The sequence below is a fragment of the Panthera onca genome, chromosome B4 (assembly GCF_046562875.1).
Source record: "Panthera onca isolate mPanOnc1 chromosome B4, mPanOnc1 haplotype 2, whole genome shotgun sequence".
NCBI classification, from domain to species: domain Eukaryota; kingdom Metazoa; phylum Chordata; class Mammalia; order Carnivora; family Felidae; genus Panthera; species Panthera onca.
The window spans coordinates 49,597,482-49,736,384 of record NC_138345.1 but is presented as its reverse complement, the minus strand read 5'-3'; the positions used below and the strand labels follow the sequence as shown (position 1 = coordinate 49,736,384).

Genomic DNA, 138,903 nt, shown 5'->3' with positions numbered 1-138,903 from the left:
TCAAAAATAAATAAACATTTAAAAAAAAATTAAAGAGGGCAGTCCAGAGGATGACCCAATGTCAGGACTCAGTGTGAGTTCTCTTCGTTTCATGTCTCAGGATAGAGATCTTTCCATTGAATGACAGTGCCTTTCAAAACCTGGAATAAGTAGTACTGGATTATTTGGTACTAATAAAGATACATGTTGGGGCGTCTGGGTTGCTCAGTTGGTCAAGTGTCCAACTCTTGACTTCAGTTCAGGTCATGATCTCAGGGTCGTGGGATCAAGCCCACATCTGGGTCTGCACTGAGCATGGAGACTGCTTAGGAGTCTCTCTCTTCCTCTCTCTCTGCCTCTCCCCTGCACCCACGTGCTCTCTCTCTCTCTCTCTCTCTCTCTCAAAAAAGATATATTTTACTATGGAAAATTTTTGCAATTCAAAATATTTTTTAAAGGATTCCAACATTATAATAACAACAACAACAACAACAACAATAACAACAACCTCAGTGCCACAGTAGACTGGTAACTGAGGGATGTAGAGGTAAAGGTTTCCTTTGCTACCTTCCTCATGAATCAAACTATATGGGTCAACTCTGTTGTTGGTACCAGAATTCTCTATTGGAGGAGTTTAGAAGCAGTGATCTGTTTGGTATAGGAAAGCAAAGACTTGTCCTAAAGCTGGTTGCATGGAAAGTACAGTTTATTTCATGTATATTTATTTGCTGTAGCATTTTTAAAGGGATTGTGCTATTGTCCCACTCTCACCCCGTCATCACTGCTTGTTGTCGCATATGCCCTTATCCTTAGCCTAGCAGTCCTTCCATTCCTTCTCAAAATCCCATGCAAACAATAGTAAATCTCTTTCCTATTCATATGTGTTCTAAATAGCCGCCATCCTATGCAAACTCTTCACTTTCAACTTAATAAGTTTTCCCATCCCTAAATCAAAACTAATTAGCTTTGTTTTTCAAATTGCTGACACTGGGGGTCTTCGCTATAACAAACCTGTGTGTGATTAGTGATATAACGGCTGGTGCTGAGCTTGGGCAAATATTTATAGAGTAATCATATTGGATAGGGTTGAATAACCTCTTGGATTAAGCGTGAGCGTCTGCCAGGCAATGCTGCAAAATTGTGCTAATTTAATGGTACAGTCCATTCTTCCGTCTGCTGATACAACCTCTACAGACACTGCTACAAATATAATCAAGGATATTAGGGCACAGCATGGTTCCTTTATTGGCACCCGTGACAGTAATATGCCAGAAGAATCCAAATATCACTTTGCAAATATAAATTATGTGGTAGGTAAATGGAAGTTCATATAGGGAGAAGATTAAATATACACACACCTAACACATTGACGAAGCAAAGGTAAGTAGTCGCTGGATAAACAGTTGCCACATTATTTGTCTATTAGATACCAAAGGGACAATTTTGCTTTTATTTACTATCAGGGACAGTAAACAGATCTGAATTAGGCAAGCCAGTTTTAGTGCTAAAGGAGAATTTCTTCTATATCAAACTGTACTGATATTAATGTCAACTTCTCATGGGGACACAGCAAGTAAAGCTGAAGATATACAGTTAATTCTTAATAGTAGTCCTCAAAACCTGTAGTGTGAAACGAGATTCAGACCTTGGGGAGGAAGAAATGAAGGCAGTGGCTTTTAAAAGCCATGAAGTTAAGCAGTAGCCAAATGGAGACTAAAAATCCCATCCCAGTGTGTGAACACACTGCCCAGTGCTTTCCCAACCAGGGCATAGGGACCTATTAAAACAAAACACCATAATATTGACATACAAATGACCATAGCAAACTGGGTCATTTCCTTACAAATATTCCTCACTCATAGTGTTGTACAAATTTTAATTTAATAAAGATTCTATATTCGATACATATAGGGACAAAGACCTTGAGTTTCTTCTTTGCATTGATTAATTGTAATTATACCATTTTTTAAATACAGCTTAGCTATCTTTCTCAGATACTCCAACTGGTTAGCTATATTTAGATGTGAGGAGGAAGCAGAGTAATTCTTAAAGAGCTCTATGTTTCTTACAACTGACTTGACTGACAGTCCTTAAGTGCTATTTCTTTCAAAGCAAATATGACTCACAGCCCTTAGGTAGAGTGTGTGCACAGACTAGAAATATTGATCTGTCCACATCCTAGAAACATTAAGACACAATAAAAAGAATTTTTAACTTAATTCTGAATAATGCAATAGCAAAAACATATGAACGGTACACAATCGACAATGGTAATGTATCTGTAATGTTTTATAATGTCAAGGATTTAATTTAAACTCAAAAAACAGAAAGTGTCTTCCCAGCCCAAACTCACCCCCCTTCAGCTTCACTGTGACAGTTCTTAGAACAGTAAGTGCCTAAAAAAACTTATTCAAAGATATAAATAAATATGCATTATTTAAGTCATTGGGTACCAGGTACCCACCTTGTAGTAACTCTAGTCACCAGCTCAAAATTTAGAAATGAGAGCGCCAGGAGGCAGTCTGGTTAAGTGGAGTGAAGAAATGTTCCCAATTACTCCACATCAATACTGGCCAGAGGTAAATGGAGGAAGAGGCAGGTTGCAAAAGGCAGCCTGGGACCAGGAGATCCCAGTCGATAGATACTCCTCTCCCTGGTGCTTCTTCAACTACTTGGAAACCTCTTTTTCTACTTGCCCCTGGCCAGCCTTCTTGCTGCAATTATTTCTGGTTCCCACAGAAGGCAGCAGAGAATAATCAATACTGCTGTGGGTTACAAAACGTGAAGTTTTCTCAGTTTTGGCTCCAATGGTTCTCCCAGCCCCGCGGAGGTGCCAGCTGCTAGATTCTTCCTTCCAACAGTAATTCAATGACAGGGTTGCAGGCTATACTGCTGTCACTACCTTAAAAGTAGTATTTTCAATTAAAAAAAAACCAGGTTTACTTACTACATATAGTTCTGTTTTCATTTAATAAATGTATATAATATTTCCCCAGGGCAATGGAGATATGCTTCCACACACAATTACATTATTTGGGGAACAAATGTCCATAGATGAAAGAAAAATTGGTGAGAGGTAGACAGAGCTGGTGACTATAGGAAGAAAAAGACTGATGTGTCACCAAAAGACAGTTTCCATGCCTGCTGACTACTCCTGTTTCCCAGGCCTGTCTTTCTTCAAATCATTGCCATAGTCTCTCACGTATTCCTTCCTTGGTACCTCCCTGGAGTTTGCAATGATGTCTTTGGCTCTCACCATGTAGATCAGAGTATTGCTTGGGAACATGTACACTCAGCCTTCATCTATAGGCTAAGACTTAACCCATACAATACAATCAGCCCAGTCCTTAGGCAGAGGAGTTTAAGTGTTCGTATTTGAGAAGTTTTATCTCCATGTTAAATCAAGTTGTTTGTTTTCATGACACTGTGATTAATGCAGCCAAGTTTCTGCAAGTCTGGGTTCGTGTCCCTGAGCCATGTTTATTACCTGGTGTTTCACCTAATTTATGCCCCATCTCTGCATCTAGGCTCTTGACATCTACTCCTGAATGTCTGAATAGCTATTTCGTTGGATCTGTGCCAGATCTCTCTGGGGGCAGACAGTTCCCATAATAAGTCCCTGCTCTGTCTCTGCTTAGGGTGACACATGAGATTCATTCTAACCCCGCTTCATATGCCAGCTGTTCTTTGTTCCTGGAGTCATCTCCCAACTTCGAATTCCCTTTTATATTCACATTCTTGTCCCCTCAAGTCTAGATCAATAATACAGTTGCTATCCTGTTCTAGAAGTCCTGGCGTGTCTATGGACTCTTGGGTCTAACCTTCTTTGGTCAGGTTCAACTTCGTACTCCAAGTAGAACAGGTGCCATATAAATAATAAAAAAAGCATGACTGATAATAATAACTTCTATTTGTTGAATACCTACAAAGTACCGGACACTGTGTTTTCAAGCATTATTTTACTAGTCACAATGTACATACATTTTCATGTCAATAGGGCTGATAGCCTGCTGAAAGGCATATGAACATAACCTTCCCAATTGTGAAAGTCCTGTAATACTTTTTCATGGATTAGTAAGTAGCTACTTCTTCAGTCTTCCAAGTGCCCCCACCTGAGTCCCTGGCTATCCCGGTTCTCTTGCCACCACTTGCCCTGGTCCATGATCCATGATCCAGCAGTTAAAGAGTTAGTGCCCTGCCCAGTGCTCGGGACACTGTTGATGCTGATTGGTTGCTGCCATCCCATTCTAGCTATCAAATATTTTTAACATCAGCTCTTGACTCTTAGTATTACCCTTAATCTACAGATTAGATAACTGAGATTCATAGAAGTTCACTCATTCAAGGCCATGTAATTAGTAAATGATAAAGCAGAGGCTTAAACCTATGTCTGCTGTTCATAGATCATTCTCTTTCCTCTGGACCAGTAGCTCATAGACACAGAAGCATTTCCCAAACTTGTTTGATAGTAAGAATAAACTCTTGTCAAAATCACAGCTTCCTGAGACTTTCTTCCTAGAGATTCCGATCTAAGCCAGTCTAATTTTAGGCAGGAATCTGTATTTTCAAGAAGTTGATTCTTATGGTTATTCAAGCTTTGGAACACCGCTCTAGGGCAATTTTTCCAGAACAGAGCTGGAGACTGACTGGAATTACTGTGATGTCTCCATGTCTCCAATGAACAAGTGAAGACTTTAACACAATTTCTGAACTGTAAGAAATGTTTTTGAACAGAACAGGATCTGTGTTTCAAGTGGTGGGCTACTTTGCTGATTGTTTTTGGTGGAGTGGCGCAATTCAAAACTAGAATCATGCTTTGGTGTCTCTGGAAACATCATTAGAGGCAGCCAATAATTAGAATGAAGGAAGAGTACAGTTTAAAAATAGGTCAAACGAAAAGGACATAGAATGAGAGCCAAAACAAAAATAATTCCAGGAAACCTGGAAAGGGGGCGCTGAGTTCACGAAGATGAATGTTGTGGCTCCAAAAACTATCAATTTGCCCAAAGAGCATTCCAGAATATGTTCTGCAAAACCATAACCTGTAAATAAAGAGCTTAAAGGAAATTAAATGTACTCTGTTGTCTGCGGTGGCCATTGGTGCATTTCCTCCCTACACGTTGCCACTGTTCCGCCGTGTGTTTCCTGGTAATGTTTGACAATATGGTTTGTTACAAAAGCCTTTTCATTCCCTTCTCTCTCTTGACATTCTGTCTCCTATTTCTGCTGTTCACAAAAGCTAATCATGAAACATACAAAGGGGTCCAGAAAAAAGCAAGCATCGCATATTAATTGCACACAGCAGGTTTATGCTGCAATTCCCTTTCTCGGGAAAGCGTTTGGAAAGAAACAGGAAGAAAAAGAGTGAAGTGAACGAGCAATTGTCTCTAGCCTGGTCTTATAACGAGAATTGATTCATTAAATATTTCTGAGGATGGCAGAGTCATCTAACTCAATAGAACCTCCTTGATGCTCTTCCTGACGTGTAAATCATCGACGAGCAAGAGAAACCTACAGTGGAGCTGAAATTTACTACCACAGGACGTGGCCCAAGCTGGCTTGGTTCTCTTCCAAACGCTTAAACACCTGCTGCAGTTATCAGTACACATATTCCCGTAGACAACTGAGAAACAACTCATCGAATAAACCAATAAGTAAAATAAAGTGCCAAATATGCCCTCAGCAGAGGCTGATAAAATGAAACATTTAAATAAATTTAACTGAATACTTCCAAATGGCACACCTGACAATGAAGAGAATGCACAGCGGTGGAAGCCCTTTAGAGAAAAACGATATTGAGCAATTTTTCTATAATTCTAAAAAGCTAAACCCATATCTAATCTCACCCTCATCCTCCACAGATAATGTGGCTTCTTGCCCTGGGGTGAAGAAAAGTGAGCAAGAATAAAACAATAACAACAACAATAATAAAGTTTAGAATTACATGGTACAAGGGACTTGGGACAAAGAATGCTGTCGTCCCTTATTTATTTAGGTGAAGAATGATGCTTTTCTTCCTTTCCTTGTTATTTTTTCCCCCAGTACTTAACACCTGCACAAAAGTCCCTGACTTAAGAGGTAGGGCTTAGCTAATGAGGTGTGTCAACACAATTGGAAGCCCATTTCTAAATGAAAATTGCACTGTGCTGTGAGCACAATCCCTTCAGGTTGGAGAGAGCATTTATAAAGCAGCAGGGGTGCTAGCTGGTGCTTTCTCTGTAAGAAGGGGCCTGTAGGGTTACCACAGCTGGGGGAGAGAGAGCCTGACCTAGAGCTATGGGCGAACGTGATAATTCTTCCCCAAATTAGTCATATTTCTCCAGGTTACCTTCAGAGATAGTGAGTAAAAGCAGATATAATCCCTCTCCTAATTGTAAACCAGCACCAGCCTAATTATATTCCCATTTACCCCAGATACTCTAAAATCATAGGCTTTCTGTTTGCTAATTCCTCTTATTCATGGTTTTATGACTCCAGAGGAGGCTTTGGGGAGTACGAATTGAAAAACAGTGCAGTGAGTTAGTTCCACATAGACATTAAGTATGAAAAAGTAATGGAACAGAGGAGAAAGGGGGTGGGAAGAAAAAAGCCTCATACGTAGTATAGATGATTTCAGTCAAGACCGGAGGTGGAGGTGAGGCCTAGGTATGTAAGTATGGGGTTGAAGGTCACAGATGCAAGAGTACAAAGCAGTGTTCTAGCCATCCAGCCCATATTCCTTATCTATCAAACACCCATTCTGTAATAAACTCCACTCCCTTTGTCTTAGAGTGTGTTCATATTTAAGATCTACATAATTGTGAGTATTTTTGTATCTACTTATTAACATTAACCTTGGGGGGGACCCATGCACCAAAGCTTGTGCAGTGATGCTGAAAATCAGAAGATGTTAGGAGCTTAGAAGTAGGACAAAAGGTGAAGGTCACAGTGGTTAACAAGTTCACTTAAGTCTTTCAAGCTAATGTTATTTCCATGCCTCTTTCCAAAATCTTCACCCCACACGGTATGTGTGGTTCTTGTCTGTGTTGGGGGGATGATAAAATTGAAAGACTGTGTAATGATATTCAGTGTGTGTGTGTGTGTGTGTGTGTGTGTGTGTGAGAGAGAGAGAGAGAGACAGAGAGACAGAGAGAGAGATTATGCTACATAATTCTTCATTGAAAATGATTTTTATTTATTTTTTAAATTATTTTTAAGTTTGTTTATTTGTTTGTTTGTTTGTTTGTTTGTTTTGACAGAGGGAGAGTGCAGGGGAGGGGCAGAGACAGTGCTGTCAGCACAGAGCCCAACGCAGGGCTCGAACTCATGAGCTGTGAGATCATGACCTGAGCTGAAACCAAGAGTCAGACACGCTCAGCTGACTGAGCCACTCAGGTGCCCTGAAAGTGATTACTTTTAAAACAGGCTTAAATGCTTCATTCTTCTGTGGCTTTTTGATGCAAGTGAATAATAAAAAAAATCTTCCAAGTTATTTCACACAACCTCTATCTCTTAGGTTTTCCCAAGGCCACAACTAAAAAGGGGATCACAGCACCAATATTACAGGATGCCACTATCATGGAAGGCCAGTTATTATTTTAGTCTGCAGTTGGGGAAATGTCCATTGCTGGTCCACCAGATCAGTGCTAGTTCACAGGATAGAGAAGGAGGAGGGATCAAGGTCGAACAGAGCCAAATAAGCAAACTGTCTCAAAGGGACGTTCCTTCCTAGAAAAATGAGCATTTAAGGTGGAGATATACTACTACAAGACAATGTGGATCCAGTATATGATCCTCACAGCTACAGACCAAGGAATTTAATGGTCACCTCCTCCAGATGATAATAAGGCCCACATTTATACCAAAAACAGGCATCCTCACAACCACCGTAGGTAAGCCGAGAGCAGGATGTTCCAATCATCTCCACATGACACCACAGCTCAAAGAGGTCTTTCCAAAGTGCTCAAACAGCGTGGCTGGAATTGATAATCTGGAGAAAGTCTAATAATTTCCCATGAAAATTTTTACTTTAAAGCAGACAGGTTGCTTGCGTGTTTGGTTTTTTGTTTCTCATCCATGCTAGGAAACATTGAGAAACTGAATTTAAATTCAAAGGTTGCTTGGTAAATATGGAATCAGAGAAATGGAAATCGTGTGGCCTCAAGAGATGATATTTTCATCAAACTGCAGTCTGGTGAGTCATTCCTCTCCACTGAAGGGTTATGTTTGCCAATTTAATCATATATTTGTATTCTCTAGTAAAGTTACCCTTTTTCTTTTGAATGCCATTTTTTCCCCAGAAACACATTCATTCTCACCCTACTTTTTTTTTCGGGATTCCATGAACAGTCTATTATTTGAATTTATTATCACCATGCTTCCCAATTTTATTTAATCATACTTTTTTTGCCAATCTCTAGAACATTTTTCCAACTAACTTGTTGATCTTTAAGGTCTATCTTAGGGCCTTTACTTCTTCACCAGCCCTGCTGACATTTTCAGGGACTTTAATATCAGATTCCATTTGATACACAATCATCACAGGTAAGGCAATGGATTAAGTGCTGGGGTAGATATAAACATTTATGAGATATGCTTCTTGTTTTCTTCACGTCACATCAGTGTCACACTGATGAGTCTGTTAGACTACTTTAGAGAGTCAGAGAGTAGTGTGCGCATGAGTGTGGGTTCTGGAACGGACTGCTTGGGTTCACACCCTGCCCTGACACTTGTTAACTGCGTGATCTTGAGCCTCAATTTACTCAACTCCCTTGTGACTCTTCCTCATCTATAAAGTAAGGATGCTAATAACAGTTTCTACTCTGTGAGGTTGTAGTGAGAGCTAAATGAGTTAATATGGTTAAATTCCTTGGAATAATCCCTGGTAAACAAACAAAAACCATGTGTCTGCTATTATTATGCTCTGCTTTCTTAGCTGTTAAAACCTTCACGTTTACTTCTTTTCAACTACCCATAGGCATAAAGCCACTTTGTATTTGCTGTCATGTGGGTGGTCTTCTTTGTCACTTCATTTTCTGACACCATTATTTATGGAGACGTGGATGGGCGGTATTTGTCCCTGTGTTCATTCATTCATTCATTCATTTACTAGACAAATCTTTATTGAGGAACTTCTCCATGCCAGGCTCTTTTGACAGTAGAGATTCAAAGATAAACAAGGTAGGAATAAAGCATCTAGCCTCAGAGAGAGAGGTTTATACAAATGGAATAATAAATAAACAAGATAATTACAAAAAACTGTGATATAAGAGCTGTGAAGAAAATGAAGGATATGTTGTGGTAACAATCACAGTAGGAACATCACTTGTGAAGACACGTTTGTGACACATTATGAGGTGGGAGGTGTGGCAGGAATCTACTGATGGAAGAGCTTGGAGGCCATGTTTAAAAGTTTGGCTTTCACTCTAATCAAAATAGGAATCAACTGAATGACTCCCAACATGGTCTCTGTTTTGAGAGGAAAGCAGATGGTAGGGGCAAAAAATGAAAATTAGGGTGCCATCAGGAGGTCACTTACATTGTCAAGGCTGTGTAGATGATGAAAGGAGAAAATTTACGGTGTATTTTGGAGGTAAAGCAGATAGTACACCTTCCAAGTAAATGAGTGAACATTGTAATCCTTGAGGCTGCATTCTCAGCGAACCAAGAAGTGAGGCAGGTGGATGAGACTTCTACTGGGGTGGAGTAAGGGGTGCCTGGAATAAATTTATTTATTTAAATTACACAGTAAGTGAATTGAGAGAAAGGAAATTGGATCCTGAATCTAAAGTCACTAATAAATGAAGATACATGACCAAAAAGGCCTTTTCCACATAGAATTATAAAGTAGGTAATGTTTGTCCTTGGCTCCACAATCTATACTTCAAAAATACTATTAATAATTTTTGAGAGCTTTCTATAACCTAAGTACCTTTCATCCATATTCTCATGTAATTCACACAACAGTCCTACGGGCATTTACAGTGATTATGCTTAATTTTATAGGTGTGGAAAAATTAAATCTCAGTAAAATAACTTTTCCAAGAGGATAGAACCAAGGTCACCATAGCTAGAATTGAACCCAGGCAGCCTGAGCTCCTAACCACTAAATAGAACCACTATTTTACATCGTTCATGACACCCCTAACTCTCTCTCTCTCTCTCTCTTTCTCACTCCCCACCTCCTGCTCCCCCAATCCTAACACACACATGCACACACATACATCTCTCTTTACAATAAAAATCTTCCCCCCAGGAAAAATCTAGGAAAAATCTCAGTCTCTCCAACCCACTAATGACCTACAGAGTTTTGATGAATTACATCTTTCATTTCAGTAGTAGAGCCACTAATTGTGAATATCAAGCTTGAGCAAGGCAGTAGAGAGATGCTTCCTGAGAGAGCAGCCTTACTGGTTCCTGTGATAGCACATCATAGCCAGCCCTGTGGAAAAATGTAACCTTAGCCAGGAAAGGATAAATGATAGATGATTTGGAAGAAATAAATGACAGGAGTGTTAAAATGTTTTAGGGCATGGGACATTCAAATAAATGCTATTGGATGATTTATTTTCCAAAAGGTGTTATATTCACTGCTGAAACACACCTACGTGTCTGCCAGAAATGTGGCCATAAAAAATCTATGTGTATAAAAAATTTACACTGTAGTGAGCTGACCTCAACCTTTCATTTACCAAAGCCACTGCCTTTGCTCCAAGAACACATTTCCAACTTCCTCCTAGACTTCAACACTTGGCTGTCCCACAGCTATCTCAAGCAGAATGGATTCGAAATTCAGCTCATTACCTTCTCCCCAAACGTTTAATATTTGAAATCTCAGTTAATGTATCATTTCAGCAGTTGCCAATGCTATAAACTTCAAAGTTTTCATAATTGCCTCCCTTACCCTCACTCAGCTCTCTAAGTCCAATCCAATGCAACAGCAAATGCAGGAATTTATTCTCCCTAATTATCTCACACATCTACTCCTCTTTGCCATCTGCATTGTGACTCATGTAGTCCAAGTCTTCAACATATCTCAAAAGTGCAATATCTTAGCCCAGGTTTTCTAAAAATCAGAGTTTAAGGCAAAACACAAATGCTAACCAACATTTTATTGAGGGGAAGGATAAAGAACAAGGAGAGGTTGAGGCTGGGAAAAAGGAAAAGCAAATACAAGATGATCTGTTATGGAACTGGCCCAGCTTCTCAAAGAAATCCAAGGAATCTTTCAGTTACACAAGGCAGAATAAAAGCATTGCTAAGAAAGCTCTATGGGAAAGGAAGGGCAAGCAGATTATCTTCCATCTTTCACTGGTCAAAGTCTACCTCTTGCGACTTTAACTTCCCCACGCTTCCATCTTGGTTACTGGATCTGTCTGGACAGCCACTGGAGGAGTCAGAGCCCCCATATATTCAAGCAAGTAGGACCTAACAGTACAACTACTATGGCTCCCCCATTGCAGTGGGTGGCATGATGTTTGTGCAGAAGCCCAGTCCTCATCTCCTGGGGAAGGTGTGAGCATTCGGTGGTATTAGGAAATAAGGTGACTAAGACTGCAGCACGGCATGGTGTGAGCCATTGCTGGGATGAATCTGGATGGAAAGTAAGGCAACTTACTGAGGTTGAGTAAAGAGGCAAGCCAATGTCGGGACACAACTGACCGAGTCCGATAAAGCTCACTCAGAGCAATTCAGTTCTGTTTTCACCCTCTACTAATATATGATCTTATATGTAAAAAAGATGCCCTCACTTCCTGGCCATACAAATCCAGGTATCTAAGATTGTGTCAGTTGACATCTCCTAAAACAACTTGAAGAGGTTAGCAACCCAAGCTACATTCCCAGCTGCTTTAGCCAATCTTATAGTCATATCGACATGTATCCTATCTCTCTTCTCTCATCCATTTCAATTTTCTTCATCCTTGGCCAGAACTCTAGCTGGTCTGTATTTCTTACCTGGTGGGTGACCTACATCTTCCTTCTGGAAGAGTCTGAGCTCTGGTGTCCTTGTCCTTGTCAGGTTGTGATTGTGATTGCTACAGTCACCTGTTCACAGTTATTATAGGGCACAGAAGCATCAAGGAAAGACCCAACGAATCACCTCAGTTCCATGCACGTTCCTTCTTGCTTCCACGTGTAGTAGAATCCTTAGATCCTGAGAGTAGTCAGGGTCAATTACCCTGGCCTATAGAGTAACTCCTTTTTGCCTGGTGGTCTACTGCACAAAGCCCCATAGGGGCAAAGCAGTAGTTATAGCTTCCACTTCTAACCTCACAGAGCCTGAATTTTCTAGGATAAGAGGTAAGTGGGAGAATGAAAGTGTCATAAAAATGGACAGGGTACCTGAGTGGCTCAGTTGGTTAAGTGTCCAACTCTTGGTTTTGGCTTCCATTATGATCTCGTGGTTTCATGGGTTTGAGCCCTCCATTGGGCTCTGCACTGGAAGCATGGAGCCTGCTTGGGGTTCTCTCTATCTCTCTCTCTCTTTCTCTCTGCCCCTCCTCCACTCTTGATGTCTCTGTCTCAAAATAAACAAACTTTATTATGTGATATATATATATATATATATATATATATATATATATCACACACACACACACACACACACACACACACACACACATATGTAATAGACAAATCCTATTCCTATCCTTTCATTCTTTATTCTAAATATTTTTACTATCAGGGAGGGACATGGCTCCACCTACTTGTTGCAGGTATAATCAATATACTGGCCACCCCCCTCAAAGATTGCCCCGAAGCTGTTGCCCTGAGCCCTCAAATAGGCTCTTCCACATTTTGTCAAGCTTCCTTGTGGGTTATGAGAAACACACATTAATATCTTGGGCATGAGCCAAATGTTGTACCTTCCTTGCTAAACAACGGCTCTCTTACACCAAGGCAATGTTGTGTCAGACACCATGTGAATGGATAACCCTTTCTGTAAAGGACTGAAATGTAATGCTGGCATGGGCACTTCGCGGGGTGGAGAATAAACCCACTATATTAGCTTCCTATTGCAGCTATAATGAATCACCACAATTAGTGGCTTACAACAACACAAATTAATTATCTTACAGTTCTATAGATCAGAAAATCAACATGGATTTCACTGGTCTAAAATCAAGGTCTTGGCAAGATGAATTCTTTTCTGAGGGCTTTAGGGAGGAATCTGTTTCCTTGCTTTTTCAGTTTCTAGAAGTTACCCACATTCCTTAGCTCACGGTCTTCTTCCTTTATCTTCCAAGCCATCAATGTTGAGCTGAGTCCTTCTCACACTGCCATCTTTCTGGTTCTTTTTCCACTTCTAAGAACTCTTATAATGTTGGGCCTATTTATAAAATCCAGGATAATCTCTCTATCTTAACGGCAGCTAATGAGGAATTTTAATTCCATCTGCAACTCTGATTCCCATTTGTCATGTAAACTAACATACTCCTAGGTTTCAGGAATAAGGACATAGATGTGTTTGGGGAGAGGGTAGCATTGTTCTGCCTGCCACACCCACATCCAGAATAATGCATTTTGTTGAACCACATAAAATTGTCATTTATGTAGCACAAAAATTGTCCTATATTAACAAATTTGTATGCTTCAATCTATTATCAGTTCTGGTAAGGATGAGCTACTGTCTTCACCAAGATGGAAGGTGTTCAATGTAATTGGTCTCTGATCATATGGCTGGCTCCAAAAAATTGGTGGCTTACAAAGGGTGTTAATCATAGCTGCTGGCGAATTTTGCATTCCACAAGGCTAGTTGTGAGATTGCCTTAGTAAGTGAAAGACCCTATTGTTGAACTCATCTTAAGACTCCATTGCTGCCACCATGGTCACTCTGTTTATAAACCCATTAGGGAAGTACTGGAGTATCGAGGACAATGCTGGGTGAAAGTCACAGAACAGCACAACTAATCCCACCTTGTATTTACATCCTCTCCTATTATAGTGGGAACCAACCTTACCTGGTGACTTTGGCTTTGCCCTCAGCTTCCCAGAGGGGCCAGGTAACACAACCCAGAGGTAAATGGGAATCAACACCCACAGGTTTTGGTCAATTAAAGACAGAAGACAGGGAAGAATTGGCAAATGAACTGCTTTCTATTTTTGACAAGTTCTGAGTGGAGTTGCCATTCAGGCTTGCCAGTCAGCTGTGGGTTTTTGGTTTTTTTGTTAGACACCATAACCAGTTCACTTTACATTTGCTTTGTTTCATTTCCTACTTCACTCTCTTTTTCCTTCACTTCTTCTTTCTCAGACTATCATGACTCATTTCCCTCTCCCACCCCCAAAATAAAACACCAGCATGCCTATTTTGCCTCAGTTTCTGAGATAGGTTAGCACATCTATATAAGGGGGAATATTAGGCAGCAGACTCAGAATGGAATTTTAACATTGAATTACCCACTGGTCTGATGGTATAAGAATGGAGAAGGGTCTCAGTTCTTAAAGTTTACTCCTATGGTTAATTGGTGAAAGAATACATACGCAAAGCAAGGTATTGCCAGGAAAGGAAGTATCCGTTATACTTTGGGGTATTGACAGTTATGAAGACTGTTGTGTAAGATAGGGATTTGTGAGGGCTTAGAAGGCCTTAATAAAAGAAAATGATAGGCTTGGGCACCTCCTTACCAAGTTAAAACACACTATTAAAGTCACAGACAGCTTTATTCTTTTTTACATTTTTAAAATATTTATTTATTTTTGAGAGAGAGAGAGAGAGAGAGAGAGCAGGGGAGGGGCAGAGAGAAGGGGGTACACAGCATCCGAAGCAGTCTCCAGGCTTTGAGCTGTCAGCACAGAGGCTGGGTTTGACTCATGAACTGTGAGATATGACATGAGCCAAAGTCGGACGCTTAACCGACTGAGCCACCCAGGAGCCCCTCAAGTCACAGACAGCTTTAAAGGAGATTTGTATCTCACGCAGTTATGAAGGTTGTGCCAGAGGATGTCCTTGCTCTAGACGAGGTTGAGCCAATTGGTGGTATTAGGAGATGAAATGATTGTGGCTGTTCTAGAGGCTCATGAGACTGCTCAGGGACATAGCTGAGACTTCTAGGCCAGGGAGAAAGGCAGTTAGTAGTGGCAGGGTTTGGGGACTGGTAGAGCTAGGTGGATGTGGGCTGATGCATAACCTTGGGTCTACTGCAGTAACTGGGAGAGCAGCCTCCCCTGACCTTCTTTTAAGTCCATCCTCATGGTCAGAACTGTTTTTACTGAAACACATCAATCCCCTACAAATTTTCTTAAAATATTAAAACTCTACGTGCCTAGAAGTCTTTAGGACATTTTCCTAATTGATCTACCCTCCCTAATCTTTTTCTAATCTACTCTCCTTCCCTTTTCCTATCTTTGAATGTGAAATCTGTTGTTTCTGCTACCCGAACCTCACCCCAATCTGCCTGTATATGATAGACTGCAATGCTGTGATCAAAGCCGGCATCAAATGATAGCTTTTCAGTAAAACATTGTAGAACACCCAGACAAAAGAAGTCACTTCCTCTTCTGTGTTTCCCCGTAATTTAACCTAATCTTAAGGCCCATGTCAGAGACATCTCTTCAGAAAATGGAATTGTGATGTAGTAGAAAGGTCACAGGGCCAGAGTGGTCTGGGTTGGAGTCTGTACTCATTTGCAGGGCTCTCATAACAAAGTACCACCAACTGGGCATCTTCAACAGCAGAAACGTACTGTCTCATAGCTCCAGAAGCTTCAAGTCCAAACTCTTGGTGTTGGCATGGTTGGTTGCTTCTGAGAACTATGGGGAAGAATCTGTGCCTCCCCTCACTTTTGGAGGTTTGCTGTCAGTCTTTGGAATTCCTTGGCTAATACAAGTATCACCCCAATCTCTCTTCATCTTCACATAGTGATTTCCCTGTACGTGTGTCTGCGTCCTCCTTTATAAGGATACCAGTCATAATCCCATCCTACTCCAGTATGACCGCATCTCAATTTAACCAACTATATCTGCAACAACCTTATTTCCAAATAAAGTCACGTTCTGAAATATTAGTAGTTAGTTAGGACTGCAGCATATGGATGGAGGCAAGGGTGTAGGGGCAGGAGGTGGGAGATACAATTCAACCTATAATCCCAGAATCCCGGTGATTTTGGGGAAGACTCATAAATTTTCTGGCCTCATTCTACTTATCAGAAAAACAGGAATAATAATACAGATATAAAGCCTAGATTAAATGAAGATAAAAACTGTATTTTAGAGCTGCTAGGTGGAATGGCAGAGAAAGAGAAGGGATTAAAACCAAAGAAATTTTGCCTAACTTCAGTAACAGTGTCCTCATCTGAACAATTTGCTATTTTTTTTTAAGTAGGCTTCACAGCCAGCAGAGCCCAATGTGGGGTTTGAACTCATGACCCCGAGACAAGATCTGAGATCAAGAGTCACATGCTTAACAAACTGAGCCACCCGGTCACTCATGAAGAACTTGCTATTTTAGAATAGAATCTGGGGTTAAAATGTTGGCCAGCAAATAGAATAGAGCAAGAGTATAGAGTATGAGCATAGAGTCATGAGTTCTTCAGTCATGATGAGTTTTTCTTTAAATGGTGGGGAAATCAAGAGCAAAAGCTAGAGCAAGAAAGAAAGGAAATTAGAACACATTACATGATAAACAAGATGTGCTATATATATACAATGGAGTATTACTCAGCAATCAGAAAGAATGAAATCTTGTCATTTGGAACAATGTGGATGGAACTAGGGGGTATTATGCTAAGCAAAATTAGTCAGAGAAAGACAAATATCATGACTTCACTCATACGTGTAATTTAAGATACAAAACAGAGAAACATAAGCAAAGTGAAGCAAAAACAATATAAAAACAAGGAGGGGGACAAAACATAAGAGACTCTTAAATATAGAGAACAAACAGGGTTGTTGAATGGGTTGTGGGTTGAGGGATGGGCTAAATGGGCAAGGGACATTAAGGAGGACGCTCGCTGGGATGAGCACTGGCTGTTTTATGTAGGGGATGAATCACTGGATTCTACTCCTTAAATCATTATTGCACTATTATATATATTATAGTGCATATTGCGCTATATTGCACTATATGCACTATATATGTTATTGCACTATATGCACTTACTTGGATGTAAGTTTAGAAAAAAATTTTAATAAAAAAAACATATTACTTGATCTTTCTAGGACTATTTCCAAATCTGAAAAAATGCTTATCTCCTTCAGGTATGAAAAGAGCACCTTAAGTTGTAAGCTAGCTATATCTGGAAATAATGTTAGCAGATATAGATTAGCACTATTTATTTGAATATGCTGTTCTATTTCTCCCTTATGTTTCCTTTTACTTTTTTCATACATATATTTCATCATACAAGTACTGAATACAGATTTTCTGTCTGTATCCACAAATATTCTGCTGCACTTCTAAATAATTTTCTTAATATATGTATATATATATACATATATATATATATATATATACACATATGCATATGTATATATATAATATGTCTTTATAAAATTATTATGCAAGTAAGGGACAAAAATCTTTAGGGTCAAATCATTCTCAGAAATTGCTGGCATTGAAAATAATTTGTATTCATTAATTGAAACTGTTGGAAAATTGTACATTAGAATCCTCAACAAAGGCATTTTGCATTATTCACAACGTTTAAATGAGGCTGTCAATCTCATTACACAATAAATAAGGAGGTTACAATGGTTTTGCATAGTTGCAGCTATTAATGCTTTTAGTAGAGATTTCCTAATCTTGATTTAAATATTTAGAAGACCCTCAAACACACACACACACTTACACACACACACACACACACACACACACACACACACACACACGTGTGACAGAGAGAATGAGAGAGCAAGAACAAGAAAGATTCTTCCACCAGTCCTCTGGCAGAGCACAACACAACATCTCTCCTATCTCTCCTATCTTCTGCCAGGGATTTTGAAGTCTCTCACTATCAACTCTGTCTGGCACTCAATTTTTTCTTTTGTAACTGTTATGCACGGACTTACATTATGCACATTGCTGTGAGTGTAACTGAATCAAACGAGAGTTCCTCTACCCCTTGCACAGCAAGCTAATAGAAACGGATGCCGATCTTTTGCAATGAAGAAAGATAGGCTATTTACTGGCGTGGCGCCACCCAGGAGAACAGGGAGCCAATGCCCAAAAGTCCCGAACTCTCTAATGACTTGGAAATGAGGGTTTTTAAGGGCAAAATTTGGGGCAGGAGTCTTCTGAGAAGGTGGACACCACTGATTGGAGGCCCATAAGGTCATGTCAGCAGATGCTCTGGTGCCACTTCATCTGGTCCCCAGAAGTCTTTTGCATCTCAGGAGACTTGGAATCTGAAAAAGACCTTTATTCACTACATTAGAGATTTAATTAGGTATATCTGGTGACTACATCTTTAGGGACTGATTAGCAACTTGTAAGCTGGTGGAGCTGCGTTCCTATAGGTTTCTTGGTTAGTCCAGCTGTGCCTGGGGTGATATGATCTCTAGTGTTCATTCTTTCATCTGAAATGACGAGGTGAACATTGGCTTCATAAGCAGAGTGAGAAGAAAGACCAGAAGTTGAGTACAATAAGATTCTCTTATAATCAAACAGATTGAAAACATGCATGTACATAAATAATTGTAATACAAAACAGAAGATACCACAGAGAGAAATTAATCACAGTATGTATTCAAGTGAAGAAGAATCTCCTTGCGGATGGCAGTGAAGGAGGACCAGGAAGAGCACCATCGAAGAGCAGTATTAGCAAAGGGCTGTTAGCAATGAGCAAAATTTTTTAAAAGGCACAGAGACAATAAAGGAGTCAAGGTTGACTAAAGTTAAGCATGTTTATGGAGAAGGTAGAGACAAAGGTATGTGGTTGAAATGTATAAACATACTATTTATGTAGGTCAAAATTGCATGTTGCCGTCAAACTGCAGATAACCTCAAAAGCCAAAATAAGCAGATTGCACTTATTTTCTTAAAAAATTGGGAGACTTTTGGGGCACTTGGGTGGCTCAGTTGATTAAGTGTCCAACTGGAACTCAGGTCATGATCTCGAGGTCTGTGAGTTCAAGCCCCACATCAAGCTCTGTGCTGACAGCTCAGAGCCTGGAGGCTGCTTTGGATTCTATTTCTCCCTCTCTTTCTGCCCCTCCCCCACTCGTTCTCTCTCTCTCTCTCTCTCTCTCTCTCTCTCTCTCTCTCAAAAATAAATAAACATTAAAAATTTTTTTAAAAATAGGGAGACCTTTGAAGGGGGGCATAAATGTGCTATATACTGAGAAAAATGCACTTGATAATTATGAGCTTGGGCTGAAAACAGGAAGAGCAGTCAGGAAGCACTTGCAATGCTGGGTGCCAACTAAGTCCCCATAGCTCTAGCTGACTCCATGCCATTCAACAAGTATCTCCTCCTTCCTCATCAACTTCCTATTTCCTATACAGTCCTAGTAATCTAACACCTTTGAGCAATTCCTTTGGCTCCACCTGCTATCCCTATCCAGTCAGGATTCTTGCCTCTCGATCTGGATAAGCAAAGACCAGCTCAGCACGGAGGTAGCATCCGTCAGTCCAAAACTGCCATCACAACTATCGCCATGCTCACTCCATTTAACTATAATATTTGTTTGCATGTCTCCCTCTTTTCCATTTGACCGTTCTCTCCTGAAAGGCAGATATAACGCTTCATCTATGTACCTAGAACCTAGCAGGGCACCAGGCACATGCCAGGTACTCAATAAATATTAGTTCAGTGAGTGAAACTTCCAATGTATTAACTCAGAAAAAAAAAATGGGCTTGTTGCATTAAAATCTTCCCTGACCTCCTACTCAACATTCTAACATGTGGTTATTAAGCCTATGGCCCAGTTTTTTGGGGGGATACTCCTAATCTAAGATCATTATAATTATCTAAAAGAATAAAATATAATATAATCCCTATGATATTGTTTCACAGAGCCAAATTTAATGCACCTTTCAAATTTTCCTTAGGGCTTGTCTGGCACAATTCTTGCCACATATAGGTGCTCAATTAATATTTGTATATTGCTTGATTAGATAAGAATGTCAGAAATATTAATTAATAGTACTTAGAAGCATTTTACAACATTAACCTAACATGTAGTCATTGGACACTGCACTAGGCGCCAACAGGGCCTTGGATGGTCTGAGGAGTGTGCCAGAATAAGGAGTTCTTATTACATCAGCCTGTTTGTACCACTAACCAAATAAAACTTGAAAATTGACCTGATGAGGTGATCTAAAAGTCTCTTTAGGCTCATAATTTTCCAAGGCTCATTATACAATTTCACATTAGAGTTTTCAGCTCTTTAGATCAAAACGTAATAGACCAAAAACAAACTAAGAATATAAGCAATATTTAGACCACTGTAGGAAGACTCATCCCCCTCTCAGCTAATTGACTGAACCAGAAAGCCTAATTAGTACTACAATCACTTCATACTAGAAAGCATTCACTGTACATTAGAACAATCTAATGTTACCCAACATTGTACATTAAACCTAGATCATGTTCACTAGCAAGGAAATCATTTTTAATGGAAAGAATTCAGTTTTAATGTTCCGTAATGGGCCATTTATTAGTATACAAGAGGGTCAGAAGAACTAATTAGAGACTATTTGAGCAAGTGTAAGTAATATGGTTTTCCCAGGTTGCCAATTGGGATTCCAAATCCCAGAGCAGAATAGTTAGATGCAGATATAGTATCAGATTTTACATGGCTGTGGGATTATTTGAGGGCCCCAAAGCTCAATTGAAATGCCAGGTTGTGAAAATTTGCTTCAGTAAAGCAAGTTTAAGTCACATTCGTCCTTTTGATTTTTATGGGATCTGAACAGCTAAAAGCCTACTCAGTTTTTTTAAAAAATTAGGTTCGTGGCATTCTTTTTTCATTTTATGTACTTCAGTATATAAACACGGAAAAGCAAAGTCTTTTTTTTTCACACAGTCCAGCATTCATGACAATAATTATCTGAATTGTTTAATTCCCACTATGTTCCTGTTTGCATGCAACACACTTTACCAGCATCTCCTCAATGTGAAGCGCTCCTAACAGTTTCTTTTTTCAGCAGTTGCGAGGAAAGCTGTCTGAGGAGAGGGAGTAATTTTGGAATTTGATAGCACGACCCCTGAGGATATGAAAACTTGCTCAAAATGCATTGTACAACTGCCTTAGGCAAGTAAGGTATACCCAAGCTATGAACATCTGGCTTGCAACTATTATTTACATAATGAACTCATTCTTTCCCACCCTCACTATTTACCTCAGGATCCTCTGCTCTCTCCCTCAGGGAGTGCTCCAAAATGCAGCTGAGCCATCCTACACCAATCTGGGCCAGCTGGTAGTCAGCATGGCCCCTACTTCCTTATCTCATGCTTCAAGATCAAGCACATGCTTTGCGCCTCACGTTTATCCTTTACCACCCGCACTTCCATTGTTTCCATCTAAGGTGTTTTTTCCCCTGAATGTATAAATTTTTCCTTTAAGCAACAACCAAAACTCTTTTCCTTTCTTCTTTTTTAAACAATTCTTTCCCAACTACCTCTTTACTTTCTCTAATTTTGAATCAACCTACATAAAACCTATATAAAACAAAAAAGTATAAAAGTCAGGCTTATGATAAAGTTATGCAAAAGAAGTATGTTTAAGTAAACTTAAAAACAAATTAAAAACAGAAGCCAAAATTACCCCCCAGATTAATCTATAGGAACAATGGAATCTACAGATACAGGGGAAGAAGCTGACAATCTGACTCTGAGGTAAGATAGAATAGCAGAGAAACAAGACTTTTCAAGATAATCTTCCATTAGAAGAGGAGAGGGAGATTTGGCCTATCTGCCACCAACACTTACTTCTATTAAAGTTATAATAAGAACATGTAACATTTGCATGGTGTTAGATAAGTGGAATAATGGAGAAGATAGAGTCCTAAAATAATCCCACACAAATAACATGGAGCAGGAAGAGATCAGTGGGGGAAATAATAGTTATTAAATCAGTGGGTCTAGGACAATTGGTTATCTATATGGAAATTAATTAAATTTGATTCTTAACCCATACCCAAAAAATTACTAGTTGTAGATTTAAGGCAAATATGAAAGGTAAAACTATAGAAATTATAGAATAAAATATAGAATATCTTTGTAACCTCAGACTGTGAGGATTTCTTAAACAATTATAAAACTGATGGGGTACCTGGGTGACTCAGTGGGTTAAGCGTTGGACTTCGGCTCAAGTCACAATCTTGCATTTGTGGGTTTGAGCCCCGCATCGGGCTCTGTGCTGACAGTTCAGAGCCTGGAGCCTGGTTTGGATTCTGTGTCTCCCTCTCTCCCTGCCCCTCCCCTACTCACACTCTGTCTCTCAATAATAAATCAATGCTAAAAAATTTAAAAAAAAAACAATATAAAAGATAGTTATATTGTTAAATTGAATCTAAAAACTTGCATTGATCAAAAGACATGAGATAAAGAGACAAATCACAGAGCAGGAGACTTTTGCTACACATATTTGTAACAAAGCATTTATATGCAGAACTAATAAGAAAAAGACAATGCAATAGCAAAATGGGCAAAAATGTGAATGGGCATTTCACAGCAAAGGCAAAGAGCCCAAAGCATATGCAAGATGCCTATCATTATTAGTAAATTAAAAACACAGGGAAAAAAATGAATAATTTTGTGAAAATTATAATGATGATAAATTAAAAATTTTAAATTCAACCAAAAACAAGGTGAGAGTCTCTAACACATTGCTGGTGATGGTTTAAATTATTATAGCCACTTCGGGGTGCCTGGGTGGCTAAGTCAGTTAAGTGTGTGACTCTCGATTTCAGCTCAGGTCATGATCTCACTGTTTTGTGGGTTTGGGCCCTGTGTTGGGCTCTGTGCTGGTGGTGCAGAGCCTGCTTGGGATTCTCTCTCTCCCACTCTCTCTCTACCACTCCCCTACTCATGCTATCTCTGTCTCTCTCAAAATAAATAAACTTAAATTTTTTTTAAATAGATAGATGATAGATAGATAGATAAATAGATGATAGATTTACAGCCACTTGGAAAAAAGTTTATTCTGATGGTACTAAGGAAAATTGACCATAGACCTATCCTAGGATTCATCAATTCCATTCCTAAATATATACGCTATGGTCTGAATGTTTGTGCCTCTCCCAAATTCATATGTTGAAACCTAATTCCCAAGGTGATAATATTAGGAGGCAGGGCATTTGAGAGGTGATTTAGGTCATGAGGCTGGAGCTATCAGTGATTAATGCCCTTTTGAAAGCTACTAGAAAAAGCTCCCTTGCCCCTTCTGCCATGTGAGGACAGAGAGAAAAGGTGGTCATCTAGAAGCTGGGTCCTCATCAGATACTGACTCTGCTGATACCTTGATCTTGGACTTCCCAGCCTCCAGAACTGTGAGAAATAAATATATGTCTAAAAGCCACCCAGATTATTCTATTTTTGTTATAGTAGCTCAAGCAGACAAAGACAGAAAATATCACAGAGAAACTCTAATCTATCAGGAAGGAGACTTATAGAAGGATATTCTTTTTTTTAATTTTTTTTAATGTTTATTTATTTTTGATACAGAGAGAACATGAACAGGGGAGGGTCAGAGAGAGAGGGAGACACAGAATCTGAAGCAGGCTCCAGGCTCTGAGCTGTCGGCATAGATCCCGATGCGGGGCTCGAACTCACAGACAGTGAGATCATGACCTGAGCTGAAGTCGGACCCTCAACCGACTGAGCCAACCAGGCACCCCTAGAAAGATATTCTTAAAAGCCCCAAACAGGAAATGATCTAAATGTCAATCAACAGGATAAACCATGGTGTATTCACACACTAAAATAAGACAGGAGTGAAGGCTAATGAATTACTATGATAGGAATCAAATGAGGCCATTGGCCCAAGGACACCTGCCACAGAGTACTGTCCACACGTCCTCAGGGGTAAGACTAGATTGCCAGCATGACGCCCATATTCCCGTACTTGGGAAAGGAGAAGAAACAAGCAATTTCCTCTAAGGAAGTGACTGCGAAATCACACACATCACTTCTAATCACACTACCAAAAATTTAGTCATATGAGCATACAACAGCATACAACCGGAAAACGTAATCTCTAGCCAGGCAGCCATGTGGCCTTTTAAACTCGGCGGGAAGTTGTATTCCTATAGAAAGGAAAGGGTGTAATATGATATTGCAGATAGAGATGTTGCCCCTGTATCAACATCTGCCCAATCCCATTCACTTTACCTTCTCTCTGAACATAACCTCTACTGAATTTGCTGTTTATCATTCCCGTTCATATGTGTGTATCCATGACAATTATTGTTTTTTTTTTTTTTTAGTTTTTAACCTTTATATACATGATGTCACACTGGATATATCATTTCGCATATTTTTCCCATTCATCCTCGTGTTTTTGAGATTTTTCCTTGTTAATGCATGTGGCTCTAGTTCACTCGGTTTTCTTGCTGCATAATGTTCATATGTGAATGTAATACAACAATTGGTAAAAATTAGACTGCTTTCAATTTTTCTCCAAAGTCCAGAGAAAAGGTGTTAGTGATAGTCCAGGATGGAGGTAACCACACTATGAGCTATGTGCTATGTCTGTACTATGAAAATTAAGAAGATGGAGCTTATTTGGGAAAAAGAAAACTTGCTTTTAATCTCTCCCATGGGTTTTTTTTTTCTTCCTCTTTTTCATACATTACCATGTCTCCCAAAAGTTTTACCTTCTTCTTCTTCCATAATCTCCCCCTGTGTAATATTCTCTACTCCAGTGAATCAAAGTACATAGTCAGCCATTGCAGCAACTTCAGTCTCTCTTACTGTTTAGACCTGCTCGTTACTCTCTCCTTCCCTCCGTGCCCTTCTCTTCCCTCTAACTCCCTCTCAAACCACTCCCCCACACCCACAATATGCTAACGGAGAGAAGCTCAGCTCTCTACCCCGACCTCATTTAATTTTGCACCGATTTTTTTGAGAGCAGGTCATATCTTTTTAGATATGCTGAAATAATAAGAGAATTTGAAAACCTGTATATGGAGGCTTTATCAAGTTCTTGACTAAGGCTCTTTGTCCCTCCAGCTTGTGGGTGTTTATTGTTATTTGTGACATGTCCTTTTGGGGTAGGGGAGGCAGAGAGGAGTTGAAAAGGAGTGGCCATGGTTCCAATTACACATATGAGAGTATCTATTCGTGACATCCTCCTTTTGTGTGTGTGTGTGTGTGTGTGTGTGTACAAACTTTCTTTGTGTGTCTCCTCTAAGCACGAGTAAGCTCTAATTGGTTTGTTTATATACCTGTTGTGTGTTTCAGCCACTTTCATGCTTTGAATATTGGGCTTGAATATAGTTGACAGAAGTAACGTTAATTAATTAATGCTACTTTATTTTGCACACCTGGAGTAGGGTCTTGGATATTAATGCAGGTTTATGTAAAAATAACAAAATTAATACGGCTGTGGCACTTCTCTTAATGGGATCAGAGCTGGTTTCTAGATAAAAACAAGTAAAGTAAACATCTGTCTTTAGGAATTATTTTTCTTCAAAATCAACCAGGGTTGATTTTGGGAAAACAAATCAGAGAGCAAAATAAAAGATGGATTCTCTTTAATGAATCATAACTTAGCTTGAAACACAATCTAGAAATCCTCGACACTACTAGCTTTTTCACAGCTAATGCACTCAAGACCACAATCCACACAGGTTCTATAGGACCTCCACCAAATTGGCTTTCTGCAGTCTTGGCCCAGACTAACAAGAAATCCATCCGGTAGTTTGAGGCTGGGACACTCATGCTGGATCCCCATACCACACTGACATCCTAAATCCAAAGAATCCACTGCCTTTTATTTAAGCAACAAAGTAAGATATACAGTAATACAAAACAAATAATAAAGCTTCAAGGGCCCCAAAAATCAGCCTGGAGGATGATGGAAGCTTTGGAAACAGGATCCAGTTAAATGGCATATTTCTTTCACTTTTTGCTCAACCCTCCTCAAAACAATACACACACACAAACACACACACACACACACACACATGCTTTGCTTGCTCCAAGAACTGAATTAATATTATTGACCAATGGATCATAAACAATAAACAAGAGGGGAAAAAAGGCCTCCAGAACACGAGATGACTTTTTAGTACAACACATTTACATACTATTGACAACAGGCAAGTCTGAGGTGCCCCAAATAATATTTGAGGATACAGAAAGATACATTAGAAAAAAAGTTTAAAGGCCTCTGTTGGTGAAGAGGAACCTAGTAAGGGATGTGACAAATCACTAAGTGGATAATATTAGTAGTAGCAGTAGTATCTTGAACCTACCTGGAACTTTCTATTTAATGTCATTTGTGGTAGTTTATTAATAATTAAACATAAACTGTACTTTGATTTCCTAGTTCTATAAAATACATATTAAATTTATCCCAGATGTTTATCTACATTTTCCAACACATCCTCATTGATTTGTGTAGTAGAATAGTCTTCTTAACAAAATGGAAGAGGAGGAAGAAATAAAAATTTTATTGAATGTCTACCGTGTGCCAAGATATACTACATATATTATTTCACTTAATCCCCACAACAATCATAGGAGTATTATATTGCCATTCCCAATTTTTAAATGAGAAATCAGAGATTTAGAAAGGCAAATAACATTTTTAATGTTTCACTAGGATGTGGAAGAATTGGTATTTGAATGGAAGTCCATCTGGCTTCAAATTCTAGCAAGCTTCCTTTCCCCTGTGTTAAAATCCTCCCTAATGAATGTAGTATATAACTCTGAAGAGATAGAATGGGAAAATTCTCCCATGTTACCGTAACCTAATTTCAAGCATTATTTTAATGGATAAAATTGACATCAAATCTCATAGCAATGCTTGCTAGTAGTGAAAACCTTTAGGGAAACTTCTGGAATACTAATCCCTATAGCTAGATAGGCAACATGGCTTTGCATCCTACTACTAAGTCATTCCCAGCCTAAGCCTTTCAATAAAATGCTGCTGATTGCAAGTGACTTCCAAATCCAAACAAGCATTTTAGGTCTATTTAATAGATCAATACAGTAATTCACTCCTGGGCCCCTGAAATCATTTATTTGGACCTGATGTCTATGTAGTGAGATGGAGGTATACACATTAGCATGTGCAGAGAATTACACAAATAACTTGCATTGAAAGATGTTAAACCAATTTAGATTGTGTGAAGGAGGCAGTATTTAACTCATTTCCAAGTGACTGGGATTAAATGGGTCATTATAAAGGCAATGCCTTCAATGAGCATCACAAAGGAAAATAAACCTCTTGGCCAAAAGATATACTCTATCCGGTACAGATGCTTCACAATTCAACTGAGCAGTGGCTAGAAAGAAAAAAGTTAAGAAAATCTAATATAAGTTAAAGGGTTTTTTCCTGCTTTTTCTTCTTCTTCTTTTTAATCACTTCTATTTGACAGTGAAAGAGTCTCCCAAGGGAAATAGTAGAGGACCTGTTGCTTGCTTCGCTTAAATTCAGTGGACAAAACACCAGAGGGGAATAATTTTGCCTTAATTCCCCAGAGGAATGGGTCTATGTGGAACTAATAATAATTTTCCATCTCTAATTCTGATGACACAAAAACCAGAGTTATGTGCTTATTTGATCCAGTGTTGGATTGGATTTTAGCAGCAATATTTTATACAGACTGAAGTCTGTTAATTATGTGTGTGCTGGGACACCAGCCAAAAAACTATTACAACAGTCTGAAGGGAATAAAGTAAAAAGTTTTAACATGGATCCTTCCATGAGGAACAGAGAATTGGCAGTAGAAGGAAAATTTCATTACAGCTGAGGTGTGACACATTTGTCAGGTGTCGAAGTAAAAGAGGATTCTCCATAAGAGAAACAAAAGAGATTCTTTTGAAAAGAGAGTTAAAAGGAAGTCCTTTGCTGATCGATGAATGACTCAGGTGTGCCCATAGATGTCATGCTGATAACAATGAAGTCATATAAACATTCATTCATTCATTTATTCAATAGGTCAATAAACAGTTGTCTTATCACCAAGTACTTTGCTAAGACTCCAATTTGAAGAAGAATAGGACTCCATCCATGCCTTCAAGACAGAAGGACAAAGTGGGGGTGGGGAAGAGATATAAATAGATAATAATAAATGTAATATCTTGAAGTACAGTGATACAGAAGCATAGAGAAAGAACATGTCACCTGCCATGGGCTGAAGCATAGGGACATCTTCCTAGAGGACAGGAAGGCTGAAATAAATCTTGAAATATGAAGAAAACTTAGCCAGTTCGAGAGTATAGTATTCACAAAATAGGAAATGGCTTAAGCCAAAGGAAAGAAAGTAAGGCCATAGTTGTGCTGGGAACTATGAGTAGTTCAAGGTTGAAGCAGAGAGAGTCTTGAAGGATGAAAAACAGAGAGAGGCCAGATTATGGTGAGCAATGTGAGTCTTCTTAAGGAGCAAGGTCTTTATCTTAGTGACATGGTAAAGAGAGGACCATGGCAACTGAATAGAGAAAGGATTGCAACATCATCAAAGTAGAGACAAGGTAATCAATAGGAAATCTCTTACAATAATTATGGCAAGGGATAATAAAGACCTGATCAAGGAACAATCAAGGATAAAAAAGAGCAATTTGAGAAATATCTGAAGGTAATATGGATACAGCCTGATGATTGATTTGATATGAAAGTGAAAGAGGAGAAATACCCCAAACCACAGAAGTGTAAACAAGGGGAAGGGGAATAATGAAAAGTAACAATGCTTAGCCACAGAGCCAGGAACATAAGCTAAAAAGAAAACAAGATAAAGACATGTAGAGTGAGACTCTCTGATTAATCCTGGTAAATCATGCCATTTTCCTGGGCTGATGCCTTCGTTTTTACTTTTAGTATTTGCATTGATGCCATTGAAGGGATTCTGAGCAAAAATATCCAAAAATGTGGATTATTTTGACCTGAAGGCTCAAATATGGAGACTTTGCAGTCTCAAGAGAAATTTTTGCCCCTCCCTTCACTACCTAAAATAATATAAATTGGACATCTTTTTCAGAATTAGAGTTATTACCGGAAATAAATTTTATCTGAGCAAGCCATCTGTAAGGCAGAGTGAACATCTAATTACCGAACATCTGGTCTTCTTATTGCCCTGTGAATTGCCCTTCTCCCCTTTGAAGCCCCAGTCCCCTGTCCCATTCCTTAGGTCAGGATAGCATATATACCTCATTTTGCCTTTCTGTTTTTGAACCCTTAATGTATGTGGGATTCCCACACATGAAATTAAATTTGATTTTTTTTTTCTGTTAGTCTGGCTCAACTTAATTCTTAGACAAGTGGGAAGAGTCTTTGAAGGGTAAATGAAAATTTTTCTCCCCAACACCATCTAATAACACATCCGGGTTTATTATATTTGTTTTCTGGTTTTTTGTTTTGTTTTTTTACAAGATAACATATATCTGTATGCTACATATAAAAATACCCAAGCACATTTTGGTTGATTGAATTTGAATCTAAATCTGCTCATACTTACTGTTCCGTGCCTTCTTTAAAGTCAGATGCCAAGCTAGTTCTATAATGTTCTTTTAGGCCCATTATTTCCTTCTCTTTTCTTTATTTTTCTATCAGTGTCTCCAACAGACTGAGACACACTGAAAGTTTCTATCCAATCTGATTATCCTGTAGCACAATTCTGATATGAATCAGCATTTTCATTATATAAATCTCAATTTTCAGTTCAAACAACCAGTATTTAAGGCATTACATTTCCTGCCATTTGGAAATTCTGACTCATTCAGAGTTTACCTGTAAGTGTGAGCCAGGAAAATGATAAAAATCAAAACATAATTCTGGTAGCTATTTGGACAGATGGAATATCAACATGGCCTTTCTATTCTAATTTTTACTAATCTGCCCCGACATATAAATTTTTTCATTCATTGAACAAGTATTTTGAGCACTACTTTGAGGCCACTGGATGTTTCTGTAGTGGAGGAAAACGGCAAAACATCCTGCTGTTATGGAACTTAATCCTACAATAGGGAAATATTCAATTAAATATGTGTGTGAGTGTGTGTGTGTCCTATCTGTGTGTATAGATAGATAAATGGATGGATGGATGGGTGGATGGATGATAGGTTAAAAACTTAGTCAGAGTAAGGCATATTGGGCTGAAGGGGTTTCCTAGGATGTGGGACTTGCAGTGTTAAAACCAGAAAAATCCCAGGCATACCAGAACAAGTTGATCACCCTAATGTGGGAGTGGAGAAACAGAAAGCAATTTTAATGAGCAAGCTTAGTATATGCCTAATTGAAAAGATGGTATCTGAGCAAAGTCTTGATGGAAGCGAGGAAGTTAGACATGTAGACATCTAAGGGAAAAGCATTCTAGACAGAGGAAAAAACTGAAAAGGTCCTACAATGGTGACATGTTTAGCGTTTATGGACATAGTGAAAATATATATTATGGGCAGAAAATGTCGACAAGGCAGCAAAATTATAAGACTGAGGATTGAGCCCAAAGACCAATATTCAAATCCGGCATCTACTACTTCTTTTATTTATTTATTTATTTATTTATTTATTTATTTATTTTTAAGTTTATTTATTTTTGAGAAGGAGAGAGACAGAGCACCAGCAGGGGAGGGACAGAAACACACACACACACACACACACACACACACACACACAATCCAAAACAGGCTCCAGGCTCTGAGTTGTCAGCACAGAGCTGATACAGGGCTCAAACCCACAACCTGTGAGATCATGACCTGAGCCAAAGTCAGACGCTTAAACAACTGAGTCACCCAGGCGACTCCAGAATCTACTACTTCGTAGTACTCTGATATTGGACCTCTCCAGACTCTCTAGAGGAACAATTATAAATTATTGGAAATATAAAAACAATAGGTTTAAATAGTTAGTGATCATATAAAATTACATTTGTGCCGAATCAACAAACCAAAAGAACTTGGACCCCAAATTCATTGTAGCTGTTTTTTTAATATCTTTTGAGTCACTTAACCCCTGTCAGTATAAATAAACCCAACATAAACTGAACATTAACCCAATCAATATAATTTTCCTCCTACATATGTCTGCCTTTACCTTAATACTAAAATATAGGTGTGGAAGTCCCAAAATGTTCAACAAATATTTGGTATGATCATTATAACCCCAGCTTAACCCACACCAAGCCTAGGTCAGTATTTCACACACACATACACACACAAAAATCCTAAAAATTTGCGTTTTATCATCATTTTACTTCTGGTTGACAGCCTATCTGGATAATTCACAGTGAAGAAAATCTTTCACTGAGAAGAACTTTATATGAATTAGTTAGAGCTATTGTTTTCAGTAAACCATGCAATTGTATTAAATTTCATATTCCTTTTGCATGTTGTGGACAGCATTTACCTGTTCAGCTAGAGTGAATACTTCAAGTAAAACTAGATTTACAGAGCCCAAATCTTTCCTTCTTGGTCATTTTCTACTCAAGGATACATTTTGGCCTAACATGAACCAAATCACAACAGAAGTCTCTTTCTTTTCATCTTTTACCACATCCTAAGCAATTCCTCCAAGGACTTCCTCAGAGTTATCTGCAGATGGGAAAGGCAATTCACAATGCAATAAAATTTATAGCTCATAAAATTATGAATAAGCCAAACGTTAAAAAAGAAAAGTTAAACTAGGTTTAAAATGATTTTTATAATATCAGCCACATGAATTGACACAGAAAATGAATTGCAAATGTAAGGGAATGCAACAACTAAATGTTCTGTGCTCTCTGGGTGTTAAATGGAGACTGTCAGCACAGCACAAAGAGATTCAGGAAATAGTCATTGATTTCTCTCAGTAGAGGTGGCCAGAGTAAGGCCCAAACTAGATTTTTTTTTTAAAGCCGATTAACTGGGTATGACTCTAAACACACAAGCCAAAAAAAAGGAGGTATTTGGAAATTGGAGGATGAAATCAAGTGAGTCAACCCAAATCATCTATGTGGTTATTAATGTTAAAAATGATAAAAACACAAACAAATAAAGAATTCAACAGCCCAAATTTTCTTTCTCTCAAGACTAGAAGTTCTTTTTTTAAAAAAATATTAGAATATTAGAATACTTAGCAATATTATAATAACCTCAGCTTTACACTTCACTAACCCACTTACAGTGGCTACCCTTGGCAACAAAGACATCAGTATCTAAAAGGATGATGGATGGAAACAGATATTACAAATATCTAATCCAGAATTGTCAAGCCCCCCAATGAAGTGTCCTTGGTGATCTTTTACTTCCTAAACACACCTTTCCTGGATGACCTTGTCTATTCTGTTGGCTCTAAAGATAATCTATACATTGATGATTCCCAAATCAACATCATTATGGCTCATATTTTTGTGCCCCAGGCCTGTATTTCTTCTATCAGTATCTGAATCTTTCCCAGTAACTTCAACAATATGCCTATATTCAAACTAAATATCTGGCCCCAATCTGCTATTTCTTCTGTATTTCCATCCCAGTTAAACATCATTCACCCAAATGCATGTGGGGACCCAGGACAGGGGGAATGAAGTCACTTTTTATGCATCCCTCTGGGACCAGTATCCCTGGCCCAACCCAACCAGTCAGCATATTTAGGCATCAATACCTAAGACATACCTTTTGAGTTTCTCTTTCTGTCCATCTCTATTATTCCTCGCTCATTCCTAACTTTTCATCTACTTTGCTCTGCATCACTGGGGACTGCCCTCTGAAACGTCTGTTTCTGAAGCTTCCTTACCAATTGTCTTCTGCTTCAATCTGATCAAGGTAAGTGTCACATGTAGAAAATTGGAAGCCTGGAGAAGAGGGAGGATCAGGTTATTCCCAGAAACACGGGGACCCAAATACTCCATGTTTATCAGACTTCAGGGTTTTGCTCATACTCTGAATAGAAGTCTTTTCCATTTTTTTTTCCCACAAAGCAAGTTCCCACTTTCTTCAGGCCCAGCTCAAATACCATCAAATCGTCTCCTCACCTCACCCCTTATGGAAGCACCTAATATAGGCATCAACAACATACTTTGAGCATTTTGAAAACAACTGCAGTATAGCACTTATGGTAACCATGAAATTGTCCCTTATCAAAGATATTATTAAGTCACATAGGTACATTTTATTTCTTATCTAACTTGACATTTGTCATTCAAAGAGACGTTCAAAACACATATGTCTTTCTAAATCTGCTGGACAATTCCACCCCTGCTGCTATTCCCATTTTCTTTCTACATTTCCACGTACACAACTCCTTTTCTGTCTTAAATATTAGAATTCTCCAAGGTGCTTTGTATTACCTTTGTTTTTCTCTCCCCACCCATCTTGAATGGCTTCAACTACTTTTATGTTTCCATCTAGCATCAGTAAGTAGATGACTCAATCTGTATCTTTGGTCCTTGTTTACCTTCTTAACTTCAGATAAGAATATTCTGGATATCTCTTTCTGCCTGATCCATGGGCTTCCCAAAGGCATCATAACAAATTTAGTTCACTATCTTTCTCAATCCCATCAAGTTTCCCACCACAAATTGCCTCCACCAACCTGTGTCTCAGGGAGTATCAGTGTGAAATTTCTCCAGCCAGAAGCCTGGAAGTCAAATTCTCCTCCCCTAGTACGAATATTTAAATCAGCCAAAAATATTTGTAACTTTTCCCTCTTTAATGACTCACTAATCTATAACCCATTTTCTATTCTCATTAAAACACTCTTAAATAGGGGCGCCTGGATGGCTCAGTTGGTTAAGCGTCCGGCTTCGGCTTGGGTCATGATCTCACGGTTTGTGAGTTCGAGCCCCGTGTCAGGCTCTGTGCTGACAGCTCAGAGCCTGGAGCCTGCTTCAGATTCTGTATCTCCCTCTCTCTCTGCCCCTCCCCGGATCATTCTCTGCCTCTCTCTCTCTCAAAAATAAACATTAAATTTTTTTTTAAAAAACCACTCTTAAATAGACACATGATAAGATGCTCAACATCGCCAATCATCAGGGAAATGCAAATAAAAACTACAATGAGATATCGCCTTACACTTGTCAGAATGGCTAAAATAAAAAAAGACAAATAACAAGTATTGTCAAGGATGTGGAGAAAACGGAACTCTGGTGCACCATTGGTAGAAATGCAAATTGGTGCGGCCACTCTGGAAAACAGATAAAGATTTCTTAAAAAGTTAAAAATAGAATTACCATATGATCTGTAATTCTACTACTATTTACCCAAAGAAAACAAAAATACGAATTTAAAAAGATACATGCAACCCTATAGTTATGCAACATTATTTGCAACAGCCAAGATATGGAAGCAACCCAACTGTCCATCCATAGTTGAATGAATAAAGAAGATGTATCATGGACTATTACTATACGATACAGACACCACACATATATGAAATGGACTATTACTTAGCCATAAAAAAAATGAGACCTTGCCATTTGTAACAATATGGATGATCCTGAAGAGTATAATGTTAAGTGAAAGAAGTCAGACAGAGAAAGACAAATGCCATATGATTTCACTCATGTGTTTAAAAAATAAAGAAAGAAAGAAAAAAGAAACAAAAAAACCCCAGACTTTTAAATGCAGAGAACAAACTGGTAGTTATCAAAGGGGAGGTGAGTGGGGGAGATGGGTAAAACAGATAAAGGAGATTAAGAGTACACTGGTGATGAGCCCCAAGTAATGTACAGAAATGTGGGATCATTATACTGTACACCTGAAACCAATATAAACCTGTACATCAATTATATACTTCAATACAACAAAAAAGTCCTAGAAACCTCAAAACAACAAGGAGGAAGCATTCCCATCGGTTAGGATGGGGACAGGGAGAATTTCCCACACTGGATGCTTCTTCACCTTGTCCAGTAGCCACTGCGGCACCCCCCCGGTAGGTCCTGAGGAAATGAAGCTCTTTCTGTACTGAGCACACCCTGGAGTCCCCTGCATGAATGCACATGTGCTCTATATAGCTCGGTAATGGTGAGTTTGCCAGTCACCTGTTGGCTTTTGGGCTCTCAGCACCAGGGAGTTCAGGATTCAGTGTTTGATTGGACACGCACCCCCTGCCCTCTGTCAAGGGCAGCGCAGGATGCACCAACCCTACCCAGCCACTTCTATTACTATACATATTAATATCAGATGAATAAAACCGCTTTGCTGAAATAAAAGGCATCTTGGTATAAAAAGATTTTTTTTTAAAACCCTTAAACAGACTCCCATTACTTATCACCCGGATTGTTTCTATGCTAGCCAGTTTCTACGGCCTCCTGTCCATTCTCCCCATTGCTGCTAGAAAAGTGATCCTCATTGTTCCCTAGAATGTAGTTCTGACTACATTCAATCCACAGGTGGACACTTTTGATGGCATTTTACGCAGTTCCGAATAAAATCTATACTCTTTATCATGACAAAAGACTTTCCACAATTTCACCTCATCTAACTCATCTCTCACCACCCCTTCTCTTTACATTGTGCTCTGGTACTATCAAAATGCCTGCAGTTCTCAAACTCTCTGTTTGGTTTCGCATACTATTCATTGCCTGTGGCTCACTCCTCCCTCTTCCCAGAATACACTTCCCTTCCTTCTTAGCCTGGATAACCCATTGCCCCTCACTGAGATTTCATTCGAGCCTACCTCTTCCACAAAGTTTTTTCTATATAGTCTCATTAAGGTGTATTTTATCTGTTATCCCATAGTGTCCTGTGCACACTTCTTTGAGAACAATTGCCACTGTTTTCTAATTTTATTTTTATTTCAGTCTGTACCATCAGACTATGAATTCCTTGAAGGCCAGATCTATGTTCCCCCCCCCGCCCCCCGCGTCCTTTCTACTTATTATAGTTTTCTAGCACACGACAAATATTAAGTAAATATATCTTGGTTGAATGAAGTAATTTTGTCATAGTTATATGTATACATGTCATATCTAAAACATATACTCATTGGAAGAAGTTGAAAGTTAACCATCAGATCATATTCACCTTTGAATGCCTAATATCAAGAAAAATGCCTGACATACAAAAAGTATTCAACACATGTTAATTTTTTGTTGGTCCTAAATGCTCTAGATTGAGTTGATTTGGTGCCTGAATTCATTAGAAAACCATGCCAGCCCTCTGCTCTTTTTTTCTATGCCAAACTATCAGTAAGTTCGTCTGTCAGTCTGTCATTTGAGGACCGAAATTGGGCAAAATACTGTGAAAACCTTAAAAGGTTTGGTCTTTGTTCTTTTGGAACTTTATAATCTAAATATACACATAGCTGCATATATATGTTTAGTATCAGAGTCCATCACATGAACAAGACAGGTGAGATCTCACGAGTCCTATAAAATAGTTCAACACTCCCTCTGCCCTCCATGCATTCAAAGATAACATTGTTCCCATTTGTGGATGCTGCTTTACAATACAAAAACTTTTCTGAAATCCGTATCAAGAGCTAGGAAATGAGTCAGAGAAAGACATTTCACTCTATGAGATAACTCGCTCTAATTTCCTCATTAGTGAAAACGACATCATCATAAAGAATATCTGCCAACAATCTGATATAAAAACGTACATGCATCATGAAAAATAATTGCTGTTCAATTACTACTGAATTATAAAGCCGTCGTACAGGTGCAATAATGCAAGAGCTTTCAAAGTATGAAAAACTGCTTAGCTTAGGTAATTACATGTGTTCAAATAAAGTTCCCAGAATAAAATTTGCAGAGTTTGAAAAAACAATAAAATCAGGACCCAAGTGCTATTTATAGCTATATATTTTTAAATTTTCTGGTTTTTTTTTCTCCTGTATAAATTTTGAAAGGGCAGGGATAATAATTTTTAACTCTGGGGTCCAGAGAAAGAGAGCGATGGAGTAGCTCTTCCTTTGCTTTCCATCTTCCCCACCTGTCAAATTGGATCCACAGGGACTGTACTACAAAGATAGAAATCTAGCCATAACCAAGGTAATTGCATCTTTTAAAATAGTTAAATCTTACTTATGCCCTCTGCATAGTTTACATATACAAAAAGAAAAATTTATAGGAAGACAATTCTATTACCATTCTGAAAGGGATATATTTCTTGTAAATTTTCAAGGTCTTTAACAAGGGAAATGAGAATCAGAGAACCAGAAAGGATCTTAAATATCTAATCCAAGGCCCTTAGTCACTGTTTAAGAAAACTGGGGCCCTAAAAATTTTATTGTACAAATTTGTGTAGATAGTGGAAGAACTGAGTCTAAAAGCATTTCTACAATATTATACATTTGATTAAGCATAAGCTCTATTGATTGTTCCAGGTCAATTTCTAATTTTCAAAGTACTCAAACTTCAAAGCTCTAAGGGAAAATTTTACCCAAATACAATATTATAAAAATACGATTAGACTGGCAGCAAAAGGACATGAATTTATGGCAGGACAGGCTATTAATTAGTTAAAATAGCTTAGACCAGTCATTTCACCTCTCAGACCTTCAGTTATAAAACACTGTAAAACAAGGAGCTTGGCCAAAATACCCTCTTCCAAATCTAAAATTATACAATTTTGAAATTAGGGGATAGTTAGTCTAAAATTATGGGGTTTCTTTTCTTTTTATATTTTAGTTTATTTATTTAATTTTCAGAGAGAGAGGGGGCACACACAAGCAGGGGAGGGGCAGGGAGAGAGGGAGACAGAGAATCCCAAGCAGACTTCCTGCTGTCAGCACAGAGACCAACAAAGGACTTGATCTCACGGTTCATGAGATCATACCCTGAGCTGAAATCAAGAGTCAGATGCTTAACTGACTGAGCCACACAGGCACCCCTAAAATTGTGGGTTTCTAGAATGATATACCACCAGTCCTATCTGCATATCCACGATCTCTAATCCTCCCCCCTCCCTATAGTAAGTTATCTTCCTTAAAGGAGCCATCATTCCTTTACATGTCTGTTAACTTATGGACAAGCTCATATTCTAAGCAAATGATTGGTTTTTTAAAGCACTTTTTTTAATGTTTATTTATTTTTGAGAGAGACAGAGAGAGACAGAAGCCGAGTGGGGGAGGGGCAGAGAGCGAGGGAGACACAGAATCTGAAGCAGGCTCCAGGCTCCAAGCTGTCAGCACAGAGCCCAATGTGGGGCTGGAACTCAGGAACCGCAAGATCATGACCTGAGCCGAAGTTGTATGTTTAACTGACTAAGCCACCCAGGAGTCCCTAAGCAAATGATTGGCTTAAAAGAGCATAGATGGCTTTAACATTCATCATTATTTTAAGTTTTCAAGACCAGTGCTATAGAGGTTAATTATTTCTTCCTGTATATTTTCGCCCAAATTGGTGCAGGCAAAACCCAAATCTGAGATCAAGGACGGGGAATTAGTTTTACCTCCTTATTGACTAACATAGTACGTGATCCAACTGCTTGCATTTTTCTTTTAATGAACTATAATCTAGTGTTAAAATAACATCCACATTGTTTAGATTACCTCAAGAAATAAAAGGAAGTCACTCAAAGTATTAAAAGTAAATTAGATTTGTATTTTGTAATTAATTTTAAAACAAGCATACCCATTTTCCTGTTTTAATAAAAACTTTTTCTCAAAAAAGATGATTGTTCTACAGTTTATATTTAGCATTGGCTGCAGTCTCCTACACCTTCTCTAGGCACTTTCCATAGGAATGGCATAGTGCCCCATAAATTCTCATGAAATTTGAATGGTATTCAGTAGAGGTGGTTTAAATAGTAAGCAATGTTCTAAGCTTTCTTTGCTTCTGGAATGTTTAATATTGTTACACTAAGTTTCATTGGAAGATATGTTTCACCTCAGTTCAGAGTAAGAAGTGACTCTTTCCACACCCCCCAAAAGAGGGAATTTGACTCCCCTGTTTCCTCGCCTATCGAATATGCCATTGATGTCTCGAACTCAGTCTGTCACATTGTAAAGTTATCTTCCTTTACCCCAGAGCTGTTCCTTTGTGCCGAATAACACCATTATCCACTGAGATGTCTACACTAGAAACCTACACATCATCCTTGATGGCGGTGGTGATGGAGAAAAAAAGTAGCTAGAAATTACTGAGTCTTGCCAGCACCTCTTAACTGATGCCCATACCTCTGATCTTGAGTAGGAACAAAAAATGATTTGGTATGAAAATACTTAGTCCTTTATACTTTGCTTTATGGTAGAAATTCATTCTACTTAGATAAGTCTGGCATATAGAAGAAAAATGACTTTGAGAAACGGTCAAAATTCTGTCTCATAAAGTCATTTACGATCTGGTTTTTTCTTGTCTTTTCACTGTCAGTGCTCATTTCTCCCCAGATCCTTGTCACTCCTTGATCCAGACCTGCTGAATCTGCTCCTGCATAGAACCATTAAAAACAACGTCTTCGGTCCTTCAAGAGTAAATGTTCTATATGACAGAGACATGCTCTCTGTTAGGAACACCGCTCACCTTACATATTCTCCCCAAGCTGAATTCTATCCCTGTAAAGGACACCCAAGCATAGCTATTGCTTCAATGGAAACCTTATTGTGAACTTGCTGAGGTTGTGATACAAGCACTGCTGTATGCTCTGTGGCACTTTCTTCTTCTTCCATCATGGCGCATAGCTCACTGGACCTTAGCTCTTGCTTGATTGTTGATATTCCTTACCACATTGTAAGCCCCAGAAAGCCAAGGCTGGTATTTTGTCATTACGGGATCCTCAGAGCCTGGCTCCTACTAGGTGCTTAATAAATATTTGGTCATAGTCAGATAAGGTCCACTGGTGCATATGAATGCTTTTGTTTCCTTCATAATGTCCTGAGAACATCTAATCTTAAACCATATCTTTTTCACTTATTCATTCAAGAAGTCAACTACCCATTTATCCATTTAAAATGTTTTAATATATAGATATCAAGTAGATTTTACCCAGTTATCAGAGTCAAGATCCTGGTAACATATTGGGGAAAACTACACAAATAGCACTTCTTGCAGAACTTTGCATAAATGTTATTTATGACTGAGTATAGCACGTGGCACAGACACCCTTAGTCACTAGACACAGACCAAAACAACTAATACACTCCAGGCAGGGTGCTAGGCAGTGGGGGGATAAAGATAAGTAGGAAACTGCTCCTGTTCTCCAAGATCTCATAGTTCGTGAGGAAAACAGTCAGGCAAACTAATTAATATAACATAGCATATGTATTAAAAGAAAGAGAGAGAAACATAGTGTTTTAAGAGCATAGAAAAGACTATGTGAGAATCAGAGGAGCCTTCACTGAGGATGTGATACTTGTGCGGAGTTTTAAGGAATGAGAAAAGACTCCCTGAGTGCAAAAGGGTTCCAGGCAGAAGCAATAGCATGTGAAAAGCATGAAAAGATAAAAGAGCATAGCGTAGTCATGAAACTGTGAGTGTGCTAACCAGCTCCATGGCAGACTGGCAAGGGAAGATTCTTGTCACAAGGCAACAACTTGATCATCAGAGGCCTTACATGCCAGCAAGGAATTTTTAATTTAATCTCTTAGTCTAAAGGAGTTTTTCACAGACTTTAAACATGGGAGTAAATTAATCAAATTCAAATTAAAAAAAAAGTCTCTGGAAGGTTTAAGGAGACTTAAATAGAAGAGTGTTTCCCAATATCTTGGAATTGGAAATTATTTCAAGTGATATGTAGTTTGGGCATTGAATAATGTAGAATTTTGGGGGGGGGGGGGGAGGAGATGTTTTTGCTTTGTTTGTTTGTTTTTTACATATTCTCTTTCCATGTTTTTATTAATAAAAGAAAAAGCATCTGTTAAGTGTAGGTTCTGGAGTCAGAGCACCTAGGTTTAAGTCTTTGCTCTATTATTAATTATCTTGAGTAAGTTAGTTGTAGTCTGTGCCTCAGTTTCCATAACTGTAAGATGGGGTTCATAAAAATAGTATCTACCTCATCAGATGGTTACAAAGATAAATGAATTAAATTTTAGAACAGAACCTGACCAGAAAAGCATTTAATAAATGTTAGCTATTATTTTTAACTAGTATTATTATACTGATTTTTTTTAAGTTGATTTGCTTATTTTGAGAGAAAGAAAGAGTGTGCATGAGCAGAGGAGAAGCAGAGAGAGAGGAAGAGAGAGAAACTCAAGCAGGCTCTGTACTGTCAGTGCAGAGCCCAATGAGGGGCTTTATCCCACGAACGGTGAGATCATGACCTGAGCATAAATCAAAAGTCAGACACTTTAATGACTAAGCCACCCAGGTGCCCCCCCCTTTTTTTTTTACCTTCTATTATGGCAAATGAAACCACGTATAGTAATAATTTAAAACTTCCTGTTAAGGGGCATCTGGGTGGCTCAGTCAGTTAAGCCTCCGACTTCAGCTCAGGTCATGATCTCACAGTTACTGAGTTCGAGCTCCGTGTCGGGCCCTCTGCTGACAGCTCAGAGCCTGAGCCTGCTTCCAATTCTGTGTCTCCCCCTCTCTCTGCCCCTCCCCTGCTCATGCTCTGTCTCTCAATAATAAATAAACATTAAAAAAAAATAAAACTTCCTGTTAAATAGACTTACTTGATTTTAAAGAGCAAATTATTCTAAACAATACTCCTAAGGAAATAATATAACATGAAAACTTCAAAAAAGTCAAAGAATACACAGGTATGGCAAATCGGTGAAAATAATATATATATGAAGGATTGAGATAAAAAGAAGCGATACTAGATGCAGGCATTGAGAAAGGGAGAAAGGTTAAGAGTTCAAATTAAGATCAGAGTAGAAAAGGTGAAGAAGGAAAAGGATTTATGAAATATTTAGAAGGTTGAATTGACAATACTTCCTTGATCCCTAAATCTAGGATGGCACCTGGCATGTGGTAAGAGCTCAACAAATATTTTCTGTGAAAAGGTGAATAAAATAGGTAAGGAAACAATAAAGAAAAAGCCTAAGATATCTCATAGTTTTCTAGTTTGAATATTTGGGTAGATGGTGACGTTAAAGAAAGTAGAGCAAGAGAAGTAGGACCCAGAAAGATGATAATGAGTTAGCATAGGATGTGAGGAGTTTGAATTTTTCAGTAAAAATCTAGACAGACATGTCTGTTAATTTACCAGCAACTCAGGACAAATGTCTTGGGTACACATAGAGATTTGGAAGCTATCAATCTTTAATTCCATGTTCCTTTTTTTAAATTTTTAAAAAAATTTCTTAATGTTTTTATTATTTTTTAAATTTTTTAAAAGTTTTATTTATTTTTTTGAGAGAGACAGAACATGAGTGGGGAAGGGGCAGAGAGAGAGGGAAACACAGAATCTGAAACAGGCTCCAGGCTCTGAGCTGTCAGCACAGAGCCCAACATGAGGCTCAAACTCAGGGACTCCAAGATCATGACATGAGCTGAAGTCATGCGCTTAACCAACTGAGGCATCCAGGCACGTCTCAATTCCATGTTCTTAAGCATGTCTGTTTTTCCTTCATGAACGAAACAGGAAGAAAAGAAAGAAAAATAGGGATGGTTTAGATAGTGTATCAGTCAGAATTCTCCAAAGAAACAGAATCAACAAGGTATGGATTTATACAGTAAGAGATTTATTTTAAGGAATTGGCTCACCTTACTGTGGAGGCTTTGTGAGTCCAAAATCTCATCAAGGAGGCTGGGAGGCTCCAGATTCAGGAAAGAGTTACAGTTCTGGATCAAAGGCAGTCTGCTGGAAAACCAGGAAGAGCCGATGATGTAGGGAAGTCCAAAGGCAATCTGTTAGAGGATCCCCTTTGCTCAGGGGAGTGAGCTTTTTGTTCTATTCTAGCTTTCAATTGATTGGATGAAGCAATCTGCTTTGCTCAAAGTCAGTGATTGAAATGTAAATCTCATCCAAAAATGCCTTCACAGAAACATTCCAGAATATTGTTTTGCCAAATATCTGGGCACTGTGGCCCAGCCAAGTTGACACACAAAATTATTACAGTGTATGTGTGTGCATACTCTTGTCTTACTTTATACAAATATATCTTGCATGTAGAGCTCAATGTAGTAGCAAAATTCGTAATAGTCATTAGTGGTATGGAAGAAAATCCCCTTAGGAGTGCAATGGCCTTCATTCTTAGTTGTCCTCAGAGAAAGAAGAATGGAACATTTTCTGTGTTCTTGGGACTACTTGAGCTATTACCTGTTGGAGTTGGAAGTAATTCTCCTTCACACTAGATAGAAGGATCAGGATAGAAATACATACAATTGCCAAAGCCTCTGTATAATGGAGTAGTAAGGATTAATACAGAGAATGTCTTTCCCAAAACAAAACTACAGCCCCATACGTCCCTTTCCATTTCCACTTTACAGCTTGAACAATGGAGCAGAAATTTCACTCCAACAAGTCTTTGGTGCACAATTTTTAGTAATTAAATTATAGTTAAGACCAATCTTCTATGTTCTTGATAACGGTCAAACCAGGTTTTATACCAAACTTCATAGTCAATGAAATAAAGCAGAATTGATAGACCTAAAAGAATAAATATCTTCAAATGGCCTTTGTCCTTACCACATACAGACAATTATTGAGCTAGAAAAGCTTTTCCATTAAAAAATGCTTATTAAGAGTGTAGAAGACCTATGAAAACCCATTCTGCAAATGCACATAAAATTTGAAAGTGTTACAGAAACACATTGTAAAACCACTTTAGAAAATACTAGTTTTCTCAAAATTTATAATCAACTTGGAGATTATAAAAATACTTTATAATCTTGCATTGCTAAAAATAGTCTCCCTAAAGCAGGGCTTCTGTTTCTAGTACATTCCCAATGCAGCCCTCATGAGATCTGATGCATTAAGGCTCTAGATGCTTAGTAAAAACCATAAAGGGAAAATAAATAAAAAACGGAAAAAAAAAAACATGAAGGATCATTGGTTCCTCAAATGAGCTTCTGACTAATTCCATCTTACGTAAGATACATTTTCCAATACCTGTAAGTATGGTCAACACTGTTACCCCACACAATGACTTATGACTTCTGTTTTTCCAGTGAAGAATTCTAGTGTTAAGTATAGTCTTTGCATTCCAAAAACAACACGGGCTTTTCAATTAAAAAAAAAAAAATGCCTGAAGTTTGTACTGCAATTTGACATATGTCAACATGTCTGAAAATTTTCCCACATTTTAACTCAGTAATACTGTTAAATACTGGTCTAAGAATATATCATGGGTTTCTTAAATTGCACATATGAGTGAAATCGTATGGTATTTGTCTTTCTTTGATGGGCTTATTTCATTTAGCATAATACTCTCTAGCTCCATCCACATAGTTGCAAATGGCAAGATTTCATTCTTTTTTATGACTAATATTCCATTGTGTGTGTGTGCATGCATGCGTGTGTGTGTGTGTGTGTGTGTGTGTGTGTGTGTGTAATATATACAGCATATCTTCTTTATACATTCATCTGTCGATGGACATTTGGGCTCTTTCTATAACTTGGCTTTTGTTCACAAAACAATCATGGGGGGGCGGGGAATGAAAGCCAAGAAAAGGCTCTTAACTATAGAGAACAAACTAAGGGTTACCAGAGGGGAGGTGGGCATGGGTAGGGGTTATATAGGGGATGGGGATAAAGGAGGGCACTTGTGATGAGCACCGGGTGTTGTATGTAAGTGTTGAAACACTAAATTGTACACCTGAAATGAATATTAACTGTATACTAACTGGAATTTAAATAAAAACTTTCTTTTTAAGTTTACTTATTTATTTTGAGAAAGAGAGTGTGTTCATGCGTGCACAAGCGGGAGAGGGGCAAAGAGAGAGGAGAGGAAATCGCAAGCAGTCTCCACCTTGTCAGTGCTGAGCCCAACTGAAGGCTCCATGTCATGACCACGAGATCATGACCTGAGCTGAAATCAAGAGTTGGACGCTTGACCAACTGAGCCACCCAGTTGTCCCTTAAATAAAAACTTAAAAAATAATATAATGTGGGACTGAGGGAATTTTTATATATAATCATTCCAGCATTATTTATAAAGGTGTTTTTCTCTTTTAGATGTGGATTTGTAATCAAAAGTTAAAGAAAATTTGGCTTATAACTGATCTGAGACAAATGTAACTAACCAAAAATGGAGGAATAGTTAAAGGAATGATGTATCTATGAATACAACCATAAAAATTTATGTTCACAAAGACTTCATAATGGAATGTTAAATTACCTAAAAAAGGAATGGAAAATGCATTATACAGTAGTTGTATATAATTATATAATTTAAATATTTAAAGCCTATTAATAAAAAATAGTCATGAGGGAAAACAGCAAAATAAATTCTGCATCAATTTTCACTTTTTTCTATTTCTAGATATTTTCCACATTGCATCCACTGTACACACATTGCTCTTAAAATGGAGGGAAAATATCATTTTATTAAGGGAGGTGGGGGAAGAAAGAGAACAAGCCCAAGGTTTGGGTGGGGGGAAATTTGAATGAAGCTCAAGTATGCATCGGCCCCCACTCAAGGGCTCAAGTCTGTTGACAAAGAGGATGGCATTCAATATTCCCTGCCAAGTGTTATTCTCAAGTGGAATTTGTACTTGTTCTTTAAGCTCCCTCTGAGCTTGGTATCGAGAAATAATAACGAAAAAGAGGTGTTTTCCTATTGCTCTAACTCTCGTCAGCAAATGCTGTTGCTCTCCCTGAGTCAACCATCTCCAACACAGGTTTCTAATACCTATAGCCTGTTTTGGGGCAAGGATACACATTTTAGCCAAAGAATTCAAACATGATTATCATTAGTGCTACCCTTCTTATGATATAATCCTGCAGGAGTCCTTTGTCAGGTGCTGGTTAAATATACACCCAGTGGCTGGGGAAAGACTCTTCCCTTGCATCTGGGGTAAACAAAAAGATAAAGATCACTCAGGGTTCTTTGTAAACCACAGGAACCAAACAACCAAAATTGATTGGAAAGTGAGTCCTTTACAGAAGAAAAGCTAATCATGCCTCCTGAAGGATAACAACCAGGATGGCCCTGAATTTTCCATCAGAACCTCTTGAACAATCCCTTTTTTTGAGAACTGCCATCTGAATGACTCAGCTTCCATGTCCAAATTTCAGTCATTTCACTCGTGATTAAAATTCTTGGGGGGAAAATATGAAAGGGCTGCCTGAGACCATGTGCTGATTCCTTTAGCCAGAAGAAAACTCCACCAGGAGCTCACATAATAGATGGGAGCTATTTCCCAAAGGTAAGATGTATGTTGGGCCTTGCCCTAGATGGTCTAGTTTATATCTGTTTTGGGGAATAACTATAAATAGCTTCATTTTCACTCACCGAAGAGGCCAAGTTTGGATAATAAATTGCATGATCACCCTACACAAAGGAAAAGTAGGGCATTGTTACCAAAGAAGACGAAGCGATGCTGAACAGATGAAAATAGTTACCATTAGAATGAAACTATTAGAAAGAGCTGAAGCAAAGTGTTTGCTCCCAATCTCTCAGGTCGGAAGATAAGAATCAGAGTCAAAAGCCCTTATCAGTCTTTTGCTTCTGACTCCACCATAAAATTAACATTCTTATACTCATTGCCTATGTGTTGAATTATTATGACTTTAACCCAATAGTTCCATCTCCTTGTCTTCCTATGTCCTTGCAGCTAAATCCCTACATGTTCAAGTGTTCTATTTTACTGCTGCTTTTTTCGCTTAATTGGTGCCCTCCTGCTTTCCAACATAGAATGCTAACATCCATTCACCCAGCTGGAGGAGGGTCAGGGTGATACCAGATCCAATATTCCCCAAAGCATGTGTAGGATGGTTGCTGTATCCCTGCTGCTGACTAATAATAAGGAGTCAAAAAGCACCTTTTGATTCTGATTTCCTCCGAGAGGCTGTTCTACAAGCATTGGGTCAACTTAAAGGAAAAGGGTTTTTGTTTAATATTTTCTCCTTTCATTAGAGCACTTAAATTACTTTCTTGCAAACTCTGCTTGTTACCTAAATGTACCAGCACTTTTGTTACATAATTAGCTTTCTTATCAGAATTTCAACCAAAAATAACAAGAAATGTAATAATGATAAGGTATCCTGCCCCCTCAAAAATAGATTTCCTTTTGCGCTTTATCTCTTGGTGCTGTTCTGGCTTGTTTAATTAAAGTATCAGAAATTATTAGACTCAAATTATTTCTTGATCTAGTACTCAAATTCTCCTGAAAAACTGCTTCTTTTGCCTCAGTATTTAAACCTTTATCAGTGTGAGGCAGATGAGTTTCTACATGTATGCAACAGGATTCATGTCATACAATATAAGTTTGGAGGAAAAGCCTAATTAGCCTCTAAATAATTAGACAAACAAATCAGATTTGGCTATGCTGGTCTACCATGAACATTTAAACACTTGTGTCTCCTCCCCCATGCTCCCGGATCATCAAAATGAACAACATTAATGTGCAAAAAGAGTATGAAACTTCAGCGTGGAGTTGTGAAATTCAAAGCAAAGATCTTATTTATTTTTTCATTAGAGGGTTGGGAGTAAAAAAAATCACCAAGTTCAAAACACTAACAAAAGTTGTATTCAAGGAGGGTAGTCATGTCTGTTACAGACTTTGAAATAACGGATGAAGAAATATCCTTAAATCACCGCACTGAGAAGGAGAAAACTCTAAGACATATTGGTTATTTCTCTTCATCATACTCTGTGAAAAAAATTCGGGTTAGAATCTGTTTGTTTCTGGTGGAGCTGTGTGAGAGGTTCATTTTCTTTGAAGTCGTCTGCAATATGATCCCCTTTTGCACTGTCAAGCTTGGCTACCTCAATTACCAGGCAGCCATTTTGAACTTGTGTTTTATTGGAACTTCAATACTTACCCCTGTGTTTGTGGGATGGCTTGCTGATGTCCGTCTAAGAAGAAACAAACTGGTATATGTTTGCTTATGTCTACATTTTCTAGGTGAGTGTCCTCTTCTGACTGGATTGTTTTGCAACTTAATTGAATAGCTTTTTGGTAGAGTTTTCACTTTCTATTATCCTTATCTTGCTGTTAGCCTAAAATGTGATAAATGAAGAGTATTGTTTCAATTTATACTATTCTTTGTATTAATTGAGGGATGCTAGTAAACATCTGTGCGTATGTGTGAGTGTGGATGTGTGGATGCTTTGATACCTATATCGTTGCACTGATTATCTTTTATAATAATTACCTCTTTACGTGTCTGTCTTCTGTGCTTCAAATGCGCTCCTTTCCCCCTTCCTGCCCCAAGCCGAAATTCGTGACAAATTCTATGTGAAACCTGAAGTTCACTTGCTTCACAACTACAATGAAATGTGCTAAGAAGGGTTTTGAAGTTCACGTAGAATAATTGAGGATGTTTTCATCAAAAGGTGGTTCTTAATTAGCCATATAGTAATTAAGATTGCATATGCAGGCATGATTTCTATGTTATGAACTATGGCTATATGCTAAACAAATGAATGAATTTAAGCACTACACTGTGCTTCTTTATATAGAGAAAAATAATCTACACAAGTTTGGGAGTCAAGAGATTGTGAGAAATGTTGGGGAGATATCAAGATTGTTTGATACGGTATAGAGAATAAGTTGATGAACAGTCTGGAACTTGGGGCTGAAAAGTTATGTTGTTCTTCTGGACAACAGAGTCACTGAAGATATAATTAAAACAGTTGGGAAATGTTTTTCTTCAATAAAAAGGATAGACAACCACAGTGACAGGTTTTATACAGGGAGACCAGAACACCTCAGAGGACAGTCTAGGAGAAATGTCAATCCAGGAGAGAACATGGAAAAAAAAAAAAAACACATTAAAACTTGGCTACTAAATAAGAGAACAAATATGATGGAAAAACAAACATTAACTCCAAGTTTCTGAGCTGAGGAACTTAGGAAGGTAGTATGCAATTCACCATTACTGAGAAGTGTAGTAGAAATGCAGGTATGGGGGAACAGGGGAGGAGATAAATGAGGAAGGGGTGGATATCAGGTATGCAACATATCACCCAATTTCCAGCAGGTGATCAATTACCTTCACCATTCATCCAATAGAGTGTGATTTAAACTTATAACTTCTTCACTGCTCCAGTTTTGTTAAATAAAAACAAAGCCACTGCATGGCAAATATTCAGTCAACATTCAACAAACATTCCTCAGTGACCACTTTGTGCCAGGCATTGTCCCAGGATCTGGGAATGCAACAGAGGAAGAATGCAGTCTCTTCTCTGTTGGAGTTGACTTTCCAAAGAAAGAGAAATGTAAACAAGCAAATGACACTATGCCAGGTGCTCAGTACTGTTATGATGAAAAATATGGCTCAGTAAGGGGACAGGGGAGACTAAACAGTGACATGGTTACTATTCTGTATCTGGGAATGTTTTCTGATAAGGAGACATTTAGGCAAGCACCTGAATGGTTTCTCTTCTGAATTTGGTAAGAGACCACACCCATAGATTTTGGTAACTTCTTATTTAACATGGTGATTCCTATCAGTCTAAATTATTGTGTAAGCCATCAGACTAGGACTGAAGTCCCAATTTTAGAATTTGACCAACAAAAGACCTACATCAACTCCATAACCATTCATTTTCTTACTAAAAGCTATTTCCTTGGCCCCCACTCAACAGCTGCCATCAAATTCCAACCAGTCACTGAGTATCAGAGGTTCTATCAAAAATGTGTCTTTTATTTCCAATGTTAAACCTTAGCTCAAAACTGCAGATTGCTTTTTCTTTTTTTTTTTTTCAACGTTTTTTTTTTTTTAATTTTTTTTTTATTTTTGGGACAGAGAGAGACAGAGCATGAACGGGGGAGGGGCAGAGAGAGAGGGAGACACAGAATCGGAAACAGGCTCCAGGCTCCGAGCCATCAGCCCAGAGCCTGACGCGGGGCTCGAACTCACAGACCGCGAGATCGTGACCTGGCTGAAGTCGGACGCTTAACCGACTGCGCCACCCAGGCGCCCCCAGATTGCTTTTTCTTGATCATTACAATGGCCTACTTACTGGTCTATCAGTATGACTCCAATCCATATACCTTTCTACTAACAACATTGACTTCCTCAGCCAATAAATCTATATATTGGCTGTATTGTCTAAAAAAACAAAATCCAACTTAGTACAAAAGAACCTCTACAATCTGTCCCAAATTTACCTCTCCAGACTTTTGTGTCAATATGTGACCTCAACCATGCTGAACTTCTTGTCTACTACCCTTCTTTAAAAATTTTACATATGCTTTTTCGTATGTCTGAAATTTTCAACCTTCCTTTATGTTTCTGCCCCATATCCAAGACTTGAAAAATCCTGTCCTTCCTTCAAGACCCATGTTGTTCACTTCTCTGTGCTCACCCATACTCTAATCAAACCTCTATAATTTCATTTAGCACATTATAATATAATTTCCACCTGTATGTCTGTCTTCTCTGATGGACTCATTAGCTTCTGGAGAGGAAATCCACTGGGGCCCCACGACCTAGCAGAGGAGATAGCACATCTTGGTGTTTTACAAAGACCTGTGAAGTATGTGTGCTGATTATGTAGTGCACAATAGCACACATCAAAGAGGAGACTTTCTATCATACGTGTAATAGACTTGTATTTTTATTACATCAATTTTACAACAGATAAAAATAAAGTTTTGATCCAATGAAATCAACATATTACATTTTCTCAAAAGATGGAAGCAAAGCATCTTTCTAATGTACACAAAGGTAAAAGTGTTTTGTCTTTAGGGACGCCTGGGTGGCTCAGTTGGCTAAGCATCCAACTCTTGATTTCAGTTCAGGCGATGATTTCATGCTTTGTGAGCTTGAGCCCCGGGTCAGTCTCTGCACTGACAGCATAGGATTCTCTCTCTCCTTTCTCTCTACCCCTCCCCTGCTTGTGAGTGCTCTCTCTCTCTCTCTCTCTCTCTCTCAAAATAAGTAAACAAATGTATATTTTTAAAAGTGTTTGTCTTTAAATATATGGTTGCTGCAAGAAGTAACTTCTCTGCCCATCCCCTTTGGGTGCCCTTAGCCTAGCCAGGCCTCACATCACCCTTCCAGAGACAAGTGGACTGAGTGGCAGAGAAAAAGCAGTTGGTATCACATCTGGCCAAACTTGACAGGAAACATCTCAACCTCAGTAATCTAAAGGGCCCACTGTCATGATAAATCAATTTGTTACCAAGCAGCTATTGAGTGCATATATTCTTCACATTATAAAAGCCATTGTAAGAGGGAGATAAAATATTAGACCTAAGTTTTGCCTTTAGGAGCTTATAGTCTAATTGAGAAAATTAACCACACAAAACCACCATGTAAAAATTTATATCAAAAATACGAAAGCCAAATTAATCTAAAATATGGAAGACGAAAGTAACAGGGAGAAGCATTTTTCACTAATCAAATTGATAAGTAAATAAATAAATAAATAAATAAGATGATTTGACCACTTGATGGGAATTACAAAAAGAGGCAGATAACATCACGGTTACTCTGTAACATTGGGCAAGTCACTTAACCTCACTAAATCTGATCTATTTTCTTTGAAAAATTGGAATAAGAGAAAATCTACCTCTGACATCACAAAGCTTTTCCAGGATGAAACAATATAATACATATAATTGCTTTGCAGAATTTAAAGAGCTTAGCAAAAGTATGAAATTTCTATCAAACAAGGAAAGTGCTCAAGTGTGGTCCCTGCGAGATGGAAGTGAGAAGGCTTGACTGGCCCCAGCCCTGTCATTTCCTGTCTTTCCCTCCTCTAGGCTTGCACTGCTTCACCCACCTCACCTTCTTACCTCTGTGTGTGCCAAGATGGCTCTGCCCAGCTGCCTCAGTGAGAGAAATCAAAGGGCATTAAAAGGAGAAAGAGAGTAGAAAAGGAAAAGAGACTCTGTTCTTCTTACAATTCTGATAATGTTCTCCTTAAAACATTTTCTTTAGCAGGCTTTTGACATGTCTGAGATCTTCGAGTTTTCTATCACTCTAGTGACCGAGAACAAATAACCCTTACTAACAGTGGTTGGCTCTGGGGCGTGAGATTACAGGCATCTCTAGCTTCTCATATGACATATTTCCAAATTCTGTTAAAATGGACATGATTTCCTTATACATCTGAGAGAAAAGATACGTCAAATTTGAGAGGGGAAAGAACTAGGCTTCTGGATTCATTAAAAGACATATTGAAGGGAGTTTTCACATTTAGAAAAATCATGCTATCTCCAGAATCGCAGTGACTAACAAATATTTTGATAAGACAATCACACAATGATGCTACTTTCAGAGTTAAAACCTTATTTATAACATGGTCTGGTGATTCAGTTGGTCTGTGCCATATTTATTCTCCTTTTTTCTCTCTCTACAGGCACTGTTTTATTATCCGTGGTTGCTTTTCCCTTGGAAGATTTCTATATAGGCACACACCATATGATTAACAATATACCAACAAAGGAGCAGAACAGGCTGTTTTACATGGCACTATTGTTCATCTGCCTTGGCACAGGAGGAATGCGAGCCATCATTTGTCCACCGGATGCTTATAGCCTTCAGGAGTATGGATCCCAGAAACAAATGTCTTTTTTTAACTGGTAAGTAGCACTGGCTAGAAGAGAAACAAGGCTTATGATGTTCCTCTCCCTCCTGGGATTTCTCATTGTTTGCTCTCTGGTACCCTGTTGATGGTAGTAATTCAGTTTTTGTCATTGACTGGGTTGGGTAAATGAGGACGTGACAATGCCTGTGACAATGATTCAGCCAGGAACTGTGGGAGCCTGTGAGTCAGGTACAGACCACCACAGCTTACCAGCACCTTCCTGAAATGCAATGATAAATTAATCTTCCAAATAAACAAGTGGCTTATCATATTAAATACAAGGTGGCTTTGGAGCCAAACAGGCCTGGGTAGAAGTCTCAACTCTACTTAACACAAGCTATCTGACCTTGGTCAAGTCATTTATTCTCTATAAGTTTCAGTTTAATCATTTATGGAAGGTTATAATGATACCTCTTCTTGGGTTTTATTAGAGGTAATAATGTGTGCATTGTGGGTAGAGAACCTGGCACATCGTAGGTGGTCAATAAATGGTAGCTGTTGTTAGTTATGTCTACACTGTAAGAGACTAATGTGGCAGAGGTTATAAATGCACAGGTTAGTGCAGAGAAGATAAAAAGTATTTTACAATTTGTTGAATTGCAGTTTACAATTTTTGTATTCTACAAATTGTAAATTTTTTTAAATGTGTTGAACACAATTTGAATACAATTTGTTGAATTATATTTTGCAACTTGTTGAAACATCAACCAGTACCTCTGTCTTGCATCCACTTCACCCCTAACACCTAAAAGAGTTTGGATTCCATGAAAATCTAACTACTTTCTGTAAATCTTTTTCTCTTTCAGTGAGTTCTTACACAGCTTTATGTGGTTTTAGAATCAATTTTGTTATCGAATACAGATTCAAAAAAATAAAATTTGGATCTTAAAGTAGAGCATTTCAGCGTTTACTAGCAAATTTTGTTGTTATTATTACTCATCAGTGGAATATCAAGTAGATCTGAGATACATTCTTTTGTTCCCCTGTTTCTGTGAAATGATTTGCCAACATTTTTTCTAAATATTCTGTCTTTCCATCAATGTTAGCGATGGGAAAAAGCAATGTACAGACAGAATCAGACAAAACATTTAAAGAAAATTCATATTAAAATCATTAAATGAAAAAATTTAGAATCAATAATCTAGGTATATATAACCATGTAACTATCCAAGGCAGTTTCTTCCTTCCTTCCTCCCTCTCTTTTTCTTTCTCTCTTTCTCTTCCCTCCCTTCCTCCTTCCCTCCCTCTTTCTTCCTTTCTTTCTTTCTTTCTTTCTTTCTTCCCAGTTATATTAATATTACAAAGCACTCAGGCCTGTTTTGGATTCAGTCCAAACGTCAGAAAAAAATGCAGTTTTACCAAGGGTGGAAGGGACTCTTTACTTCCTTATAGCAAATTCTGCCTCCTTGACCTGCCCAAAGGAGAAAGAAAAATCCTTCTTTTTTATTCTATTCGGAGGTTTTAATCCTTAATTAGCAACATCATTTTGATTAAATAAGACTCTGGAGGATTAAGACTGGAGAGCAATCAGTTGTTCTGAAAGATAGCTCTGGAGAATTTATTGTACTGTGGTCTTAGTCATTCAGAGTTGTGTTTAATCAAAGTGACATTTCTCAGTGTTGATTACAAAGGAGACATTATATGAATGAAATATTTCCTTTGGGAAAGGGGGGGACTCCCAATGGGTTTGTACTTTAGGCCTTTAAAAGGGGGATGGGGAGCAGGGTGAAAATGAATTTCTGCAGCTGGGAGGAGCAAGGCCAAATTTAGGAAGAACACATTTCAATTTGGCTTCTTATTATTTCCTAATTTTACTAAAATCTCTAATAGAAAGAATCATGCAGAATCTTTAAAACCTAAAGTTAAAGCACCTAGAAATGTGCATGAGGAATCAAGGTGTTACTCTTTCATGTTATAAAGGACCCCCCTGGAAGGCAAGCTTCTTGAAGGCTGAATCTGGTTGTTTCAGTTTTTTGATTTTTGTTTTTTTGATTTTAAGTTCCTAAAATCAAGCTACGGGAAAACTATGAGCAACTGCTTTTTGTAATTTATAGAAAAGAATGTTAACTCTATTGCTGTATATACTGCGGGGGCTGGTGGCAAGATGGACAGGGATCCAACTGGGCAGCCGGCAAACTGATGGGATCCTGGCTCTGTCAGAGGAGTTTTATGCTTTTCAGCGGGTCCCTTAACCTCTCAAAGCACCAGTCCCTCATCCACAAAATGGGGTTACCTTGGAGGGCTGTTTTATAGCTTATTTTATATAAAGTACCCTAGCACATCACAGGTATTCAAATTAGGGTAGCTGTTACTATAATTAAATGACTAGTAAGTCCTCAGCTAAAATCGTTGTCTAAATTCTGGGTAAGAGGGAACCTGTTTAGGAGGAGGCCATCTTTAAATGGGCAGCACATTAATTTAAAATCTATTTCTCCAAGTCAAAAGTGTGTAGAGAAATTACAAGCTTGATTAATATAATGAATTTCAGCAGTATCTTTAAAAACCAGCATACCACTTGAATGTGTAACCACTTGAAGGCTGCATCCAGTTCTATTTTCAGCACAGATGTCAGATGTTCCTAGTTACAGGACCTTTAATGAGACGTGTCATTGCATCTATACCACCTAAAGCTTCCCAATGATCATGTTAAATAGTATAGACTGGAAGTCTCGAGCACTGAAAGCCCCACTTCCGAGTGGAGCTGCCAAGTGTAGGTGAGAAAACCACTCCCAGCCAACATCACCATCTGGTACTGGATCTTCCTCAACTATGTACCTTATTGAAAGAATATAGCTAAACTCCCTGAAATCAAGAGGCATACTAATCTGCCAACATTCTTGTGCTGTTATCTAGATTAGAACCTGGCTCTTCCAGCATTTTCCAAAATCTGAGATGTGCAATTAAGAGTCACCACACTGGAGATCATCTAGGTAAATACACCTGTGCAGAATCTTTTCTGGAAGCAAAAAGAAAGGTGGATAATTAAGTCTGTCTATAACCATAATTTTAAATTCTACTGCAATTAACTTCAAATCTTGCTTCCACATTTCTCTAGTTACTTCACCTGATAATTTGCATCTTATCTGCATATCATAGTCTGTTGCTAACCAGTTACCAGAGTGAATTATACATGATTTGAAAGTCCAAATAGAATATTGGTGGAGTTCTTCAAAAAGTCTAGAGACTGACTTATTCCATCCCAGAAATTTTGAATATCTAGTACTCAAATTGATTCTATATAATATTTGTTTCCCACTAAAATATTCTGATGTTAATACTTACTTGAATTTAGTAACTTTTATCTTAGGGAAACACCAGAGGTAAAAATTTGTTATCCCACGGAATGTTTTTTCGGAAGCTGTTTAATATTTACTTGAGTGTTGTTTGAAAGCAGCGATTCTCAATCCTAGATGTACATAAAAGCCACCTGAGGAATCTTAAAAATACTGATTCCTGGGGCGCCTGGGTGGCTCAATTGGTTAAGTCTCTGACTTTAGCCTAGGTCATGATCTCACCGTTACCAGTTTGAGCCCCACACTGGGTTCTGTGCTGTCAGCTCAGAGCCTGGAGTCTGTGTCTCCCTCTCTCTCTGCCCCTCTCGCACTCATTCTCTCTCTCTCTCTCTCTCTCTCTCTCTCTCTCTCTCTCTCTCTCTCAAAAATAAACTTAAAAAAAAAAGAAATACTGATTCCTGGGCCTTGACATCAAAGGTTCCAAATACATTGGTTTGAGGTGAGACTGAGAGACCAGAATTTTTTTTTTTTTAATCTGCCTAAGTAGTCAGGTTTAAGAACAACTGCTCTCAAGCAACTGCCTACTTTTAAGAATCACTTAAGGGCTTTATTTAAAAATGTTTTCCAGACCCCACCCACAACCACTTAGATCAGAATTTCCTGAAAGCATCGCTAGGGAATGTACACATTTATCAAGTGCTTCGGAATTGTGAAAACAATTCCAGAAGTTTGAGGGAAGGGAATTCCAATGTGGTCTAGGGATACCTTGAAAAGATATGAAACTAAACATTGAGTGCACACACTGGATGCCACGCGGCTTTGGAAAGTTTTGATGATTCATAGCAATTTTTCACCACACCTAAAAATCCATCTGAGTGAGAAAATCTACATGATCCTTGAGAAGAGAAACAAAATATGAATCTACTGAATTCTGCAGTAGTAAAATCATAATTTATGAAGTACATTTCAGCCATCAAAATCAAAGCAGTTTGTGGAATAACTGTATTAATATTCAAAATATCATGTGAGTTACATACTGAGAAATAGCCTGTAAATAGCTTTAAGAGAATCACTGGGTGCCTGGATGGCTCAGTTGGTTAGGCATCCAGCTTTGGATCAAGTCATGATCTCACAGTTCTCCTGTGTTTGAGCCCTGCATCAGGCTTCATGCTGACGGAGGGGAGCCTGCTTGGGATTCTCTCTCTCTCTCTCTCTCTCTCTGACCCTTCCCTGCACACTTGCATGCTCTATCTCTCAAAATAAATAAATAAAGGTTTTAAAAAATATACAAAAGAAATCTTCCAAACTTCTATTTGCACGGGTCCTACTCAAGTTTAACAAATGCTACCTACCTACTCTTATAACAATAGGCACCGCCTTTAACTTTGCCAAAGTTGTAAGCTTTCAGGAAATACACTCAGAATTCCTCTCCAACATACAATCGTGGAAACCAAAGAATATTGAGGAAAAGAAAGACAGATTTCTTACATGACTTACTGCTCCTGCTTTTTCTTAAAGCCTGAGTGGTCACATTTAAAATTAGTAGGTACATGACTAGGGACTTATTTCCATCAGTAAATATGCGATAGTCTAAAGTTCTTAAGGAAATAAGAAAATGATACACAGGAGCAACTGTGAATGAGGGTAAGTTAAAAGAAGGAGAGGCAGGGAGAGAAAGAGTGAAATATTCTCCTAAATTTCTTATTTAAAAATATACCTTTTACTTTAATCATACTATCTCTTCACCAAAATCAATATCTTCCTTTATTAAATTTCCTCTTCTTTAACTGCAGCGTTGAAAAAAAAGTATGGATAAACAGTAAGACCTGTAAAAATTCCATTTGATCCTTCTTTCCCCAAATTCATGGCTACCAGAGTGTTCTCTGAAGTACTTCAATGGGCCAATGTTTCTACTAAAAGAAGCAACCTTTGACAACAGCCATCCACCAGGGTTTCAGCGCCCAAGTGTTTCCTTGACGCTTCCGAACAGTTCAATTCTATCCCATTGAAGAGCCACCAATCCCCTGGTGAATTATCTCAATATTGTTCAGTACAGAATAAAACGTTCTCCCTGAACTCCGTAAATTGTCCACTACCACCATGAACACTGAAAGCTTTCCTCCCCTCTTGGTATATTCTCAGGTTAAGAAAAACCATTTCAAACCATTTCCCCTAAAATCACTTACAATAACACTGAAGTATGTGAAACTTGGTCCGTCTAAGACATGACAAAATATTCGAGCGACTCTAATAATGATTACTAAATAAGGTAAGGCAAATATTTAAAAGAAATGATCTCAAAAGGATTGCTGAGGTTTTAGCAACAAGTTTTTCCCCCCTTATTTGTATTCAATACCATAGGATCATGAAGACAAAAAAAATCAGATTTCTATGTACTCCCCGTTATTTGCAGTTCCCAGTCTGTATTTAAAAGTAGACTAAAGAAACATATTTTTACTGCTGCTTTCAATTTTCCTTAATCACTGGTATTTATTTTGCTTTAGTGCTTTGCTCTCTGACTTTCTGTGTGAGAGGTGCTTTATATACTCAATTTGCTAGTGAGCTATGAGATGAAAGGAGTCTTAATGGTGAGTTTGAACATGGTAGATTTTTATTTCTCTTATTTTTTTTACAGTTGATACATATACAATTTCCCCCTTAATTATCTATGGCTTATCCTGTCCATGGATCAATAAAGACATATATAAAACATGCCTGTACTAGGTAATTCTTTCAGAAAATTACACAATCAAATAGGTCGGATGGCATCTGTTAAAATACATGGAGTACTTTATGTGAAATCTCTTCCTATACCTAGATATTCAGCACTATAATTCTTTTGTTTCTAACTACCTTTCACAAGATTTAAGTCTTGGAATAATTGTAATTTTCTTTGACCTTCTTTAGAGTAATTTCGTTTACATCACCATGTGGTGTTTAGAAGAGCCACACAATGTCTTCTTGGATTTTCTCAGCAACATTTAACATTTAAAAAAAGGGGGGTTTCCTAAAGATTGAAAGAAATATAACACTGCTTGCGGGCTCCAGCTTCTCTCGGTTGCTGACAGCCACAGCTCAAGTGTGCAGCATGAAAGGATGACCGGAGGCTGAGCCTAGGGACTCTCCCCAGTTGTCCTACAAAACTCTGTGTGTCTCACCTGCATCGTGACAAGTTTCCATTAGTGGACGATAGCGAACCAGTTTCCTCAGCATGGCCATGTTTCATGTTTGATTACTTTCCTAGGTCAATTATTCAGTTTATTGTTCTATGTTGTTGTTTGATCAGTTGATTTTTTTATGAGATGCTGTGTTATTCATCAAATACTTATTTACTAGTCTTTTATTGTGGGCCTAGAGCTGTGTGGCCCCCTTGGCATTACCTATAGCAAGTATCCAGTATCCGGTCTTCTCTCTCTCCTCCTCCTTTAGATTAGTTCTAACATTTTCCTTTCTCCTCAGACCTTTAATATCCCTTTCCCATAGCCAGTCCTGCCTGGTGACTCTCTTTTCACTTAGAGGAGATAAAAAGGAAGTAGAGGAGAGGCGAGGGAAGAGCGGGGGGAGGGGAGGAAAACAGGAGGGAGACAGCGAGGGAGGGAAAAGGAAGGAAGAGTGGATCAATTAGAACAAGTAGAGGAAATGCCAGAGGATGACCCATAGTGGTCATACTCTTGACAGACCCATCCCCCAGAGTTTGGGCACAACCTGTGACCTGACTCCACCCAACAGAATATGGCAGAGATGACAGGGTATAAATCCTTGATTATGTTGCTATATGGCAAAAGCGAAGGGATTGTGTGGTGTAATTAAAGTTTCTAATCATTTGATTTTAAAGTAATCAAGGAAGAGATTATCCCGGAATCCTGCATAGGCCTGATCTAATCAGGGAGGCCCTTTAAATCTTAATGATAATGTTAAGTGTTCTAAAACTTAGATCTATTAGTGTTTGCCCAATTGAAACACTTACCCAAACTCATAAAACTATATATTTAAACAGGTATTTTACTGTATTTAATTCTACCTCAGTAAATGTTTTAATTTAATGTTAAGACCCCCCTCTACTATGTGACTCTAACAATGCATTCTAATAATTCATTAGACCCAATGCAAGGTTGACAGGCAGAGATTATTTCCCCAGAACTAGCAAACCAGACTGCTAGTTTAGGTACTTATTTGTAATACTATTCATTGGGAAGAAATACCGAAAGTTTTATTCAAATGACAGTCGTGTCTTTGGTTTAATGCATTGTCTAGATATAACCTGAGTTTGCCCATACTCTGAAAAGTGGAATAAATAGGAAGATTCAACTCTTAAACCATGCAACCTTTTCCAGATTCATTAGGCATATTCAGTGAAGTATTGTGTATGGCTTCTCTAACACCACAACACATAGATGAGTCGTTGCTGTAGAGACTATATGGCCTGCAAAGCCTAAAATATTTACTATGAGGCCCTTTGTAGAAAAAGTTTGCCAACTTCTACTTTAGATAAGAGAACGCATTCTTTCCACATGTAATCTCAAAAGGAATGAAACACAGATGACAAAATTGGTTAAGACTCCATAGCTGATATGTATACACTTACTAAGAAATCTAATAAACAATATTTGAAAATTCTAGTTCAGGGGCGCCTGGGTGGCTCAGTCAGTTAAGCGTCCGACTTCGGCTCAGGTCATGATCTCACGGCTCATGAGTTTGAGCCCCACGTCGGGCTCTGTGCTGACAGCTCAGAGCCTGGAGCCTGTTTCAGATTCTGTGTCTCCCTCTCTCTCTCTGACCCTCCCCCGTTCATCCTCTGTCTCTCTCTGTCTCAAAAGTAAATAAACATTAAAAAAAAATTCAAAAAAAAAAAAAAGAAAATTCTAGTTTAGCCAACATGCCACAATTTTATAGCTTAAATGTATATACAAGCGGGAGGAGCGAAGATGGCAGAACAGCATGGAAGTTTTTTGTGTGTTTCGCATCCATGAAATACAGCCAGACTAACACTAAACCATCCTACACACCTAGAAAACTGACTGGAGGATTAACACAACGATCTGCACAACCTGAACCACAGAATTCAGTAGGTACACGGCGCAGAGAAGTGAACATGGGGAGCGAGAGGCGCAGGAAGGGAGGTGCTTTTGCCAGCGGAGAGAGGACGGAGACTGGGGGGGGGGGGCGAGAATACGGGAAAAGCACCCCTCCCCAAAGCAGCTGGAGAGAAAGTAGAAAATTGGAAACAGCTGCAGGGACTAAACTAAAAAAAGGAGAAAGGAGAAGGTTTAAATTCCATTAAGACTGTAAACAAGGGGAGTGCAGAGTCTGCAACTCCGCAGCTCCATACGTGGCGGTGCTCTGGTGGGAAGGGAGAATCACCAGGAACAGAGTGGGACCCGGGAGGATCTCGGGCCACATGGGGAAAAACGGTTCACTGCTGGAAGGACATTTGGTAGAGACTGTTGAAGCCACCTGGTCCCAGCAGACCCCAGAGGGTGGCCACATTCTCTGGTGCTGGAACAACGTCATTAAGGGTGAATCCTGGTGCCAGATGTGTGTTGTGATCTTCTATAATCCCTGAAAAGCTGCTGCTACACCATCTCATGAACATTTTCGGGGGCAGGCTGGCACCTGGCTACAGTCTCGGGGCACTGGCAGCAGCAGGGTCCAGCAAGCGTTCCAGGGTGCAGTCGACACTCAGCCATTGTTCATTCGGCCATTGCTCGGCAAGACCCTCCACAGAGGGGCAGAACGGGTCAAAGCTGCAGTCCTTCAGAAGTAAGGGGCTTGGGAAAGCAGCCACATATGAGACAAAACTCAGGAGAGAGGTACTGCCCGGGGCCTGGTCACAGAGAGTGAAAAAGCAGGGAGTGGACGAAAGCTGAAGACAGATGACAGGTGCATGATTGCTGATCTGGGAGAACAGACTGGGTAGCTGGGTGGCACCATTTTCACCCCTCCGGCACATGCGCATACGCACCCACAGGGACTTCAATAATCCACCTCAGTAGGCTAGCAGCGCCATCTAGTGGAAAGCAGAGCCGTTACACTGAGCCCCGCCCAACTGGGCCAACCTTGCTCTTCAAGAACACAAGTCTCACCATCTACTTAGTATATGGACTATAAAGCGATACCTAGACTGACTTTTAGGGGAAAAAGAAGTAATTTCAGTCCTACTTCAATCTGTTAGCAGATTGAATTCAATTTTCTTTCTTTTTTTTTTCTCTTTCACACTTCTTTTTCTTGAAAACAGAAAGAGAAAAAATTCATTTTTATTTTCAATTTTTATTAAAGATATTTTTCTTTAATTTTCATTACTATATTTTTTACTTTTGTATAAATTTTTTTAATTCTATTTTAAATCCATCATTTTTTTTTAGTCTACTTCACTTATTCACCTTTTCAAATTTTCAAACAATCGCCTTTTTTTTTCTCTTTTTCTTTTCTTTTCTTTTTCTTGAATGCAGAAAGAGAAAAACTTCATTTTTACCTTCAATTTCTATTAAAAATATTTTTTAATTTTTTACTATATTTTTTGCTTTTATGTAAATTTTTTTAAAATTCTATTTTACTTCCATCATTTTATTTTGGTCTACTACAGTGTATTCACTTTTTCAAATTTTCAAACGATTTCTTTTTTCCTTTTTATTCTTTTTTCTTTTTTCTCTCATTTCTTTCCTTTTTCTTGAATATAGAAAAAGAAAAATTTATTTTTATGTTTAATTTTTAATAAAAATATTTTTCTTTAATTTTTTTCTATGTATTCTCTACCTCTGTGTATATTTTTTCAAATGCTATTTTACTTCCATTCTCTCATTTTAGTCTACTTCAGTGTATTCATTTTTCAAATTCTCAAATGGTTTCCTTTTTTTTTTCTTTCTTCTCCCCCGCCCCACTTTTTTTCTCTAATCTGTCAAACCACTTTCAACACCCAGACAAAAAAACACCTAAGATCTAGCATCATTTATTCGATTTGTGTGTGTGTGTGTGTGTTTAATTACTTAATTTTAATATTTTTTAATTTTAATTTTTCTACCTCATTAATTCCTTTTCTCCCTTCAAAATGACAAAATGAGGGAATCCACCCCAAAAGAAAGAGCACAAAGAAATGACAGCCAGGGATTTAACCAACACAGATACAAGCAAGATGTCTGAACCAGAATTTAGAATCACGATAATAAGAATACTAGCTGGAGTTGAAAATAGATAAGAAACCATTTCTGCAGAGACAAAAGAAGTAAAAAATAGTAAGAATGAAATTAAAAATGCTATAACTAAGCTGCAATTACGGATGGATGCAGCGGAAGCAAGGATGGATGAGCAGAACAGAGAATCAGCAATATAGAGGACAAACTTATAGAGAATAATGAAGCAGAAAAAAAGAGGGACATTAAGGCAAAAGAGCATGATTTAAGAATTAGAGAAATCAGTGACTCACTAAAAGGGAACAACATCAGAATCATAGGGGTCCCAGAAGAGGCAGAGACAGAAATAGGGGTAGAAGGGTTATGTGAGCAAATCATAGTGGAAAAGTTTCCTAACCTGGGGAAAGACACAGATATCAAAATCTAGGAAGCACAGACGACCCCCATTAGATTAAAAAAACAGACCATCAACAAGGCATATCATAGTCAAATTCACAAAATACTAAGGCAAGGAGAGAATCATGAAAGCAGCAAGGGAAAAAAAGTCCCTAACCTACAAGGGAAGACAGATCAGGTTTGCAGCAGACCTCTGCACAGAAAATTGGCAGGCCAGAAAGGAGTGACAGGATATATTCAATGTGCTGAATCAGAAAAATATGCAGCCAAGAATTCTTTATCCAGCAAGGCTGTCATTCAAAATATGAACGAGAGATAAAAGTTTCCCAGACAAACAAAAATTAAAGGAGTTTGTGACCACTAAACCAGCCCTGCAAGAAATTTTAAGGGGGACTCAATGAGGGGAGAAAAGATGAAAAAAAATTTATATATATATATAATATATCTCAAAAGCAACAAAGATCAGAAAGGACCAGAGAACACCATCAGAAACTCCAACTCTAAAAGTATCATAATGGCAATAAATTCATATCTTTCAGTATTCACTCTAAATGTCAACAGACTCAATGCTCCAATCAAAACACATAGGGTAATAGAATGGATAAGAAAACAAGATCCATCTATATGCTGTTTACAAGAGACCCACATTGGACCTAAAGACACCTACAGATTGAAAATAAGGGGATGGAGAACCATCTATCATGCTAATGGCCAGAAAAGAAAGCTGGAGTAGCCATACGTATATCAGACAATCTAGACTTTAAAATGAAAACCATATTAAGAGATGCAGAAGGGCATTATATCATAATCAAGGAGTCTATCCACCAAGAAGACCTAACAATTGCAAACATTTATGTGCCAAATGTGAAAGCACCTAAATATATAAATCAATTAATCACAAACATAAAGAAACTCATTGATAGTAATACCATAATAGTAGGAGACTTCAACACCCCACTCACAGCAATGGACAGATCATAATCAAAAAATCAACAAGGAAACAATGGCTTTGAATGACACACTGGACCAGATGGACTTAACAGATATATTCAGAACATTTCATCCTAAAGCAGCAGAATATACATTCTTCTCCAGTGCACATGGAACATTCTCCAGAATAGACCATATACTGGGACACAAATGAGCCCTAAGTAAGTACAAAAAGATCGAGATCATACCGTGCATATTTTCAGACCACAATGCTATGAAACTCGAAATCAACCACAAGAAAAAATTTAGAAAGGTAACAAATACTTGCAGACTGAAGAACATCCTACTAAAGAATGAATGGACTAAACAAGCAGTTAAAGAGGAAGTTAAAAAGTATATGGAAGCCAATGAAAATGATAACACCACAACCCAAAACCTCTGGGACGCAGCAAAGGCAGTCATAAAAGGAAAGTATATAGCAATCCAGGCCTTCCTAAAGAAGGAAGAAAGATCTCAGATACACAACCTAACCTTATGCCTTAAGGAGCTGACGTAAAAAGAACAGCAAATTAAACCCCAAACCAGCAGAAGACAGGAAATAATAAAGATTAGAGCAGAAATTAATGCTATCAAAACCAAAAAAAAAAAAAAAAACAGTAGAACAGATCAATGAAACCGGAAGTTTGTTCTTTGAAAGAATTAACAAAATTGATAAAGCACTAGACAGTATGACCAAAAAGAAAAAGGAAAGGACCCAAATAAATAAATTCAAGAATGAAAGAGGAGAGATCACAAACAACACAGCAGAAATAAAAACAATAACAACAGAATATTATGAGCAATTATATACCAATGAAATGGGCAATCTGGAAGAAATGGACAAGTTCCTAGAGACATATACACTACCAACACTGAAACAGGAAGAAATAGAAAATTTGAACAGACCTGTAACCAGTAAGGAAATCGAATTAGTAATCAAAAATCTGCCAAAAAACAAGAGTCCAGGGCCAGATGACTTTCCAGGGGAATTCTACCAAACATTTAAGGAAGAGTTAACACTTATTCTCTTGAAGCTACTCCAAAAAATAGAAACGGAAGGAAAACTTCCAAACTCTTTCTATGAAGCCAGCATTACCTTGATTCCAAAACCAGACAGAGACCCCACTAAAAAGGAAAACTATAGACCAATTTCTCTGATGAACATGGATGCAAAAATCCTTAACAAGATATTAGCCAACCGGCTCCAACAATAAATGTATTGTTGGAGAAAGAAAATTATTCACCACGATCAAGTGGGATTTATACCTGGGATGCAGGGCTGGTTCAATATCCACAAAACAATTAACGTGATTAATCACATCAATAAAAGAAAGGACAGGAACCATATGATCCTCTCAATAGATGCAGAGAAAACATTTGACAAAATACCGCATCCTTTCTTGAAAAAACCCTCAAGAAGTAGGGATAGAAGGAGCATACCTCAAGATCATAAAAGCCATATATGAATGACTCAACGCTAATATCATCCTCAATGGGAAAAAACTGAGACCTTTCCCCCTATGGACAGGAACAAGACAGGGATGTCCACTCTCACCACTGTTATTCAACATACTATTGGAAGTCTTAGCCTCTGCAATCAGACAACACAAAGAAATAAAAGGCATCCAAATCGGCCAGGAGGAGGTCAAGCTTTCACTCTTCACAGATGACATGATAGTTTATATGGAAAACCCAAAAGATTCCACCAAAAAACTGCTAGAATTGATTCATGAATTCAGCAAAGTTGTAGGATATAAAATCAACACACAGAAATCCGTTGCATTCCTATACACCAACAATGAAGCGACAGAAAGAGAAATCAAGCAATTGATCCCATTTACAGTTGCACAAAAAAACATAAAATACCTAGGAATAAATCGAACCAAAGAGGTGAAAAATCTATATACTGAAAACTATAGAAAGCTTATGAAAGAAATTGAAGAAGACACACACACACAAAAATGAAAAAAGATTCCATGCTCCTGGTTAGGAAGAACAAATATTATTAAAATGTCGATATTACCCAAAGCAATCTACATATTCAATGTAATCCCTATCAAACTAACACCAGCATTCTTCACAGGGCTAGAACAAATAATCCTAAAATCTGTATGAAACCAGAAAAGACCCCAAATAGCCAAAGCAATCTTGAAAAAGAAAACCAAAGCAGGAGGCATCACAATCCCAGACTTCAAGCTATACTACAAAGCTGTAATCATCAAGACAGTATGGTACTGCCACAAAAACAGACACTCAGATTAATGGAACAGAATAGAGAACACACAAATGGACCCACAAACATATGGCCAACTGATCTCTGACATAGCCATCAAAATCCTCGAGGAGAAAGCAGGCAAAAACCTCTTTGATCTTGGCCTCAGCAACTTCTTACTCAACATGTTTCCAGAGGCAAGGAAAACAAAAGCAAAAATGAACTACTGGGACCTCATTAAAATAAAAGCTTCTGCGCAGCAAAAGAAACAATCAGCAAAACTAAAAGGCAACCAAAGGAATGGGCAAATGATATTTGCCCATGACATATCAGATAAAGGGTTAGTATCCAAAATCTATCAAGAACTTCTCAAACTCAGAACCCAAAAAACAAATAATCCAGTGAAGAAATGGGTGAAAGACATGAATAGACACTTCTCCAAAGAAGACATCCAGATGGCCAACTGACACATGAAAAAATGCTCAACATCCCTCATCATCAGGGAAATACAGATCAAAACCACAATGAGATACCACCTTACACCTGTCAGAATGGCTAACATTAACAACTCAAGCAACAACAGATGTTGGCGAGGATGCGGAGAAAGAGCATCTCTTTTGCATTGTTGGTGGCAATGCAAGCTGGTGCAGCCACTCTGGAAAACAATATGGAGTTTCCTCAAAAACTAAAAATAGAACTACCTTACGACCCAGCAATTGCACTACTAGGCATTTATCCACAGGATACAGGTGTGCTGTTTCAAAGGGACACATGCACCCCCATGTATATAGCAGCACTATCAACAATAGTCAAAGTATGGGAAGAGCCCAAATGTCCATCGATGGATGAATGGACAAAGAAGATGTGGTATATATATACAATGGAGTGTTACTCGGCAATCAAAAAGAATGAAGTCTTGCCATTAGCAACTACGTTGATGGATCTGGAGGGTTTTTTGCTAAGTGAAATTAGTCAGTCAAAGAAAGACAAAAATCATATGACTTCACTCATACGAGGACTTTAAGAGACAAAACAGATGAACATAAGGGAAGGGAAATAAAAATAATATAAAAACAGGGAGGGGGACAAAACAGAAGAGACTCATAAATATGGAGAACAAACTGAGGGTTACAGAAGGGGTTGTGGGAGGGTGGATGGGCTAAATGGGTAAGGGGCACTAAGGAATCTACTCCTGAAATCATTGTTACACTGTATGCTAGCTAATTTGGAAGTAAATTTTAAAAAAATAAAAAATTAAATTAAAAAGAAATGTATATAAAAGCATTAAAATTTGTGATTGTTGTCTGAGGTAACTGAATGGTATTTTCAATTCCATCTGTGCACCCCAGGTTTTGTTGGATCATGAACCTGAAAGCAACGATTGTCTTTCTGGGAATATCTTACATTCAGCACTCAGGGGCCTGGGCCCTGGTTTTACTCATTCCTTCTATGTCTACACTTATGGCTATGATAACTCTTCATATGATGCACTGTAACCTGATTCATCAGCCAGAAAAATGTAAGTAAACCACATTCTACATTAATTTTTTGGTTTTCATAGTTTTCTCGACACATTTCTTCCTCTTTGATCCCCGGTAACTTCTCTTTCAACTCACAGAATTTGTAGATTCTACCAATTACTACACTTGAGAGCAACAAAGTCTCCAAGAATATCAACAGTCTCTAATTTCTTTTACTTTTCCCTTGTTAAAAAAGGTTTACTAATGGGTTATTTTTAAACATAAACAAAAGTAGAAAAAAATCATGTAACCACTCTATCGCGCTCTCAGCTTCAATTATTATCAACTCCACTCACTCTTTTCCCCATCCCTCTTGGTAATTTTGAAGCAATAATGAAACATTATAGCATTTCATTTGTGCATATGTGTGTAAATTACATACTTTAAAAAATATTCACGATGTCATTATTACATACACACACACAATGAAAGACACACAGTGAGAATTTAACACCATTGAATATCTGGTCACTGTTAAAAATCTCTGTCATCATTTTTTAATTTTTATTTACTTTTCATTTTTTAAAATGTTTTTATTTTTGATAGAGAATCAGAAGACATCAGGGGAAGAGCAGGGAAAGAGAGAGAGAGAGAGACAGAGACAGAGACAGAGACAGAATCAGACTCCAGGCTCTGAGCTGTCATCACAGAGCCTATGCAGGACTTGAACTTGATAACTTTGAGATCATGAGCTGAGCCGAAGTTGGACGATTAACCAACTGAGCCCCCAGGAACCCCTCTGCTTCCATTTTAAAAATTTGTTTATTTTTTGCTTTGTTCAAATCAAATCCAAATAAGGTGTGTACATTCCAAATGGCAAATACGTTCCTTAAATCTACTATATTCCCCTTTCATTTGTCTCTTCCTCTTTCATTTCTGTCTCTTTTCAATTTATTAGAGAAATTTAAACATTCCATGGAGCATTTCTCATATTCTCGATTTCTCTCATTACATCCACATGTGTCAGACATTTCTCCTTCTTATGTCCTGTAAATTCTCTGAAAGACCTAGATGCTTGATCACATTAAGATTTGGGAGTGGGGGCAAAATTCCTTCATAGATGGTGTTATATACTTTGGCCAAGAGGCGTGATGTCTGATTATCTCTGCTTTTGCAGTAACAGTCCCCACTGAAAATTTCTGCTCAAGTCCATACTCCACTGTAGGTTGCAAGGTGGTGATATTCTGTTTCCTCCTTTATTAGCTGAAATAATTCTATAAAGAGAAATGTCTCCTCATTAACTAATTATACATAAGTACAGTTTATATAAGAAAAAGAAAGCAAATGTTCAATTTTTTCCTCTATTTTTAGACTTTCAAATTAATGAGTTGAGCTTCAATATCTTCCATAGGTGATCTGTTGTTTTTATTTTTAAGTTTATTTATTTATTCTGAGAGAGAGACAGAGAGAGACAGAGAGAGACAGAGAGAGAGAGAGGGAGAGAGAGAGAGAGAAGGGGAAGGACAGAGAGAGGGAAAGGGAGAATCCAAAGCAGGCTCCAGGCTCCAAGCTGTCAGCGCAGAGCCTGACACAGGGTTCAGACTGACAAATGGTGAGATCATGACCTGAGCTGAAGTCAGATGCTCAACCAACTGAGCCACCCAGATGCCCCCTTAGTAGTCTTAGACTGACACTACCACCACCAGTATGGTTGTTGAGAACAGTTTCAATACTCTTGCAGGTGTTTTTCTTTATGTTATAAACCCTAGGAATGTACACCAAAATTATTATTTTTAAAGTTACTTATTATAGTTTCTCTCCATCTGGTTATGTCACTAACTTTATACACAATTAACTGTATTTGTTCCATTTTTCTTCATACTTAGACATAATTTTAAAATTTAATTTTGTTTTAAGTCATGGAAATAGTTTCATGTATCTTAAATTCATGTACAAAACAAGGTCTATTTATATTCCTATATACCTTCCTATTCCCTTAGGTGTTTGTTTACATTAAAAATTTTTTTTTAATGTTTTTGTATTTATTTTTGAGAGACAGAGACAGAGACAGAGACAGAGCAGGAGCAGGGGAGGGGCAGAGAGAGAGGAAGACACAGAATCCGAAGCAGGCTCCAGGCTCTGAGCTGTCAGCATGGAGCCCAACATGGGGCTCAAACCCATGAGCCATGAGATAATGACCTAAGCCAAAGTCTCACGCTTAACCAACCGAGCCACCCAGGTGCCCCTGTTTACACATTTGTAAAGAATTATCCTCCCATTTTTGCAATAAGGGAAAATATTAAAATTTTATATGTGTGTGTATGTCTCCATGTATGTATTTTTCCCCTCTTTATATAAGCAGTAGTGTATTACTACTCACTTTTCTCACCTGATTTCTTAGTTAATATGACCTAGGGATCGTGTCATAATTGTATTTGAAAATATGCCCCATTCCTTTTTACAGCTGCCTGGTACTCCATGGTGTAGTAAGCCATTGTTTATTTTACCAATCTCATGTTGACGGACATTGGGTTGCTTTTGGTTTCTTTTTTTTGCTTTTGCTGTTAAGTAGAATCTACTGAATAGCTTGATGCAATCCTCTCTTTGCATTTTTTCCCTAGCTTAACTTAAAAGTAGGACTGTTAAGCCAAAAAAGTAAATTTACATACAATTTTGCTATATTTTGGCAAATTCCCTTCCATAGTGGTTGTACCATATGTGTTTCCACCAAAATGCATGAGAATGCCCACTTCCCCACAGTCTCTACAACAGAGTAATGTCAAACTCTTGAATTTTTACCAATTTGAGTGTGGAAAATGGTATCTCACTAAAGTCTTAATTGACATTTCCTTTATTATGAGAAAAGTTGAACCAATGTCTTTTCAATGCTTAGAATAATTTGTATGTCTTTCAGTGAACTATCTATTCATACATCTAGTCCATTTTTTTCCCTATAGGATTGTGCACTTTTGATTTTTTAGAAGATTTTTCTATAGTGGAGATGTTAACTCTTTGTATATGATAAAAGTTATAAATATTATTCCCCATTTATCAAATATCTTAACTTCCATTCTTGTGTTATTTTCCATGCACAAGATTTTTAAGTCTGTTTTGTCTTTTCTTTGTTTATAATAAAATTTATCATTCTTCTCCCTAATTGCTTCTATATTTTGAATCATGTTGGAAAAGTTTTCCTCACTTTCAGATTATAAAGAAATGCTCTCATGTTTTATGTCAGTTTTCATATTCTTTTTTTTTTTACCTTTGTATCTCTGACCCATTTCGAAGTATATTAAAATAGGTTTTAAGAGTGAACTCAACTTTATCACTTTTCTTTGTAACTCTCAACTTATCCAGCCTCACTTATTTAAAAGTCTACATTTTCCCCACTAATGTGAGATGCCACCTTCATTGTATACAGTCACTTGCACTGCTGGAGTTTCTATTCTGTTCCTTTGGTCAGTCTGACAATTTATTTATCTATCTTGTCTGACTGTGGCCTTAATTTCTAACATTTTTTTTTTTACTGTATAGTTGTCTATACAGCTGCTATCACTAAGAATGATGCAGTGAGTTGTATTTTTAAAAATTAAATACATTCACCAATGTTACTTCATCCTCCCCTCCCCGATACCTGTGACGTGGGCAGGGTGGGTACCATGTATCCTTTCATAGCTCAGACTCCATATGCTTTGCTCTGCAATATATGAAGCAGCACCTCTTCGAATCTTTACCATTTTATCTACCATATTATTTTGTTTTTAAATTTTTTCTAATGTTTATTTATTTTTGACACCGAGAGAGAGACAGAGCATGAGTGGGCGGAGGGTCAGAGAGAGAGACACACACACAGAATCCGAAGCAGGCTCCAGGCTCTGAGCTGTCAACACAGAGCCCGATGTGGGGCTCAAACTCACAGACCGTGAGATCACTACCTGAGCCGAAGTTGGATAACGACTGAGCCACCCAGGCGCCCCTATCTACCATATTATTTTGAAACTATCTACTTATAATTATAATTGGGTATTCCCGTGTCTGATAAATGCTTGGAATATGGTAAATGTTCAGTGTCTGTTATCATTAAACTGAGTGCAGAAACTGAGGCATAATTAAATAAAAGACTTACCAAGGACCTCGTGGAAAATAGCTGAAGTGGAACCAGAACCCAAGCCTTATTTTTCTCAGACCGGAGCCCACTTTATTATACTACATATGGGAGCATGGAAAATATCATACACAGAAGCCCCTGCCCCTGTTTGTCAGAGTCCTATGGTCTGTGGATCACAGCTAAGCAGTGCACATCCTCCTGATGGTCTGTGGAATGGGTTCAATGTGCAAAAAAGGTGTCTGAGAGACAGTCTTTGTCAGCCCCAGATAGCAAAAAAGAGAAAAATGGAAAGTATAGAGTTTTATTGAAAGACAATGTTAGCCGTTTTTGGAGTGTGTAATTATCAAATACTTCTGGATTTTTGTGAATATATATCTTTACAATTTTTAAAATTTTATATATACATAACATTTTTAGATGCAAATTTTTCTAAATAACGATACACCATCCATCCATTTGCTTCCTGATTTCTTATTTGAGAATATACTTATTTGAATTAAGAAATGCAATTCTTCAAGTAAGAACAGATACATATAATCAACTGTTCACCGCCAATCTATTTGTAGTCCATATGTTACATATTTTAACATATGATAAAGTAACCCTTCTTTGGAAATTTACAAGGAAAAATTTTATTACCAGCAACCAAAAGTATAATAGAAAATGTTCGCGGGTAGTTTACTTTACACAATACTCTATAAAGTGAATACCTCGTTGTTTTTAGTTTTGTTTTGTTTTCTATTTTTGAGTTATAAGATCACCCAACTATGATGTGGTAAAACTCTGTCTTCCCTCTTAGAAAAGTATATAATCCTTATTTTGGCTTCTTCTTCTCTGATGACTAAATTGGAAATTCCTCAAAGCTGTAATTCAAAGCCATAGGTGACCTTAAAGAAATGATTTTTTATATGCTACCTTTTATTTTAAGGTAACTTTTCAAATGTGGACCATGCATTCCATTATGTTTAGCTGTCAAGCACGGCCTTCATTTGCATTTCTTCCCACTGCTATAATTTTGAGAACTGGCAGGTGACCAAAGAAGAAAAAATGTGCATCTACCATCAGAGTGCAATGTAGGCTTTTTTTATTATAATTAAGTAGCATAGATATTCATGATTAGATCAAGGTCAGAGGAGCAGAACATCAGAGCCAAGGACTTAAAGGTACAAAGAATAGAAAAATTGCTTTCTAAAGTTTTTTTTAAATAGTAATAGCTACAATCTTTAAGTTTTGCAATAAAACATTTAAAATAGCTCATCTGTTTTATTTTAAAATGTGCACGCCTGGTGTGTTTGCCATGCACATTTGAACCAGAGCTTGAAGTCTCCATTGTATTTTCATTCCAGTTTTTTTTTTTTCAACTTCCCATTTCTGCTCCTGGTGCAGAAAAGCAATTTGAAAATTATAATGACAATGGATTTTTTAAAAAAGCTGAGTCTACACGACACCCAAAATTATTTGTACAGAAGGCTTGAATTTTCTATTAAGTCTAATGGATGAATCCAAGAAGATGGTGCGATATCTAGACGTAGATGTTTTCAACAGGATATCCCTAACATTCGGGGATAACTCCACGGTTTGATGGGACAACCGCTGCTCTCCTTGGGCAGACAGATTACTGTACAGTTCCTTCCCTTGCCTTCTCTAGCTACCTTGTGACTCCCTCCCAGTCCAGCTGATCAATTTATGCTTGCTACATCCCTGCCTTCTTTCCCTCTGACTTAAAACCTGTATAGTACCTTATCTACTCCTTCTCAATTGCCTTGGCTAACTTTTCTCCCATGATAGTCTTCTAACTGATGTGGAGCCCTAGGATGCATTCCAGGGACCCCATGTCTTCCCACACTCTTTTCTTAAGTGATCGCTAATCCCACAGTTTGTAATGGCAACTATACCCCAAAACACTCAAGTTCATATTGACCTCACCTTGAAACTCACATATCCAACTTCTATTGGACCTTTCTTTATGGTGGAAAACTTTTACTTTTCAATTTAATACATTCTTACACAGTTTCTCTCCCTTTTCCATTCATATATATGTATTGTGAAATTCAGAAATAAGACTTCTAATCAAATTGTAGATTGACCATGCATTCATTGCTCTCTCTCAAAACCTCATCAAAATAAAAATACAAAGGGGGCTCCTGGGTGGCTCAGTCAGTTAAGCATCCGACTGTTGATCTCAGCTCAGGTTTTGATCTCAGGGTTGTGAGTTCAAGCCCTGTGTTGGGCTCCACTCTGGGCATGAAGCTGACTTAAAAAAAATAAAAATAGATAATAATAAAATCAAATACAGAAACAAAAAGATATGAGCTCTCAAAAATGAATAGAAAATAAGTCATTAGAAGATAAGAGATTTTCGTACATTTCTTGAAGACAAGGCTCAACATTTTAACTTGGTTTTTTAATGGTCCTCTCAAACTTAACCTGACCAAAATTCAACTCCTGATTCATTCAACTGCAACCGAGCCCCTTTCTTGTGTTCCCTGTCTCAGTGTAAGTCACCCACACCCAGTTTTTTAGGAGAAAAATAAGTAGTCATCCTCAAATTTTCTCTTTTGCTCAAACTCCCCCCACATCAGAAAATACTGCCAGTTGTTCAAACATACAACCTATCCTGTCTGCTTCTCTTCTTTGCTACCACTACATCCAAGTCACCACTACCTCTCGCCCTCTCTCAGCTTCCCTTCTTGTTTTCCAAAATGTATTATCCAAGTACACATCCTATAATATCTCTCCTCTGCATAAAATTTTTTAATGGTTTCCCATAACACTGAGGCGGGGAAACTCCAAGCTCCATACTTTAGCCTGTAAAGTCTGATCTCTGACCAACTCTTGGGCCTCACTTCCTTCCAATCTTCTTACTAACTGAGCTATTGCCTCATCGACCTGTACCATTCCTGAATCTCTCTCAGCTCATTTCTACCCTATGACATGCCTGGCATATGCTTCCTCCATGTCTTTTCCCTACTTCCAGTCATTCAATCCTCAGTTCAAATTTCCACTCTTTTGGTTGTGTCTGTATCTCATAATGAGTGTCTGTCTTATCAGTCCATTTTGGTTTCATCATTGAACTCACCTGATATTTTTCTGCTTGGTTAGTGTCTCCCCCACCAGAAAGATAACTGAGGGATTTGTGAGTCTTGTTCACCACTGTATTCTCAAGAATGAAAGTCCTGGGCACATAGTAGGTACTTAATATGTTGAATGAATGAATTATTGCATTCACATTTGTTTGGAATCAATTATGTGCCCTTGCTGGCCTAGCTAAAATTCTAGACCTCATTCATTATCGATCATTTCTTGTTCTTTTTTTTTTTTAATTTTTTAATGTTTTATTTATTTTTGAGACAGAGACAGAGCATGAGCAGGGGAGAGGCAGAGACAGAGGGAGACACAGAATCCGAAGGGGGCTCCAGGTTCTGAGCTGTCAGCACAGAGACCGACGCGGGGCTCGAACCCACAAACTGTGAGATCATGACCGGAGCCAAAGTTGGATGCTTAACCAACTGAGCCACCCGGGCGCCCCAGTCATTTCTTGTTCTTAACCATTTTGTTTTTGTTGTTTCATATCACCCTATCAGATATAATTTTACTTGTTTAAATAAATTCATTTTTCAAAGTGTGTATTCAGTTGAAGCCAGTGCTACTCAAAGCCTTGCCCGCGGAGAAGTGCTGATCAATGAACTGTTTGTTACTGGAGTGCAACAAAATAAATATAGACACTGAGAGAAAACATGTAGGAATATTTACAGAAAGTTAGATTTTATGTCTGTTGAATGTAATAATAAAAATATCAGGATTTATATTTTATATGTCTTTGTTTTATTCTTTAGGTATTCCATTTTATTATATTTTAAAAATGTATTGACCATAATAGTTGAGACTTTTTTTAAAAACCTTTTTTAACACAACTAGTTTAAGAAGCAATAATCTAAACTACTTCTCCTTAGAAATAATATGCGGGGTACCTGGGTGGCTCAATCGGTTGACCATTCGACTTCAGCTCAGGTCATGATCTTGTAGTTCATGAGTTCAAGCCCCACATCGGGAGGGCTGCTGTCAGCACAGACAGGGCTGCTCTCTTTCTGCCTCTCCCTCACTTGCACTCTCTAACTCTTAAAAATGAAAAAAAAAATAGAAATGATAAAGATATTTAACTGTTTAATAATACTGCAGGTATCAACTTACCATGCATTAAGAGCAGATGCAAGCTTATTTTGCAACAAATAGTGACTTACTTAAACAAAAAAGGAATAATGAGTTCAAAACGTATTTAATGTAATTTCCTGAATTTAAAAAATAGAAAATTAGGGAGAATATTTTTGGAAATACTCTTTCTTCTTGTGAATAGTTATCATTTCATCATAAAGCCTATTTGAAAGCATAGAACATGTTGGATTAATGCCAGTAATAACCCTACTATCTGCACAGCACTCTTTTGTAAAAGGTGAGCAGAGAACAGGTTGATGAGCAACAGAGGCGAGATCACAAGGGAATGTCAGGGAGTTAAGCCTCCTCACCCAGAACTGTTCAAATTCAGTCTCCAGGCTGTTCATCAAGACATTCTCAGCTCTCGTCTTACTAAAATCTTAACTCAACTAATTGAAATAGCTAGGAAAGTCTCATAATAGAGCAGTTCTTCCTGCAATAATAAAAAGATGTCTCTGTTCTTTCCTAAGAGACACAACCACTCACAGGTGCTTCTGTTCCCTTGGCCCTCTCAGTCCCTGGGCTTTCATCTGTGTCTGGCAATAGTGACTACAGATATGAGCTCATAGGAGATGCAATTATTCCGACATACTTCCACTTGACCTCAACACACTTCACAGAGGCCACCAAAGAGCCACTGCTGTAATCATTCTTGGTCACTACCAATTTGGGCTGGATTTGATTCAGTGACTTAGAGGTTAAAGGTTCCATATTCAATTACCAGGCCCCCAGCTTCCTCAATTAATCAAAGCCTGACATAATAGGTCTATTACAACTCTTAAAAGAGATCAAATCAATATAATCACTCTATAACCATAAAAAGAAATATTAATAAATATTCTTTATTTAAATATAAAAACCAATACTCTGTGGCATTTAAATGAATTTGGTTAGAATGTATTTCATCTAGCATTTTATTGTGGGAAACTTGAACATAAACAAAATGACAATCAAACTATACTCTGCGTTTTTATAGCGGCCTTCTTGGGAGAAACTCAAACATTTTTACATTTATTATATCATTTATCCCTCAACCATGGTTTGGTGTCTATGTAATTTGTGGAAGGGTTTATTTGGTCAAGGGAGTACTATGAAAAATTGTAACAATTATGATGGCGCACTGAATTGCTAACTAAACAGAGGGGAGGGGGAGTAGTCTCTTATCTGTTTTGTATCAGGAAGTCCTAATGGAGTCAAAGAAAAGGTGGAATCTGAAAGATCATAAAAAAAAAAAAAAAGCAACAATGAGGTTGCAAATCACGAGCAGTAAGTGACTGCTAACATCTGAAGCAATAAAATGCTTCTGATGCCAAAGTGACAGCCATATAAACCCAGAGGAAACTACTGGAAAAGTCAAAAGCCAGCTAATCCAATCTGAACTTTTAGTGACACTATCAACATGTATAAAGTCATTTGAAGGGTTCAAAGTTTAAACTTACATCTGAAATTCAAGGATAAAGTCAAAGCAGAGAATACATTTTGCTTCATTTCCATGTCAAAATAAGAAACCACCCTCTACCTGACAAGTGAGGATTATTTATATAAGAGTTTATATTAAAAAAATAGTAATAGTTCTTTGTGTTAAGGCTGTAAAAGAAAGTTCTGGTTGTCTTGTTCATTAATGAGTTAGACTTCTAAGAGATTTTGGAATTTCTTACTTTGGTGTTTTATTTTGTCACCTTTCTTCCCTTTTTAGTATGTTCCCATTGATCTTACTTTTTTCATTTTTTACATCAGCTGTCAAGCACCACCTTGGGCTGGTCACCAGGATGCCAGAACCCTTGTCAGAAGCTTGTTCCTTTGAATTCAGCCCCTTGAGTGCTAAAACCTTCTCGCTCACTTTACTGCCCTTCATCCTTGCAATTGTCATCTTTCTGATTGACATCTTGGAAAATTGAAGAACAATTCCTTTACTAATACATAACATTTCAAATTCATTGCAGGCTACTCCCTCCTGACAACCTTTGGGGTGTTTGTTAATGCACTGAAAACATGCTGTCTGCAATATTGCCGTCTTGCCAGAGATGTGACCAGCTGGTTAGACCACGCCAAGAAAAAAAATGGTGGTTGCTACAGTGAGCTTCACGTGGAAGATACAAAATTTTTCTTCACCTGTCTCCCTCTCCTCATTTTTCAGCTCCTTTACAGAATATGCATCATGCAGGTAAGGAGGGGTAATTAATATTACCCCCAAAACAATAAAATGATTGCATGTGAAACTTACCAGTAACTATTTTCATCCCAACAAGCTCTTCTCATATACTTTGTCAGGCAGTTATCCCATAAATGCTTCTCATCATTACAGGCTCTAATTTGAAGAGACAAGTGGGGTCAGGCAGAGGTATACCTGAGAACCTAGTATGTAAAACGAGAAATGTCTTCCAGAAATTGTGGACGATATTTCGGAGTGCATGGTCACAAGGCATAAGAGCAATGCATGAAAAAATGAAATCTATGGGCAATTCCCCCACCTTTTTTTAACCAAAGGTTTTGCCTTCCTCCTTCATTAAACCTTTAAAAGCCAGTACTCACATGTAGCTAACTTGACTGATTGAAGTACCACCTCCACTGTACTCTTAAGTACATGTGCTAATGAACAAGTGATTCTTTCCCCACCCACCCTTAGTTCCTTGGTGATTCAGTCCCTATGCGGTGGAGAAATGAAAGGGAAAAACAGCAAGGCCAAAGCAACTTTTATAAATATATGTGATAAAAAATAATTCCAATGTGATAATGGTCAAAGACTAACTTTCTTAGGAAGAAATATAAATGATTATAAAGTCTTTGAAGAAATTCAGGACTATATTTGCTGTCAGCCCACAACTTGAAATTTAAATGGCTAATGATCTGAGTTATATTCACAAATCCTAGAGCAATAGAGCTGAAAAGAAACTTAGAGACTAATTTACTCAACTACTTCGTTTGTTGAAGAAGAAACCGACGCTCAGTAAAATTAAGCGATTTTTGGAAGGGATGGCTAAGTCACACAATTATGAAAGGAAAAACAAATCTACCTGCTGGCTCGTAGTATAATGCTTGCTCTAATAGACTAGGGGTCAGCAAATTACTGCCTGCAGGCCAAATCCAGCCCACCGCTTTTTTTTTTTTTGCAAGATAAAATTTTTTTATATGCAAGATAAAATGGATTTTATATTTTCATATGCTTGAAAAAAAATAAAAATAAAAAACTATTTTATGGCTCATGAAAATTCTATCAAATTCAAGATTCAGGGTCAATAAATAAAGTTTTATTTGAACACAGCCATTCTATGTCTCCTTATGTATGAAGCAGCAGGGTCCAGTGGTTGCAATAGAATCAGTATGTGGAAATTTTTTCTGTGTGGCCCTTTGCAAAAAGTTTCCCAAGAACCCTTGCTGTAAACAATACATGAAAGCTAAGTTGATTTAGTAGATTCAGCCTCCCTCCTGACTCCACAGTAGGAACTAGCACAAAAAGACAAAAATATTACCAGTATAAATGATCATTAATATCATATACATCTTAAAATGATAAAATTAATAAAAAGTACAAAATTACTAAGTGGTCCATAGCTAGCCTCAAACCTTCTATGCAATCAGCACAAATTTATCTTCATAACGCAGTGACACTTGATTTTTTTTATTAAATTCAAGCCTTTTTTGCAAACTGACATAATTTTTTAATCTGACATAAATTACCATATATTTCAATAAACCAACTTTTAACTATCTCACTAAATCTAGAGGCCCAGTTATTGATCACTTATATGTGTCACAGCTCCTAAAAGATGACATCATAGTATCTCATTTAATTCCCACAGCAAGTTTACGATGGCTGATATTATGATGTTAAATCTGAGGCTCAGAGACATTAAGTAACTTGCACCTTGCTTACAGTCACCCTACTAAAAATGGCATTTCAACTCAGGGCTGGGATCAACAACCACGCTTTTCTGTTCCCCACAATGCCTCCCTTGCAGCCGGGTTAAAAACCCCTGACACAGACGTACGGGTGCCAGAATCATACACAGTAATATCATGCCAGAAAGATTTTTCAAAAAGTTTAGAATGTATTTCTCAAGGGAGGTGGAGGAAACTTCCAACGGGACAGGCTGAAATTAGATTTTTACCTTCAGATGAAATAATCACCAGCATAAAGGCGATCAAAGCACCAAGAATAAAACATCCTCGAATTCCATATTTTAAATTTAGTAGCCATTATTGACCTTCAGTTCCAAGGCATACATTTAAAATATGTTGATATTAAGGCTCATGATGTTGCCATTTGACATTACTGGCCACTCAAAGGTGAAAATGAATCTCTATTGACAGCAATTATTTCTGAATACTCAGAGGCTTGTATGAAATAAAAGTATTTAAAATTTTAAAAGGGGATGATTTCAGAACTTGAGGCAGAAGCAGAAATGATTTCAAGCTTTCAAGACACTGGAGCCTTTTCTTAAATTAGGCAATATATTAATATTGCTTCACTAAAGATTAATAGTACATTCACCACATTATTAAGTTAACAGGTTTCTGTGTCTGTGATTCATGCCGATAATAACTTTATTCCTATTAACAATAATTCTCATTTGAAATCAGTAACAGAAACTTCCAAGTTATGCTGGGAGCCTTTCAGTCTTAGAGCCGATCTGCTGCCAGCATTTTTTTTAAAAAACATCTTTCATTTTCCTCTGATTGGGGGATACGTGCTTAATAATTTTATTAAACTAGGGCAGAACTAGCTAATTTTTCCCTTCAGTCTTGCCATCTGAATTCAACCAAAGCAATCTTTGTTTATAATCCTAAAGGTCAAATTAAAGATTGGAAGATAAATTATCACCAGGACAAATTTTATAGAGATAGAAAGAATGTCCCTGAAAATACGGTCCATTCCTGGGTTTAGGCAGTTAACGTTGCAATAGGCTCATTTTACAAGCGGTGGGCTCGTTAACAGCTGCACTTATGACTCTGACTCTTCTGCCCTCTGAAATAGTGCAATTGATAACAGAGAAGGAGTCAGTGAAAGTTTCAAACAGGAAGTTATCATTCGGGTATTTGAGTAGTGCTGTTCTCCCAATACAGCGATAAGGCAGAACTCTTACTGCGGTGAATGCACGGCCAGAAAAATGGTTTGGAGAATCCATTTCTTGAGGACAGATTTGGGGTGACTTCCTCTCCAAGCCACTTAGCAGCTTTGTGTTCCAGTGGGAATTAAAGAAATACTATGCACTGTGAATAATAGTGAGTGATTGCAACAAAGTTCACAAACTAGAAAAGTGAAGAGACGCCCTCTTTCCTGTGACACTGTGCTTATTAACAAGAGGTTTGGAACATGTGAACAGGCTCCAAGTTAGGGTTAGGCTTTCAGTGAAAATTATTAGGGTTATTTAAATTTTTTTTTTTAGTGTTTATTTATTTTTCAGAGAGAGACAGAGACAGAGCATGAGCAGGGGAGAGGCAGAGAGAGAGGGAGACACAGAATTCGAAGCAGGCTCCAGGCTCTGAGCTGCCAGCACAGAGTCCAACGCGGGGTTCGAACTCATGAACCGTGAGATCATGACCCAAGCTGAAATCGGACACTTAACCAACTGAGCCACCCAGGTGTCCCAGGGTTATTTTAAAAATGAAGAAATTCAGACACTACACTGAGAGTTTGGGATGGGGTAGAAGTTTTCTTTGTTTTGCTTTTTGTTTTTTGGGGGTTTTTGTTTGTGTTTTCATTTCTTATCTGCTAGTTTATTATGCAGATCTTTTTCATGCAGCTCCCTTTGTGGTCCTCCAGTGTCACATACTTAGTTTAAAACGAGAGTGTAAACACAAGTATATATTTTTTCTCTTTTTTTGTGTTCTCTTCTCATTGTAGAAGTGAAACCAATCCAAGGAGCCCACAAAGGCAACCTGCTACGAGTGCTATGTTTCTACCCTGGGCCCCTCTTCTTAGTAAAAAATCATTCCTATCTATTTTGTCACCAAACTACATGCTATTTGAAGGATTTTTTTTCTAGCCCCCAATTTTTTTCATCAGGTTAAAAAGAAACATCCTTAATACTTTCTACTGGTTTTTAGTTTGTTGTTTGGGGAAAAAAGTCTATTTGTTTATATGGAAAATTATATATTTTTTTATACGTCATTTGATTTCTTATGTGTCATCCTAAGCACTTTCCATAGGAGAAGTAAGAAGTTAGACTGAAGGACAAAAGCTTCCTCCATAAAGAATCAGTAGTTTTGCCAAAGACTAAATAGAACTCATACTGCCTTTTCTCAGCTCATAGTTGGGACGTTGAAGATCTGGGGAACATCCAGCTCATCTGCCCCAGAGTATGTGTAAGGGGCAAGGACATCATCTGCAGGATGCTGTCTGCAAAGTTAAATCACTATCTTGATGCCAGTTCCTTTCCCCCTCAAATACAGATTCCTTCAGGATATTATGTGCAGACCATGAATTCTAACCTGAATTTGGATGGATTTCTCCTGCCAATTGCAGCAATGAATGTCGTCAGCATTCTCCCACTACTAATTCTGGCTCCTTTTATGGAGTATTTCAGTACCTGCCTCTTTCCTTCTAAGAGAGATGGATCATTTCTGTTGGCATGCATTAGTAAGTACAACTGACCATCTCAGGTGAATTGTTTGCAACTTTGTAAAATACACAACACTCTGCTAAGGTCTAAGCTAGCTATATGTTGCGGAGTAGAGACCGATTTTGACAAATTGGGAGGAAAGTGAATGCGAGAGTCATAACATGCAGCTTCTCAAGTCTCTCTGCGGACATCAGTGCCCCATTTTCTTCCCATCCTTTTATACCTCCTCAGAGGACACAGCTGATATAAAGACATGGTGAAACTTCCAAGACTACCGAATGGCCTATCTTTCCTCGATTGAGGCGGTCTTTATTCCTAAATCAGTGCTGACTATGTTTTTAAAACTTAACACAGGAAGGGGTGCCTGGGTGGCTCAGTCAGTTAAGTGTGCAACTCTTGACTTTGGGTCAGGTCATGATCTCACAGTTTGTGAGTTCAAGCCCTGCACTGGGCTCTCTGCTGTCAGCACAGAGCCTGCTTTGGGTCTTCTGTCTCCCTCTCTCGTTCCCCTCCCGCCCGCCCCCCCATGCTCGTTCGCACTCTCTCTCTCTCAATCTCTCTCTCAAAACTAAATAGTTAAAATTAGTTAATTAACAAACAAGCTTTAAAAAATTAACACAGGTGATGAAACCCAAAAATAATGTCTGGCTGTTCTTGGGAGGCATTAGCCTGTGAACCAGTAGCAAAATTTCCTAAAGATTAATACTGTGACTCACAGGTTCTCATTGCACTTATTCAAATAGTAAGGTATATAGCAATAATTTTCAAACATTTTTTTCCAGTTTTATTGATCTTCCAGCTCACTTGACATATAAGATTGTGTAAATTTGAGGTGCGCAATGTAATGATTTGATACATCGATATATTGCAAAGTGTTTACCACAATAAGGTTAGTTAACTCATCCTTTACCTCACATTACTGCTGCTTTCTTGTTGTTATGGTGAGAACACTAAAGTTCTACTCTCATTTTTTAAAGTGAAAAAAAATTAGGTCATCTTACCCAGAACACAATCAGTAGAACCATAAAACAAAATTTCTCTGACTGCAGTGGGAGAGAAGGAGATGAAGACCGTTCGGATCACACTCTCCTCTGCCTTGCTCCTGTCCCTCAAGCACTGCCATGAAACAGGAAGAGGCATTGGTACAGCAAAACCAGGCTGAACCCCAGAACAGGAGATCTGGGTCTCAGCCTGTGCTCTGTGGCTAAGCTAGACGTGGGTGACCTTGAAAATCCACTTAACCTTTCTTGTCCTCTAGTTCACTTCTTTCGTTCACTGAGGGGCATATCCTCCATAAATTTGGGGTCCCTTTGTTCTGGAAGACTTTCAGAATCACTCTGAATGACATCAGTGCCTGAAGCGTATCCTGACACATAGTGAAAGTTCCATAAATGTTAAGTAGTATTGAATCATCATGTGTAGGGGACAGGCCTAATTGGTGGGCATAAACAGAAAGCAAAGGCACTTTAAACTCTTAAGAAATATCATATGATGGTAACCTAATGTTTTAGTGTCTACTTAAGAAATAACTCCATTGAACTATTCAGGGTCAGGCATCTAGAAGATTCTCTTCTCTTGGTTAACCTATTTTTATTAATAATTCTTCCTCTTTAGAGATCAGTGGAGACCATGCAGCCTTTTAGTCATCCGTTACTATATTTTTCGGCTGTTTCTCTGTTTGTAGAAGTTACTTTTAGGGAGCACGCTTCCTGTTATTTACCAAAGCCATCGACAAGATCACTTCAGATCACATGTCAAGGTAGATTTGTAATTTACCTTGGTTTATTTTGTTATCTCCAGTTATAGAGGCCTTTAGCAAATAACCTTTTTTTGATTTAGTTCTTAAGAGGCTAACCCCAACATTATTTATTGTAATAGGTTTAGGCAAACTATACATCTTAATAGGTTTTGACAATCCTTAAATCTTAAAAAGTGCTTTTTGGTTTGCCAATGTAGAAATTCCAAAACCAATATTTAGTGACTGCCCAACACTATTTCAAGATAAAACAAGAAACAAGAGATTGTACATACCTTCAGCAAGAACACTATTAAAACAGAATGAATACAGGACAAAATGGGGATAAATTTATATTGCAAAATGCCAAAAACTTTGGCAGTCTTGTCTAGTATAATGTAAAACCAGTCTGGGCTCCCAAATTATGCTTAATTACTAATTAAAAAAAATTTGGGCCATTTTAGGAAAATATGCTATGCAACATGGCTGAAAGAACTATGTTAGAAGTCCTTCCTGAAAATAAGATATCTTAAATTCATTTTAAATATGAGCAAATTTCTCTTGGACAATTCTCCACTCTTGCATATTTAATCATGTCTATTCTTTAAAAGGGGTATGTTTTTTATGGATGGAGGAAAGTTAGGCAGAGTTATCTAACATATCTCATGTATATGAACTAAATATTCCCCTTCAAGATTGGTAGCAGACTTGTTGGATGGGAAAAAAGGAAAAACTAGACTCATTAAAAAAAAAAAAAAAACAACTAAGATATGTTCCTTTGAGTACAGCATACTGAATTCAGTTGTTTCTAAGCCAGGCTCCATTCATTTGTTCATTTACATACTTGTTCATTTATTTGCATAATATTTTGCTATGGGAGTATAAAAAAAGTGTGATGATATGCATTTTTTAAAACTAGATGTTTGCTGAAGTTCTCCATATTTCTGCTTATGATTATGGAAGATTAACAAGTTTTATCAGGACATACAAGCACAAGTCTTGGGTACATTTTTTTGTGGTAATGTACATAACTGAGTTAGTCTAATATTAAAATTTCCTTTCACTTTAAACCCAAGTTCCTTGAAAATGTGAGTGAAATATATAAGTACACCCATTGTGAACAAATATGTATGAGTTCCTAATTTGAACCTAGGCACTTCCTATACATATCCCATTTAGCCTCATGATAAACCGTCATTTAATAAATCAAGAGTCTCAAAGAGAGTAAGTTCCATTTGAATTCAAGTCTTCTAATTCAAGGCCATTGCATTATTATTATTATTATTATTATTATTCTACTTACGAGCTATAAATGACTGCTAGATTATAGTAGTTACATTACCATTGTTAATTTGGAATCCTTACTGCTATTTCTAATTAAGGCTATGATATGAATGAAAAAAATCCTTTCATCACTACAACGGGCAGTTACTGCTTAGACACCCAACTCTCTTCCACATCCAGTCATTCCCCTTAAAGGGACTGTCCTACTGAAGGAGGCAGATGGTACAGACAGTGCAGATGCCTCGTGTTTGACGTGGATCATCACAGCCCAGGACAAGGGTGAGGGATGGGGAAATCTCAGTTGGTCAAGCTAGAAATTTAATAAAGGAAAAAAATAAACTTACTTTCTCTATCTAGCTCATAAACAATGCAACGAAAGAAGGGTTTCTGATTCAAGATACGACAGTCTTGAGTTTATCACCTACAGCCATCAAAAAGTATATCACAGTATTAACAATAAAAAAATCTCAAACCCTTCCGGAACTGTGAAAGGCAAAGTCTTGATATGCTCTGAGTTTTATCTTCCTAATATCTTCCCCTGTATCTTCCTAACACGACATGTGAGCAGATGTATCTGTTTAAAAGTCAACCGTAATTTACCTAAAATCTAAAATCAGGGATATTGTGATTTATCCTCGTCATAATTGGGCATACTTCATTTTAGCCTTTTTCAGTTCAAAAATGTTTACACTGTGAGCATTTCCTTTCCCTAGCATTAATTAAAATCCTGCAGTATGTGGTATTTAGTAGTTAGTGCTGACATACACAAGTATTAATCTGACTAAAATTAGCCTAATTAAGATTGTTATTAAGTCTTACATAAAGCAGAAGTGTGCAACACAGTAGGTAGCAATTATCTTGGCTTTTAAATAACATTTAATTTGAAATGTGGATGAAGTATATTCAAATATCTCCCAGACCTTGCTCCTTAAAATAAAAACTTGAAAATTCAAATTAACTCCAAGTCCTTTATGATGTAGGGACAGCCAAGGTTTTGGTCACTTTTTACATAACCAGCGACTCTCCTTGTTCTAATAATTAGCAGTGATGAAAGACTCCTTTTCTGACTGGAGCCAAAGCGCTTGATAAATTAAAAATTGAGTCAGGGGTCCAATCACCTTCATTGAAAGTAGGATTATTTTAGCAAAACCACGTTTTTGTTGTTGTAGTTTTAGAACTGATGCATGTTTTTCAAAACAATCACAGTACATACTCATTGAAAATACCTGATGAGAGGAACTGTAAATACTAAAAGAAGTAATGTATAAATATCTAGCCTGAATAATTCATTCATTCGACTGTTCATTTGTTTCATACATGGGTGGCTCAGTCAGTTGAGCATCCGACTTTGGCCAGGTCATGATCTCACGGTTCATGAGTTCGAGCTCCACATCGGGCTCTCTGCTGACAGCTCAGAGCCTGGAGCCTGCTTCAGATTCTGTGTCTCCCTCTCTCTCTGCCTCTCCCTCACTCATGCTCTGTCTCTCTCTCTCTCTCAAAAAATGAATAAACATTAAAAAAAAATTTTTTTTTAAATAACCCAGGGTCGTGGGATCAAGCTCCACATCAGGCGTGGAGTCTGCTTAAGATTCTCTGCCCCTCTCCCCCACTCATGCTCTCTTTCTCTCTCTAAAAAAAAAATAACACACATTAATGTTCTCGCATTCTTACTTTTAGAGTGGACATCAACAATGGATTATATTTGAGGTAACATAGACCATCTAATACACCATCTGAAGTGATAATTGATATCTTAATAGATACATGTGTATATCTGATCTCTATATAATGAGTTACCTGCTCCATACTTAGAAATTAAAACACAAACTGAAGCTGAATCTCCTGAATTGAGTTCCAGTGGTCTACAGAGCAACAAAAGACACAATATGAGTAGCTCAGTTCAAATATAGGAACATACCAGGAATAGGAACAATAAATGTAAAAAACATGCCATTCTTATAGTGGGTAAGTAATATCTTCTGCAAAGGCAGAAGATACATATGACAATAAAATTATAGTTGTCTCTGTGAGAGTGGTTTATGGACACCAGTACGTCCTCACATGAGCAAATTTCTTATTCTGGAAATTTGCCAAAATCATGGATCAAGGCTCAATAGAATTTCATACACACAGTTGTGTTACATATCAGAGACTCATATATCAGACTACCCATAAAAAAACACCCATAGTTTCCTCAGTCAGTAAATTTAACCAATAACTGAAGAAACTTAACATATCTGTTTTTTAGTATTAGATTTTGCTTCAGTGTGAAATGGCAATGTTTGAATAAATTCTGACTTTCCTTTATTTCATTGTTGTCTAATTTGGAAAATTATTACATGGCAGGATAATAGAATAAACTATAAGAGCTTCAAGACTCTTATGGACTTGTCTACAACCACACAGCCAATATTAAAACATACATTATTTATCTGAATATAATATCTCCTTTGGAACCATGTGCTTTATCTTGTAAATACAGATCTGCTAGAAGTTTTAAATGTGTACATTCTGATAAACTGCACTGTGCTTCAGACGAGTTATGATCTCATACAAGTTAAGAATAAAATGGAATGGATTAAATTTAGGTTAGAATCAAACTTTGTTTTGAATTTTAAGAAAGTCATTTTTCACTAGCATCAGAGAGCAGTGCCAAATAAAAAGCAAATGTAGTTATCTAGATCCTTCAGGTAAAAATATGCTTTGCCCTAAAATATCTGGGTAAATGAGTTAAATATTTGTCTTTTGCTCAAAATTGTCTGGAGAACCGTCTTTCATTGGATTTTGCTACATTAGGTCTCATAGTGCTTTATGCTAGAGTCATACTTCTCAAAATTTAATGTGTACGGGCATCTCTGAGGTTCTTATTTAAACACAGATCTGATACAGTCCTTCTAGGGTGGAGCTGGAGATTCTGTGTGTCTAGCAAGTTCCCAAGTAATACCAAGTGCTGCTGGCCAGAGGCTACTCTTTGAGTATCAAGGACAGAGAAAGAGACCAAAAGACCACTCTGTCGTGCTTCATGCCTGTGTACAGGGAGCAGGATCCCAGAGAAAACTGCCCTAATTTCTCGTCAGGCCAGAGTAGACAATAAAAGCTGATGACTAATCCAGGGCCAAATCTGGCCCACCATTTGTTTTTACACTGCCTGCAAACTAAGAATTATTTTCACAGATGAACATTTGCTATTCATCTCATGATAAGAAACAATAACATTTAAAAAAAATTTTAATGTTTATTTATTTATTTTGTGTGAGAGAAAGACAGAGAGCAGGGGAGGGGCAGAAAGAGAGAGAGAGAGAGAGAGAGAGTGAGAGAGGATCCCAAGCAGGCTTAACGCTGTCAACACAGAGCCCAAAGCAGGGCTCAAACTCACAAACCATGAAATTGTGACCTGAGCTGAAATCAAGAGTCAGACGGTTAACTGACTAAGCCACCAGGTGCCCTAAGAAACGATAACTAAACACCAATTAAGTGAAATTCCATCACCTCCCCAAAAGAATTATTATTTTGAATTTCATCAATAGAAATTTGTAGAAACATATTCTATCTCTTGTTGCAGACGTATCTCCAAAATTTTGCCCTTTGCCTTACAAAATCTAAAATGTTTATTACTGAGCCTTTACAGAAAAAAATTGCTAATATCTTGTCTAAGCTATTGCCTCTAATGTTATAAACTTTTCTGAATAAAATATAACCTTTTTTACATAGTACAAGGAGATAACCAAAAAAAGAGTAGTGAGGGGGCAGACATGATGTTTTTTTCTCTGGATGATCCTAAATTAGTGAGGATGAAGGGTATCATCGAAGATTCTCATAGAATTCAAATTCTAAAACAAGAAAGTTTGAAAACTTATTCTTACCTACCTCAACACTTTCTTTACAGTTGACATGATTATCATGGACAATATAATTTGTGCAATTTGAACAACTGAATTTTTATGTGATGCCTGAACATACATGCATTAGTTTGCTATAGCTGCCATAACAAAATACCACAGAATGGGTGGCTTAAATAACAGAAATTTTTTTCTCACAGTTCTGGATGGTAAAAGTCCAAGATCAAGGTGTAGGAAGATTTGGTTTTTCCTGAGGCCTCTATTCTTGGCTTGCAGATGGCCCTGTTCTCGATATGTCCTCATATGGCCTTTCCTCTACTCATGCACAGACATCATGTCTTTTCCTCTTCTTCTAAGGACACTAGTTTTATTGGATTAGGGCCCCACCCTTCTGACTTCTTTTAACCTTAATTAGCTCTCTAAAAACCTGTATCCAAATAGTCACATTGGAGGTTAGGACTTCAATAAATGAATTTTGAAGGAACATAATTCAGTCCATGGCAATACCATATATATGTATAAAGTCATCTCTGAAATTGTGTTACATAAGCATTTCTTCCTATCTCAGTGATACATAAAAAAGTGTTTCTTCTTATAGTTGAATTTATCTTTGATTCAGGGAAACGTGTAGGTTAGTAAACAAATAATACTGAAAGCCTTATAATAGTAAGTACCGGTCTCTAGCTCTGGCTTTCTCCACCATCCACTCAAGGTTCCCAGAGGCAGATCTTTAGGTGTTGTTTGTCTAAGTTAATATTGCTAAATAATATGATTATAGAATATTTTTATTTAAATCAGCTATCAGTTTTACACACACACACACACACACACACACACACTCATGGCAAAATCAAAGAATTAAATTGCCTCATATAAACATTTATTTTCTATATTTAAAAAGTATATGAGGGGCACCTGGGTGGCTCAGTTGGTTAAGCGTCCAACTTCAGCTCAGGTCATGATCTCACAGTTTGCGAGTCGAGCCCTGCATGGGGCTCTGTGCTGACAGTTCAGAGTCAAGCACCTGCTTCAGATCCTGTGTCTCCCTCTCTCTCTGCCCTTTCCCCGCTCATGCTCTCTCTCCCTCTCTCTCTCTCTCTTAAAAATAAAATAAAACACATCAAAAATTTTTTTAAATTATTTGTTTTTTTAAACAGCCTGGACAGGCTTCGGGCTCCTAGCTGTCAGCACAGAACCTAACATGGGGCTCAAACTCACAAACCGCGAGATCATGACCTGAGCTGAAGTCAGACACATAACCGAGTAAGCCACCCAGGTGCCTCCAAAATTGTTTTGTTAATTCTCAGACTGCTCTACCAATTTCATCATCCCATCACCAGCTTTGTCCCAGTGCTAAAACATATAAGATAATATACTAAAGGCTCTTTTTCCTCTGGTGATCTTCTCACAGACTTCTATGTCCTCATTCTGTCTTGACTGTGGCCCTTAGGAACAGCAGCATGGTGCTCTTTGTTGTTAGATTTCTAATTACCTCTTCCTCTTTCTTGACTTACTTCCTTTTTCATTACCATTTATCTTTTAGCAACTCCCTATGAAAGGTATATGGGAAGCAAGTTTTCCAAGAATTTATATGGCTTGAAAAGCCTTCTTTTTACCCTTACCCTTGATTAATTCACTGTACATAGAATTGTAGGTTGAAAAGAATTTTTCTTCAAAATTTTATTTATTTATTTTTAATTTTTTTAAGTTTACTTACTTATTTATTTTGAGACAGAGAGAGAAAGAAAGGCAGGGAGAGGAGAGAGAGAGCAACAGAGAGAGAATCCAAGCAGGCTCCACACTCTCAGCACAGAGCCAGATGTGGGGTTGGAACCTGCAAACTATGAGACCATGACCTGAGCTGAAATCAAGAGTCGACTGCTCAACCGACTGAGCCACCCAGGCACCCTTCTTCAGAATTTTAAAGCTATTGCTCTATTGTGATCCACACACTTGAAGGACTGTTGAAAGGCCTCGTGCCCTTCCGATGCTCTTTCCTGTGTTTATGACCTCTTTTCCTAAGTGGAGTGTTCTATCAGTGATATTCTAAGTTGCCATGTTATTGTGCCCTGATAAAGGTCTTTTCAACCATCACACTATTCACCAGGTATTCTCATTGTTCTCTTAATCAGAGAAATTTTCTTTTATTTTTAAAATAGAATTTCCTCTCCTTCATTTTCTCTGTATTTTTGTTTTCAACTCCTATTAATTACAATAGGTGTTGGATCCTCCTAAAATAATCCAATAAGTCCCTTTTAAAAAAAAACTTTATTGAGGTACGATTGACCCACAGAAGCTGTACATATATAATGGTCACTGTTTGATGAGTTTGGAGATAAGTATACGTCTATGAATCCATCACATAATCTATGCCATACACATGTAGATCATCTCTAAAAGTTTCCTTCTGCCTTCTTTATTTATTAATTTGTAATAATAATATAAAGCATATATTAGACTTCTAAAATATATTACTTATTATGTATAATATTTATTATAGGTGATAAAATATAATTATATTTATAAAATAAAATATATAGATACTAATTATAGTTTTGTGTGTGTGATAAGAACACAAGCTCTGTCTTCTTAGTAAATTTTAAGTATGCAACAGAGTATTATAAACTATAGGCACTATGCTGTATGATAGATCTCCAGGACTTCCTCACCTAGAATAACTGAAACTTTGTACCCTGTGACAAATACTTTCCCATATCTTCCTCATTCCAGACCATGGCAACTTCATTCTACTCTCTGCCTCTTTAAGCTCATAGCATGATTATTTTATATTGCATATATATGTGATATTATGTAGTATTTGTCATTCTGTGTCTGGTTTATTTCACATAGTGTAATGATCTCCAGGTTCATTCACATTACACAAATGGTGGGATTTCTCTCTTTTTTAAGATTGAATAATATTCTGTTGCATGTCTATGACACATTTTCTTTATCCATTTGCCCATTCATGGACATTTAGTTTGCATCCGTGTCTTGACTATTGTGAATAATGCTGCAGTGAACATGAAAATGGAGATATCTCAAGATTCTGATTTCAATTCCTTTGGATATATACCCAGAGTTGGGATTGCTAGATCATACGGTAGTTCCTTTTTTAATTTTTGTGAATCTCCATATTGTTTTCCATAGTGGCTATACCAGGTTATTCTCCACATCCTTACCAACACTTGTTATCTTCTGTTTTTCATAATAGCTGTCTTGACTGGTGGAAGCTGATATCTCATTGTAGTTTTGATTTGCATTTGTCTGATGATTAGTGATGTTGAGTACCTTTTCATATACCTGTTGACTTTTTCTGTCTTTGGATAAGTGTCTGATCAGTTCCTTTGCCCATTTTTAAATCAGATTATTTGAGTTTTTTGACATTGAGTTGTAGAAGTTCTCTATATATTTTGGGTTTTAACTCTTTATCAGATATACGGTTTGCAAATACTTTCACCCTTTTCATAGATTTCCTCTTCATTTTGTTTCCTTTGTTATGAAAAAGCTTTTTACTTTGATGTAGTCCCATTTGTCAATTTTGCTTTTTTTTTTTTTTTTTTTTTTTTTTGTGCCTTGTGCTTTTGGTATCATGTCAAAGAAATCACCAAGACCATTGCTTTTTCTCTATATTTTCTTCTAGGAGTTTTACAATTGCAGGTCTTATGTTTAAGTCTAATCCATTTTCATTTAATTTTTTGTGTGATATAAGATAAAGGTCAAATTTCATTTTTTCTGCAGGTGGATATTCTGTTTTCCCAATACCACATGAGACTATCTTATCCCCATTGTATATTTCTGGCACCTTTGTCAAAGATCAGATAGCCACATACACATGGGTTTATTTCTGGGTTCTCTATTCTGTTCCATTGGTCTATATGTCTGTTTTTATGCCACTACCATATTGCTTTGGTTATTGTACATTTGTAATATATTTCAAAATCAGGAAGTGTGAGGGCACCAGGGTAGTTCTTGCTTAAAATTACTTTGGCTATTTGGGGTCTTTTGTGGTTACATATGAATTTTAGAATTGTTGACTTTGGTGTCTATAAAAAAAATGTCATTGGGATTTTAATGAAGATTGAATTGAATTTGTAAATCACTTTAGGTAATATGGATATTTTAACAATATTAATTCTTCCAATCCATGAACATATGATGTCTTTCTATTTATTTATAGCAACTCTAATTTTTTTGATCCATGTTTTAGAGCTTTCAGTGTATAAGTCTTTTGTCACTTTGGTTAAATTTATTCCAAAGTATTTTATTCTTTTTGTTGTTATTGTAAATGGGATCATTCTCTTAATTTCTTTTCTTTCTTTCTTTTTTTTTTATTTTAGAGAAGAGAATGTTTGAGTGGGGGAGAAGGGCAGAGGGAGAGGGGGGAGAGAGAGAGAGAGAGAGAGAGAGAGAGAGAGAGAGAGAGTCCCAAGTAGGTTCCATGCTCAGCACAGAGCCTGACATGAGGCTCAATTCCACGACCCTGGGTTCATGATCTGAACCCAAATCAAGAGTTAGATGTTCAACCTACTGAGCCACCCAGCACCCCACTTAATTTCTTTTTCAAATAGTTCATTGATAGTGTGTAGAAACACAAGTGATTTTTTATGTTGGTTTTGTATCATGAAACTTTACTGAACTTGTTGATTAATTCTAACAATTTGTGTGTATGTATTCTTTAGTATTTTCTACATATGAAATCAAACAAATTGTTTACTTTTTTCCTGCTTTGAATGACTCTTATTTCTTCTTTTTGCCTAATTGTTTTGGCTAGGATTTTCAGTAATATACTGAATATCAATGGTGAGACTGGGCAAGTAAGCAGTAGGAAAAAATGTTTCAGATAGAGTGAAGAGCAAAGCAAAATCTCTAAGATGGGAAAGAGTTTAAGATAGTGAAGAACAAAAAAATTGGCTGAAAAATGGTCCGAGAGGAGAAAGTAGCAAGCAATGAGAGTGAAGCGATAAGTACAAGAAAGATCATGAAGACCATGTGAAAGATTTGGGATTTCATCTTAACTGTATGGAAACCTAGAGAAGGAATTGAAGCAGAAGAGTAACATTGAATTTGCATTTATATAAGATCACCCTGAATGTTCGGTGCTTAATAGATTACAGGTGGGCAAGAGTGAAAATAGGAAGACCATTAATCATGCTATTGCACATAGTCTGGTTTCAAAATAATAATGACTTGGACTACAATGATGACAGTAGCTATGAAGAGAAGCAGGTTCATTCACAGTATATTTTCAAATAGAATCTGGATAACTTAATAATATATTTGGGAAAGACAGAGGATCCCAAATTTCTGCCTTGAGTGCGTGAAGGTACTGGAAGAGATGGGGAAGAATGAAGAAGTAGGGAAAGATCAAAAGTTCTGTTTTGTGTAACCTCTTCTTTGAAAACTTCCTTTAGAGATTACCCATCTTTCTGACCTTTCTTTCAGTGGTTTTAGCTCTTTTTCTTGCCCCCAAATGCAAATATGTCTGAAGGCATTGCTTAGATGTTCTCTTCTCTCCCCAGTCATTTTTTAATTTCACCTGACCTTAAATTTCAATTCCATGTAGATGATTCATTAATCTTTATCTTTTGACTCAACCAGGCTTCTGACCTATGATTCACATTTTCAATTGTTTTCTGAGCACTCCTCTTTAAATTATTTCTTTGTATCTCCAACTCAACTCAAAATCAAATTCATGTTATGCCCCATCTATCATGGATCTTATTTATATTATTGGCACTATCATCTTTCTAGTCAACTGGACTCATATTCAACTTTGACATCTGCTTCTTTCTTGCTCTTGCTATGGTTTTATCCGTGGAATCTATTGAATCTTACATTTCTATTCGCAGTGTTTCCTGGAAGTGGGAGCCCTGATTATAACTCAATCCCCTACTATACTTTATCAAGATTATTTTTTAAACTTCCTAACTATCTTCTGCCTCCACTCTCTCTCCCATCCTATGAACTAGCATGTAGCCTTTAGAGTAATCATCCCAAATGACAGTTATAATCATTTCACTTGTGTCTCATATCTTCAATGATTCCATTATCTTCAGAGTAATTTAGAAATTCCTTTAAAATATATTTAATGCCTCTTACGATCTGACCTCAATCTATCTTGTCCCTTGATTCCCAAATAACTTGTTTCTCACTATTCTGAAAATCTGACTCTTCACAACTCTGTGCTTTTGCTCATGCCAATGATGCTGCCATCACCTCTTCATATGGATGCCTTTCTTTCTTCAAAGCATAAAATTATTTCTCTCACCTCCCCAACTAGAAATAAGTTTTTCCTACATTCCCCAATCGAATATGAATCTGAAATGGCTAAGAACAGATATTTTCTCATCCTGTATCCTCAGCTGTGCCTAATATACTGCCTTGCATATAGCAAGAAGAGGGTAAATATTAAATTGAATTGACATATTAGCTCTTTTTCTGATGAGTCTGTAATGTGCCAAGTAACCTAAATAAATGCAATTGTGTGGTGAATGTGATCTGAAAAGTAGATAATCTGAAAAGTATAAAAGTAGATCTGAAATTCAAACTTTTTATATGAGCTGTTTAAAGAACCAAAATCTCTACTTCACTATGAATGGGCCTTTATGGAACTAATTTAAAATAAAAATGAATTAAAAATTCCTCAAATATTTTGTTATTCAGATCCCCCCCCCCCCTTTTACACCTTCTATTTCTCAGGGTCTCAGTAAAGAGCAGACTTTATGGATACATTTAAATGCTGAGATATAATCAAAAAATTTACCTACCAGTTTCTCTATCAACCAGAACAAACACTAAGCTATTTAAACATTAGATTGATTTTTTTTGAATTGAAAGCTTTGCCTTATCTGAAATTTTATGCAAGTTAGCAAAATGTGACTATCTCTAAATTTCAAGTAAACTCCATCAAGCTAAAGTCTGCCTCTGCTCTAACGATGGGATTAAGTCCAGTAATATGAATGATAAATTGAGAAATGGAATGGTTGCAGTGGATATAACCTGTAACAAAATTGTAACAGAATCCCTACTCATTTTCAGCCAAACTTCTTGTAGCTAATTCCTCAAGAGTAAAAGGAAAAGAAGAGGTAGGCTCCTTTTTGAATAATTGCTTCCATTTACACTCTTTACTAGCTAATTCACCTTTACTATCTCTTTTTCTAAACAAAAGTTTCTTTTTTTTTTTTTAATTTTTTTTTTAACATTTATTTATTTTTGAGACAGAGAGAGACAGAGCATGAACGGGGGAGGGTCAGAGAGAGAGGGAGACAGAGAATCCGAAACGGGCTCCAGGCTCTGAGCAGTCAGCACAGAGCCCAATGCGGGGCTCGAACTCACGGACTGCGAGATCGTGACCTGAGCCGAAGTCGGACGCTCAACCGACTGAGCCACCCAGGCGCCCCTCTAAACAAAAGTTTCTAGCTTTTAATTCTCTAATGGCTGCTTTACTTTGTCTGAAAAGATTACAGAAATGTCAGAAAACTGAGGACTGAAAATACTTATAGATTATTTCAAAACCATTTTTTAAATGATTCAACCCTTATGAAGAGATAATTTTATTTTAAATTTTCTCCAAACTATTTTTGATTCATATAAATTTTAAAAATCATCAAAACCAATCTATCTTATCTGAGGACAAAAATTCAAAACTATCGCTTTATCTTTAATAATTGGTTCCTATTGCTACCAGGAACTGTTATAATAATACCAATATAGTCTCTGCTTTAAATCTCATTGTCACCCTACAAAGTCAGCATCACTAACCCCATATTAGAGCTGAGGAAAGTGATAATGAGGTTAAATAACTTTCCAGAGGCCATCTAAGCAGTAAGTCAGGAAATAGCGAGTCAGAGCAGCTATTTTTGAAAGACTGGGGTATAGTCACAGTATAGTCAACACAGTTAGTGGGCATCTGGATATTCCCAGGGCAAAAAATGTTGAGGAAACATCTCCTAGTGTCAATGTGTAAGAAATGCTATGGCCTATACACTGATTTGGGGGCTCACTCATTCTTTTTTTTTTTTTTTTTTTTGCCTGCCTGATTTTCCTTCAGTCACTGGAAATCTTTCTGCTGCATTGTCTGTGATGGTAGCTGGCTTCTTTGAAATACACAGAAAACACTTCCCTCCCATGGAGCAGCCTCTTTCAGGCAAAGTTCTCACCGTTTCTTCCATGCCCTGTTTCCACCTGGTTCTTCAGTACATTTTACTTGGAGTGGCTGAAACACTGGTCAACCCAGCCTGTGAGTAAAGCCTTCATCACCTCATGTAAGAATACCCTGAGTATTTACACAGAACACATCACCTCAAGGGGTTGGCAACCTATTCACTCCATGGAGATTTCCCATAATGCTTGAGGACAAGTCTATTAATTACACTCATTTTTTAAACAAACGTGTTTTATTAAATGTTAATTTATTTATTTTGAGAGAGAGAGAGCACAAGCTGGGGAAGGAGAGAGAGAGAGAGAGAGAGAGAGAGAGAGAGAGAGAGAGAGGAGAGAATCCCAAGCAGGCTCCAGGCTGTCAGTGCACAGCCCAACAAGGGGCTCAAACTCATGACCTGGGAGATCGTAACCTGAGCCAAAATCAAGAGTCTACATTTAACCGACTGAGCCACCACATACCCTTTATTATTATGTTTTAAAAAAGTGTTTAATTTCATTTCATTCCTCTGCCAGATACAGAACAAGTATTAGTTCTTCCTGAATGTATATGGAATAAAAGATCTATGAATTTGTTAAAGGCAGTAACTATTTGGTCAGATACACAACAAGAGTTAAAAAAAAACTGCTAAAACCTAGAAGTCCAATACATTCAGATGAAAATTCTCCTCTTCTTCTTCCCACCTCCTCCCTTCTCACTCATAGAAAACTCACATATATACACTCCTTCCAAAAATGACACTTATAATGTACTTTGAGAGTGTATAAACATGCAAATGAAATGAAAATTTGAGCCAATTTTCCAGATAACTCAATGTCTTTAAATTAAGTTTCACTAAATTAAGTGTGATCACTAGTGTTTCATAAGATGAGTTCAGAGTAACTTTATTAAATATCAAGGGTTTTCTGGATTATCTAGATTGCTGATATTAATTAAACTAGCCACTTTAAAATTCATCAAGGTATTTCAGTAACTTCTTGCAATACAGCAGTGTGTGTGTGTGTGTGTGTGTGTGTGTGTGTGTGTGTGTATTTATCAGTGTAATCTATTGCAATTATTTTTTACCTTCTTTTTATTTCCCTGCAGTGGGAGCCATGATTATAACTCAAACACCCATTATACTTTACAAAGATTATTTTTTTTAACTTCCTACTTTCCTACCTCCACTATCTCTCCCATTCAATCAAACAACACATGACTTTTAGGGTAATCATCTTAAATGATATCTCTGATAATTTCACTTGTCTAAAGTCTTTAATTATTCTATTATCTTCAGTTATTCAAAATTCATTAAATATACATATTTAATAAAGATATATATATGTATGCACACATACACATATATATGTGATACCAAAGCAATTCACTGAAAAAGGTAATAAAAATAAAGTCAATTAATAAAGTTTGTGTAGGATGTGAAAATAATCTGGCTGTGACATGTGTCACCCCCATTGATCATCAGGGTTCATTCAGCTGATCTGGCTGGCTAGGCATATGTCCCCTTCCTCCCTCACTGCTCCATGTACTTCTGTCTCAGAGCTGCACACTCGGTCAAGGAAGATGACTTTCCCATAGAGGAGGAACATTCTTTGGTCAAGGGTATATGAGTAGCTGCATTCCCCTGCTAGAACCTCCAAACAAGGTCTCAGGGTCCATTTGTAGGAGAATTTAGGGTAGTCAAGCTTCCAAGACCCCAGACACATCCAAATGAGGCACTGCATGTGGTAATCTGCCTGAAAGAAAGAAAGAAAGAAAGAAAGAAAGAAAGAAAGAAAGAAGGAAAGAAAGAAAGAAGGAAAGAAAGAAAGAAAGAAAGAAAGAAAGAAAGAAAGAAAGAAAAAAGAAAGAAAGTAAGTAAGTTAGTGGAATTATAATCATATATGTGTATTACACTTCTTCTTATAATTTTAAATCATTCCATTCAATACATTTTATATAAACAAATTACTTTATGAGAGTCTAAGATGTGGATATCACTGTTTGACACTATACGAAACACAAAAGAACCATGAAGAAAAATGCCACTACACAAACATTTATGACTTCCCCGATGTTGTTGGCAGAAAATTGTTGGAGGTAGCCAAAATGTTGTAGGTTAGAAGTGAAAAAAGGTAATGAATGTGGATGATGAGTGAATGCAGTCAGGAAATTCCCAGCCAACTTAACAATAGTGGTTCATTATGTAAAAGCCAGAAAGTTACTTAAAACAACAGACTATTAAAAAGGTGGATCATGTAATATAAACCACTCAATCTACCCTTCCCTGATTTACTGATAGGGAAACTGACAACCAACTAAGTCAATGGTCTGATCTGTTACATAGACCATAAGGTAGGGACAAGAAGATTTTGTTTTGATTTCCAGCTTTGTCATTTATATTTGTGACCTTGATAATTCAAGTAAACTTGAAGCACCTTCCTGAACTTTAAAATGGAAATAATTATAAGTCTTCTTTATATCACAACATCAGTGTAAGAATCAATGGGAATGGGGACTACTCCTTGAGAATTAAATGACAACACGTGAAAGGGTATTTTGAACTGTAAATTCAATAATTACTTAAAAAAAAAACAAAAAAAACTACTCTTTTAGGAGGCAGTACAGCATAGGGGTTAATATCTATGGCCTTAAAATCAAACAAATCTGAGTTTAAACCCCAGTTCTTCCATTGACTAAATGTGTGACTCTCAATTATTCTGCATTTCTGAGCCTTTCTCATCATCTATAAGCTGGGGAAAGGTTGTTGTAAGGACTAAGTGAAATATTTTATGTAGAGGAAAAAGCAAGGTATCTGGTATAAGACAGCACTCAAAAATTAGCAGCTATAATGTGTGCTGCTATTATTATTATTCTAATATTTCACATGAATTAATAGGGCAAGACCGGACTCATGCACCAATGTCCTGCTCATATCTCTTTCTACCAAACCTACCACAACTTGAACACCAAGGGATCTGGTAGTGTGAATGAAATTGTGTCTTTCTTACGTGAATCATCCTAGATCCTTTTTTGCCCTTCTCACTTTTAATCCAACAGCAAGATTTAGTCTTTACTCTGAAATTGAATATAAATCTGGCCATGTCTCATTATCTTCTTTGCTACCCACTTGGTCTACATTGTCACCATTGTCTCTACTGCCATTTCTTTCAGAGCTTCCTAACTTGTCTTGCTGTTTCTTCTCCTGCCCGTGAGTCCATTCTCTTCAAAACAGCTATCATACTCTTTCCAGAAGAAGTCCTACCATTCCTCTACCATTTCACAGTAGGATTTTGAAGACAAATTCCTTAAATGGTGAATGAGACTGCACATGATTGGGCCTCTTGTACTGCTCCATCTACATATTATAACATTCTTCTCTTTGACCACTTCACTAGAAATGTGATGACCTTCATTCTGTGTTTCTAAAGTGTCAAACTTATTTTTGTCCCAAGGCCTTTGTATTTGCTCTTCTCTCTGCCTAGAATCCCCTTTCCTCTGTTTTTAAGTGTCTGGCTTCACTTCATCATCAAGTTTTCTCAAAGATTATCTCTTCAGAGAGGCTTCTCTGGTGATGCTATCACTTTTATACCATTACCGTGTTCCATTTTTTCTAATAGCACTTGTCAGGATCTAAAGTATCTTATTTATATGTGTATCTTTATTGCCTGCCTCTTACCATAAGAATGTGTAGTCTTTAAGTTAAGATTCTTATCCTCATTATCCATCCTTATGTTCTAATGTTCTTCCTTCCTTAAAAGTGCACGTACAGAGCAGATGATTAGTAATTACATTTTGAATAAACAAATGAATTAATAAAATCTATAGCTATTTCTATGTGAGCACAATAAAACATATTATTCAAATTACTGTCAGTGTCTTACATTGATGACATTGAGCAAGGAAACACAGTGGATTACATTCCAAATTTCAGTGGACATTGTTTCCCATACTAAGTCATGTTATATCTTAGAGATGATCTACAAGAAAGAAAAAACACATAGAAAACTTTTCAAATTATGTTTTGATTATACCAATGTATATGTCAGCTATCTCATAATCTGTGTTTGTTTTATTTATTCAAAAAATACTGCATGGATGCCTACAATATGCCTGACACTACTCTAGAACCTTAAGATGCATCAATTTAAAAAAAAAAGATGAAAATTTCTGTCCGTGTAGTTTCTTTTTTTTTTTAAGTAGGCTCCACACCCAGCATGGAGCCTAATGTGGGGCTTGAACTCATGACCCTGAGATCAAGACCTGAGCTGAGATCAAGAGTTGGACACTTCGCCACCCCTGCATAAATAATCCAGTGAAGAAATGGGCAAAAGACATGAATAGACACTTCCCCAAAGAAGACATCCAGATGGCCAACTGACACATGAAAAGATGCTCGACGTCACTTATCATCAAAGAAATACAAATCAAATCACAATGAGATACCACCTCACACCTGTCAGAATGGCTAACATTAAGGACTCAGGCAACAACAGATGTTGGCAAGGATGCGGAGAAAGAGCATCTCTTTTGCATTGCTGGTGGGAATGCAAGCTGGTGCAGCCACTCTGGAAAACAGTATGGAGGTTCCTCAAAAAACTAAAAATAGAACTACCCTACGACCCAGTAATTGCACTACTAGGCATTCATCCACGGGATACAGGTGTGCTGTTTTGAAGGGACACGTGCACCCCCATGTGTATAGCAGCACTATCAACAATAGCCAAAGTATGGAAAGCACCCAAATGTCCATCGATGGATGAATGGATAAAGAAGATGGGGTATATACATATACAATGGAGTATTACTCAGCAATCAAAAAGATTGAAATCTTGCCATTCGCAACTATGTGGATGGAACTAGGGGGTATTATGCTAAGCGAAATTAGTCAGAGAAAGACAAATATCATATGACTTCACTCATATGAGGACTTCAAGAGAGAAAACAGATGAACAGAGGGAAAGGAAACAAAAATAATATAAAAACAGGGAGGGGGACAAAATATGGAGGACAGAGGGTTACTGGAGGGGATGGGCTAAATGGGTAAGGGGTATTAAGGAATCTACTGAAATCATTGTTGCACTGTATGCTAACTAATTTGGATGTAAATTTTAAAAAAATGAAATTTAAAAAAAAAAGAGGAGTGGTATATACATGCAATGGAATGCTACTAGGTGATCAAAAAGAATGCAATCTTGCTATTTGCAACAACGTGGATGGAACTAGAGTGTATTATGCTAAGCCAAATAAGTCAGTCAAAGAAAGACAAAAATCATATGATTTCACTCATATATGGAATTTAGGAGACACAACAAAGGAACATAGGGGAAGGAAAGCAAAAGTAAGATAAAAACAGAGAAGGAGGCAAACCATAAGAGACTCTTAAATACAGAGAACAAACTGAGGGTTGCTGGAGGAAAGTTCAGGGGGGATGGGCTAAATGGGTGATGGGCATTAAGGAGGGCACTTGTTGGGATGAGCACAGGGTGCTATATCTAAGTGAAAATCACTGGGCTCTACTAAAATCAATACTACGCTGTATGTTAACTAACTTGAATTTAAATAAAGAAACTAAAAAAAATGAATAAAGGATAATGGGAAGAGAACTGTAGATAATTCACTTGAAGGATTTTGCTGCAAAAGAGATAAAACAAATGGAACGACGGTAGCTGACAAAAGACTGGGGCTAAGAAAGAGTTGTTTATATATATTTAAGGAGGGAAAGATAATGGCATCATATAGCATGTTGGTGGGAATGACTCGAAAGAGGGAAAATTGATGGTATTTGGGAGTGGGAAATACTGGAGGGAGTGAGGTTGAGATCTAATTTACAAGTTGAGAATGTGGCAAGAATAATTCATCAATGGTAGTTCAGAGATCTGAGTATGTGGGTACAGAAATTCATAGGTGCATATATATGATGTGGAGATTTCTGTGGAAATTCTCTTCTGGTAATTGATTTTTTTCAGTAAAGTAGGATTCCAGGCCATGACTCTGAGTGAAGGTGAAGCAGGATATTTGGGGGTTTGAGGAGAGGGGAGAGGTATGAAATCGTTGTCTAAATGATGAGAGAGTGAATGAACTAAGGAGATATAGAATATTGGCAGGGAGTATTAGGAGACCATTTGAGGTTTGTGGTCAGGAATTTCAAAGGAGTTGGTCAACATGGTTGCAGTTTTCTTCCAGAAACACTAGGCTGCATGGATCTAAGAGCAGAGATGGCAGAGAGTGAATTATTTGGCCAATGAACTTCCAGAAAAGCAAGAGAAAGACAAGGGGATGAGGGTATAGAAAAGAATATGGTCATACCAATTGACTATGGAACTTGGCTAAAAGAGAAGTAAGAACATAAAGGGCATCAAAGAGGTGAGAATAATGAAAAAAGCAATGGAGTGGAGGTCCTGAAGGAGTATAAGCATTTTGTGGTTGAGTAGCACACAGTAAACTGGGAAGACAGAAGGTGGTAGTCAGAGGATGCACAAAGTTGAGATTATGGAGTGGTTACCATTACTGGTCTAAGGTATGGGTTAACTTTTTCCAAAAAGTGGTAGACAGTAAATAGTTAGGATTTTCATACCGTCTCTCTTACAACTACTCTGTCATTGTGGTGTATGAGCAGTCATAGGTATATATAATGAATGGATGTGGCTGTGTTCCAGTAAAACTTTATTTATAAATGGGTGGAAGCTGAACCTTACCTAATGGTAGTTCACCAACTCCTGGTCTGGGGGACAAGGTTCAGGGTGTGACCATGGGTATGAGTGGCTAATGTAGAGTTAGGAAACATTAGATATTAGAAAGGAACTGAAAAACCAAGATTTGGGAAGAAGGGAGGTTGGAAGGATGATCTATGTAGATGGTAAAATTGCCAGGAACTAAGGCAGGAATAGAAGTGGACAGAGGACCAGGAGAGAGGAGGTGATGACTTTGAATAACAGAGGAAAATGTCCTAGAGATTGATAGATGACATCACAAAAGAGAAGTATTACATGATACAATCAGATAACTTTGATATAATCAGAAACAATAAGCTGAAGCTTTTCAGTATGTGGAAGGAATGATGATCTGAAAGCAGTAATAGAATGAAGTTCCATTTTCTAGGACTACAGTACTTCTCTTACACATGTTCAAAATAACTTCTCCCCTGTGCTAGCTTCTGCTGCACATATACAAAATAACTTCTCCCCAGACATAATAAGCACCTTTAACAGTTTAAGAACAATTGGAGTAAAAGAAATTTCCAGCAATGAGTCCCCAATACCAGGTGCCTCGGGAAGGGGATTACAACGCTACGGTTTGTAGATTCCGCAGATGCTGTGATGGGGCATCTTTGCAAACACTAACCAGCCTCCACCTGGAGGCACATTTCAGCTCTCCTTGGCAAGACCAGCTTTCACATACACTGAATATTTTTTACTGTGTCTTCATAGTAAAATGAGAATTTTGGAATAGAGGCAGACTTGTTGCTACTATCTATACTATTATGTGCTAAAACAAGTACCACAGAGTCTAAAAAATCAGGTTGATTATCACTAAAGTCGAAAGAGATCGGAACATGCAAGTAAGATGCCTGAAAATGGAGATCCGAGGGCTTGAAAAGCTAAGTCCTCTAAAAGGGAACCGGAGGCTTTCAAAACGACTAAAATGACACCAAAGAGAGATTAACCAGCAGGCAGAGAGCTGGCAAAGTGTGCTCATGAATTATATACCGCACCAGAAGTTCTAGCAAGAGAAAAGCATAGGATTAATAATTAACTAGCAGAGTAATAATGGGCTTGTACGTTCTGCTTTTTCTCAGTGAAAGAAATCGGCCTACTTAGTCTTTCTGCCCATTGTTTGTCTCCTCGTATTTATAGAAAGGAAAGTTCATAAGCCAAATCCTTTTTGTAACTGTGAATCATTTCTTCCCAAAGCCTCTTCAGCATTTCACTCCCACTCTCCTCTGGATCGTCCTGAAAGAAACTTGTGAGATTGGCCTCAGGCTCCTGCTGGTGATTTGCACTACACAAGAGAGCTAGGGTACCTATATGGCCCCTTGCAGCCAACATTTGAAGCCCTTCTCCACAGTATTTTATTTATCACCATCATTATCTTCACCTCCAATAAGTATTTTGGTATTAAGTGCCTGTTTAGCACTCTCCTTCCTGTTGTGCACATCTCTGCTCTCTGCCTGCCTGGAGTTGGAAATCTAGGAAAGATGCACCGTGCCTTTTCCACTCATGCCTTCGACACTCAGCACATTTCCTGGACCACAGACAGGGATTCGTTTAAATGTTTATTGGATGATAAATAAAAACATGCAGAAAACAAAAGAGAAATGTTAAATGAATTGCAGGAAGGAGCATGAATACATTTACATTATGTATTAGTAAGTTTATTTCAAAGTGCTGAACAGGAAGGACTGCCTGGGTGGCTCAGTTGGTTAGGTGTTGAACTTTGGATCTGGTCATGATCTTGTGGTTCCTGTGTTCGAGCCCTGCATCTGGCTGTCTGCTGTCTGCACAAAGTCTGCTTGGGGTCCTCTGTCCCTGTCTCTCTGCCCCTCCCCTTCTTTCTCTCTCTCTCAAAAATAAGTATTTTTTTAAAAGTGCTGAACAAATGCAGTTTTTCTGGGCTAAAGTACAAGTAAATCAGGGGTGAAATTTTCCTGAGAGAGAAGGGAAGAGATGATAAGATCTCTTTTTATAGAAAAGGAAACTAAAGGTTTAGCCTTTACAGTATATAGGTTTTCTATAACCACTTTCCTTTTAATGTTTATTTATGATCTCTCACTGCAGAAAAATTTGCAAAGTACAGAAAAAGTAAGAAGAAGGAAAATTAAAAATCTGATAATTCAACCACTCAGAGCTAACATTGCTCACGTTATTTAATGTATTCCCTTCCAATTTTTTGCCACACATATGCAAAAGAGAGAGATTAGTGTAATGAACTCCTGCTGTATTCACATTCCAGCTTTAATAATTTTCAACTCCTAGCCAAACCTGTCTCATCTCTACTCTCACTTGCACACTCTCTTCCTCCTCTTTGTATAATTTTGACGCAAATCCCAGATACCCTATTATGATAAATGTTGTAAATATTTTAGCATGTATCCCTAAGGTTGCGATGCATATTTTAAGATAGTTAATATCGTATGTACAAAATCAGATATACTCATTTTCATCTATTTCTGATATCAGAAAAAAATTGGGGGGCTTTTTAAGTTTTTACTGTAATTCTAGTTAGTTAACATACAGTGTTATATTAGTTTCAGGTGTACAATATAGTGATTCAGTACTTCCATACATCACCCTTTGCTCATGATGGCAAGTGCCCTTCTTAATCCCCATCACCTATTTCACCCACTTCCCACCTCCTCCCCTCTGTAACCATCAGTGTGTTCTCTATAGAGTCTGTTAAAATATATTATTTGTAATTGAAATTAAAAAAAAAATTCTCCATGATTGTTTCCAAACCTCTCGCCACCATTACCCCAACAATGACTTGGAGAAAAAAGATAACCATTTTGGAGACCCAAAGTTTAAGCTATTGTCTCTCTCTAGGTAACCTCTCCTTGAATAGGATAATTCAAATGCATGTAAGAGGTTTTGTGGAAGTAGGGGACATTTGACTTGGTAAGATTAATACTGTTAAAAAATAGCCAATCTGATTCCATTCCTAATAATATAGTATTATACATACAGTACAGCAAGTAAGAGCCACAGGACCTCTGCAAGTGGGTGATAATATTATTCCCATTTTATAGAGAAGAACACTGAGGCTTGGAAAGTTTGAGTAACATACTTAAAATCACAGAAGTAGTAAATAGTTGACCTAGGATTTTAGCATAATCTTGCTTAACTCCAGAACCCATCCTCTTAATCTCCATGCTAATTTTATATGATAAATTCAAGTTTTCTACACGGAAACTAATGATGTATATACACTCACAGAGTGGTAGACCTCATTATTACATTGTCATATTACCTAGTATAATCCTCACCTCAATCTAAAATTAGTAAGAAATATTCAAAAAGGAGTAAAATTTGGGTGAATATATTGGGACACTCAAACCACCAAGTAATCAAATTTTCCATGTACCTGCACAAGAGTATATTTTGCCATATTTTATTCCTTTTAGACATACATAAATTCTAACATCACAATGTCTTACTATAGTAACTTTAACAAAGTCTAACTCAAATTTTGTCTTTATTGGTAAACTTTTTCTGAGGTATGATCAACACGAATTTGAATAGTATCTATGAAAGTATTTTATAGTGAATGTTCTAAATTTTGACCTCTTTTCCTCTCAGTCTCTGTAATACACAGATTTGTTCCAAGTACCATCAGAGGAACCTGTATGAATCTTTTGACACTGTTCAATGGATTTGGTTGTTTCATGGGGGCACTGCTGGTGGAGTTGGTATATCTCATCTCAGAAGGTAAAAATAGATTCACGGTTTGCTTATATATATATATGTATATATATTGATTTGATGACTAGAGAATTGGGAGACAAAACCTTAAGAGAAGGGCTTTGCCAGGGTAGTCTTTTTTTAATTGATCCACTTTTGCAATTAAGATAGAATTAAGATAGGAAATAGACTCTTGCTGTATTCATTAATTTCTGGGAATTGTTTTTCTTTTGATAGGAGGAGGTAATTACAGAATGTCACTTCTCATGAGACCCTTTCTGCTGTCTTTCTTTAGCGTATTTTAAAACAAATCGGTCATTATATTCTTATTAGATCTTTCAATGAGGGCATATTCAATAATGTCTCACAGCTGGCATACATAATCCTCAGAAAAGGTGAGTCCTATGTAAATGTAGGAGGAGGGGGGTATCTGGATGATCTTTTTTCCTTGTGATTGCCCAGAAATCATGTCTACGCAACCAAAGAGAAATTGTAAATTGAATAGCAAATGGTCTTGGAAAATTTTTCCCATACAAATTGATTAGGAAAAACAACCCATCTGAAAAATTCACGTGCAACAAAAAAGTACAACTCATATGTGCTGGTAGAAAAATCAACAGGATGACAACAGTAATTAGATATCATGGTGAAATACCTTTGGCTGTATTTTAAATCCACAGACTTTTTCCTTTATTTGTTCTAAGATGTTAATACGGCTTCACATTTTTTTGAAATTAATTTTGCTTATTTTATGAAAATCTTACAAGCTTATTCTTCTCTACTTTGAAAAATACAGTTGTGCACTTAAAAGAAAGCATTGGCTTGTGTTCTCTTGCAACAAACAAATTTAATTTACTTGCTTTCAAACTAGGGAAAAATTAATTTCTATGAGTGAAAAACTCCTTTTAACACTATTTTCATTCAAAAATATTTATAGGTGACCCACTCTGTTCTAGACATCATATTGAACACTGGGGACACCATGGCAAAGAAATACACACTTCCACATTCTCAGTGTTTCCACGGGTATAGCGAAGCAATAAAATGAAGAGTGATAAATTTGATGATAGGTATAGTAGAGTTCTAGGGAGCAAATGTACAACCCTTGATTGGTTCTTAATAAGATCAAACCCTGCCTTTTTCTTAGTTAACTGAGAAAGTTCAACAAGTGTGTATTGAATGCTTACTGTGTGTTAGGTTCTGTGCTATATGGAATTATTTAAGATTTGGTTCCATTTCTCAAAGGACAAAAATCCAGCCAGTCATAATAACACGTGTACACGGCAGCAAGCTGTTAACCTCTCTGATGGTTAGGTTCTTTATACATATAAACACAGAACAAAGCACTGGTATTAGAGTTTTAGAGGATAACCTGAGAAAGTCTTACCTATATCTTTACATACACATGTGTTCAGCATATATTTATTTTCTTCAGCATTACTCACTGAAGATGTCTCTGAAAATTTGCTTAAAAAATGTCTATAATCAGGGGCACCTGGGTGGCGCAGTCAGTGGAGCGTCCAGCTCTTGATTTTGGCTCTCAGGTCACGATCTCAGTTTGTGAGTTCAAGCCCCACCATGGGTTCTGTGCTGACAACACAGAGCCTGCTTGGGATTCTTTCTCTCTCTTCCTCTCCCTCTGCCCCTCCCCTCCTTGAGCTCTTTCTCTCTCTCTCTCAAAATAAACAAATAAAGGTCTAAAAAAAGGTCTATAATCAAACCACATTTGACATATTCTAGAAGAATTACAAAGTCAAATATTATTATCAGTTTATCTTTTACATAAATCTACATTTTTCATATGCATGTTTGAGGAACTTACCCAGTTAGGCCAAACTTCACAAGACTGTGCTAACCTCAGTCATCAGCCACAAGTTCAGAGGTCCCCAGGACTGCCATTGCTTCTGATAAGCTGGCTATAATAAATGTCGAGGTCCCCAAGATCCCCTCCAGTTTGACAATTTGCTAGAGAGACTCACAGAACTCAGGAAAGCACAACACTTATGATTACAGCTTTATTATAGAAAAAAAAAAATACAAATCAGGACAGGGTCTACGAGGGTTCCAAAAGTGAAAGCACCTTCATCCTCAGTGATGCAGTGGCCAACTGGCTCACCAGTGTGACAATATACAGAATATAGCCAACCAGGGAAGCTTACTTAAACTTCAGTATGCAGAATTTTCATTGAAGTTTTATTATTTATGTAGGCAAGATTGATTGAACCATTGGCCATATGATTAAACACAGTCTCCCGCCTCTCTTCCCTCCAGAGGTTGGGCTTTCACTTGGCTCAAAGCCCCAACCGTCTAATCAGTGCTGGGTCTTCCTGGCTGGCCAGGCCCCTTAGGTGTCAGCTCATTAGCATAAACTCTCAGGTGGGGCTCCTGGGGAACCACCATGAATAACAAAGGCATTCCAGTTACTCAGAAAACTCAAAGGGTTTGGTGTTTACCAACCAGGCCTTTGCCTGACAAAGGCCAGGCAAACTCTTTATTACACACCATTATTCTTGCAATCTATTTCACTGAAAACCTAAATTTCTGTTGAGAATATGAATAGAATGGTATATTATTGTATTTAATGCAAGAATTTTATAAAGGCAATATTATTATCCTTATTTTTGAAATGTAATAATTGAAACAGAAAAACGAAAGCAAAATGGTTCAGTGGTCATAACTAGTATGACAGAGATCTGACCCTCTCAGCATTCTAACACCAACATCAACATTGCTTTTGATACACCAAACAACTATTAAGGGTCACCCAGTGTAAAAGCCTTTTAAAGACATTTGTTATTTTGCAATACAACCTCCTTGGATAAGGTCTACATGTAGAATATCATTGATAATATTCTAGATATAGCAAAAGATGAATAAATAGAAGTTGATATAAATTTATCAGAGTTTGGTGCCCATGAAAGGAGGTTTACCAAGGACAAATGGTGAGGACGTCTTCACCACATAAATGTGAGTGAGGTGCTCTCTAAACTTATAGTCAAGAGAACACCATTTAAATTACCACTAATTCAATTTACTTTTTCTTTAAAGGTTTTTGTTGTTGTTGCTCATAATAATATTGTTTTGCATCAAGTCTTATCCCAATAAATTAGAATTTTACAATTGGATATTATGTCAGAGCCCATCTAGTCTAACATTGTACCCCAGACTAGACGGACCAGCGTCATCTAACACCCAGAAAAATTCTCTGCTTTGAAATGTAACCTGAGTCTGCCCATCTGCTGACAACTATGTTCCACAGAATAAAGGTGATTTTCTATCCACATATCAACTCTTCCAACATCTGATAAAGATTTGGAGAAATAATGCTGTACAATGTTCAAATCCAGGCAGTCTAGGTATGTGTCCTCAGTTTCCATATCAATAACAACAATACATAGCTCATTGTGTTGTTATCAGGGTTAAGTTCGTAATACACACAATATGTGCTCAGTAAAGATGGTTATGGTCTAGTATTACAGTTTCTAGGATTAAACACAATACTCAAGTTGTTACTTTTATCAACCTGGTGACTCTCTCACCCTCTCTCTTTTTGAATGCCAACAGAGATTGCATTGACTTTTTTAGTAGCTGCATTGTGCTTATGGTCAATTAAAACCTGAGGTGTTTTTTGTTTTGTTTTGTTTTGTTTTGTTTTGTTTTTTTAAGCAGTTGCTCTCAGTTCAGTTTCACTCATCGTATCCCAATTTTTTTTTCTAATTAAATTCAGGACTTTATCCTTTATAAATGTTAATTCACCATCTTAAATAACAGACATTTTTAAAACTTGATTCTGTCACCCAGTGAGTTACTAATCTTTACTCTTCTACTCGCTTTGTGTCATCTGCAAATTTAGTAAGCAAGTTCCTAGACTTCTTCCAGGTAATTGAAAAAATTGTTGAATTGGACAGGACCAAAAATAGAACCTTATGGAAAGTTCCTAAAGATCTCACTGCAAGTTATCAACTAATCTTCCTCTTTTGGATGTAATCAGCTCCCACTTCATCTAATTACTATCATTCAGCCCATGCATTTCATCATTCCCTGAATGATGTCACAGGAGACTGTCATATGTTTTTCTGGGAGCAGGATATATCTGTGTTTGTGACACTCCCTTTAGCCATCAGAATAGCATTCATCAAGAAAGGAAGTGAAGTTTATTTAGAGGATTAGGTCTTGTGACCCTAAATTGGCTTATGTGACCAATTAAGGCCCCTAAAAAAGAATGATCTTATATGGATGACATTGGGTGGGTCATTATCTTCTCTAAGACTTTCCCTTTATTTAAAAAAGGGAATGCTGCACTCCACTTTTCTCAGAGATGATGATAATTTTAATGTCAGAGCTTACTTTAAATATAAAGGAAGTCGTACCTTGTCATGGCCTGTTTTGTTAAAACAAGATCAGTCTTTTAGTCAAACAGCCAGACCAATTTTCATGACAGAGCCGACCATAAAGACCCCAACACTGTAACTATGTGTTTAAGCATCCCACATGCCTCCACGTTCCATTTAGCATATAAGATATTTTAAACCTTTAAGGATTCATGTCAGCTGAGCATGTGTGCATGTGAGTGTGTGTGAGTGTTGGTGTATGATTGGAAGAGACGATCAGCTATCACAGTCTCCCAGTCTCCAAGCTGCATTAGTCATTTTTAGCACCATGATGGAGAATGGTGTGAATGTGGTAAATTCAAAAGATTTCTCAAAACTTGACTGTGCAGACAGATAACTGTTAGAGTGACATTTTCAGTACAAGTGAGAAAACTGATCCTTCTGGGATCTCTAACTCTGAGTGCTTTAAAGGAGAAGATACAAGACTAAACCCATCCTCCTACACTAATCATTTCAGGAATAGTTTATCTAAAAGTAGCAATGCTAATATAAGGGGGTGAAGAAGTCAGTCAAACTGCTTATTTCCACCATATGCCATTAGCAGTCAGATCAATTTTCTCATACTCATGAGTCTAAGCTTACCTTTTGAAAAAAAAAATAACAAAATAGAATTCAGTGAAAAGTGACATCTTAGTTATGGACGCGAAGATGATTGAAAGATCCAAAGCAAAATGTCTAAGGGAAAAAGGATAATTGGGCAGAATCAAGAAGTCAAGGAATACATCTTCTTGTCCCTGTTAGTCCTTCCTCTTAGAATTCAGGAAGGGAGTAAGGAATTTAGCCGTTTGATTGTATATTGTAGATGTACAATAACAATACAAACCATTACTTTTGTGCACTTTTATCAGTGTGGTGCTTTATGTCTATTTCCTCTAGTTCTCATAGAAATCTTGGAAGTTATTAGTGACACCATTTTAGAGAAGGAGAAATTGAGACTCAGAAAAGTTAAGTATTGTGCTCAAGGTCTCACAGCTTATTAAGAACTGAGTTGAATGTCAGATTTGTCTGACGCAAAGATCTGTCCTTTCTATCTCTTTTGAGCCAATAACAATGGATAGTTCTTTCCATCGTCTAAGAGATATTTTGAACTCTGCCCTGATATTGTTATGAACTCTAAGGCCTCTGAGCAGCTTCAAAGGTCTCTGTGGAGCCAAAGGTTGAGGATGTAGAACAAGTTATATCTGAGATACATACCCCCATTGTACAAGGAGGATTCTGAATCTAATTCTGACTGAACACCATGAGCAGGATTTGCCTGTGAGAATTGTGGGCCCACCAAGTAAGCTGTGGGAGCGCTGGCACTAGACCAGTTGACAGACAAGTAGAGAATGGCCTGGCTAAAGATAAATTATGAGGTAGCAGGCCATTTTCCCTTCCTAGGTCTAAAAATCTCATTTCAAAACCCAGATGAAGCTGGACCTGAGGCACTGATATGAATTTGAAGAAACATATCTTTAAGAAAATAGGCATGGACTTATGGGATCCAGTTAAATAGTTTTCCAGATGCATAAATATTTTCTTTCAAGTTTACTGCAACTACAAATTCCTGTTTCACGAGCGACTCAGAGTTTCATGGCAACACGGCTGTCAGTGGTCTCAATAATCACAGATGTTTAAATGAGAATTTTAAAAGATCACATTTTTAACTTAAAATGATCTTGATAGGAATCAAACAGCTAAATTCTTTACTCCCTTCCTGAGTTCTGTATCTTCAATATTTCTAATATTTTCAAAATATTAAACTACTAAAATTTCCATAACCATAGATAAATAAATATGCATATATATATATATATGCATATATATATATTATATATATATGCATATATATATATCAAAATATTAAACTACTAAAATTTCCATAACCATAGATAAATAAATATGCATATATATATATATGCATATATATATATATATATGCATATATATATATGAGAGGATTGTTTCAAACAGGAAATGGCAAACTGGGTAAAACGCTACTGTGAGATCAAATAAAAATGAAGAATGGAAAGTATCTGCAGGTTTGGCAACATCATTATCACTGAAAACTTTACAAGAGTCATTTCAGTGGTAAGAAGGAAATGAAGACAAGTTTGGAATAGGGTGAAGAATATCTAGTAAGTGAAACATTAAAGGTATCACATTCTAACAACCTTTTTGAGGAACTTGGCACTAAAGAAGATTTAAGAGATAAAGTGGTAGCTAGATGGGCATGTGGGTAGATTTGCCAGATTTAATAAATAAAAGCACAGAGTCTTTTGAACTTTCAGGTAAACAATGAATCCTTCGCTTTTAGTATAAGCACGTCTCATGCAATACTGTGAGCATACTTTGCACCAAAAAATTATTTGTACGATATTTATGACAGAGCTGATCCTAGAAAATAACTCGTTGTTGTTCTGAGATTCAAATTTAATGATGGGTCCTGTATTTTATCTGGGACGTTAGGTGTGAGTTCAAGATACTTTTTTATTTCCAGAGATACTTGGCCATATTTAACCGATAAGAACATCTGGTGTAGATGGAGAAGCTAAAAATGCAAGAGAAAGAAGAGAGATTGACTTCTTACTGGAGGGTGGATGCTTCTTTCCTGCACTAAAACAGAAGAGAGAATGGGGAGGTGTGGTCCTGGTATTGGCAAGATGCTGACTCCTACTGTTCAAGGCTCTCAGTTTTCTTTATGACATATGCAGCAAGCCATTCATGAGAGCAAAGGGGGATTAGGATGAAAATGAGGAATAGGAAGAGCAGGGAGCTAAGAACGTGTTGTCACAGGAGCGAGAGATGATTTAGAAGAAGAAAATTAGGATTGCCATCAGTGTTGAAGGCCCAGTTGATACTGGTCATTACAAAGAGCAATACAAAATTACCTAAAGCATGATTTTGTCCAGTGATAGTCAGGTATCCAATGCAGTTATGAAGCTGTCTGGTAGATTTTAAAATGGTCTGAAAACCACAAGAGAGGAAGAAAGGCACAAACCGTACTCTTGAATTAAAGCAATTTGAAGTAAACCTCACATGTGGTTTCCCTCCAAATATGCAAGAGGGGGGTGGATATCTTTTCAAATTCTGAAATAAACAAGTCTACATCATTAGCTAACTGAAGTTACAATAGAGAACAGACTGTACAAAAAAGCAGATATTGGGAAAAATCAGTTCCTGCTATATCCATGATATTATTTAAATTCAGTATTTTGCTATTTTAAACAGTTCCACTTCGAGGTTGACTTATAAATTCAGTTCACAAATACGTATTGGGTTCCTACTATGTGCGAGCACTGGCTAGATAGTGAATTAATAATACCACGGCTGATGTTTAATTAACAAGAAGAATCTTATAGAAATATTTGACACTCAAATTAATATCAGATATATTCATTTGACTAATGCTATTACAATTACAGTTCATAGCTAATGGCATTATCGGGCTATTATCACAAAGCATTACCTCTCTTCTAAAACTCATTTCCATGATAATTCATTGAAATCATCATGAGAACACACTATCTTGATGGGTTTTTACCTCCCAGTGCTCTTCAAGAGAATGAACTCACCCTTATAAGAAAGCCTGTTTTCCCAAATATCATCCCATGCTCATTCTTTTTGCAGATCAGGTGAACAATGCACATAGTGCTTTCTCTACAATTTTGAAAGACACGGCATCCCTTCCTGGAAACAGCAACCTAACTTCATTTTTATTCACAATTCCCAGGAAGAACAAATGCCAATTAAAGTCTCCATGCAGACATTGTTAGGAGAGCCAGGAATTGAGTATGTGCAGATTTGGGGCCCAACCTCAGTTCACCCATTCGATCAACAAATAATTATTCTGTCTCCTTTACATGACTTCAGGCAGACACTTTAGCCTCTCCATGCCTCTGTTTCCTCGTCTGTAAATTGAGGCTAATAATAGTTTGAGTACTTATTCGACAAATAGGAAAAGGTGGTAGAAAAGCCAGAGTAGAATATAGTTGTTAGATATTATTTCCTTCAGGTATCATGAAAATTAATGTGTTTTAAAAATTAACTCAGGTAGGAGAGCTATGAATCTCAAATGAAGCATTTAAATCAGGTTACTGAATAGAGGAAGGAAAGAAATTAACATTTATTAAGTGTCAGTTATATGCAGACCTTGCTATATGTATTTCACAAAGATATTATTTCATTAAATCTTCACAACAATTCTTTGGGGGTGGATATTTGTAGCCCCATCTCATGTAAAAGGAAAATGAACTCGGAAAGTTATATAAGTTGTCCAAATCTTACAACAGTGGTGGATTCCTGATTCCCAAGCTCTTTTTGCTGCACAGGGTTTATTTCCCGTGGCACAGAAGTACATCCACCCTGGAGAATGACTGTTACATGTCTTTAATTACATACTTCTTCGCACATAGTGAAGTGATAGATGTGCCTAAGATAAAGTTAGGTATAAAAGCCATTTCAGTTTTGTCTCAACAATTTTGGAGGTTTACCACATCACCAGTGTTACAAAAAATAACTTTAAAAATATATTGCCAAAGTCTCAGGGAAAATAATTGCTTACTGTGCTCAACTCTAATTTGAAGAGATTCCAAAAGGCACCATCTAATATTTTCAAAGGTCCACTACATTCAAAATAAAACAGTAGTTAGTAAAAAGGGGAAATATTGAATCTTTCTCCAAAAAGACATAGCAGAAATCTGCCTCTCATCAAAAGCAACATGCCGTAGCCCTTAAAATAATGCCATGTATATTTGAGATAGTTGGTAAATCTAGGATTTCAGTAGGGAATATAGTGACATATCACTGAAGTGAGTGAATCTTAGGTTTCAGAATAGACTGGTTATTGTTACTTGGGATACTATGATTTCCAAAATGATATCTTAGGACAGTTTTATAAATAGCACATAACTTCCAAGTTACAACATCCAGGCTGCTATTCAATACTTCAATTGCTGAAGAAGAGTAGGTTGTGAGAGAAAACCACCCTTTTCTGTTGTTTGATAATAAACCAGAAATGACTTTTAGAAGTCAGAGTTTTCCCGAAGTATGCTTGAGGAAATCATTTTAAAATATTATTTTTTTGCTGCTAAGGTAATGTATGACCAGATAAATCCAAACTGTAAAGGAGGAGGGGAAAAGGCCAAAAAGATGATGGCAATTATTATTGGGGTAAATTTTTTTCCAATTTTTTTTTATTTGTGTGCATGTGGGGAGGGGGTATTAGATTTATATAGAGAGGGACGCCTGGGTGGCTCAATCTGTCAAGGGTCCTACTTCAGCTCAGGTCATGATCTTGCAGTTCATGGGTTTAAGCCCCGCATCAGGCTCACTGTTGTCCACCAAGAGCCTGCTTCAGATCCTCTGTCCCCTTCTCGCTGCCCATCCTCTGCTTGCTCTCTCTCTCTCTTTCTCTCTCAAAAATAAACTTAAAAAAATTATATACAGAGATATTTTAAACAAAATTGTAGTCTGAATAACTCCCGAGGAATGCTCAATAAAAAATTATATCAAGTCCCACTTTTTTTTCCTTTGAAAATATCATGAGCATCTTTCCATGTCATTTGAATTTCTAAAACAAACAATCAAAAAGACTCTTTTTTTTTTCCAGAATCCTGGGAATGGAATTACTCATTCAATAAGGATAAATATTTTAAAGACTATTGTTTTCTAAAAGGCTGCATCAATTATACCACCATTGTGATAGAATAATACTTGTCTCAAGATGTTAATTGCAACCCTGAGCATAATAGTATTTTGATCTTTGTGAATATGATTGGCAAAAATTATATTCCATTATTACTTTAATTTGTATTTTTCAGAATGGAAAATTGAAATTTTTAATGTATGAACACTTTTATCTTTACTCACTCATGACATGCTTGATCATATTCTTTGCCCATTTTTCTTTTGGTCTATTTGTCATTTTTTCCTATTGATTTATATGTTTTTTAAACTTTAAGGATATTATCACTTAGTCAAATATATTGCTGATATTTTCCTATTTTAACTCAACATTTTAGTTTCATAGATGAGTTTGGTTTGCACAAGTTTTGCTGATATAGGTAATCAAACCTATTAACCTTTTTCATTGTGAACATGAATAACATGTTCATGCATTGTGAACATGCAATATCATTGCATTTATCTATGGTTATGGAAATTTTAGTAGTTTAATACTTTGAAAATCATATTTTTATCCATGTGGACTTTTTTTTATGTTAGGTAAATACATATTTCCTTCAAATAACCAAATTTCACAGCATAACTTGATATTTGTTGTGAAAAGTTACTTAAACCATAAATACCCCATAGCCATAGGATAAGTGGAATGAAACTAATCAGTTAGTAATATATACTTTAATATATTCTTAGTTCTTAGGCTATCGTAGGGCTTTTTAGAACTGTCTATTTTGTTCCTGTCAGCTGCCTCTTGATTTTAGCTTAGTATCACCCTCTGTTTAATTATTATGACTTTATGATATGTATCAACTATTGCTAATCATACTTCTCCTTATAGTTTACTCTTCATTTGTAAATTCTTATTTCCTATAGTGTACATTTCCAGGTGAATTTTAGAATCATTTTATCAATTTTCCCCAAATCTCGTGTTTATGTTAATGAAATAAGTACTACTTGTTAATTAAAACAATAAAGCTTTTCGGGGTGCCTGAGTGGCTCAGTTGGTTAAGCCTCTGACTTCGGCTCAGGTCATGATCTCATGGTCCCCGTGTCCGGCTCTGTGCTAACAGCTCAGAGCCTGGAGCCTGCTTCAGATTCTGTGTCTCCCTCTCTCTCTGTTCCTCCCCTGCTCACACTCTGTCTCTGTCTCTGTCTCTCTCTCTCAAAAAGAAATAAAAGATTTTTAAAAATTAAATAAATAAATAAATAAATAAATAAATAAATAAAAGCTTTTATAATATTTAGTGTTCCCTCTAAGTAGATAACATAACTTTTTTTATTTATTCAATGTTAAAAAATTCAGTTCAGTTAGATTTTCTTTTCTTCATCCATGTCTTGAACATTTCTGTTGGACTTATTGTAGGCATTTTATGCTCTTTCTCATTTTGCTGTTATGAACTGACTTCTTTCCCTCCTTCCAAATTCACTGAGATAATAATTATGTGTCATATAGGGGGAGTATTAATATTTATGTCTATATCTTACATCCAACTTCTTAAACTTTCTTAGTAAATTTATGAGAGTATTTATCTTTTTCAGTTTACAGAAAAATTATCTAATCTTAAATATAATTTTTAAAAATCCTTATTTCCAATATTAACTCTGATGCTTTATACCTTTATCAGGACAAAGAACTTCAGAACAGTGTTAATACCAGAAGACAGTCACATTTTACCCTGTTCATAATCTTAATTTGAATCTCTATTTTTTTAAACATATTTGTAGGTCTATAATGTTAAAGGATATTCTTTATCATAAGAAAATTTCTATTTCTTGTTTTCTAAGATCTAAACAAATCAGAGTAAATTTTATCGAATGCTTCTTAAGTAGCTCTTGAGATCACCTCTTGATTTTCTTACTATTCCTGATATTATAGTATATTTAATTAATAGATTTTTCAATATTAAATCATCTTCACATACATGAGATAGACAACAGCTGGCAGTAGCAATATTTGATGGTTCTTTGCTTTCTAGAAAGATCCAGGGGAAAGAGTCATCTCTTCCATGAAAATTAAAAGGTACATTCAGGATGCATTATCTCTTTTGAAGATACTTCCTGGTAACTTTTCCCCCATTGTTTCTTGCCAGTAAGATTTTTCTTTTTTCTTGGTTCAATTTAGATAATTAAGGTTTTCCTAGATAATCATCCCATTTCCATAATATACTTTTTTAGTTTTATTTTTTTATTCAATTATATTAACATACAGTGTTATATTAGTTTTAGGTGTACAATATAGTGATTCAACAATTCTATACATTATTCAGTGCTCATTAGGACAAGTGTAGTCTTAATCCCCTTCACCTGTTTCACCAATCCCCCCCCCCCCCACCCCGACCTCCCTTCTGGGAACCATCTATTTGTTCTCTATAGTTAGGAGTCTGTTTTTCAGTTTGTCTTTTTCCTTATTCCTTTGTTTTGTTTCTTAAATTCCACATATGAGTAAAATCATATTATTTGTCTTTCTTTGGCTGACTTATTTCACTTAGCATTAGACCCTCTAGATGGACCCGTGCTGTGGCAGATGGCAAGATTTCATTTTTTTAAAAGTGTTTATTTACTTTTGAGAGAGAGAGAGAGAGAGAGAGAGAGAAACCAAGTGTGAGTGGGAGAAGAACAGAGGGAGAGGAAGACACAGAACTCAAAGCAGGCTCCAGGCTCCGCACTGTCAGCACAGAGGCTTAAATTCACAAACTGTGAGATCATGACCTGAGCCGAAGTTGGACACTTAACCCACTGAGACACCCAAGTGCTCCTCATTCTTTTTTTATGGCTGAGTAATATTCCATCATACACATAATGAGATACACACACACGTATACACCACACCTTCCTTCTTCCATAAGATTTTTGAAACTAATATAGCACACTTATAAATAAATATTGTTATGGCCCCTGACTCTTTTGTTATCTATTCTCTTTGGATTTGTCAGGGTTTCTGTTGTTGTTACCTTTTCTTGCAATGAATCAGGCCTTAGAATTATTAAATCTAATATTCTTTAATATATTGATTTTCTGCTGTCATCTTTATTTTTTTCTTTGACTTTCCTTATAATTCTTATTTATTTTCTAGGGTTCATTTGTGCTGAATGTTTAGTTCATTTATTTGCATTCCTTCAATTTGAAAACATATGTGCCTTTAAATGTACCTCTGAATAGAATTTAAATCTGTATCCCTAAATTTATAAATGCAATTTCCTCATCACTTCATTTTCAAATACTTTGTGGTTGTGGGTTTCATTTTTCTCTTTGACCAAATGATTATGTAGGGGCAGTATCTTAATTTCTAGGAGATTTGGTTTGCTATTGATGTTATTTAAACTTCTATAAGAGAGTATTTTTTTACTAAACAATAGTATAATCTTTATTAAACTCTTATCAGTCACATTATTCTAATCCTCTACATCATTTTCTTTGTTGCTTTTTCTATCAAAACTTGAGCAAAATGTGACAGTCATTCACAAAAATTGATCTACCTGTTTTTATCCAAGTTTCCAACAGACTTGTTATATTTTCATTACTTAAAGGATGTTCATTGACCTATCTTCAATTTGGACTGTGCTTTTTATAAATAGAAAAAAATCCTCAGTGTCTCTTTGACACTATTTTTCCTTTGAATTCAACTTTGCCTGAAATTACTATTTTGTTTTATTTTTGTCTCTTCCTTATGATTTCCTATATTATTATTATTATTATTATCATTATTGTTATTTTAACTTTTGTCGTTGTGTGTTAGGGGTGTTTTTTCATAAGCAAAAGTTGTAATATGTATACAGTCCCTTTTCCTTCTTCATTTTGACCTTTTTTGTATTTAGTCATCCTCAGTAGGAGAAATTTACTGATAGGCAATATTTACCAACTAAGAATGTGTATGGATTCCCTTAGCCTATGTCACTTTCCATATGTTTAATGAAGTTTTCTGTGAAAGTGCCCCCATTAAAACCCAAGCAATCGTGATAAGCAAACTGCTGGGCTGGAGTGAGAATTTGACACCATTTTCTGATTGTCCAACAATCTGATCAAATAATGTGATTATAAACTGGTCTCAAGCATACATGATTATTGAGTGCTCCCTAGAGCCCACATTCACCTATAATGCTTTTCTTTGGGAGCTACGCTACCTGAAAGCAATGTGCCTTGACTGCCATGCACCCACTACTTCCTGTCTTCTTGTTTTAAAGGAGTCATACCGCCTGATGTAGTTTAGAAGCAGAGCTACTTGGTACTGGGTACTGATTAGAATGGAATATGGAACTGCTCCTTCTTCTCCCCAAAACAGTAATCATGCATCAGAGCCACAGAAGCTACTAGAATTCTGTGTAGAACTGACCTTGATTTCTGTGTAGGGGCATGTTCTCATCACCTCCTATTCACCTGGTCAGTGTGGGAGGGGTCCTCAACCTAAATAGGGTAAGGTGGCTGAAAATATGACACCTGACACTGGAGAGATGGGCTAACAGCAGCTTATTAGTCAGACACGCTCACAGGTCAGGGGAGGAGAACGTGTCACACAGGGCCATATGGGGGCTAACTTGAGAATAGAGCAACAAAGGTCTGTGGAGGGCAAGCCTGGTAGTAACAAAACAGGGAGTGACTCTTGGATCCCACAGGAGGATGTGACTTCCTGTTTGCTTGATGTTGAGGTCTGAGAAGGAGGTGAGAGCTTTAGGGTGAATACCAGTAGCAGGCAGCTGGGCTGACTAATAGGGGAACTAACCAGGTGAGGGAGGCCTTCCCCTGGGGTGAGGAGTGTGTCTGAAAGGGCAAAGAACTATGTGGTTAGGCCTTTGGGGCCCTGTGAGGCTCAAAGACATAAAGACAGCATATGAAATTTGGGGCTTTACAATACAAGGCATAATATGGGACAAGAATAAAGCATTTTCTTCTTTCATATTAGTGACTTTGTGCTGTTTATAGTAACATAAGCCTATTAGCATCATTGGGGCTTTAGTAGTGCAGTTTGTAAGATGAGGATTCTACTGAGCAATGCCTCAACATACCTCTCTGCACCTTCACTCTTTAATCTGTAAAATCTGTAAAATTCTATAGTCCTTTTGTCTCTAAAATGGCCATGATAATTTAAAATAAATAGAAACATTTTACTTAGTGTCTATAAGGTCTAATACTCCAGAGTAATTACCTGTTTGCATGTCTCTTCTACAAATCTATGAGCTCGTTTTCTTAAGCAACTTGAAATGCCCATTTTTTGATACATGAAAATTTCTTAACAAATAATTTTCAAATGAACGAATAAATCTAACTGAACAAGAAATATGTGGAGAACTTCTGAGCAATGCTAAATATTTCGTGAATGTTCTATTACCGAGTGGTCTAACATTCATTACTAACTAGCTGGTTATTCTACTAAAGTACTTAACTTGGGTTCACTGTGAGCATTGACATATGGCACTTACCACTGTTTATGTAGCACATTCTTTTCTCATGTTGTTAAACTTCCTTACCTTCCCAAGCTAAGATCTGGAGAAGTTTAGTTTGTTCCATTTTAGACCTAAAGTCTTCTCTTTGTCTCCTTTGGCAAGGATGCCCCAGATTTCAATCAGCTACTAGAAATGTCAGGTGAAAAATGGCACAAATGTGAATTACGACAATAAAAGTTTATAAGCTACTAAAATAAAGTTATAGTACCTAAGAGCTGAGTCAACTGACAATGTTAAATGGAACATTTTACAACCAGTCCTGGGATAATGATAAAAAAAAAAAAAAAGTGGCACACAGAACATGAAGAAATATCTGACAGGAAATGGGCCCGAGATCAAGTTCAGGCTACATGATTTTGTATGAGCTACTTCTAAAGTGTGTGTGGGTGGGAGTGATAATCTAAATTTTATGGAGCGCCTCCTCTGTGTCCAACCCTTGACATCCTAACTTCTCATAACAGCTCAGTGAGAAAGGTGTTGCTGTCATTTTAGAGAGGAGAAACCGAGGCTGAAGTGGTTCAATTAAACAAATGCCCAAAAACAAAACTATTAAATAACAGAGATAATATTTGACTTCAAAATCTCTCCACCTCCAAGCCCATTCTCTTTCTATCAGTCTATGTAAAGAGATAGCTTTGGGTGAAACTCACACCCAAAGCTATCTCTTTACATAGACTTATAATCTCTATATAAATAAAACAAATTTTAGGTTTCATGAAGTATCCCTCTGTCCAACTTGATGCTAGTGTGTGTCCTATGCTATCAATTCAGGTGATTGTTCCCCTTACCATGGAGCTCACCATATAGATTAGCTACACAGGGAATGTAAAATTATAGCTAAGTAAGGCAAAAATATGGGGCTAGCATGAAGATCAGCATTAGGAAGGAAGTTGAACACTAAAAATGATGTTCAAGAAGGACTACAGAAATGTTATCAGGAGTTTGAATTGGTGATATGGCAATCATTCATTTTATTTTTTTAAATAACTCCACTCACAAAATATTTTGTGTTACTCATAAATTCCCGCTGCTTTCCCTAACCTTTCTAGCATGACATCCTCTTGTCACCCCACATGCCCATAATTCCCAGTCACGGTGCTTCTCATTTGTGCCCACCACAGTATCCCCAGTGACAGATACAATGGCACATGCAGGGGGAGCTGGTGCTATCCTGATAGGCTGGAGCCTATCCTGATAGGCTGCTATTTGCTGTAATTGCATAATTTTTTAGAAATATTATGTTTTACCTTTAAAGATCTTACAAAATTTATATTCTTCTCCCTCATCTGACTTTGTTATAATATAAAGATAGCCTTTTCAATTACTTATTATGGACCAAAATTCATGCTCCAAGCAGAATTAATGTCATGTTAATTCTGAGGCTTCGCATACTCTGTACAAACTCCTCTCATTCTAGCCAGAGAAACACAGTGATAAAATGGTCTAAACGCATCACATGCAAAGTGCTGATGTGAAATGAAAAGGACAGAAATATGATTGGGATATTAATTCAGGAGAAATAAGGAAATAGGACTGTTTGAATAAGGTTAGCAGGGTGGTTTAGTTCTTCCTGAAAATATGTGTGATGTTATCTCACCTTACCTTGACTTCCACCCCAACTACCCCCGTTCAAGTACAATCAAATGCTTGGTTTCTACACACACACACACACACAAGAGGGCTACACAATACCCAATAGACAGACACAGACGGAAACGTTATGTGAAATTACTCCTATCAGATGAAGGCATTATGTCAATATAGCAATAACACCATGCACTTCTATTGTAATGGAACACAAATTAATAAAATGGGGAAGTAGAACTTGCCAAACAGCTTTAAACTCAATACCAGATTTCAATTATAGGTCCAAGACACGAGCTAATTTTCATGGTTGGTCCGTAATAATAGTCATTGTTAAATGACAGAAGAGAAACGGCTTTAAATGGGAAGTGGCACAATTAATCACAGCTGTCATACTTATGTACTTGCTGACTATCAACCCTGAACAGAACATTTAATTCAAATCTCATTTAAAAGTATGCACTATCAAGGGAGAGGCCAAGAACCATTTTCTAGCTCAGGAAGCAACTCACAACCCATGTGCCAAAGATGTTACTGAAGATCGAGTGTATCGGCACATGGACTGATTGCTCTCGTCCCACACCTCTCTTTACAACCCACTGTAGGAACTTCTATAAAAAAGCAAGAAAATGTCCAAACCTTGGCATCTGACTGCTCAAATTCCTGTTCTCATAATGTATAACTTTTTGGGGGAAGACTCTGCCCATTCAGAACTCCCACTGAATTTAAGTTTTGTCCATGGTGATAGGTTTTGCCTTTTGAACAATCTTTTTAATATTCTTTAATACTATGTATCTATAACATATTTGTTAATACTAATATCCTATTCTTGTTTTAAAAGTACTGCAAAAAATAAGTGCTGCATATATAACACATTATTTCGTATAATGTATTAAATAATAATGTATCAAAACCCACTGAAGGAAAATTGAGTGTGTGTAGAAATAGAGATAATGCATATAGATATAGATATGGATTTGGGTACAGAAAGAGAGAGAGAATTATAGCAAAGATCCAAAGAAAAGTTAAAACTTAGGAGCAAAGTAAGAGCAATTGCCTTGAATCCTAAATAGTTTCATATATACTGATGTAATAGTTTTGTGTATAGAAGTTTGACATCATAAGAAAGAGGGGGATATCTTATTTAGAAGTATTAATTTGAAGGAATTAGTTATCAGGTCAAAAAGTACTTTCATGTCGACTAGAGATTTCAAGTAGTTTGATAAATAGGTTCTGTGATACTATAATAATGTAATATTAGATTTATCTAAGATGTCAAAATAATGTAACATCTGGCATCTACGTCTATTATGTCACTAACCTTACAGCTAGAACTGACTGTGGTAAATATTTTACCTTTATTCAATGTATATTTACTGAATAATTCCTATGTGTCAGGCACTCTAGGTACTAGATATATAAGGATGAATAAGATATGTACACAGTTCCAGTTAAGTTAGCATAATCAGGGTTACTTTTATAGCTCAGTTCTTCTGAACCTATATTGCGTTATACAAATTAAGGTTTTTTTGACCTTCAAAATATTTGTGGTACTTTGCTTGTTATTTTACCATTAATTACAGAATTAAACGAGTCTCGACAATGAGTTTCAGATGAGCTTTTTTGCTTTGTAGATATTATTGAAGCGAATAAATCTCTATGAATAGTGGAATGATAAAATATTCACAGAAACTTACAACTCTGCAGTTGAATAACAATTACTTTTGTTCCAAACAGGCAATTGGTTTCCAAACACATTAAACAAAGGCAATTTAGAAAGCTTCTTCTTCTTTTTGGCATCATTAACGTTGTTGAACGTCCTGGGATTCTGGAGTGTTTCACAAAGGTAAGTTAGTGGTAAGATGAGCAATTTCTGAGTCCATGAAATATTGATCTGGGAACTATCACTGAGCCAACGGGAATCCTGTATGCCATGACTGGACAAATTAGCATATTAGAGAAATTTAACAGATTATTCAGAGCAAGAAATTTCAATTTAGACTTCACTTTTGCCATTGATCCTTATAATAAAATAGTGCTTTACTCGATTCTAAAACATGTTCTGAAAGAAGATATGTTTTATCCACTATATAGCACCACTTTAGAATTAGAAATAACCATATTGATAATAAGAATGAATGAGTCATTATCATTAAAAGCAAATATCATTAAACAAATAGCTAGAAATCTAATGATGCTTAAGATTTGGATTCCATTCAGGCCTTTCAATCAGCAGTGACCATTTCAAGGTCAATAACAAACTGCAAAATCATTTAGTCAGTCACCTGAGACCAGTCAGTGGCTTATTATGTATCATCTACCATCCATCCATTGCCAGCCCACCTCTCTCTCTCACTGACGTATTTTTGGATGACTGTGGAGTTTTGAGCAAATTGTCTAACTTCTCTGAGCCTCTGTTCTTATATTTGTAAAATAAAATCAAGAAAACCAACATCTTGTGGGCTTTAGGCATATGAATTTTGGTAAAGGGCTGAGCATAGTACCTGCCATGTTGTGGAAACTACAGAGATCTTTATTTTTCTCACTTCCCTCTATTCACTTATCTATTTAGTCATATTTTATCTCATCACTGTCACTTCTCCCTTGCCTATATCATTCTTTCATTCATTGAATAAATCTCTGTTGGAACACCAGTCATGCGATAGGTACTACATGCGATAGTAAACTAGAAGGACACAAAGTCAGTAAGTCAATAAATGTTTAGTGCCATTATGTTCCTGCTCTCACGGAGCTTATGGTTCAGTATAAAAGAGAGGCACTTAAATTTCATGCAAGGCAGAATTAATGACAAAATCAAAAGTTTTAATGGCTCCCTGAATTTTTATATTTCTTACCTTCCAAAGTATATAAGTTGTTGAATTGATCCTCCACAATATAAATACCTATCTCATTCTTGGATTGAAAGCCAAATTAGAATATCAAAGAGTCTTGCAGAAGGATCCAAGGGGAATATCCTCAGTTTTGGAGCAAAATAGAGTCATCGATGAAAACCAAAGGTGAAGGCAAAGCCTCTTTCCCCTCCATTCGTTGCCTCCAAACACATAAGTGGTGCTCATCTTCTAGTTCTCACAAACACTGCACTTCCTACATCTTCTCCCACTGTAAGATCTGACCTTTGTCTTTTCATAAAGTAGTTTGAAAGGTAATTTTTTTAGTCAGCCCGGTTGAATCCACTTCCACTACTTGGCTGTAGAAACTTCAGCAAGCTATTTAACTTTGTTAAGCCCATTTTTTTCATTGTAAAGTGAAAACAGTAAGAATAGCAATTGTGCCGCAAAATTGTTGTGAGGATGAGTAAATGCTCAGAAGTGTGAGCAATAGTAATAATAATGACCTCATGCTTTGCCTTATGCCTCCTTCTTCCTCCTTTTTAATTCTTCTTCTAGGCTCATGCAGAGGTGTGGCAAAAATGACCAGGATTATGGGCTGAATTCATGGAAGAACTAGCACTGGAACCAGACTCTATTAGCTCTGGGATTTACTCATTCATTCATTCATTCACTCACTCATTCATTCAATATACTAAGCATTGTTCCAGGCACTAGAAAAAAAAAAAAAAACCAAAACTGAAGACAGCAAAGTACCAGTCTATATGAGCTACTATTTAGTACTCAAATTCAATTATTTAAGTGTGATTCTTTCTCTGTGATTGTTGAACAAGTGAGTTACTACAAAGAAGTGACAGATGGTGGAGTGGGGTGCAGAGAAGGAGACAAGAATAAAATGGTACAAAGCACCAAATATTGGAGGAACCAAAAGTGGGAAGGGACTAAGTGATAATAGAAGATTTATTGAGAAATAAATCTGATTCTTAGCAAATCTTCTCTATTTCCCTACATTTTCTTTTCCTTTTTTTCTGTTTACTTTTTGAGGAAAGAGGGAAAAATAGAGACAGGATAAAACAAAGCAAGAAGGGAGGAGGAAATTAATTTTCCAAGTGTTGAGCACTCCTATCTTGGGCAGTATGCAACACACACACACACATAACCTCGTGTAATCTCTACCACCTCCCTGTTGCAGAAATCTTATCACTTTTTATAAATACGAAAACTAAAGTGAGAATCTAGGTAAGTAAATCGACTAGGTTCACACACCTAGGATTCAAACCCATGTGTGTTTCTTTATAAAGCTCACACACTTTCTCCTACCAGCATACTGTTTCTAAGTGCCACAGAAGAGCTCTCTACCTACTCTATAACAACCCCTTGACTCTGATGGGTAGGGAAGAAACCCATCCCTTCAGTTAAAGTAACCATACCCACCATCACCTCTCGATCAGCCACTCCACCGGGAAAGAATGGGTGTCACATATCAGAAGAAAAGAGAGTGGAAAATTTGCCAGCAGAGATCAAGCAGCTAAAACCAACTACATTAGTGCAAAGTCACACATTACCCTGGGTATCTATTGCCCATTGGGGCGGGACAGACCAAGCCAGAAGTTAGGCAAGAAACTATATGGAACTTATGGTAGGAGATCAGTGTCTCTAGTAAGGAATGAATGATTTTGATTTAGTTCTATACTGATTGTGTGATTGTCAAACACTAACAAACAGTAAGTATGTGAAGAAACAGGAGAAAACACAGGTGTTCTAGAGACAGTATTACTGAAACATATTATTTAGGAGCCAGTGTTTGATTGCAATAAACATTTCATCACAATTCAATTTTTACCAAACCCAATGGTGTTCAGAGCCAGATAACAGTGACAAATCTATCAAGAACAAGACAGTCCCAAGTTATTCTTGTTCTTAAAGTTTTGAGAACAGCATATTAATTATGAAACAGCATCTTCACCAACACACAGCTGACCTTAGGTCTCTGTTGGCACCTAAGGGTACCCCCACCATGATTTTTATATTAGTGTGATAACAATCCTAGTTTAAGTCCTAGAACAAAAAGAATCTTGCCAGGGTCACTCAGTTATCACCTGAGTACCATTAGGAATTATATATGAATATCAGGCAAGATTTATTTTTCATTTCTACAAAAACAAAACAAAACAAAAGCCCTCTGCCTCTGTCTGTCTTAGAGTCCTCCTCAATCAAATCTAAAAGTAGCAATGGTAACATGTCATACCTGAGGCTCTTCAGGTTGGGGGTGAAGGATGTAGGTAGATGAAATGTCTTTCCCTAGCTGAAAAGTATTACATAAACATCTCTATAGTGCTGGATAAAAATAGATATCCCACATTAGATGCTGAAATAAAAAGATATTACAGATATTTTAGGGAGGGAGGGCAAAAGGGTGTTTGTTTTTATCTCAACACCACTGTCCTTCCAGTGTGGTAAAACACATCTTTTTTAAAAAAACTTTTAATGTTTATTTATTTTTGAGAGAGAGAGAGAGAGAGAGAGCAGGGGAGGGGCAGAGAGAGGGAGACACAGAATCCAAGGCAGGGTGCAGGCTCTGAACTATTAGCACAGAGCTTGATTCAGGGCTTGAACTCACAAACTGCAAGATCATGACCTGAGCCAAAGTCAGACACTCAACCAACTGAGCCACCCAGGCAACTCTGTAAAACACATCTTAAAGTTGATACCATTGCCCCAATTTTGTCAATGATACCAGTAGTCTTCTGTGCATAACTTGTCATAATTATTGTAAGCAACATAAATCAGAGACAAAAGACCACTTATTCAAGCATTATTCTTCCCTTACAGTTACTTTTAGCAATATATTGAGAGGGAAAAGCAGGTAAAATTCACTTTGGAAACTTTCACAAATCAGAAGTAGATGTTTGACCTCAGAAGCTTACATGTATCTGATAAAACTGAACTTATAGCCTATATTCACTTGTTCATTCAACAAATATTTTTGAGCATGTGCTGTCCACCAGGCACTAGGAACACAGCAGTGAATAAAGCAGTTTGAAATTCCTATCCTCCTAAAACTTTCTCAGAAGTGTTTGTGTCTTTTTTTTTTAATGTTTGTTTATTTATTTATTTTTGAGAGAGAGAGAGAGAGAGAGAGAGAGAGAGCACGAGCAGGGGAGGAGCAGAGGGGGGACAGAAGATCCAAAGCAGACTCTGTGCTGACAGCAAAAAGCCTCATGTGGGGCTTGAACTCAAAAACCATGAGAGCGTGACCTGAGCCGAAATCAAGAGTTGTACGCTTAACTGACTTAGCCACCCAGGTGCCCCAAGAGAATAATGTGTCTTTAAAAGTAGTGTGCTACAGGGAGAAAAGGCCAGAATTTTGAATAAGAGAGTTCCCAGCCTAGGGTCTGCCAACTACTATTCATATGAACCCCAAAGAAGTCATTTAACCTCTTAGAATTTTAGTTTCCTTATCTGTGAAATGGGGATGATTTCATCCTTCTAGGGTTGTAGTGAGAATTCACTAAGCGAGGGTGGGTATAGTGCCCTAGCATGGTGCCTGGCACTTAGAAGACAGACACTCAGGAAAACCACGTGTTCCTTGGGTCAGGAGTATAGGGTATGCATTCTAGAAATGTATTCATGGATTGTTTGACAACGGTGTTTTCTATATGGGTTCAACACTGAATTTACAAATCTCCTGTGCATCTGAAGTATTTCATGAGTCCTGGCCTCCATGAAAACTGTAAAGTTGAGAGGGTTTCAGACTTTCCCCCATCTCGCTCTGTCAGTCATTGCAAGTTGTAAAACAGCGCCATCTAAAGGTCTTTATGAGACAACTTAACATGTCCTAAAACTCCCTTTGTCGTTTTATAAAGACTGTTCTGGTACGCAGTGCTCTTAAATAATCATCACTGTTGAGCCAGTATCTATGGACCCGTAATAAAAGGTAGACAGCACAGGAAGAAAGCAAATGATTTATCAAGTCATCTACATCTGGTCCTAAAAAAAGCTTTCTTTCTTTCTTTTTTAGGTATTGTAATCTAAATCATTTTAATGCCCAGAACATCAGTGGAAGTAATCTTGAAGAAACACTTCTCCTCCATGAAAAGTCTCAGAAATTTTATGGCAGTACACAAGAATTTTCTTCAAGTATTGATCTTTGGGAGACAGCCCTATGAAACTACATTTAACTCTACCCATCCTATGAGCAAAGTATTCACGTTTTCTTCACCTGAACACCTTATGCATTTTAGTTTAAGAACTAATATGCATGGCAGTGACTTCAGGAATATTATCGGTGTACTTTATTTATAAAGACTAATCATGACTCTTCTGGTGAACTATTATGCTTTTGCATTAACACATTATACATTAGAATTAATAAAGTAATTTCAAAGTCTGTGTTGCCTCCATGACAACAAAATGATTAGGTCCTAAACATTAGTATATTTTACAACTTTTTACAATGGTGGTTCAGCCATTAAAAGCAATATAAATGCTATTTTTAGTTTTAATGTGCCAATAGAATCAAAATAATAGTATGTTAACATTCCTCCTTTCTATACATTTATTGAGCACTTATTACAATGCCAGACCTTGTGATCATATGCTGTCTATATCTGACTAAATAATAAATCTATACATGATTTTACTATATTTGATCTTCATATTATCCTATCAAGATATGAAGGAAATTTTCTCGAAATTAAAAAGCAATGTTAACTAAAACTGAGGCCCTTAACAAAGAAAGAATATTCAATCCTGAAGACATTATAAAATAAAGGTAAGTGATGGAATTATTCTGATTAAAGGAAAAAAGAAAATTGAGGAAGATTAAATGAGTGTTGAGAGAGTAATTGATGAATCAAATAGAGAAGCTTAAAGAGGATCCCTAACTCAAATGACACCTTTTGGTCTTCAATGCTACCAATTCAGATATATTCAGAAGATCGTCTTCCAAAAGACATAAATAACATTTATCCTTTGAATAAACAAAGAAATGTGGAAACTCATATAAAAAATAATAAACCAATATCAAAAAAAACTAATGCCCCCTACCTTTGTAGCAATGCTTGTCAAAGTTTGGTTGAGGATCACCTGCTTTAGGAGAATCTTTCTGGCTCCTACCAAAGACTGCTTTAATCCAAATCTTTTTCCAGGAATCAGTGGGTTTAACAAACACACCCCAATCATTCTCATTCTCCCTGAAGTATAAGTGCCACTGCTTTCTAGGACAGTTCACAGCAGATAGGATAGCTGGGTTTATCAGCTGATTGCAAACGACTCTGCAATTAAGCACCTTCCCTTGTGTATACCTAAAATATTTTAGATCTGTAGAATAAAAGATTTATTCATCTTGATTAGATATGATATGCATTTTTAATTGCAAAAGAGCAGCTGTAAAGCACCAGGTGTTTCTCATACTCAATTTTTTGTTTGCTTGTTTGTTTGGAGGACAAATAAAACGACTAGCTCTTGCAGACATAAATTCTTGCCCTGTAACTTTTCCAAATCTCATTCTCTCTCTCTCTCTCTCTCTCTCTCTCTCTCTCTCTCTCTCTATTTGTGTGTGTGTGTGTGTGTGTGTGTGATCTGAAAAAATAGTGAGGCCAACCCTTGGATACGTCTTACAGGTTTTCTTTGCTGCAAAGGTTAAATGTCACGTTTGCAATCTGGGTTTAGTGAACATCCAAAATATCAAGAAACCTTTAAACACCTCACCTTAGTACAAAGTGAGTAGCTCTGGCAGTCTCTCCCACTATTAGAAAAAAAGGGTCTGTTTTATTTTGTTATGTTGTGTTTTCCCTCCCCCAAAAAATTTGCCTTCATTTCCCCAATTTCTACACGGTAATAGAAAAAAGTGCTCATTACGCTTTCACTCCTCCTTAGAGATGAAAAGAGATCTACAGACTTATAAAGTTGACCCAAAGCAAACACCAAAAGAGCTTAGAATTCTCACATTGGGGTTGACACTTGCGATTAGCTAAATTGCAGTAACTACACATGCTTCCATTCGGAACAGGATACATTCACACGGCAGTTTCTTCTCTAGAGCCTAGCAACATTATCATTGAGCACCTGGAATAGTTTAGGCATTAAGTGTAATTGGTTTTGCTTTACATAAATCTGTAGCTTTGTAAATAAGCGGAGCATTTCAGCTTCTATATAACACCAATTAACTTAAAGGGATGTGTTGTTTGCAGAAGCCTGCTGGGTCTGTACTGTATTTCTCCCATAATATGCTCAGCGGCGGGCAAAGTTCTGGGTCCCTGCAGTGTTCCATTTACTCCCAGTCACTTGGTGCCAAGGGTCTGTACCCAGACACTCATTTGCTCCATTTTTCAGTTGTGAAAGATTGAGAAAATGAAGTCTTCCCTAAAAAGCACCTTCTGTGCTCTATTTTTGTCCATGAGTGAGACCTGAAAGGCAAGGTATTTGAAAATGTTTTCTGTGGCCCGCAGAGCACAGGTCTGACCCCATCTGATTCTGTCCACAACAGTGACATCTCTTTCCTCTTCCATTTTTTTCTTGTAGCACTTCAGTCCAACGCAGCCACTACATTGAACACAACATTAAGAAAACCATATCCTTAGTTCATGAATTTGCTAGTGAAAGTGTTTTCACCAGAATGACTTTTTTTAATAATACCCCAAAATCTGCTCTTGCAAGTTGTTAAATTTCTCCAAGCTCCTTGGATATTTCCCCCTTGTTATCTCTTTACTCCACTTAATCCCTTATCTCTCATATCCCTTCAGGTAATCTTGATTTATAGCATTCATTCCACCCCGGCCAACCTCTGATTCTCTTGGTTTCTGAACTTGCTTAATCGACCATCAGAGTAACAGTACCACCAAAAAGAACAGCTCATGATTCCAAAAAGTTTCCTATTAATATCATGCGATTCACAAATTGAGGAAAGAAAAGCACCCCTTCTGAACACTGTCAGGATTCATTGTTTTATGGAAACAGAGCTTCAGCCTTAGTTCCCTGAACCGGTCCAGCAGTGGGCATATACCATCTCCACGGCAAGAGAAGCCGCATACAATTACCAGTCACAGACTCACTTCACTCATTTGAGTGAAGGCCTCAAATAAAATCAACAGCCAAGCGATGACAGCACACCTGAAATGCAGGTGTGAAATGTAGGTCTGCTTGTAGAGAACAGCGATATTAAAGGAACCACGACTAATGACAACTCACATCTATGTCACCCTTTACCGTTTATAGGTTGGTGGCATGCATATCGTCACATTTGCTTAGCGCCACCCCTTTGGGAGGTGGGCACATTTTGGCATGCCTGTTTTATAAATGAGAAATTGCAGCTCTGAGACATTAAGTGATTTATCCAGACTCACAGAGATAGTAGATGTCACAGTCAGAACTTGAACCTGGGTCTATCTGTCTCTAAAGTGCCAGTTCCTTCTACAAACAGCACTCATAATGTCACCAACACTGGCACATCCCCAACCCCTTAGGCGAAACACTTCTCTACATCATCTAAAAGGAAACGAGAATGAGAGGAAAGACCATGGCGGGGTTAGAGACCCTGACAAAATGGTTAACAAAAAACAAGGATCTTTCTAACATCTCTTCCCCCTCACTCAGCTTCTGTGGAGCAATGTGTTGTCTTCATGTGGAGCTTAGGGTGTCAGAAGCACCCCACTGAAAAGACCCAGAGTGACCATGGGGGCAGTGACATTTGGGGCTCAAAAACATCCTTTCCTTCTTTCATCAAAATGCTCTGGATGTGCTACAATCCATTCCAAACTGCCTTAGAAAACAATTTGAGAAAAACAAATTTACCTCCAAAAATATTATTAATAATTGTGAAGACTCCGGTAGTACTTGTTAAGGGTAAGGCACTGCTCTAGGTGTTTGGGGTATATTAGTTCATTTAATCATCACAATAACTCTATGAGGTAAGTACAATTATTAACTCCATTTTACAGATAAGAAATAGGAAGCATAGAGAAGGTGATGACTTTGCAAAGGTTATACATATACTGTGGACAGAGTAAAAATTTGGACCTGGAGAGTCTGGCTACAAAATCCAGGGTCTAGCCTTCTCTGTATACTGCCTCTCAGTATAGCTGTTGTCTGTAGTAGATTTTTAAATAATCTCAAGGGGATTCCAGGGAAGGCAATGCCTTAGCCTAATGGATCTCAGTCTTTTCTGTCCCAACACATAAGAATATGACTTCTTCCATAAGTAATTGCCAGATTGATTCTTAAGGAGAAATTTTTAACACCCCTAAGTTGTGCTCTCATCCTCCACCACTGTGAATAATTACTGCCTTCTGCTTAAACCCAAAGGCATGATTCTATGGGCAGAATTTCAGGGGACTGAGACTGGGTGGCTTAGTCGATTAAGTGTCCGACTCTCAATTTTGACTCAGGTCATGATCTCACAGTTGGTGAGGTCAAGCCCCAAGTCAGGCTCCCTGCTGTCAGCGTGGAGCCTGCTTGGGATTCTCTCTCTCTCTGCCCCTCCCCTGCTTGTGCACGCACACGCATGTACTCTCTCTCTCTCTCTCTCTCTCTCTCTCAAAATAAATAAATAAACATTAAAAAGAAAAAAAGAACTTCATGCACTGTGGCAGTGGATTGGTACATCTATCTAATAACTATTGTATGGCTACTTTCCCAGTGATCCTTAAATCACATGTGAGCCATCTGTTCCTCACATAAAACATCCCTTGCTAGGTCAAGATTGGAACCTGAGGTCAACTAGACTCTCTACTTCCTTAGCATCTGTATAGATTTTGAGGATTCCTCCAGGCTTGTTATCCAGTAAGTGTGAAATTGTCAAAGATAATCAAGGACAGTGATGGCAAGACTCAATCTCTCTGTCTTTCTCTACCTATCTCTGTCTCTGTCTTTCTCTGTCTCTTATTCCTTGTCTTTTTCTGTCTCTTTCTAGCTGAGTGTCTCAGTAAGATTGTCTACAGTAGAATAGATGCTATTTGACAGCCCAGATCACTTCCCTAGGTGATACACTGTCACTAGTCCACTCAGAGAGCTTGCTAACTATAAAATAATAATAGCACCCAAACCCTAATCTTTCATCCATCTTAGACAGGTTTGAATCCTTCTACTGGCTGGGAATCCAGTTGTTTCTTAAGCATGCTAAACCACCAGTGACCAAATCTTTTATAAATACAGTAATGAGTCTACGACAAGTGTCTATTACCATGGTAGCAGCAATCCAGGAGCACATTTAACAACATTTATGCAAAGAGCAAGGCTATAGTTCTACCAGGGATAAAAAATGGAGAAAAAATGGAATCAATGAGAGGCAGAAATTCAGCACAAATCAGGAGGAAGTCACCATAACATCAAAAAAACTACCAAGAAAGTACACATGTCATCATCATGGACAGTTTTCATTTTCCCAAAGCAATCTCTTGAAGCAAAATGAGAGAATGGAAAGGGTATGCTAAATTTTAAAATAAGAGAAAGAGCTCTCGATTGGAAATGCCAGAGGGAAAGTGTGAGCTTCAACAGTGAGATCAGAGGAAGGCCATCTGGAAACTCATTTCCCATTTTAGCATAATGTATTGCACATAGTAGGTGCCTTGGCTCACAGGAATTGATTATCACCCCCTTGAGAATGCCAGCATGCCTTTCATCATTTTCCCATGCCTCTCTTAAATGAGCTAACCCTCTCTGACCAGTTTCCACGGTGTCTCCAGAAATGCAGACTTTTGTTTCTTGTGCAGCCTGTGCAGCTCTGCCTTATTTCATTGCAGCCAACCGTGCCTGAAAGACAGGAACAAACAAGATGGACAAGTGTGGCAGTGAATGAACCATTTTACTGCAATTAGAAGTTCACGGAGAATAAATTATCCTCTAGTTCAAGCTGTCCAGCAGTAATCCTCATTAATAATAACACTTCAACAACAGTCTGCTTCCCACAACGGCAGTGAGTGCTACAAACTTCAGCATTACTCTTGAAGCAGGAGTCACATCCCATACGGCTAGCCCAGATCGCCATATGCAGCACACGAGAGAAGGCTTAAATTACAAAGAAGCTTGAATGCATAACTGTCCATGAAGTTCACTGGCTAGATGAGCAGGTGGAAAAAATCCAAGGGCTTCTCTCCTTCCAGCTTTCTCTTCTAATTCATGCTAAACTGTAAATGATTTTTCACATTAATGAGTAAATCTATGTGAAAGGATACTTTCCTCTCTTCTTGCTTCATTGAGGACATCTCTTTTACTATAATATCCTTATTTCCTATACACGGCCACAAGGCTATGGGGAATATATGGTCCATGAAGGCAGAGATTTTTGTGGAGCTATATTATCTCCACATATATACATACAAACAGACAGACATATATATGACATACATATATATGCATATCATATCTCTCTTTCTCTATACTTATACATATTTCTCTTTCTCTCTTTCTATATATATTCATTTATCTCTGTATATCTATAATTGATGATATAGATAAATATAGATAGATATAGGTATAGATATAGATAGTCCAATCTGGGCAAACTCGTCTAGTTCTCACCAGTTTATCCTCTACATTTCTGACTGAGTATTCTTTTTGAATCACAAATCTGTCATATTATTCTGCCCTTGCATCTTGCACTCCAGTCAAACAACTGTTCCAGTCAAAAGTCCAAACTACTTGTAGTTTTCAGAATAAGCTGTGCTGTTTCACACTTCAGTAATTTGCTTGTGCCACTTTCTCATGTTACCAGAAATGCTCCTGCCACCGCCCTCTGCCTAAAACATATCTGTTCAACTTTAAACCGAAAATGTCCACAACAACATTTTTGG

At 37.3% G+C, this 138,903-nt stretch overlaps 1 protein-coding gene across 1 annotated transcript; it reads left to right on the top strand.

Annotated features, from left to right (window-relative positions):
* The first annotated feature begins 47,517 nt into the window (after positions 1–47,517).
* On the top strand, positions 47,518–132,436 carry SLC15A5 (solute carrier family 15 member 5). The gene is made up of 9 exons (XM_060658264.3): positions 47,518–47,878; positions 52,288–52,510; positions 67,802–67,971; positions 78,176–78,396; positions 82,626–82,812; positions 97,707–97,895; positions 108,089–108,217; positions 127,002–127,110; positions 132,135–132,436. The coding sequence occupies exons 1-9, from the start codon at positions 47,518–47,520 to the stop codon at positions 132,280–132,282; spliced, it is 1,737 nt and encodes a 578-aa protein (XP_060514247.2). The 3' UTR covers positions 132,283–132,436.
* The last annotated feature ends 6,467 nt before the right edge of the window (positions 132,437–138,903 follow it).

Bases quoted from the DNA above. Each gene is read 5' to 3' on its own strand.
- SLC15A5 (XM_060658264.3), top strand. From the start codon at position 47,518: ATGTCTGTTACAGACTTTGAAATAACGGATGAAGAAATATCCTTAAAT. The intron at 47,879-52,287 runs GTGAGTGTCCTC...CTCTCTCTACAG, and splicing joins CTTATGTCTACATTTTCTAG to GCACTGTTTTATTATCCGTG. The intron at 82,813-97,706 runs GTAAGTACAACT...ATTTTCCTTCAG, and splicing joins ATTTCTGTTGGCATGCATTA to TCACTGGAAATCTTTCTGCT.